Source organism: Coregonus clupeaformis, chromosome 13, assembly GCF_020615455.1.
Source record: "Coregonus clupeaformis isolate EN_2021a chromosome 13, ASM2061545v1, whole genome shotgun sequence".
NCBI lineage: Eukaryota > Metazoa > Chordata > Actinopteri > Salmoniformes > Salmonidae > Coregonus > Coregonus clupeaformis.
Window position 1 is genome coordinate 28,109,803 of NC_059204.1, and position 114,088 is coordinate 28,223,890.

General features: G+C 43.8%; 3 protein-coding genes, 1 long non-coding RNA gene and 1 pseudogene across 4 annotated transcripts; all 5 read right to left on the bottom strand.

Annotated features, from left to right (window-relative positions):
* Window positions 1-2,588: 2,588 nt before the first annotated feature.
* Window positions 2,589-5,104, bottom strand: LOC121580163. Its single transcript, XR_006002989.1, has 3 exons — window positions 4,731-5,104; window positions 4,349-4,554; window positions 2,589-3,662 (listed from the first exon to the last, which is right to left on the bottom strand). It is a non-coding gene; the product is annotated as an uncharacterized LOC121580163 (long non-coding RNA).
* A 29,214-nt stretch (window positions 5,105-34,318) lies between these two features.
* LOC121579203 (NEDD4 family-interacting protein 1-like) lies at window positions 34,319-55,773 on the bottom strand. The gene is made up of 7 exons (XM_041893583.2): window positions 55,583-55,773; window positions 48,807-48,885; window positions 48,383-48,513; window positions 47,386-47,473; window positions 46,085-46,209; window positions 44,388-44,454; window positions 34,319-34,849 (listed from the first exon to the last, which is right to left on the bottom strand). The coding sequence occupies exons 1-7, from the start codon at window positions 55,610-55,612 to the stop codon at window positions 34,746-34,748; spliced, it is 624 nt and encodes a 207-aa protein (XP_041749517.1). The 5' UTR covers window positions 55,613-55,773; the 3' UTR covers window positions 34,319-34,745.
* A 4,257-nt stretch (window positions 55,774-60,030) lies between these two features.
* LOC121580093 lies at window positions 60,031-71,421 on the bottom strand (annotated as a pseudogene).
* A 10,135-nt stretch (window positions 71,422-81,556) lies between these two features.
* On the bottom strand, window positions 81,557-88,546 carry LOC121579204 (E3 ubiquitin-protein ligase RNF14-like). Its single transcript, XM_041893585.2, has 8 exons — window positions 88,278-88,546; window positions 86,002-86,160; window positions 85,756-85,886; window positions 85,138-85,662; window positions 84,812-85,040; window positions 84,483-84,655; window positions 82,379-82,509; window positions 81,557-82,194 (listed from the first exon to the last, which is right to left on the bottom strand). The coding sequence occupies exons 2-8, from the start codon at window positions 86,150-86,152 to the stop codon at window positions 82,134-82,136; spliced, it is 1,401 nt and encodes a 466-aa protein (XP_041749519.1). The 5' UTR covers window positions 86,153-86,160; window positions 88,278-88,546; the 3' UTR covers window positions 81,557-82,133.
* A 1,214-nt stretch (window positions 88,547-89,760) lies between these two features.
* LOC121579205 (heat shock 70 kDa protein 4) lies at window positions 89,761-102,139 on the bottom strand. The gene is made up of 19 exons (XM_041893586.1): window positions 101,809-102,139; window positions 96,688-96,745; window positions 96,454-96,594; window positions 96,238-96,360; window positions 95,954-96,053; window positions 95,740-95,873; window positions 95,411-95,655; window positions 95,148-95,224; window positions 94,866-95,017; window positions 94,518-94,624; window positions 94,277-94,410; window positions 93,950-94,131; window positions 93,034-93,147; window positions 92,763-92,909; window positions 92,237-92,362; window positions 91,971-92,078; window positions 91,767-91,886; window positions 91,474-91,635; window positions 89,761-90,698 (listed from the first exon to the last, which is right to left on the bottom strand). The coding sequence occupies exons 1-19, from the start codon at window positions 101,913-101,915 to the stop codon at window positions 90,489-90,491; spliced, it is 2,547 nt and encodes an 848-aa protein (XP_041749520.1). The 5' UTR covers window positions 101,916-102,139; the 3' UTR covers window positions 89,761-90,488.
* Between the last annotated feature and the right edge of the window lie 11,949 nt (window positions 102,140-114,088).

Consider the following 114,088-nt stretch of genomic DNA (forward strand, 5'->3'; position numbering starts at 1 on the left):
ACCCTGGCCTAGCCCCTTACTCTCAAACCACTAACCCCTAAGCTTCCAACATGACCTGACTTGTGTGTGTTACACATGGTGTTACATGAGGAGTTGAAGGTGGAGCATTCCTCATACCTGCGGCAGCACCCGGATCTCCGCGCCATGATGGCTGACATCTTGCAGTTCCTGTTACTACCAAAACCGAGTGACGTCTTCACGTACGCCCGCGAGGGCTTCTTCACTTTCCGCCGACCCCCAGGGGGGCACCTTAAACACCTCTTCACCTTGAGGACACACACTGTGGCTGTGTCTCAATAGTCTAGTAGCTTCATCTCACAGGCACTTTAGTTAGCAATACTATTCTGGTTAGCAGCTGACACTAGTATGTACAGTGGGCCTCGAGATCTAGAATGTTGATCAAATATGAATGCTTTTATGGATGTTTTGTTTTTTATTTTGAGATACTCTTTTTAGTGTTTGTTTGCATGAGTTCTATGGAAACAAATTCAAATCAACTCTGTTGCTATGGCAATCACAAGAGTTACAGTTATGTCAGTTGGTGTGAATGAAAAACATTTATTATTTTATGTATTTTATGTCTCCCATGTTTAATATTTGTTATTCACTTTATCTTCTAGTGATAAAAGTATGAAAAATGTACGCACTCACTAACTGTGTAAGTCGCTCTGGATAAGAGCATCTGCTAAATAACTAAAATGTAAATGTAAAATGTAATTCCAGTAACTGCTACTTTGCTTTGGGTCTGATGTGATCAACCCATATATTTGTAAGAATAAAATTATAAATGAAATGATGCTAATGCTCGTCTGACTCAACAAGTAAAGCTATTGTTTGTATAACTTTGCTGCCCGGATATCCTAGGAATGTGACAGCCTTTGAGTAACACAATTATGTGTGTATTAATAACCCAGACCATCGTGCAAGGCAGACTGAGACAGCATTGACTTTCCTAGCCCTTGATCATGACTCTCAGTTCCATTACATTACACCTAAGAATAATTGAACGAAGGTGTCTTCTGTACGGGGGAGTTTTGTCAAGAGCCCCTACGCTCGGTCTGAACATTAACACAAAACAGCCAAATACTCCATCTAAATGTGAATCGATTCTGAATTGCGATTCGGTTCTAGAAGCATAAGGAGCTTATCTTTCATATCATTGGGAAAAAAAATCTAAACACAAAACATTAAATTGATATGCACCTTTATAGGGTTAGGGTCCCCACACGGCCGTATCTCCACATTACAGCGCGTTTTTAACGGAACACAGACTGCAGATGGAGGGACCACCTATGCTAATTAGCTATCTAGCGTGCTCCGAACACCTGTGTGTAACGGAAAAAGGCAGCCAGAAACATGCCGTCACTGAAATGTTTGCAACTATTTTGATGTGATATGAAAGTAAAGGGCTTTATGTTTCTAGAACCGTATTGTAATTGAGAATCGATTCACGTTTAAATGGAGTATTTGGCTGTTTTGGCTGCTTGAGCCAGTCTACCTCTGTAAATAACATAAGGTTATTGGACCTTAAGGAGAAATGGTAACATTAGGCTCCTTGAGAGTACATCTTGGGCTAAGACTTTCCATACCAAACTGTCTCGACTTCTCTTACCCCCCCATATAAAATATCAGAAAGACAAAATCGTGTTTGAGAGCTTTTATTGGAAGGTAGAGGAAACATCTCAAACCATTTGAGTGCAAATGAAAAGCAACATTTCATACATGTAGATGTATCTACTGATGCACTGGCAGTTCAGTGCCCTTAAGAGGCGGGGTCAACTCAGTTAGTGAGGACAGATCAGGATGGTGAATACCAGATACAGCATCATTACACTCTTGCACTGTTCATTTTCTACATGCTTCTACATGTTTCAATGTAAGGGAAAGTATTATGACCTAAAAACAAACCCACTGGGAAGGGGACCCGAGTCAGAACCTACTGTAGCCTATACCAAAGTCTGATGAACAGTTGATTTGGTGTGATCAGTCTTCAACAACAACAAATTTAGCAAAATCAAAACCACCTACAGTACAGGACTACAGTAAAGGACTACAGTACAGGACTTAAGTACACCTGATGTTACCAAGCTATGGCTGCGTCAAGTCGTCATTGTTGTAATTGCGTTGTGTTATAAGTCATGAATAACTACTTGCATACACAAAATGTTCTTCATATTTCCAGTGGTTGTGTCAGGGTTGTGTGGTGGTGCATCATGCCTGCAGATTTCCCCTCCCCCACTAATCAAGATTCACAACCCTGCTCTAACTCGTGCTGGAATGCACGTCCCCGCTCCTGCATGTGCTGGGCTCAGGGGGACTCAGGGGGGCACAGGGGGGCTCAGGGGGACTCAGGGGGGCACAGGGGGGCTCAGGGGGACTCAGGGGGGCACAGAGGGGCTCAGGGGGTCTCAGGGGGGGCACAGAGGGGCTCAGGGGGGCACAGGGGGGCTCAGGGGGACACAGGGGGACGGGGACTCAGGGGGGCACAGAGGGGCTCAGGGGGGCACAGGGGGGCTCAGGGGGACACAGGGGGGCTCAGGGGGACACAGGGGGGCACAGGGGGACTCAGGGGGGCACAGGGGGACTCAGGGGGGCACAGGGGGGCACAGGGGCCAGTCCATTGTTGTGATTGGCTATTACAACCCTTATGTTTGCGTGTCTTGAAACAAATGCACTGTGGAGCTGTCTGTTTAGCTAGCTAGCCGGCTAAGCAGTAGGCACCGAACAACTTGGGAAACCCAGCACCTTCATAACCAAATGAATTGGGATATAAATTCAAATAGCTATACTATACCTTGAGTTGAGTGGAATCTACTTGCTAAAGTTAGCTACTGTAGCTATTTACTTGTTAGACAGCAACGTTCATCTGTAAAATGAAAAGCAGACTGTCAGCTCTAACAAACACCATAAAACAAGTCCACTAATTGCAGGTAGGATCCAATATTTAGGGTATTAAACCCAAGGACACACACACACATGGGGATTTTGAATGATATGAAGACAAAGGGGAGAACCTGCTACCTGCTACAGTTCATCCAGTCCCTAATAATAGAATGTAAACTGACATAAAGCTGATAAACCAGCTAAACTCAGGTTAACATGTCATAATCAGCTGTATTAGCCAAATACATTAGCATGTACAGGAATTTGACTCTGAAATGGTGCTGCCACAATAAACTGAATATACAGACAAAACATATAGACGCAGAATTTCCACATACAGTATGTACACTATGAACACTGTAAGACACTATAAATTATGCATGGAAGAGATGTGCAGAGAGTTCAAAAAGAGTAATGTGCAGTTCTGGGTTGATAGTGCAGGGTGCATAGTCTGTGGATAAATAGTGCAGTGCAAAGTCCATGGATGAGAGGATCATCATGGACCAGGTGGCCGGTTGGTGAGGGCCACGGCGCGGGGGAAGAAACTGTTCAGGTGGCGTGAGGTTTTGGTCGTGATTGACCTGAACCATTTGCCAAAGGGGAGTCTGTGGAAGAAGGGGTGGAAGGGGTCGGCGAGGATCTTTCCTACACGCTTCCTTGCCCTGGAGTCGTGCAGGACCTGGATGGAGGGCAAGTGGCAGCCAATGACCCTCTCAGCAGACCGGACAATCCGTTGCAGTGATGGAGGTGAGGATGGACTCGATGATGGTCGTTTAGAACTGAATCAGTACACACAGCATTAAAAAGGAGGACTGAGGACAAAACAACACCATGCATTCACCAAACATTGCACTGAGGAAAACAAAATTTGATTTATAGTAATTGTCGGATTGGGAACTACCATTGTCTATCAATTACAGAATCCCAAATTATTTCAATTTGACATTGGAAGTTTTATTGAATACAGTCAGTAATACAGGAGTCAAATCGCATAGGAAGTCTCATCAGATCAGTTGTTATCAGCAAGCTAGAGCCATCTGTGGAAAGAGCCCAAGTAGAACAAAGATATGTGCAAACAGATAATAAATGTATCATTCAACATCAGCTTCCACCTAAAACAATGACATAAGCTCTGTCCCAATTAATCTCTGCTCAACTCACTTCCTCTACTCGCATCTTTCTCAAAAACCCATTGGAGGAGGTCTGAGGCAAGGAACCTTAGGTAGTCTCCTTCAATGGTGTTTTAGAAGGAGGAGCGATGGTCTGTCCTATCACCCATAGCTCTGTCTATTCATTTGAGAGTGGTTACATTTCTCCAGCCCCATCCCTCAGCTTTTTACTGAAACAGGCATGGGGATGATGCTTTGCTATTGTTTCAACTGCTGATTGCCTCTTTAAGAAACACATAAATGACAATACAAAGTATGTTTAAGCATACATGACTGTTGGGAGTGCGGTGCCATACCTTCAGCTCCCAGGTGCAGCAGAGCTGACACACTAAAGATGAAGTTGCATCAGATGTCTTGACCACCTTCTGGCTGTTCTCCAGACAGCGGTAGCGCTGGAAGGTGTCCCGGGCACTGTTTGTGGCCACGTCACCTCCCTCAGAACCAGTGAAGATCTCTAGGTTCTCACAGTGAGGTATCAGCATAATCTATAGAGAGGGCAGACCTATACAAGAGATGGAATTAGATTTAGTATGGAGTCGAAGTCCCAACTTAAAATCCTTGTACAATCCATAGACATTGGTAAAAAGGTAAGCAAAAGTAGGCCACTGGAGTTTAAGGAAGGTGGAGCAATATATATGTGCAGAGTTGTGTAAGGCATAAGATGAGTTGGTGACTCACTGGTCCAAACTTGGCGTCCTCTGCCTCATTGGTGCAGTGGTCCAGGGCGATGAAGTAGAAGCCTGACTCCACCTGATCAAACCTGTTCTCTCTACACACACTGACCTGTCTCCGGTCAGGAAATGTCACAGACAAAGTTCAATTAAAGTTTAAATGTTTTAACATCTTAATGTTGCATTCAAGGTAACAGTCCATTTTATGACTGCTGTGGCTGTATCAAAAGAGGCAACTATGGATAATGATTTAGCCAAATAAGTGATAAAACACGATGTGGGACTGAGCCCAGCTGAGAAGAACAGTGCAGATGCAAAGTTTGGTAACAAATAACGGCACAAACCATAATTATTTTACCAAACTTTGCATCTGAACAGTTTTTCAAGTAAATGTGTTTTTGTAAAATGTTCTGTAAAATGGTTCAAAGTAGTCCTTGTGCATAGAGTTGTACGGTTGGTTTAACTTTGCAATCATTGGTTTTTGTTTGACATACATTTTAAAGTGACAAATCTTAGTTTCAGCATCACTCTGTTACCGTGGAATTGCCTTGTACCAATCCATGCCAGTCAGCATAGCTCAGTATTGAACAGCCTGCTGTCATTTCATGCCCAACCCACCTCGTGGAGAGCTATCCGCCTATAGGTTTTCACTTCATCCCTTACCTACACTAGTCATATTGTTTAGTATTATAAACTAGGTGGTTCAAGATCTGAATGCTGATTGGCTGACAGCCATGGTATACAGTGGGGGAAAAAAGTATTTAGTCAGCCACCAATTGTGCAAGTTCTCCCAATAATTCACCTAATGATATTTTGAAGGAAGAAACAAAGTATTTTAAGCATATGTTTTCTTTTCAGTCGCCTCCATCTCCTCTAACTGAAGCTAATTGTAGAGATTTTTTTCCTATTGATAATGTCAAATTAACAGCCACACAGAAAGACTCATGTGAAGGTGAAATTACAGAGGAGGAACTTCTGGATGCAATTAAAGACTTTAAGTCCGGGAAAACTCCAGGGTTGGATGGCATACCAATCGAGGTATACCAAACCTTTTTGATATACTAAGAGGACCGTTATTAGCATGTTTTAACCACTCCTATGTAAATGGTAGATTATCTGACACTCAAGAAGAAGGTCTGATCTCATTATTACTGAAACAGGATACAAGTGGAAAATATAAAGATCCAGTCCATTTACAAAATTGGAGGCCCCTTACACTTCAGTGTTGTGATGCAAAAATCCTAGCAAAATGTATAGCGCATAGAATTAAAAAGGTATTGTCGGATATTATTCATTCTAATCAGACAGGTTTTTTACATGGAAGATACATTGGAGATAATATAAGGCAAGTATTGGAAACAATAGAACACTATGGAAAATATGGGAAACCAGGCCTGCTATTCATAGCAGACTTCGAAAAGGCATTTGATAAAGTTCGACTGGAATTTATATATAAATGCCTGGAGCATTTCAATTTTGGAGAATCTCTTATAAAATGGGTCAAAATCATGTATAGTAACCCTAGGTGTAAAATAGTAAATAATGGCTATTTCTCAGAAAGTTTCAAACTGTCAAGAGGAGTGAAACAAGGTTGTCCACTATCGGCATATCTATTTATTGTGGCCATCGAGATGTTAGCTATTAAAATCAGATCCAATAATAATATCAGAGGATTAGAAATACAGGGCTTAAAAACAAAGGTGTCATTGTACGCAGATGATTCATGTTTTCTTTTAGATCCACAACTAGAATCCCTCCACAGCCTCATAGAGGATCTAGATACATTTTCTAACCTCTCTGGATTAAAACCAAATTATGACAAATGTACTATATTACGTATTGGATCACTAAAAAATACAATTTTTACATTATCATGTAGTTTACCAATAAAATGGTCTGATGGTGATGTGGATATACTCGGAATACATATCCCAAAGGAAATAAATGATCTCACTTCAATAAATTTTAATAGAAAGTTAGCAAAAATAGATAAGATCTTACTACCATGGAAAGGAAAATACCTGTCAATTTGTGGAAAAATCACCCTGATTAACTCTTTAGTATTATCCCAGTTTACCTATTTGCTTATGGTCTTGCCTACGCCTAGCAAACAGTTTTTTAAATTATATGAGAAAAAAATATTCAATTTTATTTGGACGGCAAGCCAGACAAAATTAAAAGAGCATATTTATATAATGAATATGAATTCGGAGGACAGAAATTATTAAATATTAAAGCATTAGACCTATCACTAAAATCTTCAGTCATCCAAAAGTTATACTTAAATCCGAACTGGTTCTCAAGCAAATTAGTAAGATTGTCTCACCCACTGTTCAAGAAAGGCCTTTTTCCCTTTATTCAGATTACAACCTCTCACTTTCAGTTATTTGAAAAGGAAATAATCTCCCAAATGTCACTATTTCTAAAACAAGCCATAGAAAGTTGGTTGCAATTTCAATTTAATCCTCCAGAAACGACAGAACAAATAATGCAACAAATATTGTGGTTAAATTCAAATATACTAATTGACAAAAAACCTTTATTTTTTGACAGAATGTTTAAAAAAGGTATAATCTTCCGTAAATGATATCATCGGTAGGACTGGTGGAGTTATGTCGCACATGCAGCTAACAAAAACATATGGAAATGTCTGCTCTACCCAAAATTACAACCAAATAATTGCAGCCTTACCGCAAAAGTGGAAGAGGAAAGTTGAAGGGGGGAGAAAGTAAGGAACTTGTCTGTCGGCCTTGCATTAAAGAACATAATTGGTTAAGGAAAACTGTGATAAATAAAAAAGTATATCAGTTTCACTTAAGGACCAAAGGATTGACAGCAGTCCCATATAGATTGCAAAATAGTTGGGAAGAGATCTTTGACGTGCCGATCCCATGGCATAGTGTTTATGAACTGACACGCAAAACGACACCGGATTCAAAAATTTGAATCTTTCAATTTAAATTATTATATAAAATTCTTGCTACCAATAGAATGTTATTTATATGGGGGATACAATCTTCCCAGCTCTGCAGATTTTGCTGTGAAGAGATAGAATCATTAGATCATTTGTTTTGGTTCTGTCCATTTGTAGCTTGTTTTTGGACACAGGTCCAGGAATGGCTAAAGGATTGCAATATTTACCTGGAACTAACCTTGCAGATAGCATTACTGGGTGATCTGAAAAGTCATAGTCAATCAATCAATAATATAATAATACTTTTAGCAAAAATGTTTATTTTTAATTCACAATCTGTAGAAGCAATGAGAATAGAAAGGTTCAGAACTTTTGTAAAACATCACAGTATGGTTGAAATATATATGGCAAATAGAAATCCTATATGGATGGTGTTAAGAGATAGATGGGAGGTATTGAATAGAGTTGAAGGATGGGACTAATAACAAATAACAACAAATAATAACAAAGATAGCTAATAATGTAAGCATACTGTGTCCATAATAAGTATATAGGTTGTATGTTGGGAGCTTTTGGGAAAGAGCACAGTTAGAAAGATATGGCATTTAGAAGCAAACCGGATGGACATCATGAAAATGATCGGAGAGGTTAAGAGTAGAAGAAGTTCAGGAGCAAAAAATAAATAAATATATATATATATATATATATATATAGATATAGATATAGAATTATTGTAAAATTAACTCTGTCCATAAGGTGTAGATAGTAAGTATAGACCGGAAGTAGAGGCCTGGGCGTTGTTGTTCACTAATTTACTCCAAGTAGGGAAAGGATGGTGGGGTTGAAAAGTAATAAAGGGGAATATATATATAAAAAATAAAAAAAACATGGGGGATTGGAAGTGATGCAGACAATTACATTGATAGAAGATACAATCTATCTGCAATATTAAGCTGATCCATCCCCCAGAAAAAAAAAAAAAAAAAAAGTTCTCCCACTTAAAAAGATGAGAGAGGCCTGTAATTTTCATCATAGGTACACGTCAACTATGACAGACAAAATGAGAAAAAAATGCCAGAAAATCACATTGTAGGATTTATAATGAATTTATTTGCAAATTATGGTGGAAAATAAGTATTTGGTCAATAACAAAAGTTTCTCAATACTTTGTTATATACCCTTTGTTGGCAATGACACAGGTCAAACGTTTTCTGTAAGTCTTCACAAGGTTTTCACACACTGTTGCTGGTATTTTGGCCCATTCCTCCATGCAGATCTCCTCTAGAGCAGTGATGTTTTGGGGCTGTCACTGGGCAACACAGACTTTCAACTCCCTCCAAAGATTTTCTATGGGGTTGAGATCTGGAGACTGACTAGGCCACTCCAGGACCTTGAAATGCTTCTTACGAAGCCACTCCTTCGTTGCCCGGGCGGTGTGTTTGGGATCATTGTCATGCTGAAAGACCCAGCCACGTTTCATCTTCAATGCCCTTGCTGATGGAAGGAGGTTTTCACTCAAAATCTCACGATACATGGCCCCATTCATTCTTTCCTTTACACAGATCAGTCATCCTGGTCCCTTTGCAGAAAAACTGCCCCAAAGCATGATGTTTCCACCCCCATGCTTCACAGTAGGTATGGTGTTCTTTGGATGCAACTCAGCATTCTTTGTCCTCCAAACACGACGAGTTGAGTTTACCAAAAAGTTCTATTTTGGTTTCATCTGACCATATGACATTCTCTGGCACTGCAGGATTTGAGTCCCTGGCGGCGTAGTGTGTTACTGATGGTAGGCTTTGTTACTTTGGTCCCAGCTCTCTGCAGGTCATTCACTAGGTCCCCCCGTGTGGTTCTGGGATTTTTGCTCACCGTTCTTGTGATCATTTTGACCCCACGGGGTGAGATCTTGCGTGGAGCCCCAGATCGAGGGAGATTATCAGTGGTCTTGTATGTCTTCCATTTCCTAATAATTGCTCCCACAGTTGATTTCTTCAAACAAAGCTGCTTACCTATTGCAGATTCAGTCTTCCCAGCCTGGTGCAGGTCTACAATTTTGTTTCTGGTGTCCTTTGACGGCTCTTTGGTCTTGGCCATAGTGGAGTTTGGAGTGTGACTGTTTGAGGTTGTGGACAGGTGTCTTTTATACTGATAACAAGTTCAAACAGGTGCCATTAATACTGGTAACGAGTGGAGGACAGAGGAGCCTCTTAAAGAAGATGTTACAGGTCTGTGAGAGCCAGAAATCTTGCTTGTTTGTAGGTGACCAAATACTTATTTTCCACCATAATTTGCAAATAAATTCATAAAAAATCCTACAATGTGATTTTCTGGAAAAAATAATCTCAATTTGTCTGTCATAGTTGACGTGTACCTATGATGAAAATTACAGGCCTCTCTCATCTTTTTAAGTGGGAGAACTTGCACAATTGGTGGCTGACTAAATACTTTTTTTCCCCACTGTATCAGACTGTATACCATGGGAATGACAAAACATTTATTTTTAATGCTCTAATTACGTTGGTAACCAGTTTATAATAGTAATAAGGCACCTCTGGGGTTTGTGGTGTATGGCCAATATACCACTGCTAAGGGCGTGGCGCCTAAGAACAGCCCTTAACAGTGGTATATTGGCCATATACGACACCCCCTCAAGCCTTATTGCTTAAATGACTATCACATACATTCAGTATAGAACCATCTTCCTAACCAGTAATAGACAGCAGCTGGTCATCATCCTCTCTACGTGAAAAATGTCCTATGCACAATGCCTTCATACAGCATCAAAGAAATTACAGGAACTCTCAGTACCACTAATGATTAAGTTACGGGAGTGATTGGTGGATGTCATGGTTACCTGCAGGAAGTCCCCAGAGTGCTGTGCACAGAGGAGAGCCAAGGTAACCTACATGGAACAGAATGGACTCCTGTATCTCCTGTCTCTGTCAGCTGAGCAGAGAACAACTGCACCACCACATATTAGTGACAGTGGACCTGCGTAGAAAGAGGGATGGTGAGAGATAAATAGTTTGAGGTCATTCTCATTTATTGTAACTGCACAAAAACTGACAGAGTAAAATTGATCAAATCTGTATTTCAATCAGACTGTATCTCAAAGTATGCAGTTAGCGCTTTAGCTACAGTATTGGCTATTTATTTGGCTCGGTGTCGGGCCTCTCTTGGCTCCCCTTCCTCAATCACAGCCCTCATCCCCAGTGAGGGTATTCCTTGTCTGTTCTCACCCTGCCTCTCCCCACTCTTCTAACACCTAGTCATACTGGTCTTCCAAGTCCTTCTCCTCTACTAAACCCCTCCTAGACTTAGCTACAATGCTCTTAGTTAAACCAGAGACGGTATAGAAAACAAAATCACATTTGGTTAAACCACAGGGTCAAACGTTAGCTAGCTAGTTAGCTAACGTTAGCTTCCTAGCTTGCTGGCGTTAACCTAGCTTGCCTCATCAATATAATGCTTTAATAACAAGACTAAATAACTACCTACTTCAACTTCAATATTGAGATCATAGTTGATTAGCTAGCTAGTTGGTTGGTTAGCTTCTCTACTGAAAAACTATCCAACTTGCCTCTTCATTGTCAGCCATCATTCGCCTTTCAATATCCTGTTTCATCTTGTGGTAAAATGTCCTATTAGAGAGCAGTCAAGCAGTGATTGGTCCAAAAACCTGACCAATTGCGTTTGTGGACTGCTACAGGCTCTGTTATAAAACGATAGTAAGGCCTGCATCTGTTTGCATTTATTTCATTGGATAATTATATGGCAAGGTGAACTAATGTATCTCTTTAATATACTATAATGATGCCTAATGCCCAAAAAAACTATTTCATTTTATTCTCAATTAACACAAGTGCTTTTAATGTTGTTTTTCTATTGTTATTGACCCTGAGAGGAATAACCTATTTCTTTCCTTTGGTTTAAAAAAAAAAAAAAAACAAGAGGTAGGCCTATCACGCTGGCCAGGACAAATTACAGTACATGACCAAAAGTACAATATCAATGTATACTTTAGAAGTGTCTCATCTACTGTATCTCAGAAGGCAGAACCAGCCCTAGACAGGACTCCTCAATAATAATCACTATATTTACTTAATGAACACAAATTATACTAGTTGACTGCACACAGCATGGACACATAGCACTGACACTCACTCCGAAGTGGTTGGGAATGTGTATGAGAGCTGAACACGCAGCGACCCAGGCCCCTCTACTGTTGGAGATTACACATACTGACAAAAATAAATAAAACTAAGACATTTACAAAAAAATAAGTGTCTCATTTTGTCCTACTTGGGCAATATATATTGGACTTTTTAATCCCAGCCCCAGTCCCCGCAGGAGGCCTTTTGCCTTTTGGTAGGCCATCATTGTAAATAAGAATTTGTTCTTAACTGACTTACCTAGTTAAATAAAGGTTAAATAAAAATAACAAAAAATTACCAATGGAATCATACTGTAAGTCGTATTATTATAAAAAATGTGTATTTTTTTTCATAACGCACCTTACTTAAAATAGGAAAAATTTGGTTGATTAAAGCGCATTTAAGTCCGGCCAAGACACATACGTATATATATATATATATATATATATATATATATATTTTTTTTTTTTTTTTTTTTTTTGCATAGAGACATAGTCACTGACCAATAATCCTCTCCCTTGTAACTATTCCCCAGGTCATTGCTGTAAATGAGAATGTGTTCTCAGTCAACTTACAGTACCTGGTAAAATAAGGGTAAAATAATTAAATCAAAAGGGAATGGCCGCTACAGAGGCACCAATAAGGTCGCTCTCTCACCTTCCTAGAATAATTACGGCCCATAGCCCATTGTCTTTCACGTTTAAGCTCAAACCTATGTCAATAACAAAGACATGGTGATTCAACACAATGTTACTTGGCGATAAGGAGTTTACCTCATATCTCAACACACAGATAGACATGTTTTGGGAAATAAATGTAGATGGTGAAGTATGCCCAACTGTTGTCTGTGAAGCCCTTAAAGCATATGAGATATTGTATTTTACTCTTCACATAAGAAAAAGAAGACCTATAAAGAATTAGAAATACTAGAAAAGAAAATACACGACTTAGAAAAAAAACACAGTTTAGATATAAATATTTACACCCTTCAACAATTCAAAGCTCGAATATAACACAATAAACACCCGATCTGCAGAGATTTCTGCCATGAAATCCAAGCAATATTATGTTGAGCAAGGTGAAAGTGCAGGGAAAATGCTTGCTTGGAAAATGAAGAAAGAGGAACGTACCATTCATAGCAGTCAAACCCCAGATGGTAGCATAACAATGGATCGTTCTGAAATTAACTCAGTCTTTGTCACGTCTACTCCTGCTCCTCCCCTTCGGCGTGCGATGTCGCCGGAATAATAACCACCGGTCCTGGGATTCATCATTACGCACACCTGGCATCCATAATGACGCGCACCTGCAGTTCATTATGATTCACACCTGGACTCCATTACCTTCCTCATTACCTCCCCTTTATATGTCCCTCCCTTACGTTTAGTCCTCAGTTGGTATTGTTCCTGTGTTTATGCTATATCGCCACTGTTACGCTGTCTCGTTTGTTGTTTTATTAAACGTTTCACCTGCACCTGCTTCTCGACTCACAGCGTCATTGTTACAGTCTTTATAAAAGCATTACATCACAAACTGTATCAATCTGAAAACAAAAGTTCAAAGAAGGATATAGACCATTTCCTTAAGGCCATTTTACCAATTATAATTGAACCAGAGAAAAATATTACCCCAGGTGAACTGTTGGAGCCCATCAATAATCTACAAAATGGAAAATCTCCTGGTAATGATGGATTCCCAGTGGAATTTTACAGACACTTTCGTCCAAAAAGCCTATGTTACTTATGCTCACAGCAGCGCTAGAGAAAAATGTACTTCCCCAGTCACTATGTTTGGCTACAATCAACCTACCTAAAAAGAAAGATACGGATCCATTGTCATGCGGATCCTAACGCCCAGTATCACTTTGAATGTTGATTACAAAATCATTGCTAAGGTATTGGCTTTTCGCATAGAAACAGTAATACCAAAGTTCATTCACTCAGATCAAACAGGGTTTATACGGAACAGGATGTCTTCAGACAATCTCCGCCGTATTTTCAATATAATTCATCATACCAAGAACTTGAACGCTCCAAATGTGGCAGTATCAATAGATGCTGAAAAGGCTTTCGATAGGGTGGAATGGGCATATTTGGTGGCTGTCTTAAAACAGTTTGGATTTCGTCCTGGATTTGTTCCTGGATTGTGCTATTGTACAAATCCCCCAAAGCATCTATATGAAACAAATGGACAGATCTCAGAATAATTTAAGTTATCAAGAGGGACAAGACAGGGATGCCCTTTGTCTAGTTATTTATTTTCATTAGCCACAGAACCCCTAGCATCAATAATTAGAACTCTTGGCTCAATCCAGGGCATAGAGATTGGTGGAGATCAACAGGTGATATCATTGTATGCAGTTTACATTTTACTTCATTTATCTGAACCATTTATTTTACTACTGTTGGACACATGGTGCTGTATCAGTATTCAAAGTGAATTGGGAGAAAACGTAAAGAATGCTGATTTCTAATTATGACTTTTCAAGCTTAGAAAGTATATTTAAGTGGAAATGGACAAAGACCATAAAGTCAAACAAAAACCAGACTTATTTTGACAGAATTGAGAAACCCTATGTGGACCAGGCATGTTATTGTTCAGGCATGTTATTGTATGTGTTGTATAATGGTTGTTTTTCAGTTGTATTGTTTCTGTTTGTGAATGGCAATTTATTTTGGATAGATCTTTCACTTTAGGCCTCCCGAGTGGCGCAGCGTTCTAAGGCACTGCATCGCAGTGCTTGAGGAGTCACTACAGATCCGGGTTCGATCCCAGGCTGTGTCACTACCGACCGGGAGTCCCATAGGGCGGTGCACAATTGGCCCAGCGTCGTCCGGGTTAGTGGAGGGTTTGGCTGGGGGGGCTTTACTTGTCTCATCACGCTCTAGTGACTCCTTGTGGCGGGCCGGGTGCCTGCTGGCTGACTTCAGTCATCAGTTGGACAGTGTTTCCTCTGACACATTGTGACCCGCCAAACTGCGCTTCTTAACACCCGCCCGCTTAACCCGGAAGCCAGCCGCACTGGCGGGCGGGTGTTAAGAAGCGCAGTTTGGCGGGTCACATTTCGGAGGATGCATGATTCGACCTTCGCCTCTCCCGAGCCCGTTGGGGAGTTGCAGTGATGAGACAAGATTGTAATTGGATACCATGAAATTGGGGAGAAAAGGGGGTAAAAAAAATATAAATACAAATAACAATAATACAAATGTTTCACTTTTATATTTTGTTCAATAAAATAAAAATTAAAAAACAAGAAGAAAGAAATGGGGTCTGTTTGAATAGATTAAAATGAACAGCTTTGTATGAGTTAAAAAACATGTCACGCTAGCTCCATCCTGGTAGCGCAGTGGACTAATTCCATGGATAGAGAACAGAAGATCATAGATTCGAAACTTACACAATAAAAAAGAAATGTGTTTGCATGATTAATGCCTAAGTAGATTAATTTCCATCTGTCCTATCTGTGCTTTGAGGTCAAAACAGTTAACTCAAACTAAGCTAGAAGTGTTATTAAAAGGCTTATAGAAACATGTTTAATAACCTATCATTTCCATTTTCAGAACGATAATAAAATCTCCCATGAACACTTTCAGGGAACCATAGCAAAATGTTCTCAGAACCTCCCTGCAACCTAAAAATGTACGTTCCCAGAACAGGCTACATTTTTACTTCCATTCTCAGAACATTTGAAAAACGTTCCGTTTTACCGGTCAGGCAACTTATGTCTTCATTCCCAGAATCATTGGGAAACCAAAAACGTAGGTTCCCACAATGTCCAAGGAACCAAATGTGCTAGCTGGGTTAGCGCTTTATGGATAATACTTCCTTCACAATAGCTAATTCCCAAATGTATTGGCGCTGGAAAAGGGGTGGCTGATTCCAGGAGCTGAGCAGCCGCTAAGCCTGCCCTCTACGCCTCACTGTCCCATTTATCAGACTGGAGCACAGTGAGGAACTGTAAAAAGCAACATGACCCCTGACCTCTCAGAGAGAGAGATGGAGGGAGGGAGAAAGAGATATGGAGAGAACGAGAGGGAGAGAGAGAAAAAGGAGTGAATAGAGAGAAAAGGTGTGAGAGAAAAGAGGCAGAGAGAGGGGGGAGAGAGGTAGCGAGAGAGAGAGAGAGAGAGAGAGAGAGAGAGAGAGAGAGGGGCAGGAAGAGAGAGAAGGGTAGAGAGAAAAAATTAACACAAGGAAATAATTAACCTAATCCAAGACCAGGCCGTGTATTTTATGGTCGCCCAACAAAGTCAGCAGGATGTCTGACTCTGGAGGGGGCATGTAACATACATACATTATTTATTTATTTATTCCTTTAATTACTTACTTTTCATGTTTCAATACTTTGTTTTTGAAATGGGGATAAAATCATTGATTCATATGTAATTCTAGGGAGTAAATCAAGGGAGTGGGTTTTCATGGATTTTTGAACCACCATTAAAAATATATATATATATTATTATGATTTTTATGAAGCAAACATTGGTGTTTGATGTGGCTTTTCTGCATGTGGTTGATATTTTGGCTTTTGCCATTGCTGTAATGAGTATGTTGTGCTTGTGGCCCACTTATGTACAGGGAGAATAGCTAAGGCAAAGCTGAGGGTTGTGAAAGTGACTTTGCAGTTTGCTGCAATGAATAGAAAGATCTGAACTGCAACACTATCAATTAAATGAAGTTATTCAAGAGTTACTGCACAGACATTGAGGATAGTACTGGGAAGGGGATGCCTGGGGGTTCTGGGAATGCCTGGCTGTACACATCAGAGATGTACAGTTCATCTTGGATAGCTAGTAATGACAGTGCAGGGCAACTTGAATGCCTGGCTGTACACATCAGAGATGTACAGTTAATCTTGGATAGCTAGTAATGACAGTGCAGGGCAACTTGAAGACATAAACGTTGTGAACACATGCAGAAATTAGGTTTACATCCATGGAGACCACATCACCCCAGGGTGATTCACCCAAATTCAGCTCCTTCCTCCAGCAGAGTAGCGGCAGTCCCTTTGGTTTTACAGCTTCATAATCTGCATCCACCCATCTGTCCTATAGGCTTCCAGAGCCACCCACCCATCTGTCCTAGAGGCTTCCAGAGCCACCCACCCATCTGTCCTAGAGGCTTCCAGAGCCACCCATCTGTCCTAGAGGCTTCCAGAGCCACCCACCCATCTGTCCTAGAGGCTTCCAGAGCCACCCCTCTGTCCTAGAGGCTTCCAGAGCCACCCACCCATCTGTCCTAGAGGCTTCTAGAGCCACCCACCCCTCTGTCCTAGAGGCTTCCAGAGCCACCCACCCATCTGTCCTAGAGGCTTCCAGAGCCACCCACCTATCTGTCCTAGAGGCTTCCAGAGCCACCCACCACTCTGTCCTATAGGCTTCCAGGGCCATCTACCCATCTGGAGGAGGAGGAGGAGGAAGGAGGAGGAGGAAGGAGGGAGCATTGTCCTGGAGGAGGAGGAGGAGGAGGAGGAGGAGGAAGGAGGGAGCATTGTCCTGGGGGAGGAGAAGGGGGTGCACTGTCCTGGAGGAGGAGGGGGAGGAGGATGAGGAGGAGGAGGAGGAGGAAGGAGGGAGCATTGTCCTGGAGGAGGGGGGAGGAGGAGGCACTGTCCTGGAGGAGGAGGAGGAGGTGGAGGAGGAGGAGGAAGGAGGGAGCACTGTCCTGGAGGAGGAGGAGGAGGAGGCGGAGGAGGGAACACTGTCCTGGAGGAGGAGAAGGAGGAGGAGGAGGGAGCACTGTCCTGGAGGAGGAGAAAGAGGAGGAGGAGGGAGCAATGTCCTGGAGGAGGAGGAGGAGGAGGAGGAAGCACTGTCCTGGAGGAGGAGGAGGAGGAGGAGGAGGAGGAAGCACTGTCCTGGAGGAGGAGGGCTTGGCAGTGGCCGGGAGCAGCGAGACACCAGGGAGGGAACACTGTCCTGGAGGAGCTGGCGAGGTGGATGACGAGTCTAAGAAGCTTGTTTTTTAATCAGCGGTATGGCCGGGGAGGGAGAATTCCTCAGTGACATGTTGTATCATATCCTAAGTGCAACATCCTCTCTGCAGGATAAATAAAAGGGCCGCCTGTGATCAGGGGGAGATATATGATCCCCTCTCTTGGCTGAAGTGAGCCTCTGGTGACGTGTGTCGGCTCCCAGCAAGATTTGCTCGCCTCGTGGAGAAGGGCAGATAAATTCCCTGTTTGTTTTGTTTAACGTGACAGCAGGAAGGAGAGCAGATTAACAAGCACCGAGCCCTAGGCACCCAGGCACATGTTGATTGCGCAACCAGGCAACTACTCTGACACACACATGCATGTACAGTACACAAACACACACACACACTTCTACACCTATTAATTTCACATCCGTATCAACATAACAAGGAAACCTTCCAATCACCCACACCAGCACACACATTCATTAGTCTCAAGCATGTCGCTGGTTTACCCTAGCAAAGCTGTTATAATAGCTATAGCTACATTGTAGAAAAACATGAATACAAACAGACATATAATGTTAAGCTCGGGGAGACAGTTGCAGTCAGAAGACAACATCTCCATCTATGATCATAGGGGTGACTAAGTGGAGTCAGACTCAGAACTGGAATGAGAGGGCTGCAGGGCTGCAGGGTACAGGGCTGCAGGGTACAGGGTACAGGGCTGCAGGGTACAGGGTACAGGGCTACAGGGTACAGGGTACAGGGCTGCAGGGTACAGGGTACAGGGCTACAGGGTACAGGGCTACAGGGTACAGGGCTACAGGGTACAGGGTACAGGGCTACAGGGTACAGGGCTGCAGGGTACAGGGTACAGGGCTACAGGGTACAGGGCTGCAGGGCTGCAGCGTACAGGGCTACAGGGTACAGGGCTGCAGGGTACAGGGTACAGGGCTACAGGGTACAGGGCTGCAGGGTACAGGGTACAGGGCTACAGGGTACAGGGCTACAGGGTACAGGGCTACAGGGTACAGGGTACAGGGCTACAGGGTACAGGGCTGCAGGGCTGCAGCGTACAGGGCTGCAGGGCTGCAGGGCTGCATGGTACAGGGCTGCAGGGTACAGGGCTGCAGGGTACAGGGTACAGGGCTACAGGGTACAGGGCTGCAGGGTACAGGGTACAGGGCTACAGGGTACAGGGCTGCAGGGTACAGGGTACAGGGCTACAGGGTACAGGGTACAGGGCTGCAGGGTACAGGGTACAGGGCTGCAGGGCTGCAGCGTACAGGGCTGCAGGGCTGCATGGTACAGGGCTGCAGGGTACAGGGCTGCAGGGTACAGGGTACAGGGCTACAGGGTACAGGGCTGCAGGGTACAGGGCTGCAGGGTACAGGGTACAGGGCTACAGGGTACAGGGCTGCAGGGTACAGGGTACAGGGCTACAGGGTACAGGGCTGCAGGGTACAGCCACAATCTTAACATCTTCTCCAGGTGGAGCGTCTACTATTATATTAGGCTGCTCCTGTGCTGAAATATCCTCCCTGTGATTTACTGACCCACAGGCCCCATGTGGAGCTGTGCTGGAGCTTGGGAGGCGGATAGGTGGAGAGAGCGGGAGAGAGAGAGAGAGAGAGAGAGAGAGAGAGAGAGAGAGAGAGAGGTGGAGAGAGAGGGGGGTGGAGAGAGAGCGAGAGGGGTGTAGAGAGAAGGGCCCTTACTTATAGTACTATGAGCTGAGCATTCACATAATATTACACACGCCTATGGTGATTCTGCCCTGATCTATCATGCATCTTATTTTGCAAGAGTCTTCGCAAGAGAGTACAGTTAGAAAATTCCATGAAAATGTCAAGTACATATCATCCAGTAAAGCACATCACTTCAGTTCTGACTACTGGGTTTGTCAGTTACTCATACTTCATCCTTTTACCGTGTTTTGGGTGTAGACAAATACCTTTGATGCAATACAACACCACCAGTCATATGTAGTATAGGGACAGTTTACAGTGTAACCTGGGTTTTGTCATGTTGATTGGAGAGCACATACACGGTATAGGGAGGTTGAGGGCTTGTGCATGGTTATGATGACCAGCCAAGCAGAAAGGACCCCCCACCTTATCCATTAACACGCTGTGACCTTTCACCTCTGACCCCTGACCTGCCAGAATGGATTTCTAATGGAGGCCAGACGCTAACGCCAAGTGGGAAGGAGGGGTGAGGGGCGCTTGGCTCGACTCGACTTAGCGAGAAAGAGAGAAATACTCAGAAAAGGAAGTTTACAGCCGACTTCAGAGTGCTGCAGGAATATGGCTATTTATAAAGCTAGCGATCCCTTGCTGAAATTAATAAATACACACAATTGAAGGCATCCTGTTATTTTGCGGTGAGGACTGAGGAAGTTATTTTGTGGTACACTGATAATTTTGGTTAGAACACCAGGCTATAAATACTGTCAGCGCTGCATTCCCGCCCCCTCACTCCAAATGAAAAACTGGTGTAGGAGAAGAAGTGGGTTGTAAAAAATAAAACGTTTACAACTGTAAACTCCTTCAATTTTCAATCTTGTGAGATTCACTGTCACAACTTTGCTCTGTAAGACCTCACCTTGGCATTGAGAACAATTGTGATTCAGGCCTGTCAGGAAAATATTTCTAGGGCATGTTAATATTCCAGATGCTTTTGCATATAAACAATCGTGAATCGCTCAGCGGATTTCTTTTGGGGAGGCAGTGCAGTGTGGTGATACAGCGATGTCTATCACACCAGCAGCATATCTCCAGCCTGTCACCAGATCCCTGTGGTTGGTCGGTCAGCCAGACTCTCTCTGTTTGTTCAGTCTAGTCCCTGGTGGATGGGTTTTTATGTAGAGCACTGGTTCTTAATGCCCCAGTCTAACAGAGGGTCCATTCCTCCCTCCTCCCCAGCAGCACTTAGCCAGTTAGCCTCCCCACTGGCAGTCTGTCTCTAGTCTACTGACTGTGGGACCCATACACACTCCCAGAATTCACAGGCTCCAGGAGTAAACTTAGGGTAGCATGCCCCACTGAAAGCACTGAGCCCAAGGGAGAGGAGAGGAGAGGAGAGGAGAGGAGAAATGAGCTCTGACCATGGTTTGGAAATGTTAACGACAACATGTGTAATGACTAGGCTATTGGGCTAGGAGTCTTTCCCTATAACTAGGAACCCAGAGTTGTTCCTGGTCAGGTCACACATGGTCAGGAAAAAACTCCTGGCCCTCCAATGACAGCCCAGGATTCCATCCCGGATACGAGTCTCAGGTCATCTAAGGTTGTAGAAAAAGCCAGACCTTCAGATTTAGTATTTCCCTATGCACCCCTAGTTTGTCCCTTTAGTTAGAATGTCCGACAGCTCATCATTCAATCACCCCTAACTTTCTATCCAATCAGAGACATTCTATTTAGCCTGGTCGTTTAAAGTCCCGCCTCCAGCCTGTGAGTTTCGGTGAAGACAGAGAACAGACAGTTCGTGATTATCCACAGAAGTAATAGGAAGACTAGTTGCAGCATGTTTGACTGTATTTGTGAGTGCATCTAAAAGTAAGTAAGAATATGTCATGTTTATCATAGTGTATGTATGCTGCCAGGGGAATAAAGTAATCCGGTTTATTATCAAGTTATAATTTGTAATTGCTTATGCATTGTCATTGCTAGCAACTACGTTAGCTAATTAGTCAGGCGAACTATTTTCTATGCGTCATGCACACGCATAGAACTGCGTTGCAGTTATGTTCATGCTTGAGATATAAGAGTTAGGTCCCTTTATTATCGTGGTCATTCAATGCAGAGTTTGTTTACATTGTACAGCCTGCTGGTAACTGCAGCAGCTTATTAGAGATAGCAGGTTTAAGTTATGTTAGTGAGCGCTCTCGCTCCGTCCCACCATTTTCATGGTCAGTTATCGCCCCTTCCAGTTGTCACGTGTCCTTGTCCTTTATAGTTGACCATCTATGTTAGCATACTAGATCTGTGCTGTGTAGTGGTGTATAGACGGCAGCTGTATTCTATGTTAGCATATTAGATCTGTACTGTGTAGCGGTGTATAGACTGCAGCTGTATTCTATGTTAGCATATTAGATCTGTACTGTGTAGCGGTGTATAGACTGCAGCTGTATTCTATGTTAGCATACTAGATCTGTGCTGTGTAGCGGTGTATAGACTGCAGCTGTATTCTATGTTAGCATACTAGATCTGTGACCAGGAGACCCATGAGGCGGTGCACAATTGGCTCAGCGTCGTCCGGGTTAGGAGAGGGTTTGGCCGGCCGGGATTTCCTTGTCCCATCGTGCTCTAGTGACTCCTTGTGGCGGGCCAGGCACCTGCAAGCTGACTTCAGTCGTCAGTTGGACGGTGTTCCTCCGACACATTGGTGTGGCTGGCTTCCGGGTTAAGCAAGCAGTGTGTCAAGAAGCAGTGCGGCTTGGCCGGGTCGTGTTTCAGAGGACGCATGGCTCTTGACCTTCGCCTCTTCCAAGTCCGTAGGGGAGTTGCAGCGATGAGACAACACTGTAAATACCAATTGAATATCACGAAATTGGAAAGAAAAAGAAGAGTACCAGTGTGTGGTTCATGGTGGTGAGGTGACAAGCCAATTAAGAGGCATCCATACTGCTCTAGCCGGCAGCCTTATAGTGATTCAATATCCAATCCAACAACCTAGCTTAGCTATCAGAACACAGGTGTAACCCTGCCCTATGTTACAAAGGTCATTATCATTAACATACATTACACTGTTGAGCTCCCTCTAATGAACCCATCTCTCCTACAGTCCCATTAAAGCTTGATTTTCCACTGCACCATCATTTGCCATGGTGAGGCAGACAGACTTGAACATTAGCACCCTTTCCCATCTCTCCCGTCCCCGTCCTTGCCCCCGGCGGCCTAGCTGCTGTGACCCCGGCCTGTTGCCATGGGATATGAGCTGGAGCCAGACAGGCTTGTTTATGGCCTCTGAGCGGCAGGAAGTGCCGTGAGGGATTCCTGTTGGACCTGTCTCGTAGTTCATTTTACTGCCACTTTTTTATTTACTTGTCATTCAGAGGAAAACAAGCAAGGGTTGAGCTTGTTACCGTCCTCAACCCCCCTCCTCCCTTTTAACCCCCCTCCTCTTCCCTCCCTCCCGCCATCCTCTGTGGAGGATGATAGTTTAAAAGCGGGTCAGGTCAATCAGCGGGGCTTGTCCTGGGAGTTATCCCCGGGCATCGGAGCTCTCTGTTTATTCCTCTCATATGTTTAATTCATTGGAGGACATCTTGATTAGCCAAGGGGTCTGTTTTTCATTCAAGATTTAAGATGGGATAGAGAACAGGCTAACCGCAGAAATCATGTTGTATACACTTCTGTAATGTCTGTTAAGGCCCGGAAGTAAAGCCTGACTGATCAAAGTTACATTAAGCTATTGACTAAAGGTTGAATTAGAGCTCACATCTACTTAGTTTGAAGCTGCTGTAAGACCAAGAGTAATTGAAATCAATAACACAGTGTCTTACTTTATTTCTGCTCAGAATACAGATGTTGATTTGGACATGAAAAGTACTGTTTGTGTTTTTGCCCTGTGAAGGACACACGTGTGTAGGACGTAAGCGATTCGGTCCAAGAGGCTTTGCAGAGAACATATCTCCAGTGTTCACGTGGCGTCCGGTGCTATCCCAGGGTGCACCACTCTAGGGCAATGTTTATGTGACCGGGCCGCACTCATGTGACAGATAAAGACTGGTAGAGTAAACAGGACTGGCGATACTGTGCTGATAGTGTGTTCCCATGCTTCCGCTACCTTCTATTTACCATCTGATGAAGTGGCCAATAAGCCATGCCGAGCTGTGCGGGGGCTGCGTGTGTGCTCGTGTGCACGTGTGTGTGCATGCCTTTATGTGTGTTTACGTGTGTTTGTATGTCTTTGTATGTGTGTCTGTGCGGGGCCCTGTATTTGTGTGCAGTGTTGTGCACAGTGGCCTATTGGAGCAGAAAGCCTGCTGCAGCTGGTTCCCATTTCCACCTGGAGTGCAAATATTGTCCGATGGAAATCAAAGTTAGGGCCAGGGTCAGGCGGTGGTGCTGGTTAGGCTTCTCCTCTCCTTTTCTCAGGTTGAACACGTGGCAGGGAGACAGTCGTGGATCCCCGTCCCACAAGGTAATCAACAGCTATTCTTATGTACAAAGAAAATAGCAATTAGCATCCCAGAGTTGAACTGTGGGCAAATATCCGGTAGCACCTCCGTCCTCCACCCACACATGCTTTAATAATCACCTAAGAGCTGCTGCTTCCGAGGCACGTGGAGGGCAGAAGACAAACACTAGTCCCAAACATCAAACTTATTAAAGGCTAATGTTACCTCATCCACAGTGTCCCTGGCTTTGGGCTTGGAGAGGTCTTGACTTGTATGACGCTTGAGGGATCTGAACATAGATAATTCCAGTCTACTCATACTTCAGATTTCGGATGTCTTTCTCATTAACCCCATTGGCTACAGCAACATTAATGGAGACTGACCTGCATCCAAAATGGCCCCCCATTCCCTATATAGTGCACTACTTTTGACCAAGGCCCATAGGAAAAGTAGTGGACTATATAGAAAATAGGGTGCCATTTGGGATGCACACTGATAGGAAGAGGACTTCCACCACGATCCCAGCAGCCAGCGTCTCCATCATCGCAGCACTCTGTGTCGCCACATTCCATCCCCAGGCACCGGTGAATGAAGAGCCATGGCGTGAAGGAGGAGGGCTACCAGACAAAAGCTCTCACGCTCCACTACCAGGGACACCCTGTCATGCTCTTGACCAAAGAACCATTGTGTTCTATCGGACCATGGGAATAAAGTCAATGTGCATAGGGACTTCTATGGGGGTTGTGATAAGCAGAGAACACGTCATCTACTTGTTTTTGTCAGTTCTGCAGCAGGAATATTGAATAATAGACTGTAGAATTACACATTATAAAAGCTCTATTCAAACAGACAGACAGTCCGACAGACTACTAGTAGATGGAAGTGTAAAGCCTCAGTGGGAAAAGAGAAATTCCTCATGTTGTGAGAGAACTATGGGAGGCCTATCCATGGCCGTGGTTGGCTGAGGCCGGCTATGTATGAGCATGCAGGCAGGGAGGGAGGGAGGCAGGGAGGGAGGCAGGGAGGGAGGCAGGGAGGCAGGGAGGGAGGGAGGCAGGGAGGGAGGCAGGGAGGCAGGGAGGGAGGGAGGCAGGGAGGGAGGCAGGGAGGCCCTGAGGCCCTTACCATGGCAGCAGCAGCACACAGTGGGGAAAAGTCACGGATCAGTGTAGGAAATTGGGAATGTGAGGCATGCCAGATTAGAGGAAATCTGTTCCCCTGTAGATGAACACAGTCCCCTTCCCTGGGAAAACAACAAGCCCCCCTGCTCCAGGGGAAAGGCTCTCTCCGGCCCCAGGAGGCAGCAGAGACTGAGGCCACTTTAGTAGTGAGTGGGGTCATTACCAACACTCAACTACAGGCAAGTACAAGGAGAATAACAGAAAAAGTATCAATATACTTTAGGCTACATACAGTATCTTGTTTGAAAGTTAAGTGTTAAAAGTTTGTTAATAAAAAATTACAATACTTTAGTTTATGCATCTCCATTGAACACAGCACTGCTTACAGTCCTCCGAAGCTAAAGCTGCTGATAACAACAACACAGGTTATAGAGAGACAGACACACTGTGGCTGGAGTAGGGTTGGTGCGTGGGGTTTAAATACCTTGTTCTGTCCTGTCCAAAAAGGAGAGAGAAAACAAGACAGACAAAAGTCTGCCCAACCCAGCCTCCTGCCACATTCCCGGCAAGGACAGAGCCAGCGAAAGGACTATTATTTAGGCAGCCCGGGTGGCTCAGCAGAGCCTCTTAAACCCATTACCAGTGAGAGAGCCAGCACGCTTGATTTGAGCGTTTCAAAGCAGGAAGTAGTTAGCCACCACCGTTCACATTTAGGAGGAAGTGGGGAGGTAGGAGGGGATGTGGGGGGAGGGGCAGGGGGGCGGACACAAACGGATTAAAAACAAGCATTAACCTCACTGGCAAGCTCCCACACCTGCCTCACCTCAGAGGTAGTGGGCGGGCGGTTTGGGTTTGGGCAGATTTCCTAAGGCTTACGGAATGGGAGGAATCCCTTCTCTGAATGTGTGAGCGAGGGAGCAGAGACAAACTTAAATCGGAAGAGAGGACGAGATCAATTCTGCAGGGAACTTGGTGGTATTATCCATCCAATGCTCACAGAAGGGTAATTTCCTCGAATGGTCTGATCATATGATAAACAATAAGAAATATAACTGATAATCTTCATCTTCACCATCCTCTTCTTCACTATAGTCAAAGAGCAGGACACAGGCTTCCCGGTTTATTTACACACACACACACACACACACACACACACACTCCCAAACTTGTAATCAAGAAATATGGTATTGGTTACTATCCACAGCCATAAGCCCATAACACTGATGGGTCATTCATGAAATGTGGGAGGTGAGGAACCCTGGGATATCAGTATTACCATGGATGCAGAGCCTCCTGATTTCTTAACAAGGATTTCCACTGCCTATACATTTAGAAAGTAAAAAAATACACAGCCTCTCTCTGTGTAGCATATATTAATGCCTTTCGCTAAAACTAAACGCACAGCTAAATAAAAACACCACCATTCTACAGGCCTAGGAAGGCAGCAGGAACATGTGAAAACAGTGTCTGTGTATTTAATAATGCTCTCTTTTGTCCATGTTTTCTCAGTCATCTGGGCTAACTTAAGACCATTAAAAGCCACTCAAAGACTCCAGTTTAACCACTTAAGATTAGGACCCCTCCCATTTCCCATCTTTATCCCCCACATCAAAGAGCAGAACAAGACAGTCGGCACGCCACCTCATAACCGTCCATGCAAGAGGGGATCCGCAAAATCGCCCTCTTTTCAAGTGAGGTCACTGCCAATTAGGGCTCAGCCCTGGGCCTCAATACACACCCTCAACCCAGGAGGGTCTCAGCAATAAAGAGGATCCACAGCCCAAATTCTCTCACTGACAAACCTCTCTGCTCTCTCTATACACACCCAGCCTGCATGGAGTGGACCTCCAGCCTCCCCCACAGGTTCTCCCTTTGTCCCTTCACTACACACCGGCACGCTCAGCTCCAGCTCAACCTCAGCCCTCGCACCCCGGGTTCCCCTACCCGGCCTCCAGCACCTGTGCCCCTCTGCAGGGGGAGTTCTGGAGAGGAACCCCTTCAGGCACCTCACAGATGGTTCCAAAATTACACCTTCATTACCCTTCCTGGCCCTCCATCTCACCCTCCTCCTCCGGCCAGCACTTCCTCTCAACGACGCAACACTTCACAATGACTGGTTGTTACTACAACACCTCAGCTGCTGACAGCTTACTGGGAGCACAGAGCAGGCCGTGGAGAACAGGCTCCCGTCCACCACACCACCTCTCTCCCTGCACCAAGCACAACATGTGGCGACTGGCATCTGTCAATCACATCCTTCTATAGGCTCACTAGAATTCTATTTCCTTGGGTTTGTTTACTCAGGCCTCTTTAGTGGAGATATCAAGAGGACACAACCCTCCTGAGCATGATGTCATGGGACTGGAATGTGAGTACAGAGAACTAAAACAACCCCTATGGCTTTTCAATGTGTCCCACTGTAAATGTTGATCTGAGGCCGTTGGAAGAATACCCGCGGAGCCTTAATTGATAATGACCATTAATTAACCGCTCGTTACGGAGTCTGTGTCTCATTTTCCAACCTTTTAAATGGGCCAAAGTGAAATCACGGGCCCAGCACACTCATTAGTTCTGATAGGAAGGCAGAAAATAGATGCACCTAACATGCATGAGCAAGTGCCATTTCCCCTGAGTGTCCAGGAGTTTATCCCATAAATGTAAAAATGGATGTAGCTATGTCCCCCTTTCCCCAAACTGTCCCCTCCCCTCTGCATGCCGTGGGGGAGCTGGCTGCCTGGACTGCCTGCCTTGGCTACATACAGGATACAGTCTACATACAGGATGCAGTCTACATACAGGATGCAGTCTACATAGAGGATGCAGTCTACATACAGGATGCAGTCTACATACAGGATGCAGTCTACATACAGGATGCAGTCTACATACAGGATGCAGTCTACATACAGGATGCAGTCTACATAGAGGATGCAGTCTACATATAGGATACAGTCTACATACAGGATGCAGTCTACATACAGGATGCAGTCTACATATAGGACGCAGTCTACATATAGGACGCAGTCTACATACAGGACGCAGTCTACATACAGGACGCAGTTTACATATAGGACGCAGTCTACATACAGGACGCAGTCTACATACAGGACGCAGTCTACATACAGGATGCAGTCTACATACAGGATGCAGTCTACATACAGGATACAGTCTACATACAGGATACAGTCTACATACAGGATACAGTCTACATACAGGATGCAGTCTACATACAGGATGCAGTCTACATACAGGATACAGTCTACATACAGGATACAGTCTACATACAGGATGCAGTCTACATACAGGATACAGTCTACATACAGGATACAGTCTACATACAGGATGCAGTCTACATACAGGATGCAGTCTACATACAGGATGCAGTCTACATACAGGATGCAGTCTACATATAGGATACAGTCTACATACAGGATGCATTCTACATACAGGATACAGTCTACATACAGGATGCAGTCTACATATAGGACGCAGTCTACATATAGGATGCAGTCTACATATAGGACGCAGTCTACATACAGGATGCAGTCTACATACAGGATGCAGTCTACATATAGGATACAGTCTACATACAGGATACAGTCTATATACAGGATGCAGTCTACATACAGGATACAGTCTACATACAGGATACAGTCTACATAGAGGAGGCAGGCAGCCTGTAGGGAGGCAGTAGGGAGGGAGGCAGTAGGGAGGGAGGCAGTAGGGAGGAGGCAGTAGGGAGGGAGGCAGTAGGGAAGGAGGCAGTAGGGAGAGAGGCAGTAGGGAAGGAGGCAGTAGGGAGAGAGGCAGTAGGGAAGGAGGCAGTAGGGAAGGAGGCAGTAGGGAGGGAGGCAGTAGGGAGGGAGGCAGTAGGGTGGGAGGCAGTAGGGGAGGAGGCAGGTAGGCATGCAAGAAGTAGGTAGGCAGTAGGGTGGGAGGCAGTAGGGAGGGAGGCAGTAGGGTCGGGAGGCAGTAGGGCAGGAGGCAGTAGGGAAGGAGGCAGTAGGGAAGGAGGCAGTAGGGAGGGAGGCAGTAGGGAAGGAGGCAGTAGGGTGGGAGGCAGTAGGAAAGGAGGCAGTAGGGAGGGAGGCAGTAGGGAAGGAGGGCAGTAGGGAGGGAGGCAGTAGGGAAGGAGGCAGGTAGGCAGGCAACAAGTAGGCAGGCAGGCAGGCAGTGGGGAAGGACTGACAGATGACTGACCACTTCTGCAGTGGGATGACAAAGGGATGACAGTGGGAGAGGATGGATGAGTCATAGCCAGGGCTATCTTATGGAGCGCTTATATACTCGTGTTGCTGTACAGTGTACAAGTAAAGAGGTGTCACGCACATCCTGTTGTATCCAAATATAACATTGGCTATCAGTGTTAGCATCTATGAAATCATCCTGAAGTCATTACATTGTGGTTGCTGTATTCTATGGGCAGACCAAACTCCAGCTGAGCATGCTCTTAAGACACTCCCACCTACGAGCTCTATGTCCACCCCGCCTCCCCTCACACACTCACATACACTCTCTTCCCCAGCCTCCTCCATATCTCTCTTTAACTCTTCTCTTCTTCCTCCAGCTCTCTATGGAACAGCATCCAAATCCATTCGGTTAGATCATCGCGAGGCTATAAGCTATGCAGGCAGCTAATTATAGGCCAGGCTTTGGAGCGGAGGGCCAGATGTGACAGCATGCAGCGTTAGTGTGCGTGTGTGTTTGGCTTCCAGCAGGAGATTGAATCCTAGCCCCTCCCACTGAGCAATGCAGTACTGACTCATACACGATCAAGGCAGAGACGGCCAGGGTCTGCTGACTGACAATGAGCACATGCGAATACAGTCCTCTATTAGCATCACACACACGCACAGGTGTGCGAACATGCATGCATGCGTGCACGCACGCACGCACGCACACACGCACACACAGTCTACAGAGCACAGCTGGTTATCCAGGGATTCATTAACATAAGTTTATCCGCAATTCATTGATGAAAATGCTACATGCTAAACTAGAGTTATGAATGAACATTATGCCCATTCTAGAATTCTAGACTCTTTACCTTGACCCATTTCCTTTCAGTCAATGTCGCACATGCATGCAGGTTGCACCAGTACTTGACAGAAGACAATTACAGATATTCACATACATGATACAAGATGGCAAATATCCACAGGCATTTCAGTATGAATGAATAAAGGACAACACTCATTCACAAATACTGTACACATAGAAACAGCCTACGTAGGTGGCAATGGATGAGATCAGCATACAACTCATTTCAGAGCTATTCAGCCCAGCTGCTTTGGGAGCTCTAGCTTGCCTTCTTTTTTATTTGTGAATGTGTGACACTGCTGCTTGGCTCCGTGTGTCTCCCTCATTCCCCTCCTCTTCGCCTCCACCCAGTGAAAGGAGAGAGGTCCATTCATGCGTTCAGTCAGCTGGGAGAGAGAGAGGAAACGGGGGAGGGCTGTGACGAATACACACACATATTTTTACTATATATATATATATTTACATATATATATATATATATATATATATATATATATATATTTTGTACCAGTCAAAGGTTTGGACACACCTACTCATTCAAGGGTTTTTCTTTATTTTTACTATTTTCTACATTCTAGAATAATAGTGAAGTCATCAAAATGACTATTATTATGAAATAACACATATGGAATCATGTAGTAACCAAAAAAGTGTTAAACAAATCAAAATATATTTTATATCTGAGATTCTTCAAATAGCCACCCTTTGCCTTGATGACAGCTTTGCACACTCTTGGCATTCTCTCCCCAAGCGAGGGAAGCAGAGGGGGAGAGCGAGGGCTAGGAGAAAAGAGCAGACCCCCTCCCCCTCCCTGCTCCTCTGGTATGAGTCAGACAGGCCAGTTCCCTTGATGCACTGCAGAAGCATAGTGTGACGTGACGTCATCCCCCGTCCCCCGTCTCTGCCCGGTGCGTAGAAATATCAGAGGACTGAACCAGCTCTCTGTCTCACACACACACCAACACCACAGAGCAAATGTCATTCACAAACACACCATCGTCCTCACCAGTGAAACAACCAATGAGATGCGGAAGACAAGGGATGCGACACTCCAAAGAACTTCATTCATGAGCAACATTTAGATGTTTCCTGCCAGGTTTAGCACAGAGACAAAAAGGCATGATTCCCCATAACAATGTAAGCCTGTTTTGAAGTGATGCCTGGGGTAGGCGAGGCTGCCTGCCTGGCTGGGAATCAGGAGGAGTGAGTCAGAGTGGTGATGATGAGGAGCAGGTGAGGATGAAGATGAAAGCGAGGCTGAGGGGGGTAGAGCGGCTCTGGGCTGGACTACCTGCTGTCTTTCCCCCGTGGCAACGGCAGCTCGACGATGAGTCACCACTGCTCATCCGTAACCCCAGTGACCAGCCCTCCCTCCCTCCTCCCACCAGCCAGTGCTAGATAGCATCCTCTCCTCTCCTCCCACTGTCAGGCTGACCTTATCAGTAGTCAGCCCCCTTCACAGCCCCTTCCTCCCATCTCTCTCACACACATACACACACACACACAGCACAGTACCCATATGAAAGAAGAGAGGGAATGGGAGATGGGGAGGGCCAGGATGACTCACATGTCAGTGGTGACAGGCGACACCCGTTCCTCCACACAAACCTGCTTGCTACACCCCTTCCCCTGAACTCTGTTTATTTTTTACAACGTGGTGATTTGACTGCCTGCAATTTACAAGAGGCTGATGTGGGTTGTTACCAATAGCAAGTACTAAGTGCTTCCCCAAGGAAGTCACACAGGACAGGGGAATGAGTTGATGGCCACTTAGCACCTGGGAGCCAGTACACATGGGCCATAACACAGAAGCAGGAAGAGGTTAACCCGGCTCATTTCCATCAAATCTAAATTAATGTCCCTCGATACACTATATATACAAAAGTATGTGGACACACCTTCAAATTAGTGGATTTGGCTATTTCAGGCACACCCGTTGCTGACAGGTGTATAAAATCGAGCACACAGCTATTCAATCTCCATCAACAAACATTGGCAGTAGAATGGCCTTACTGAAGACCTCAGTGACCTTCAACGTGGCACCGTCATAGTATGGCACCTTTCCAACAAGTCAGTTCGTCAAATTTCAGCCCTTCTAGAGCTGCCCCGGTCATCTGAAAGTGCTGTTATTGTGAAGTGGAAAAGTCTAGGAGCAACAACGGCTCAGCTGCGAAGTGGTAGGCCACACAAGCTCACAGAACGGGACCGGCAAGTGCTGAAGCGCGTAGCGTGTAAACATCTTCTGTCCTCGGTTGCAACACTCACTCCAAAGTTCCAAACTGCCTCTGGAAGCAACGTCAGCACAAGAACTGTATGGGTGAAATGGGTTTCCATGGCCGAGCAGTGGCACACAAGCCTAAGATCACCATGCGCAATGGCAAGCGTCGGCTGGAGTTGTGTAAAGCCGCCATTGGAAACGCATTCTATGGAGTGATGAATCACTCTTCACCATCTGGCAGTCCAACGTACGAATCTGGGTTTGGCGGATGCCAGGAGAACGCTACCTGCCCCAATGCATAGTGCCAACTGTAAAGTTTGGTGGAGGAGGAATAATGGTCTGGGGCTGTTTTTCATGGTTTGGGATAGGCCCCTTAGTTCCAGTGAAGGGAAATCTTAACGCTACAGCATACAATGACATTCTATACGATTCTGTGCTTCCAACTTTGTGGCAACAGTTTGGGTTCCTGTTTTATCATGTCAATGCCCCCGTGTACAAAGCGAGGTCCATACAGAAATGGTTTGACGAGATCGGTGTGGAAGAACTTGACTGGCCTGCACAGTGCCCTGACCTCAACCCCATCGAACACCTTTGAGATGAATTGGAAAGCTGAGTGCAAATCAGGCCTAATCGCCCAACGTCAGTGCCCGACCTCACTAATGCGCTTGTGGCTGAATGGATGTTCCAACATCTAGTGGAAAGCCTTCCCAGAAGAGTGGAGGCTGTTATAGCAGCAAAGGGGAGACCAACTCCATATTAATGCCCATGATTTTGGAATGAGATGTTCGACGAGCAGGTGTCCACATACTTTTGGTCATGTAGTGTACGTTGAGAACAGCAATCGGATAGTCTGGGTACTAGTCAGTTAGGATATCATTCCACTCCTTGCCATGCTAAACATATATCTATCTTCGGCATATGACACGAAGTACAAGGAGTGGAATATTAGCTAAATAGACTGTTTGTTACCCAGGCTAGGTATAGGATAGAAGTTGACAGAAGACAAGTAACAAGGAAGCTCCACCCCCTCACCTCTGGCTACTTTATCGCCGACTTGATGCTTTGGGGTGTAGACGATGTTACCCCAAAATGCAGAAGAGAAGATATCAATGAAAGCATTCTTATTCAGAGTGACTTACAGCCAGTGCATTCAACTATGGTAGGTAAAACCACATATCAGTCATAAAATGTTCCTCAATGAAACTACATTGTCAACATATTTTGACAAAGTGATTTATTTATCACTGAAATATAGAAAACACAAATGCTCTGAAAAGTGTACATGCAGGCTCACATTATTTAAAGAGTGGGATTTCAGAGGGAATTCAATTTGGTGATGCATTATTTCAGTCCCTCAAATGTTTATAAATAACAGTGTTGAACAAATTGTAGATGTGTACAACAGTTCAGCCATGGTAGGTTAGCTGTTCTCAAAGATTAGCTAATGCAATCTTCAGACTTAAGCAATTTAGGTAAACATTGCAACATCGGGGAGATGTACATAATGTTTTTGGGTGAAAGCTCTTTCATTCTATGACCAAATTAAGAAATCAGGGCATAAACACATCAGGTTTTCCTTCCCACTGTCTTTATAGATGTGAGAGTGAAACGCCAGTTAACTCAAATCGATCATCCGATTCATTAAGGAACCATCCAGCACCTATATCTTCTGGTGTATTACACCAGATTCACTGACTAACCCCAAACATGGAGACGTGTACTCTACTACCCTAACGTCCATCTCAACCTCCCTCCCTCCCTCCCTCTTACACGCAGTGACAGTTACAAGGGTTGTGTACAAAAACCTGTGCCAACCAAAACCGTCAATGCAAATAGTTAAGGATTAATGAGTGTAAAATATGACTGGTACATAAATCTGAACAGTTTAACCAATTGTAGGTGTTGTCATGCAGGCCTCCCTTGAAAAAGAGACCTTAGTCTCAAAGGGCCTCCTAAATAAAAGGTTAAATCAATTGCCTGAGACACTCCTTAAAAACTGACAAACCCTAGCAACAAGGTTTCAATGCCTACCTCGATCACTGTATTGACTAGGATTTCCAGAGTGAAAATGACACTTGAACACAAACTCATTCAGTTCTCCACATGTAAGGTAACATCTTAAGACAGACTTTAATTTCATTATCATATACATCGAGGAAAAAAAGCACTTCGTTCGATAAATTTGACTCAAAGGGTCAGCATACAGCTGAGCAGTCACCATATGAAACACATTGAAAGAGGACAGACAAAGACAAAGACTGCCCCCTATTGGCTAAAAGGGGCACAGCACATACCATTGCTATAAACAGATAATAATAATAATATGTAAGGCATTATTTATACATCACAGACTTGATTGCAAATAGCACTTGACATAAACCACTAATGATTGAATAGTTACAGAATTGTCAGCATCCACCAGTTTACATCAAGAGACAGAGTATCGTCCGATTCAACTGCAGCAAAACAATTCTCAGCCTCCCGTGATGGAGTTTAGAAGCCAGAGCAAACTTCTCTATAGAGGTCGGCTTTCCACTTTTAGTAAATGAAAAGGACTCTGGTTCGCGGGAGAGTAGAAAATGAGTCAGCCATTTTGCGTATCTTGACGTAGTTGATGAATCCTCTGAGGAAGAGCAGGAATCCTGGAGGACAGAGAATACAGCAGGATATAGCGGGAGTTCTTTTTCTACAATGTTTTTGGGGGCAGCAACTCCCAAATCCCAAAATTAAACAAGACATTCTTGGTAGTGTGAGTGTTAACTCTCTTCTATAAAAGGGTCATAGTAATACTGGCTTCATGCACACTGTCCATTCTATAGATACTACAGTTGAATGGCGGGAACCCGGGTACCGGGATTTAAACGCCCAAAACTATTCCCTTTTCCCGGGATAAATAACTGTGAGAAAGCGGTAAATTATAATAAATTAGTTATATGAACAGCATGGTGTGAATTGGATCTGTTAAATTATATGCAATGTCTAAAATCGGTCTTCTCTACAGCCTCTGCATGATGAATCAACGCTCAGGGTGGGGACAGACAGCACAACTCTGATTGGAGCACAGTTCACAATGCATGTAGACCTACGTATCATCTCATCATGGTAACTGTTTTTCTTGTGACAGGTAGGCCTGCAGTCGTGGTCAAAAGTTTTGAGAATGACAAGTATTGGTCTTCACAAAGTTCGCTGCTTCAGTGTTATGAGATATTTTTGTCAGATGTTACTATGGTATACTGAAGAATAATTACAAGCATTCCATAAGTGTCAAAGGCTTTTATTGACAATTACATTTAGTTTATGCAAAGAGTCAATATTTGCAGTGTTGACCCTTCTTTTTCAAGACCTCTGCAATCCACCCTGGCATGCTGTCAATTAACTTCTGGGCCACATCCTGACTGATGGCAGCCCATTCTTGCATAATCAATGCTTGGAGTTTGTCAGAATTTGTGGGGTTTTGTGTTTGTCCACCCGCCTCTTGAGGATCGACCACAAGTTCTCAATGGGATTAAGGTCTGGGGAGTTTCCTGGCCATGGACCCAAAATGTCGATGTTTTGTTCCCCGAGCAACTTAGTTATCACTTTTGCCTTATGGCAAGGTGCTCCATCATGCTGGAAAAGGCATTGTTCGTCACCAAACTGTTCATGGAGAGTTTGGAGAAGTTGCTCTCGGAGGATGCGTTGGTACCATTCTTTATTCATGGCTGTGTTCTTAGGCAAAATTGTGAGTGAGCCCACTCCCTTGGCTGAGAAGCAACCCCACACATGAATGGTCTCAGGATGCTTTACTGTTGGCATGACACAGGACTGATGGTAGCGCTCACCTTGTCTTCTCCGGACAAGCTTTTTTCCGGATGCCCCAAACAATCGGAATGGGGATTCATCAGAGAAAATGACTTTCAGCAGTCCAATCCCTGTACCTTTTGCAGAATATCAGTCTGTCCCTGATGTTTTTCCTGGAGAGAAGTGGCTTCCTCGCTGCCCTTCTTGACACCAGGCCATCCTCTAAAAGTCTTTGCCTCACTGTGCGTGCAGATGCACTCACACCTGCCAGCTGCCATTCCTGAGCAAGCTCTGCACTGGTGGTGCCCCAATCCCGCAGCTGAATCAACTTTAGGAGACAGTCTTGGCACTTGCTGGACTTTCTTGGGCGCCCTGAAGCCTTCTTCACAACAATTGAACCTCTCTCCTTGAAGTTCTTGATGATCCGATAAATGGTTGATTTAGGTACAATCTTACTAGCAGCAATATCCTTGCCTGTGAAGCCCTTTTTGTGCAAAGCAATGATGACGGCACGTGTTTCCTTGAAGGTAACCATGGTTAACAGAGGAAGAACAATGATTTCAAGCACCACCCTCCTTTTAAAGCTTCCAGTCTGTTATTCTAACTCAATCAGCATGACAGAGTGATCTCCAGCCTTGTCCTCGTCAACACTCTCACCTGTGTTAACGAGAGAATCACTGACATTATGGCAGCTGGTCCTTTTGTAGCAGGGCTGAAATGCAGTGGAAATGTTTTTTGGGGATTAAGTTCATTTTCATGGCAAAGAGGGACTTTGCAATTAATTCCAATTCATCTGATCACTCTTCATGACATTCTGGAGTATATGCAAATTGCCATCATCAAAACTGAGGCAGCAGACTTTGTGAAAATTAGTATTTGTGTCATTCTCAAAACTTTTGACATTTGCTGCAGCATAGCCTATAATATAAATACAGAATACGCGTCTAATTTACCCATCTCCATCTGGCTTTCGGGGTCACCTTTTTTAAATTGTAAAGATTTGTTTTATTTTTTATTGCAGCTGCAGAGTTTTAAAAACAGCCTGTCACTCGAATATCGTTGCTTTAAAAATCAGTGCATGCGAGAGCATTCTCGCAGTCTCTCTCTCCATCAATTCCAATCAAATTGCATCCAAAATAGATAATCATGTTTTATATTGATATATCTATATGTCCTAGCCTACCTCTTTCAGGTAATAAATGCAATACAGTATTAGCCTTATATTTAGCTAATTAATGATTGGTTATGCATAATAAGCTTCTAACTTATAGCCTCTGTCTCTTGTGCAATACGCAAGCACCTGTGCGCCACTGGCCTCTCCTTAAAAAACACTCCTTAGCTCTTGGAGCCCCATGCAGGAAAAGCTAGACTAGAATAGCTTGCTGGACATTATTATGTTAGCATTTATTATACCAATACACTATTCGAAGATCTTGTTTGTTGAATGTTAAAAACAGCAGCCAATAGAACTCACGGGTAGTTTGAAAGAAGAGCGAACGCGCGATGGCGGTAGGCTATAGCAGTTATTTATTCAGACCCACAACTATTAAATTATCTTCGCCAAGAGAAGTGAAAGCCTTCTGTATCTAATTCTAGTCCTATAATATTCAAGGATGTCAGAATGAATAAGATAAGGACAACAAAACGTATTTCATTTAACTGTTGAAAGCGAGAAAAGAATGAAGCAACAATAGAGAGCGAGAGCCTACTAGGCTAATAACATTAGGAGAGATATATACACAGCCAGCATATGTGAGAACTCCTTCAAGACTGTTGGAAAAGCATTCCAGGTGAAGCTGGTTGAGAGAATGCCAAGAGTGTGCAAAGCTGTCAACAAGGCAAAGGGTGGCTATTTAAAGAATCTGAAATATAAACACTTGTTTGGTTACATGATTCCATGTGTTATTTCAAAGTTTTGATGTCTTCACTATTATTCTACAATGTAGAAAATAGTAAAACTAAAGAAAAACCCTGGAAAGAATAGGTGTCCAAACTTTTGACTGGTACTGTACGTATTGGATAACGGCACAATCATTTGGGCTTGGCCTCATTAAAATGTATTTAATGTATGGCTCATCAGGCTCAGGTATCATCAGGCTTGAATTTTAGATCAAAGCTCTGATCAAATCCAGGGACAGACCTATTTATATGATTTATAATGCTTTTGAATGACACTTTCAGTTTTAGCAGGCAATACCGGGTTAGACAGGAGAAAGGGGATTTGTTCTCGGGATGGAACACCCTAATAGATACTTCTCTGTATTTATTTAAATAAAAATGGGACCAATGTGTGACAGGATCTAAATGGTTTGAAACAAATAAAATGGATTTTCATGCAGTTCCACGTGCACTTAGAGGAATAAAGTGAATATATGCAAATTGGCCCATAACTCCACCTATACAACATAGCCCTAGGACTATACGTCCTTTAAGAAGGGTTCTTACAGACATTGGCAAGTCAAATTCAAGGACTTTCAGGGACTTTTTCAAGCACTTAATTGTAATTTTCAAGGACCTCAATGTTACACAATTGTACATATAGGGCCTGATAAAGAGGTATGTGTGGACACATAATAAAGCCACTAATAGCCGTAGCATTAATCTCACCATTTGAATCTCACCATGGCGGTTTTTATAATGAGAGAGTGACCAAAAAAACATGTTCCTTCCGTCTTTCTTAATGGAAGGATTTGTATGGAAAGCCAAAGTTGAAGCCAACAGATGTTGTCGTCCTCATAATAACCGCACGTGGTTTTACCGCAACAGAGTAGCGCAACACCCTTCAATTAAAGCAGCGGGGGGGGGGAATACAAAAATGGCCAAATCTCTCACAAAAACGGATCAAAAATAAAATCACAAGTATGAGGGACAAGGAGAACTTATAAATTGGCTACAATAATTATAATATATTTTTAAGCACCAAATTGAGGAAACGTCTGATTTTCAAGGTAGGCTTATTACAGTACTTGCATTTCTGAGCTCCAAATTCAAGTAGGCTACTTCAAGACATTATATCCAGAATAATTAATAGGAATAGCGTTGGGTGTTGTGTAACAGTCTATCCTACACAATCGTGCACAGTAGACTCAGTGTCCAAGCTGAGGCACAAAAACATTAACTCATTACCGTGATGCTTTCTCTGTTAAATGAAGACCCTGCTGTAAATCAAGCAGACAATAGATGATCAACTTCAATTTGCTAGGGATATTAGATCCAACGTGGATCCAGGCACAACCGTCTTCACCCGCATAACGAATGAGACACCAAAATATTCTGGACATTCCTCACAAACACCTTTTTTCCAGCACTTGGGCTGTTGTTGCATTGCATGGCTTTCACAACAGCTGTTGGTCACTTCACTGTCATTCATTCATGGTCCTCTGTAGCTCAACTGGTAGAGCACGGCGCTTGTAACGCCAAGGTAGTGGGTTCGATCCCCGGGACCACCCATACACAAAAATGTATGCACGCATGACTGTAAGTCGCTTTGGATAAAAGCGTCTGCTAAATGGCATATTATTATTATATTATTCGGAAAATTCCTTCCTGGATCACCGCGTAACTAAATCAGCTGGACACCAAATGTGCATCCAACAAGGATTATGCATAATTGTTAAAGAACCACGTTAATGATAGTATCGATTTAGGATTTAAGTATCAAAGTAAAGGTGACTTTCAGTTAGAAGCATTTGATTTAGCAATGCATACATTATGTGTGCCCATGAAAACTGTTTTCACCCCGTAACATAAGGAGACACTAAATATTATGTAGTTACACAGCATTTCTGAGATCTCTATACAAAAAAACTGTACGATAGCTAGATCCAGGATTCTTACAGGGTTCAAGTGAAATGTCTAATTTAACTGATTAATGCTTAATATATGATATACAGTGCATTCGGAAAATATTCAGACCCCTTGACTTTTTCCACATTTTGTTGCGTTACAGCCTTATTCTAAAATTAATTAAATAGTTTTTTTCCACCCGTCAGCAATCTACACACAATACTCCATAATGCAAAAACAGGTTTTTTAAAAATGTTTGCTACAAAAAATAAAGAAAACTGAAATATCACATTTATTTAAGTATTCAGACCCTTTACTCAGTACCTCTGTTGAAGCACCTTTGGCAGTGATTACAGCCTCGAGCCTTCTTGGGTATGACGCTACAAGCTTGGCACACCTGTATTTGGGGAGTTTCTCCCATTCTTCTCTGCAGATCCTGTCAAGCGCTGTCAGATTGGATGGGGAGCGTCGCTGTACAGCTATTTTCAGGTCTCTCCAGAGATGTTTGATCGGGTTCAAGTCCAGGGTCTGGCTGGGCCACTCAAGGACATTCAGAGACCTGTCCCGAAGCCACTCCTGCGTGGTCTTGGCTGTGTGCTTAGGGTCATTGTCCTGTTGGAAGGTGAACCTTTGCCCCAGTCTGAGGTCCTGAGCGCTCTCGAGCTGGTTTTCATCAAGGATTTGCTCCGTTCATCTTTCCCTCGATCCTGACTAGTCTCCCAGTCCCTGCCGCTGAAAAACATCCCCACAGCATGATGCTGCCACTCCCATGCTTCACCGTAGGGATGGTGCCAGGTTTCCTCCAGACGTGACGCTTGGCATTCAGGCTAAAGAGTTCAATCTTGGTTTCATCAGAACAGAGAATCTTGTTTCTCATGGTCTGAGAGTCCTTTAGGTGCCTTTTGGCAAACTCCAAGCGGGCTGTCATGTGCCTTTTACTGAGGAGTGGCTTCCGTCTGGCCACTCTACCATAAATGCCTGATTGGTGGAGTGCTGCAGAGATGGTTGTCCTTCTGGAAGGTTCTGCCATCTCTACAGAGAAACTCTGGAGATCTGTCAGAGTGGCCATCGGGTTCTTGGTCATCTCCCTGACCAAGGCCCTTCTCCCCCGATTGCTCAGTTTGTCCGGGTGGCCAGCTCTAGGAAGAGTCTTGGTGGTTAAAAACTTCTTCCATTTAAGAATGATGGAGGCCACTGTGTTCTTATGGACCTTCAATGCTGCAGAAATGTTTTAGTACCCTTCCCCAGATCTGTGCCGCGACACAATCCGGTCTCGGAGCTCTACAGACAATTCCTTCGACCTCATGGCTTGGTTTTTGCTCTGACATGCACTGCCAACTGTGGGACCTTATATAGACAGTTGAGTGCCTTTCCAAATCATGTCCAATCAATTGAATGTACCACAGCTGGACTCCAATCAAGTTGTAGAAACATTTAAAGGATGATCAATGGAAACAGGATGCACCTGAGCTCAATTTCGATTCTCATAGCAAAGGGTCTGAACACTTAAATAATAAGGTATTGACACAAGACTTCCAGACGAGCTAAACCACGTCTATGCTCGCTTCGAGGCAAGCAACACTGAAGCATGCATGAGAGGACCAGCTGTTCCGGATGAATATGTGATCACGCTCTCCGTAGCCGATGTGATTAAGACTTTTAAGCAGGTCAACATTCACAAGGCCGCAGGGCCAGACGGATTACCAGGACGTGTACTCCGAGCATGTGCTTCACTGACATTTTCAACATGTCCCTGACTGAGTCTGTAATACCAACATGTTTCAAGCAGACCACCATAGTCCCCGTGCCCAAGGACACTAAGATAACCTGCCTAAATGACTACCGACCTGTAGCACTGACGTCTGTAGCCATGAAGTGCTTTGAAAGGCTGGTCATGGCTCACATCAACACCATTATCCCAGAAACCCTAGACCCACTCCAATTTGCATACCGCCCCAACAGATCCACAGATGATGCAATCTCTATTGCACTCCACACTGCCCTTTCCCACCTGGACAAGAGGAACACCTACGTGAGAATGCTATTCATTGACTACAGCTCAGCATTCAACACCATAGTGCCCTCAAAGCTCATCACTAAGCTAAGGATCCTGGGACTAAACACCTCCCTCTGCAACTGGATCCTGGACTTCCTGACGGGCCGCCCCCAGGTGGTAAGGGTAGGTAACAACACATCTGCCACACTGATCCTCAACACGGGGGCCCCTCAGGGGTGTGTGCTCCGTCCCCTCCTGTACTCTCTGTTCACCCATGACTGCATGGCCAGGCACGACTCCAACACCATCATTAAGTTTGCCGACGAAACAACAGTGGTAGGCCTGATTACCGACAAGGATGAGACAGCCTATAGGGAGGTGGTCAGAGACCTGGCCGTGTGGTGCCAGGATAACAACCTCTCCCTCAACGTGACCAAGACAAAGGAGATTATTGTGGACTACAGGAGAAAAAAAAAAGAGGACTGAGCACGCCCCCATTCTCAACGACGGGGCTGTAGTGGAACAGGTTGAGAGCTTCAAGTTCCTTGGTGTCCACATCACCAACAAACTATCATGGTCCAAACACACCAAGACAGTCATGAAGAGGGCACGACAAAGCCTATTCCCCCTCAGGAGACTGAAAAGATTTGGCATGGGTCCTCAGACCCTCAAAAAATTCTACAGCTGCACCATCGAGAGCATCCTGACTGGTTGCTTCACCGCCTGGTATGGCAACTGCTTGGCCTCCGACCGCAAGGCACTACAGAGGGTAGTGCGTACATCACTGGGGCCAAGCTTCCTGCCATCCAGGACCTCTATACCAGGTGGTGTCAGAGGAAGGCCCTCAAAACTGTCAAAGACTCCAGCCACCCTAGTCATAGACTGTTCTCTCTGCTACCGCACGGCAAGCGGTACCGGAGTGCCAAGTCTAGGTCCAAAAGACTTCTCAACATCTTCAACCCCTAAGCCATAAGACTCCTGAACAGCTAATCATGGCTACCCGGACTATTTGCACTGCAATATTACGCTGCTGCTACTGTTAATTATTTATGCATTGTCACTTTAACTCTACCCACATGTACATATTACTTCAACTACCTCAACTAGCCGGTGCCCCCGCACATTGACTCTGCACTGTATATACAGTGGGGGAAAAAAGTATTTAGTCAGCCACCAATTGTGCAAGTTCTCCCACTTAAAAAGATGAGAGAGGCCTGTAATTTTCATCATAGGTACACGTCAACTATGACAGACAAAATGAGAAAAAATATCCAGAAAATCACATTGTAGGATGTTTAATGAATTTATTTGCAAATTATGGTGGAAAATGAGTATTTGGTCACCTACAAACAAGCAAGATTTCTGGCTCTCACAGACCTGTAACAACTTCTTTAAGAGGCTCCTCTGTCCTCCACTCGTTACCTGTATTAATGGCACCTGTTTGAACTTGTTATCAGTATAAAAAGACACCTGTCACAACCTCAAACAGTCACACTCCAAACTCCACTATGGCCAAGACCAAAGAGCTGTCAAAGGACACCAGAAACAAAATTGTAGACCTGCACCAGGCTGGGAAGACTGAATCTCCAATAGGTAAGCAGCTTGGTTTGAAGAAATCAACTGTAGGGAGCAATTATTAGAAAATGGAAGACATACAAGACCACTGATAATCTCCCTCGATCTGGGCCTCCACGCAAGATCTCACCCCGTGGGGTCAAAATGATCACAAGAACGGTATTGAGAAACTTTTGTTATTGACCAAACACTTATTTTCTACCATAATTTGCAAATAAATGTGATTTTCTGGATTTTTTTTCTCATTTTGTCTGTCATAGTTGCCGTGTCCCTATGATGAAAATTACAGGCCTCTCTCATCTTTTTAAGTGGGAGAACTTGCACAATTGGTGGCTGACTAAATACTATTTTTCCCCACTGTATAGCCTCCCTACTGTTATTTTATTTTACTTCTGCTCTTTTTTTCTCAACACTTTTTTGTTGTTGTTTTATTTTACTTTTTTATTAAAAATAAATGCACTGTTGTTTAAGGGCTGTTAGTAAGCATTTCACTGTAATGTCTGCACCTGTTGTGTTCAGCGCATGTGGCCAATAACATTTGATTTGATCCGTTTTCCATTTTTAATACTTTTGGAAAAATTTATAAAAACCTGTTTTCGCTTTGTCATTATGGGGTATTGTGTGTAGATTGATGATAATTTTTTTTTTTAATTCATCCATTTTAGAATAAGGCTGTAATGTACCAAAATGAGGTCTGAATATGTAACTTACACTGCCATAAATGCATGGACAGAAAAGTTAATGTTTTATGTCACACAATTTGACAAATCCGTCATCATAGGTTTGAAATCAACTCGTGAATTTTTATTGAATATAGCTATGATCCCCCTTTATATATTAAATATGTATATGTAATTTTAAAAAATGTGGCAGATTATTATCAATGACTTATCAACAGCTGTAACACGTTGTCCAGTGTAGGAAATCCTCACTGGTACCCTCATTTATAAAAACACCCCTCTGCACCAATGCTACAATGTTTCTTCATTTACCTGTCTAGTACTACTAATGAGAAATACTAACAGAAAACTGGTTGTACCTACCCATTACCAGGAACACCCACCACAGCCAGTACTGCCCATCAAAGTACCCGGGGAAGTAGCTGGAGAACTGGGAAAATCACAGAAACATTAACAGATAAGTGGACCAGTCAGAGTAAAGCATGAACGTGATCTTGGGCTCTGGGAGAGGGAAACATCAGATCACTGCTCCAAGATGCCCGCTGTACTGTATGATTGCAGTTTGCGAGCTCCGACCCAACTTTGATTGTTGGGAAAGAGCTCGCAAGTTAAGCATTTCACTGTACTGTTTTACACCTGCTGTGTCCTGTGCATATGACAATAAAACCTGAAACTAAAGCTCAGAGGGCTTTAGTAGTGATATCTTGTGTAAAAATAAATAAATAGTCACACACACTAAATATTGCCAGGCCACGCCCACAGACGTTAGTTTCTTCTCCCCAATGAGTCTGGATCTGAGTACCTCCCTGACCCTTCACCAAATGCCAACACATTCAGGGCCATCTGATTAGTCCAGAAACCGATGGGTTGGGCCATAGCCACGTGGGTAAAGCGGCAGTTTGAAAACTTGTCATTGGCTTTGATACTCAATGGTTAGAGATGATCCAATCGTGCACCTCGTCACCACAAACAACTTCAATGATGGCAGTCTCAGACTAAAGTATGTAGCGAACAACAGCACAGCTGAAGAATTTAGTATGAGTCGTCAGGCTACTGTAAATATGCTCCCAATAATTGAATGGGTAAACGGAAGTGTTCTGTCATAAGATCCCTGCCACTAGACGCCTCTTAGTGTTATATTAGTGCAAAGAACCTTGGCGTGACCCTGGACAACACCCTGTCGTTCTCCGCTAACATCAAAGCGGTGACCCGATCCGGCAGGTTCATGCTCTACAACATTTGCAGTGTACGACCCTACCTTACACAGAAAGTGGCACAGGTCCTAATCCAGGCACTTGTCATCTCCGGTCTGGATTACTGCAACTCGCCGTTGGCTGGGCTCCCTGCCTGTGCCATTAAACCCCTACAACTTATCCAGAACGCTGCAGCCCGTCTGGTGTTCAACCTTCCCAAGTTCTCTCATGTCACCCCGCTCCTCCGTACACTCCACTTGCTTCCAGTTGAAGCTTGCATCAACTACAAAACCATGGTGTTTGCCTACGGAGCTGTGAGGGGAACGGCACCTCCTTACCTTCAGGCTCTGATCAGACCCTACACCCAAACAAGGGCACTACGTTCATGCACCTCTGGCCTGCTAGCCCCCCTACCTCTACGGAATAACAGTTCTTGCTCAGCCCAGTCAAAGCTATTTGCTGCTCTGGAACCCCAATGGTGGAACAAGCTCCCCCACGACGCCAGGACAGCGGAGTCACTGACATCCTTCCGGAGACACTTGAAACCCTACCCCTTTAAGGAATACCTGGAATAGTATAAAGTAATCCTTCTATCCCCCCCACACATATAAAATAAAAATGGGAGTGGTTGTCCCACTGGCTATCATAAGTTGAATGTACCAATTTGTAAGTCCCTCTGGATAAGAGCGTCTGCTAAATGACTTAAAAGTAAATGAAACAAAAACTTCTCTGACCTAAATATCACTACATATAATTTTAATAAAGTATTTAATGTATCTGTTGTATAAAACAAAGGTTTTTAAAAAATCTGGGAAATGTTTTCCTACCACCTTCACAACATAGAGAGGGTTGGTAGGGATATGTTACCCGGACGATGAGGATCCACTTGATGAGTGACAGGCCGAAGCCAGATATGGCCCCGTAGCGGCCTGCTGCTGAGGTGGTCAGACAGAAGGACAGGAAGAAACCAATCCAGTTGAAGAGGAATGCCACTGAAGTGGAGGGAGAGAGAGAGAGAGGTGAAGAGAGAGAGAGAGGTGAAGAGAGAGAGAGAGAGGTAGAGAGATGTGGAGAGAGAGAGAGGTAGAGAGAGAGAGAGAGAGAGGTAGTGGTAGAGAGAGGTGGCGAGAGAGAGAGGTGGAGAGAGAGAGAGAGGTAGAGAGAGAGGTAGAGAGAGAGAGAGAGAGAGATAGAGGTAGAGTGAGAGAGGTAGAGAGAGGTAGAGAGAGGTGGCGAGAGAGAGAGGTGCAGAGAGAGAGAGAGAGGTGCAGGTAGAGAGAGAGAAGGGGTGGAGAGAGAGACAGAGAGAGAGAGGTGGAGAGAGAGAGACAGAGAGAGAGAGGTGGAGAGAGAGAGACAGAGAGAGAGAGGTGGAGAGAGAGAGAGACAGAGAGAGAGAGGTGGAGAGAGAGAGAGACAGAGAGAGAGGTGGAGAGAGAGAGAGACGAGAGAGAGAGGTAGAGAGAGAGAGAGAGAGAGAGAGAGGTAGAGAGAGAGAGGTAGAGAGAGAGAGAGAGAGAGAGAGAGAGAGAGAGAGAGAGAGAGGTGAGGTAGAGAGAGAGAGGGTAGAGAGAGAGAGAGAGAGAGAGAGGTGGAGAGAGGTGACAGAGAGAGAGAGGTGGAGAGAGAGAGACAGAGAGAGAGAGGTGGAGAGAGAGAGAGAGAGAGGTGGAGAGAGAGAGACAGAGAGAGAGAGGTGGAGAGAGAGAGGACAGAGAGAGAGAGGTGAGAGAGAGAGAGACAGAGAGAGAGAGGTGGAGAGAGAGAGAGAGAGAGAGAGAGGAGAGGGAGAGAGAGAGAGGTAGAGAGAGAGAGGTAGAGAGAGAGAGAGAGAGAGAGAGAGAGAGAGAGAGAGAGAGAGAGAGAGAGAGAGAGAGAGAGAGAGAGAGAGAGAGAGAGAGAGAGAGAGAGAGAGAGAGAGAGAGAGAGAGAGAGAGAGAGAGACGTGTAGGTAGAGAGAGAAGTGCAGGTGGAGAGAGAGAGAGGTGGAGAGAGAAGGGGCTTTAAAACAGACCTGTGCATAAGGTCTACTAAGATGGGCCGTTTCTCAACACAATTACCATTCTAAGATCACATCATAAAATAAATACATTACATGCCTCTTCTTCATTATACTAACCCCAGTCTCCACCAAGGAGGAGAAGATTCAACTTCAAGATGCAACTTACTAAAAAAGGTCAACATGAAAATCCCATCGTTCCCTATCTGTAGCTGGTCTGCATCCTCAAAGTCTTCCCTGGCTGCAAAGTCGTCATCCTGCAGAGATAAAGAAATGGTGTAGATTATTATCAAGTAATTTGATGATGGAAACCCCATTGCAGGCTATATCAACCAAGACCGCAAACATTCATGCTACAAACAAAGGATGTCCTTCTCTTCCTTGACATGTCCCTAATGTAGTGGATGTTCTAGTTATTCAGCTGGAGATGTTTAAATTTAGTTGAAAAATAACATTTGATGTGCTATCAGGAAATACAGCACTAATGTACAAACCCTCTACAGGCCGACACAGGTCTCTGCAAACGGTTGCCACATCTTTGCCTAACGGTACTATTCTATTTCACCCCGTTACTGTCCAGTTGGTACATCATCAAACGTTTCCAGCCGTTCCCCGTGCTGAACACAAGGCTGGCAATGTGTGACAAAGAAACAGACCAGTCATGGGAGGACACGTATGGTGGTAAGGCAAAACATTTCCCACTAGAGGGCATAGATGAGCCGTCGCCCTCTCTTAAGGCGTCTGTCTGCCAGTGATGATTAGCGCGGGTCCGCCCACAATGTGTGACTCACTGTCAATACAGACTCAACCTATACTAAGTACAGTATATACCTACACACACACACCCATGGTTAAACAGGCGTACTTTGATATTATATGCAATTAGATGCAATGCGGTTCATGGTGTCATTTTCAGAAACTAGCCTGCCTCCAGCTCAATGTAAATAGTACACAAAACTGAGGCGAGGTTGGTTACTTGGGAGATCAGCCACACCTTCAAAAAAATAACTAAACAAATGGACTTAGGAGGTATTCTGACCGTCAATACACACAGGGACTGAATTCCTTTCTGCCACACCCACAACACAGAACCTGGATGAACACAAAATAGTCCGGCAAAACCACAAGGGAGGGTTATGTGGAGTTTGTAGCAGTGGAAGACTCACCCTTCCAGCCACCAAGGGAACATGGGCTTCAGCCTTGGTTCTCTCTGCCTCGTCATAAGAAGGGAGCGTTGTGGCCACGTTGTATGATGGTGGCTTGGGGAACCCCCCATCCTCTTTGTAGTCAAAATAAGCTAAGGGAGGTAAATAAGTGAAATAAGCTGCTGTGTTACATTTGAGTGCCATATATCCCCTTATGGTAGGCTAATTGCTGTAACACCATAAGTAAACCTAACGCTAGGCTAGTAGGGAAATCTCCTCTGTCATAAATTATTTTTTTATTATTATAAAAAAATATACTTGACTTGTTCTAGTTTAGTTCTGGACTGTGTAATGTCCAATGTCTCTCGGAGCAACGGTAAAGACATTGACCCCCAGGCCAAACCATACCACTCCACTGTGATGTGTGTGTGCATTGAACTCTTACCTGCATTATCTGCTGCAATGCTGCTGTAAGGGGGTGGGGCTTCAGCTGCCACCTGGAGAGCCTCCTCTTCATTGGGCAGCTGCATAAGGGAAGAGTCAATACACTGGTTATGCCTAGCTGACAGAGAACATCAACATGACGTAGCGAAGAAATCAGTTCAAGCCCTCGATAGCGGTCTTGTTTTATTTAGGCTCTAAGCTAAAGGGTCAGTCAAGTCCATATTATAGCAGATTTATGGACAGAACACACCATAACGAACGCCGGCCGTTCTCAGTAGATCACCTGCTGGTTGACGAACTGTGGCGATTCAGCATGTAGAATCATCAGGAAATTATCCGAAAATGAAGGCCGATGTTCTGTAATCAGAGGAGACGAGGCTGTGCACTGTCAACGTTTGCTGTTTCGTTCCCTCTCTTAGGATCAAGAGAAGAAGTGGTCATGCTAGGTTTCAGCATCACGCTTTGACAGGACCTCACATGACCACCTACTCATGTGACAAAATAGCAAGCAGACAGCAGTTCTCCATTTTGGTTGTAAGTTATTTCGTTTTCTAACAGGTCGCCGAACAACCTATGGGAACTCCTTCCCCTTCACGTGATGTGATTGGAATGCATAATATCAAAGATGTTTACAGTCACGCCACACCCTTAATGTACCCACGTGACCAGTCACTATAAAAGGCGGTGTGGCGTGACTCTGCCTTTTCTTCCCTCTCACATTTATGTGTTTTACATTACGAGATCCCCTTCAGATGACTTTTTTACAGAATGATGATTCTTCAACAACGAGGAGGAGCCATGAGCAGGGCTTTTTTCCTCACCGTCCCGAAGTGCAATTTCAACTGTCCCAAACAGAACTTGAACAGTCCCAAAATTAAAACATTTGCAGTGTTTGTAAAGTAATTGGTGGATTTCTGGAGGCAGATATTAAGTTAATGTAATATAGACTTTGTTAAGAAAAATTTTTTTTGCATCTTTAATGAAAACAGACAAACATCCATTACACAAGCATTTCGCTACACCGGCAATAACATCTGCTAAACAGGTGTAAGTGACAAATAACATTTGATTTATTATAAATAATTACAATGTATTAATTGATCATGCTAACCACATGTATACAATGTATCTAAGAGAGAACAATGTTATTGTGAACTGGTTACTGAATAAACTTAAGTTAGATACATTACATTCCACCACCAGCTGCCCCATTCAACAACGTAACACAACAAAGAACGTGTGTTCCCCCGCCTTCACTTTCTCTGCTTCATCCTCCCTCTTCAGTCACTGAAGAATGGTCGCCTTCCCCATCTTGAGCGCCACCACTTGCTAACGGCCAGGGCTAAAATGTACATTTTAGTACACCAGCAACTGTGGCAGGTAGATTTTTAAAAAATCTACCCAGCCACTCAGATTTTCTCAAATTTTAGTCATTTAGTAGACGCTCTTACAGAGCGATTTACAGTAGTGAGTGCATACATTTTCATTCATACTGGTCCCCCGTGGGAATCGAACCCACAACCCTGGCGTTGTGAGCGCCATGCTCTACCAACTGATCTACACAGGGCTATAACTTCCGTTTTGAACTGTCCCAGACATTTTTTTGTCATCCTCTGGACGACGGGATGCCCTTAATTTCGAGCCCTGGCCATGAGTAGTTGATTATATACACTGCTCCAAAAAATAAAGGGAACACTAAAATAACACATCCTAGATCTAAAATGAATGAAATAAATCTTATTAAATACTTTTTTTTCTTTACATAGTTGAATGTGCTGACAACAAAATCACATGGATTTCATATCAACCCATGGAGGTCTGGATTTGGAGTCACCCTCCAAGTTAAAGTGGAAAACCACACTACAGGCTGATCCAACTTTGATGTAATGTCCTTAAACCTACCTATGTCCCAACTACCTCATCCCCATATTGTTATTTATTTTGCTCATTTGCACCCCAGTATCTCTATTTGCACATCAATCATTCCAGTGTTAATACTAAATTGTAAATATTTTGCACTATAGCCTATTTATTGCATACCTCCATAACTTGCTACATTTGCACACACTGTATATATATGTATTTCTGTTGTATTTTTGACTTTGTTTTGTTTTACCCCATATGTAACTCTGTGTTGTTGTTTTTAATCGCACTGCTTTGCTTTATCTTGGCCAGGTCGCAGTTGTAAATGAGAACTTGTTCTCAACTGGTTTACCTGGTTAAATAAAGGTGAAATAAAAAAAATAAAAAAAATAAAAAAAGTCAAAATGAGGCTCAGTAGTGTGTGTGGCCTCCACGTGCCTGTATGACCTCCCTACAACGCCTGGGCATTCTCCTGATGAGGTGGCGGATGGTCTCCTGAGGGATCTCCTCCCAGACCTGGACTAAAGCATCCGCCAACTCCTGGACAGTTTGTGGTGCAACGTGGCGTTGGTGGATGGAGCGAGACATGATGTCCCAGATGTGCTCAATTGGATTCAGGTCTGGGGAACGGGCGGTCCATAGCATCAATGCCTTCCTCGTGCAGGAACTGCTGACACACTCCAGCCACATGAGGTCTAGCATTGTCTTGCATAAGGAGGAACCCAGGGCCAACCGCACCAGCATATGGTCTCACAAGGGGTCTGAGGATCTCATCTCGGTACCTAATGGCAGTCAGGCTACCTCTGGCGAGCACATGGAGGGCTGTGCGGCCCCCCAAAGAAATGCCACCCCACACCATGACTGACCCACCGCCAAACCGGTCATGCTGGAGGATGTTGCAGGCAGCAGAACGTTCTCCACGGCGTCTCCAGACTCTGTCACGTCTGTCACGTGCTCAGTGTGAACCTGCTTTCATCTGTGAAGAGCACAGGGCGCCAGTGGCGAATTTGCCAATCTTGGTGTTCTCTGGCAAATGCCAAACGTCCTGCACGGTGTTGGGCTGTAAGCACAACCCCCACCTGTGGACGTCGGGCCCTCATACCACCCTCATGGAGTCTGTTTCTGACCGTTTGAGCAGACACATGCACATTTGTGGCCTGCTGGAGGTCATTTTGCAGGGCTCTGGCAGTGGTCCTCCTGCTCCTCCTTGCACAAAGGCGGAGGTAGCAGTCCTGCTGCTGGGTTGTTGCCCTCCTACGGCCTCCTCCACGTCTCCTGATGTACTGGCCTGTCTCCTGGTAGCGCCTCCATGCTCTGGACACTACGCTGACAGACACAGCAAACCTTCTTGCCACAGCTCGCATTGATGTGCCATCCTGGATGAGCTGCACTACCTGAGCCACTTGTGTGGGTTGTAGACTCCGTCTCATGCTACCACTAGAGTGAAAGCACCGCCAGCATTCAAAAGTGACCAAAACATCAGCCAGGAAGCATAGGAACTGAGAAGTGGTCTGTGGTCACCACCTGCAAAACCAGTCCTTTATTGGAGGTGTCTTGCTAATTGCCTATAATTTCCACCTGTTGTCTATTCCATTTGCACAACAGCATGTGAAATGTATTGTCAATCAGTGTTGCTTCCTAAGTGGACAGTTTGATTTCACAGAAGTGTGATTGACTTGGAGTTACATTGTGTTGTTTAAGTGTTCCCTTTATTTTTTTTGAGCAGTGTATATTTTTTTTGTTTGTTTTGTTATTGAAGTTGTATTTATTTTTTCGGCAAACAAATGAACAAAAAAATAAATTATAATAAAACATTGTACAGCATAAAAACATGTAGCATGACATCCAGACATATCCTCCAACATAGCACACATACACAGTCAAATAGTATCTCACAAGCTACAATACAGAACTAAATGGGTTCACAAACATAAGTCATCACCTCACAGTCTCAGGAGTAGTTGATGTTTATCTACTCCCCCTCTCTGTCATTATTGTGCTGGCCCATACTAGCTAACTTGTATTGCTTTGTGTCAGGCATTTCCATCCTTGTGTGTTCGCTAGCTAGCTAGTTAACGGGATAGACCCGAAGCTACCTCAGACGTTAGCTCGTAGCTAGCTAGCTAAGTTAGCCACACATAGCTACCGTAGCTAGTTGGCTTGTTGTACCATTTGTTGGAGCTTGTTGACCCGTGTTACCCTTTTCTTGGAACACACGGAGTCAGTGCTGTAGACAGGATGTCATTCCACCCATGTCAACAGTGTGAAAAACAACTCCCAGCCTCAGTTACAGACCTGCTCATCCAATGCCTTCAGGGCAATGCTCAGACGGTTGGGAAATCTTTGCCAACATGATGTGTGTTACACGGCACCACCTATGGTTAGTGTAGTCCAATCTCCCTGACAAAGAGAAGGTTCCACTCCTAGGTGTACCCATATCACCGGGCCAGACATTTGGCTGAGCAGCGGCCAAAGAAGCACAGATGGAGCTTCATTCCAAAGCCTAGAATGCATCAGCCAGCAAACCATTACTCCCGTCCCAGGGCCCCAACTGGGATGCCAAGAAACCAGACTCAGAAACACTCAGCCCTACCGAAATGGTGGAGCACAACATCGCCCAAGAGGCAGAAGCGCACCATATGCAGGCCCCTCTGCACCACAGCACGCAGAGCCTCGGTCCTGATGGGACAGACTAGCGCAACACTGTTTCCTCGAGCACCACCTTTCCAACTGGAAAAGGTCAACGGCCTACAAGTGAGTGTAACGCACTCTACAAAAGGCTACGCACTACAAAAATGTTTTGCTGACCCCCACGCTTCAGGGGTGTCTTGAAAACAACAGCTCGCAACCCTGCTCAAAAGCAAACACTCTGCTCTGAAATCTCCTTGCTCCATGTAATTGAAGAGGTAGAACCAGCACAACAAAACTGTGGGTTCTACTCAATATATTTTTTGGTGCCAAAAAAGGGCGGCGGCCTCCGTCCGTCCTGGACCTAAGGTGCCTTAATCCTCATCTTTCAGCACTTCCATTCAAAATGCTGACAATCAAAACCATCCTTCAGTCAGTAGGACCAGGCGATTGGTTCGCCACAGTGGACCTGAAAGACTTTCATATCCCCATTCAACCAGCACACAGAAAATCTGAGATTTGCCTTCGAAAAACATGTTTTTCAGGTTTCCGTTCTACCCTTCGGCCTTTCACCAAGTGCATAAGCACAGAGCTAGCCCCCCATTGCCAAGCAGAAGTCAGGGTTCTGAACTACTTAGACAATTGGCTAATATGTGCAGGGTCACAAAGCCTTGGCACACACATCCATGGTCCCACATCACCTCTCGGAGTTGGGACTAACAATGAACTTGGAAAATAGTTATCTGGTCCCCACTCAGTGTGCGCACTTCCTGGGCTTGACATCAGACACTCAAATCATGCGAGCAACACTCTCTCCAGAAAGAGTGGCATCTTTGACAAATTGTCTTTCAACATTCAAACTGAGAAAACAGGTGACAGCGCCAAAGAGAGTGAGAGAGGCTCCTAGGCCTCCTAGCTGCTATAATCCATGTTGTACCATTAGGCTTGCTCTACAACAGACACAATCTGGTACAACATACACAATATACGTCCCAGAAGGGACAAACACAAAAAGCGGACAATTTCAATGAGTTGCTGGAGAATAGCAATACAATGGTGGCGCCTAGCACTTCAATCTCCCAGTGGAGTTCTCCTTGGCTCACATCAATGTGCTGGAGCGCAAGTCGGTTCACCCTTGCACTTCCTCCCAGTACTAAGAGGACAACATGTACTGATACGGGACAGACAACACAACCGGTGGTTGCACACATCAACTGCACCAGGTAACTACTACTTTGGGCAAACAGACAACTCACATCCCTTGTGGAGAATTAGGCAGCAGGCCCTCTTCTACAGAGGATGCACTCTTCCTTCTGACTGGAGGATACATCCCACAGTAGTGGAGGTGATCTGGGCACAATTCAGAAGAGCCGTCGCCGATCAGTTCACGTCGCAAGAGTCAACCGATTGTCCTATGTGGTTCTCCATAAAAGGGCCCAGCAGGAGTGTTCTCTTGAGTGATGAATCACGCTTCACAATCTGGCAGTCAGACGGACTAATCTGGGTTTGGCGTATGCCAGGAGAACGCTACCTCCCCCAATGCATAGTGCCAAATGTAAAGTTCGGTGGAGGAGGAATAATAGTCTGGGGCTGTTTTACATGGTTCGGTGTAGGCCCCTTCGTTCCAGTGAAGGGCTATCTTAACGCTACAGCATACAATGACATTCTAGACGATTCTGTGTTTCCAAGTTTGTGGCAACAGTTTTGGGAAGGCCCTTTCCTGTTTCAGCATGACAATGCCCCCGTGCACAAAACGAGGTCCTTACAGAAATGGTTTGTCGAGATCAGTGTGGAAGAACTTGACTGGCCTGCACAGAGCCCTGACCTCAACCCCATCGAACACCTTTGAGATGAATTGGAACTGCGACTGCGAGCCAGGCCTAATCGCCCAACATCAAGTCCTCACTAACTGTAAGTCGCTCTGGATAAGAGCGTCTGCTAAATGACTAAAATGTAAAATGTAATGTAGTTTAGCTTGTTTGCTAGCATAATTAGCTAACGTTAGCTACACTATCGAAACATTACCATTACGAAAGTTGACCAAGTTAGCTAAAATGCATTGCTAAACAACAAAACAATGACTAACATTTTAATTTAGCTATAAAAGCATCATGACATGTGTTGATATTAATTTGTAAACTGACTTTTCAATCATAGTGCCATTCAAAACAATGAGGCCTAGTTAGAGCCAACCCATCACCAGTGTTTCTTTCAAACCACTAGCTAGTTGCTGTTAGCTAATACTTGCCAACGTTAACTCAAAGACACGACAAACGTTTTACTCACCTGCTGGTATCTAGCGCTTGGCTCAGCCATCCTGATATTAACAGAGGCAAATCCTTGTATTTAAACAATAAAGCAATTAGATTGTCATCAATGCAACGTTATTTAATACAGAAATTATAGCTATAACCGTAACGTTAACTCTATCCACGGGACGCTGTCTCTGCTCAGGTCCCTCCCCTCGCTTCTTCTTCTTCTTTGGGATTGGGTTGGCTGATCGCAGCCAACTTTGAAGGTGCATACACCGCCACCTACTGTACTGGAGTGTGAGGTCAATCACAGCCTACCTACATTACATTATCTTCATTAATCCTGTTCCTCCAAGAAAGTGAAAGAGCCCTAGACACCCCTTTCCTCCCCCCACTACACCACCCAAACTCCAACCCTGTCCAGCCTCTGTAACCCTTTCACATGATCTCTCCCCATCTACGTCATACAGTTCACAAAATATCAACACATGCTCCACCGTTTCCTCCACTAAACACTCATCACACATACCTGTTTCATGTATCCTTATCATCCACAAGGTCGCATTCAAACCTGTGTGCCCAAACTGTAGTCTACTCCACACAACTTCCTCTCTCCTACATCCCATACTCCCCACCTCTTCCTTTACTGACCGGTGCACGCGATAAAATTGCCTCCCCTTACTACTAGCATCCCATTCCCTTTGCCAAAGATTGAGTCCTTTTGCCCAGATCAAGGACTTGACTTCCCTGCGGCCCAGCGGGACCTGAATATCTACTCCCTCTCTCCTCACAGCACACTTATGACACATATCTTTATAACTAAACCAAGATAGACCACAGCCTGTCATTTTAAATGGGAACAAATTAGCCATAGTGGGCAGAACAAGTAATGAGGTAGGCAGAGCCAAGCAGGAGCTAGCGAGATCCTATTGGCACGTTCTAGCATTAATTTGCATATTTCCGTTGGGGAACGCCTACTCTGCGAAGTGCGCGTGTGCAACAACTCAATTCGCATTTGAACGCCTTATAAACAAAGCATTTTTTTTTTACTTTGGCAAAGGGTAAAGTCTACAAAACTCTGTTTGTAACATATTGTAGTTTTGGGAACAGACAATTGTATTGAGATGAAATGTTTAATCGATGAGTAAATTAGCAGAATGTCAGCCAAAATCCATCTCGTTCCATCTTCTCCCACTGCAGTGTATGCGGCCGAGTTGATGCCATGATTATAGGTTTGAGATGGGTGGAGGAGGTGAAACCACTCAGAGCGGTGATCTGCTCTGATTCGGCTGCAGTGTTGAGTAGTGTGAAGACGGGCAGGTCGGATAGGGGAGACTTGTTTATGGAGATGATGGTGCTGTTAATGGGATTGGAGAGGATGGGAGTGATGGTAAACTTTTGCTGGGTTCCTGTCCATGTGGGTGTGGAGGGTAATGAGAAGACCGATTTGGTGACTAATGCTGTGCTTAGACGAGGGATGCAAAAACCGTCATACCTGTCGGCATAGCGGGACAAGAAAGCAAGAAAGAGGGTGACGGCAAAAGCAAGCCAGCACGACGGTATGCGTTGCTATGGTGATTTCAGTAAACAATCAGTGCACATCAAGATCGGAAAGAAAACAACGCCACGGCAGACGGCAAAAGTTGAAATATTTGAACTTCGGTGGCAAGTCCCATCTACCATGGCGGCTGATGGCATTCACCACCAGCCTCAACGGCATTTACCGTCATGCTCTCATTGAAAACAATGACATCCGGTTTGCCGGCTACCGTCTACCTCGTACCATGTAAACGCGGCATAAGCACAGATAGAACAATGAGACAAGATATTTCACCGGATGAATAAATTTCAAGCATCCGGTTGGCGTTTCCACTCACTACCAAATATCGTAGTGAGAGGAAGCCCAGTGGCCGGCAGTAGCTGGCCGGCAGTGGTTGAGGCTGGCGGTGAATGCCGTCAGCCACCATGTTAGATGGGACTTGCCACCGAAGTTCAAATATTTCAACTTTTGCCGTCTGCCGTGGCGTTGTTTTCTTTCCGATCTTGATGTGCACTGATTGTTTACTGAAATCACCATAGCAACGCATACCGTCGTGCTGGCTTGCTTTTGCCGTCACCCTCTTTCTTGCTTTCTTGTCCCGCTATGCCGACAGGTATGACGGTTTTTGCGGCCCTCGTCTAAGCGCAGCATTAGTCACCAAATCGGTCTTCTCATTACCCTCCACACCCACATGGACAGGAACCCAGCAAAAGTTTACCACCACTCCCATCCTCTCCAATCCCATTAACAGCACCATCATCTCCACAAACAAGTCTCCCCTATCCGACCTGCCCGTCTTCACACTACTCAACACTGCAGCCGAATCAGAGCAGATCACCGCTCTGAGTGGTTTCACCTCCTCCACCCATCTCAAACCTATAATCATGGTCATCAACTCTGCCGCTTACACTGACACATAATCAGTTAACCCGCTTACATACTCTAACATTGAAATCGGGGATATACAACCTTGCCCCCAGCCTACCACTTACTGTAGCCTTTGAACCATCTGTATACAGCCTTAAAAACAAATAAAACCGATTATCTATATATCTTTCCACACACCGTCTCACGTCCTCACCCCATTCTCTCCTGCATCAATCATGTCCACATCTACACATGGTTTCGGAAACAACCACGGAGGAACGTTCCCCAATGCAATTGCCGGCCCTATCTCTCTCTCTCCCCAGTCCATATTCTACCACCTTCTGGCCAATTGTCCACCAGTACGCCCTCTGCTTACCCACTCCTCGCTCTCAGTATTCCCCAGTTGCCGTGACCGCAGGATGTCCTTCTGAACTCCCTTTCAACCTCGCCCAGTGCTCTAATGCAAGTATGTCCCACCTTATCCTCAGTGGCAGTTACTCACTATCCACCTGCAATGCCTCAACAGGTGTCATTCTGAAGGATCCCACACACAATCTCAGGGCCCTTGACTGTATCCTGTCCAGGTGCTGTAGTACCGTTTTGGCTGCTGATCCATACACAAAGCACCCATAACGCAAAGATGACCTGATCAATGCCTGGTACATATACAACAGTGTTTGTCTATACGACCCCCAATCATATCCTGCCACTGCCCTCATGAAGTTCAGAACCTTCATGCACTTAATTTAAATATGCTCAACATGTCTCTTCCACCTAAGCCTCTCATCAAACCACATACCTAAATACTTAAACTCAGACACCCTACCTATATCCTGACCATATATTTACAGCCTAACATCTTTAACCATTCTCCTAGAATACACCATAAAGCGGGACTTGGCCACAGACATGCTAAACCCCCATGTTAAAGACCAATCGTCCACAACTCCCACAGCTTCTTGTATCTTCCTCATCACATATTTCACATTCCCACCTCTCTTCCATACAGCCCCATCATCAGCATACAAGGCCACACCCACTCACTGTCCCTCCCCTCTCTTGCCAGCTTGTGACGTCAATACTCCAAAACATGGTAGCATTTGCTCTTTTAGCAGCCTGGTCACGCTCTTTACTCTCCTGCCCCAACAGAACACACTGGCAAAGATATTTGTACAGCGGAGGCTCCTCAGAGGAGGAAGGGGAGGACCATCCTCAGTGAATTTCATAAAAAAATTAAAATAGTAAAACATTAAAAAAGTTATCAATTTTAGATAAAACTATACAAAATGTATTCACGTGTCACCAAATAATTGATTAAAACACATTGTTTTTGCAGTAAAGGTCTACAGTAGCCTCAGCAGCACTCTGTAGGGTAGCACCATGGTGTAGCTTCTATCCTCCTCTGGGTACATTGACTTCAATACAAAACCCAGGAGGCTCATGGTTCTCACTGTATGTGTCACTGTCTGTCACCTCAAATCTTTCTCTCGACCTGTGTGCACCTACATTGTAAACTTTCATTCATAGGCTAGGTTGTAGCAACCTAATGGTGGGTATAGGGAACATTTTAGTATCATCGATGTTACATTGAACTGGGTGAATGGAATATGAATGACATTCATCCAGTATGCTGTAATAGAAATAAGGCCATGCTCATAAAAAAATGTATCGGCCTCCCGCATCTTAAACGGCACCAACCGCCACTGTATTTGTAACTAACACTTCCGTCTGTGACACTGGCATATACCACTGACAGTTAAAGAATAGCCATCCATATTCCAGTTATTGTACATTTTGGCTTAGAATTATTAGTGTGGCCTACTCACTGTATTTCACTATTCAGAAACTTGAATGGTGAAATGATACAGAGGTTTCCTCTGAAGACTGCATGCTGTGCTGCCAGTTCTTCTTGATATTGTGTCTTTCACATTCAATATCTAGCTTTTGTGTGATAGTGCAGCATTCATGAATAAAGCAACATAACACTTTTACAGATGTATTGTATCTTTATTTAAATTAAAAAGACAAAATCAACACCTGGGACACTTGGATGAGAGTGTATTTGATAAGTTTGATTAGTGTTCTTCTTCGTTTTGGTACTTCACAAGAACAGGGTAGGTTGTGCCGATACGCTTCTGGTTATAGTGGTGACAGACGATGTTTACCTCATAGATACTGAAGAACACTTTGACACGCTCATTGGGTGAGACCAGGACACTTAGGGCATAAAGGGCAAACTCAAATTCAGGACTGACGCCAACAAAGATGCTGCCTTTGGGTTATATTCCATTCTTCCAACTGAACTGTAGCGCCAGGATGTGCTTGTTCTCATCAGACTGGTTTTCACATAAAAGGGAGAAGAGAGAGACAACAATGAAGACACACATCCACGAGACAGAGTCATTCAGTATGTTTGACATATACACTGAGTATACAAACCATTAAGAGCACCTGCTCTTTCCATGACAGAATGACCAGGTGAAAGCCATGATCCCTTATTGATGTCACTTGTTAAATCCCCTTCAATCAGCGTAGATGAAGGGAAGGAGACAGGTTAAAGAAGGATTTTTAGGCCTTGAGACAATTGAGACATGGGTTGTGTATGTGTGCCATTCAGAGGGTGAATGGGCAAGACAAATTATTTAAATGCATTTGAATGGGGTATGGTAGTAGGTGCCAGGCGCACCGGTTTGTGTCAAGAACTGCAACGCTCAACATGTGTTCCTAATGTTTGGTATACTCGGTGTATATCTCACGTCATTTCTAAAGAATGCTCTGGAATTGTCAACTGTCAACTCATCAAAGTCACACATCTGATTCAACATGATAATCAAAACATACATTCATCTTGTCAGTATTTTAATCTAACCTGGGGAGAATTTGCATTCACACTGTAGCCTTTGTAATCAATGTTTCCCAGCTTCTCTTGCAAATACAACTGGATCCAGTTGTGAAAGCCGATGACTGTGCGGCCCCCTCTGGCCTCTCCGACAAAGACATGCTCAAACCCTGAGGAGTCTGGCCTGGAGGAACATGGGAGAACATTATGAGGCTGGAACATAGAACATAGAACACCACTGGTTTTACACCCTCTTCCTGAAGGGATGATATTGAAGGGTAATAGAAGCGCATCCACCACTTAGATTCGCTGTCACCATTGGCATCAGCTAATGGAGATCCTGATAAAATAAAATAAAAACTTGCTTGGTGATGCACACGATGACATTACAGCACAATCTGCGGCTTAACATACAGCATAAGTGAAAATAATACTGAAAATGATAGACTACTCTCCTCCTAGGAATACACAAAAGCTAAGGGCAAGTCAAGTCATGGTCGTGCATTGTAATCTCAAGTCATGTGGAGTCGCAAGTTTTTTTTTTCAAGTCTCAAGCTCGAGTCATTGGTCATATTTTCCCTAGATGTAATGATGACTATAGAAGTATATTTTGTCTAGTCATTGAAACAGCAGCCGGCCATTTTCATTGTGTCATATAGTAAGACAAGCTATCAAATTCGGACAAAGCGGTACAGAAACAGTCCAGAACAAGCACTTCGAGACATCAATCTCAAGACGAGTCCCGAGTCTCGACGCTCAAGGCTCCAGGTCAAGTCTCAAGTTATTTTCTTTCCTGCCAAGTCAAGTTTCAATTAATCAGATATGTGTCTTAAGTCAGCCTTGAGTCAGTCCAAGTCTCGAGATGTAAGTCCAAACTGTATGCCATTTGAAAAGACTGGCATCAAGACAAAATAAATGAGAGACTGAGGTGACAATACAGCCTTCTTTAATTGTGAATGGATTTCACATTGAACAAACATAACCCTAACCAGGGAAGATAAAACATTTAGCAGCCTAATTAAGAACTATTTTGACCTCTGAAAAGTAACAGTTACATAAGAGGATAGTTTTACCCACTTACTAGCTTCTCGTCTGGCATACAGCTCAAACCAGATACGGTAGAGCTGCTCCTTGAATTCCGGTAATACCTCTGGGGAGAGCTGTTTCTCTACTAGGTACTTATGTGCAATCTAAAAATGATAGAAACATATGGAGACAATTTCAATCATGGGGTGTTGATTGACACCCTTTAGCTTGTGCGGTTCCAACTTGGCCATGGTTCTCCCTGTGAATTGATGTGACATTAAAATGGTTTTAACTTTATCTGCATGTATCTGTGATTTGACTTATGTTCCTACTAACCAGAGTAAATAAATATACAGTATTCTTGTTACCAACCTATTCACCATATGTTTTAACTGATACCTTCATGGTGGGCATTCGAAGCATGCAGTCCAGAAACTTGTGGTTTCCTGCTTCCTCCTCTGGGGTTACAGTCTCAGGTTCACTGGTTTCACTTTCATAGTAATCCAGTAGAGAGATAAAGGCTGGAAGAGGACATGCAGTTCCGTTTCGAGGGTAGCATGTGTTCTGATCTAACAAAGGGAATATTTTGTTTTGTCTATCCACTCCTACTGATGTCAGTACACATCGTGTTTGTATCATGTTCAATTATCCTTGAACTCCTGCTACTCTCTGCGTATGTAATACATTGCAGATATGATAGGATTTCCAAAGGAAAATAATGGTAACACACAGGAAACGGTTGAAGGTAAAAGTTCGTAAAAATGGAAGCTCTAACGCTCACACCTCAAGCCTTTACCTAAGAAATATTTTTATTTTTTTAATGCTTTCATCGACAAACGAGAATAGAGGATATCCGGCTCCATCATTGTCATCATTCATGTCAGCATTCACAGTTCTGGCTTTCCCCTGCACAAAGCACAGCAGAGGAGGAAGAGCAAATCAGTTACATATTCCAAATGTGTAAGCATTCCCACCAATGATCTAGTGATAAAGCTGTCCACTTTTCTTTAGAAACATTGTATCCTCTTGATAGAAATGAAACATGACCCAGTGCCCTTTGAAGGTGCAACTCCACATTTGTTTATGAGTCAGGAGATTCCAACAACAACATGTTTTCACTGGACTTACACTCTTTGTCTGTCTGTGGCACAGTGTCTAACATGCTATTGTGTCCTTTAAAACAGCGATCATCAACTAGATTCAGTCACGGGACATTTATTTTCTGGAGCGGATGGTCAGGGGGCCGGAATATAACTACAAATAATTTGTAGACAAAAACTGTACCACAAGAAGCACAAACAGATAAATTTGACTAAAACATAATCATTTCAAACCTTGCTTACATTTGTTTACATTCACATACAGTATATCTCGCTATTATGCGTGGGAATACTTTGGAACAGATTTCCTAAATTAAAATCACTTGGAGCTGATTTGCTGATGTTTTTACAGTCTTCTATGTCCAACAATTTTTTTCTTGCTCAGAGAACTTGGAGGGCCAAATCAAATCAAATTCGGGCCAAATTCATCCCGTCAAAAAATATGTCATCCACATACCGTATTCCCGTTTGGATAGTTTTGCTACCTGCAGAGAGATCCGGTAGTCTGTCCCTGCTTTTAGTGTGTTGATATCTTCATCCCATACAGTGGGGGAAAAAGTATTTAGTCAGCCACCAATTGTGCAAGTTCTCCCACTTAAAAAGATGAGAGAGGCCTGTAATTTTCATCATAGGTACACGTCAACTATGTGTCACGGTTTCGGCCGAGGCAGCTCCTCCTCCTTGTTCGGGCAGGTTTCGCCGGTCGTCGTCTCCGGAGTACTAGCTGCCACCGCTCTATGTTTTCTGTTTGATTAGTTTTGTCTGTTAGCCACACCTGTCTTGTGTTATGTCTAATTAAGCACCCTATTTAGTTTCCTTGTTGTTAGTGTAGTGTTGTGTGTAATTGTTTCGTGTTAGGTGTCGTTTCGTACCTGTGTTTGGTACGCCACTACTATATTGTTTACTTCTCGGTTGAGAAGAGTTTTTGCGCGCCTGTTTATGCGCGCTTGTATTTTACGCTTGTGTGCGTTTTGCCTCTGGCTGGTTTTGGATTATTGCCTCGCATTTTCCAGTAAAGATTATTGGACTATCTATCTGCTTCTGCACTTGATTCCACACCACACCATTTCTACACGGCCCTGACAGAATTACACACCACTTCGATGGAATCAGCAGGAGCACAAGTCGACAGCGTGGAGGAGCGTCTCCAGGGACAGGAACATCGCATCAATCGGATCGGGCACGCGTTGGAGGGCGTCATGGACACTCTTCGGCGCTGGGAGATCAGCGGTGTCCCCACAGCCCCACCGGTCGCTCCATCACCACCAGAGAACCTGCCAGCTCATCTACCGGAACCCAGTGGGATTCGGCTCTCGCTCCCGAGGGCGTACAGCGGCTCCGCTGCCTGGTGTCAGGGTTTCCTTTTGCAAGTGGAGCTCTACCTGGCCACCATACACCCGGCGCCCTCGGGATACGAGAGCGTTTCCGCCCTCATCTCCTGTCTCACCGGCAAGGCGTTGGAGTGGGCCAACGCCGAATGGAGGGGAATAGACTCCGCCACAGTCACCTATGCGGAGTTTTCCCGCCGCTTTCGTGCGGTCTTTGACCATCCACCAGAAGGAAGAGCGGCGGGGGAACGTCTATTCCACCTCCGACAGGGGATGAGGAGCGCTCAAGAATTCGCACTGGAGTTCCGGACTCTAGCGGCTGACGCGGGGTGGAATGAGAGGGCCCTCATAGACCATTTTAGGTGTAGCCTTAGGGAGGACGTCCGCAGGGAGTTAGCGTGTAGGGACGCTACTTTAACTTTTGACCAGCTTGTGGACATGGCTATTCGTCTGGACAACCTACTCACGACCCGCGGGCGTCCCAGATGGGGGCCTCCCATTCCACCCTCCAGCACCTCCGAGCCGAGTCCGATGGAGCTCGGAGGGGCTGGCGCTAGAACGAAAAGAGGAAGGAACCCGAGGGGAGCAGTCTCCTGTACCAGGTGTGGCCGCGGAGGGCACACCGCGGCTAGGTGCTGGGGAGGGTTCCCTGAGGAGGGAGATGGCAGGCCATACAGTGGAGAGTCCACCCAGGTGAGTAGGCGCCCTACTTACCCAGAGCTTTCTGTCGTCCACTTTACATTGCCTGTTTGTTTTCCACAGGTTGCACCTCGTTCCCAGCATAAGGCGCTAGTCGATTCAGGCGCAGCTGGGAATTTTATAGATCGCAAATTTTGTGTTAAGTTAGGGATTCCCCTCCTTCCAGTCGATAAGCCTTTCCCCGTACATGCTTTAGATCACATATGTCAGAGTCAAGGCCCGCGGGCCACATCCGGCCCGCGAGAAGGTTTTTTACGGCCCCTGGGATGATCTTGATTTATTATTAGAACGGCCCGAGACCGCAGCAAGCCGGCAGCCCGCAGATCTTTACACGCACCAATACTACATTTCCCACAATGCAACGGTGACGCACTTTCGAGCAGTAGGCTGCTTATTTCAATATTTATTGGCACAGCAGTCGTCAGCATCACAGTAAAATTAACTTTCAGATACCCATCAAAAAATGGCAAAACGGAAGGTGGACACTGAGAACCGGGGTTTCAAACAAGGTGGGAGTCGGAGTATATGTTCACGGAGGTAGCTGGAAAACCTGTGTGTCTTCTGTGTGGAGAAAGTGTGGCGGTACTGAAAGAGTATAATCTGAGACGACATTATGAAACGAAACACGCGGACAAAAACAAGAATATGGACATGGAACAAAGGCTACAAAAGGCAGAGGAATTAAAAACGAGGCCTCAAATCTCGACAGGCTCTGTTCAAAAGCCAAATCACAAGGCCAGGCTGCTGTCAAGGCCAGTTTTATTTTGGCAGAAGAGATCGCTAAATCAGCCCGGCCATTTACTGAGTAGGTAGTGCTGAACACCTCCACTCAATTCTGAGGATTTCCTCAGCTCAGAGCCTTACTCCCGAACATTGATGAACTTGTGGAAAAGATGGGACACCACCAAGTATCACCCTCAACCTCAAACAAGTGAACATTACTGTGCAATCACATATTTAGAGTTTTTTACTCAGTTCAAGTTTAAAAGTTAAAGTTTAATATTTGTTTTCACTGCATGTTACTTCTCCTTAAACAAAGTGTTGTTTTTGATTAATAGATTTTTGCACTTTATTTTATTGTATTTCAATCCAATTATATTTTAAAAATATTTCAGTTGAGTGGATGATAGAAAAATTGCTATTATTGTTTTTTTCTTTGAAGTAAATTTAGCCCACTTTTTGCTAAAATAGAAAATATAGGCTACTGATGGTGCCTTGAATACCGGTTTCTTTCATTTAATGTTCATGTTATGGGGATTTTTATATAAAGGAAATTTGTCTTTTTGTGTCTGTTGAAAATTAAAGATTACTGACAGAGCCATAAGAAAATATTGCTTTATTTATCTGATCATATTGGAATATATTTGTTAGGTTTTCAGTAGGTTCAATTAGGTTCACTAGACTATATGCGTCATTTAAAAAAATTTCAATGAACATTCGAACAGTCCGGCCCTCGGCTTGTAGCTAAATTTTTTATTTGGCCCTCCGTCCATTTGACTTTGACACCCCTGCTTTAGATAGTCGTCCGTTAGGATCTGGGTGGATTGGGGAGCTCACAGCGCCACTTAGGATGATGACGCAGGGGGGTCATGAGGAGACGATTCAACTCTATCTGATTGACTCTCCTGCGTATCCGGTGGTACTGGGGCTTCCCTGGTTGACCACCCATGATCCTACTATTTCGTGGCGAGAGAAGGCTCTTCAAGGGTGGTCTGCCTAGTGTGAGGGGTTTTGTCTGGGTGTTTCCGTAGGGGCGACCTCGGTGGAGAGTCCGAACCAGATGCCAGCACTGCACATTCCTCCTGAGTATGAGGATTTGGCACTCGTGTTTAGTAAGACCCGAGCGGCAAGGTTGCCACCTCATAGACAGGGGGATTGTGCGATAGACCTCCAGACAGGAGCAGCGCTCCCGCGAGCCATGTGTATCCTTTGTCACAGGAGGAGAAAAAAGCAATGGAGACGTACATTGCCGAGTCTCTGAGACAGGGATACATACGGACCTCTACTTCTCCCGCGTCCTCGAGCTTCTTTTTTGTGAAGAAGAAGGATGGAGGTCTGCGTCCGTGTATTGACTACCGCGGTCTCAATCAGGTGACTGTTAAATATAGTTATCCACTCCCGCTGATTGGGACTATGACGGAGTCATTGCACGGGGCACGGTTCTTCACAAAATTGGACCTCAGGAGCGCATATAATTTGGTGCGCATTAGGGAGGGCGATGAGTGGAAGACAGCATTTAGTACTACTTCCGGCCATTACGAGTATCTGGTCATGCCATATGGGTTAATGAATGCTCCATCAGTCTTCCAATCATTTGTAGATGAAATTTTCCGGGACATGCAGGCGCAGGGAGTGGTGGTGTACATTGATGATATTCTTGTGTACAGCCCTACTCGGGCCGAGCATGTAGCCCTGGTGCGCAGGGTATTGAGGAGACTGTTGGAGCATGACCTATATGTCAAGGCTGAGAAATGTCTGTTCTTTCAGGAGTCAGTTTCCTTTTTGGGTTACCAGTTGTCTGCGTCAGGGGTGAGAATGGAGGTGGACCGAGTGTCCGCGTGCGTAATTGGCAAACCCCAACGACAGTTAAAGAGGTGAAGCGGTTTTTGGGGTTGCGAATTACTACCGGAGGTTTATCCGGGGTTTTGGTCAGGTGGCAGCTCCCATCACGTCTCTCCTGAAGGGGGGTCCGTGCGCTTGCAGTGGTCGGCTGAGGCGGACAGGGCTTTTGGGAGACTGAAGGACCTGTTTACCTCGGCTCCGGTGTTGGCGCACCCGGATCCCACTTTACCGTTTCGGGTTGAGGTAGACGCGTCCGAGGCCGGTATTGGGGCCGTTCTATCTCAACGCTCGGGTACACCACCTAAGCTCCGCCCCTGTGCTTTTTATTCTAAGAAGCTCAGTCCGGCGGAGCGGAATTATGACGTAGGGGACAGGGAGCTGTTAGCCGTAGTCCAGGCCCTAAAGGTGTGGAGGCATTGGCTTGAGGGGGCTCAGCACCCTTTCCTTATTCTGACCGATCACCGTAACCTGGAATATATTCGGGCAGCTAGGAGACTAAATCCTCGCCAGGCTCGATGGACTATGTTTCTCGCCCGGTTTGTGTTTAAGATCACTTACATCCCTGGGTCCCAGAACGGGAGGGCAGATGCTCTGTCCCGCCGGTACGACGCGGAGGAGAGGTGCGTGGAGTCCATTCCCATACTACCGGAGTCGTGTCTGGTGGCACCGGTGGTGTGGGAGGTCGATGCGGAGATCGAGCGGGCGTTACGTACCGACCCTAGTCCTCCACAGTGTCCGGTGGGTCGGACGTACGTCCCGCTCGAGGTCCGGGATCGGTTGATTTATTGGGCTCACACGTCTCCCTCCTCTGGACATCCGGGTATTGGCCGGACGGTGCACTGCCTTAGTATGAAGTACTGGTGGCCAACATTAGCCAGGGATGTGAGGGTTTATGTCTCCTCCTGCTCAATATGTGCCCAGTGTAAGGCACCCAGACATTTGCCCAGGGGTAAATTACAGCCCCTGCCCGTTCCACAGCGACCCTGGTCTCATCTATCGGTGGATTTTGTTACGATCTTCCCTCCTCTCAGGGGAATACCACCATCCTGGTCGTTGTGGATCGGTTCTCTAAGGCCTGTCGTCTCCTTCCCATGCCGGGTCTTCCTACTGCCCTACAGACCGCTGAGGCTCTATTTACTCACGTCTTCCGGCATTACGGGGTACCCGAGGATATAGTGTCTGATCGAGGCCCCCCAGTTTACCTCCAGAGTCTGGAGAGCATTTATGGAACGTTTGGGGGTCTCGGTGAGCCTTACCTCGGGGTACCACCCGAGAGCAATGGGCAGGTAGAAAGAGTCCAACCAGGATGTGGGTAGGTTTCTGAGGTCATATTGTCAGGACCGGCCGGAGGAGTGGGCGAGATATGTGCCCTGGGCCGAGATGGCACAGAACTCTCTCCGCCACTCCTCCACTAGACTAACCCCTTTTCAGTGTGTCTTAGGGTATCAGCCAGTTCTGGCACCGTGGCATGAGAGCCAGATCGAGGCCCCCGCTGTGGATGAGTGGGTTAGGCGCTCGGAGGAGACGTGGAACGCTGCTCACGTCCATCTGCAGCGTGCCATACGTCGACAAAAGACGAGCGCCGACCTACGCCGCAGCGAGGGGCCAGTGTACGCACCTGGAGATCGAGTCTGGCTCTCAACCAGAAACCTACCCCTCCGCCTGCCCTGCCGGAAGCTGGGTCGGCGGTTTGTGGGGCCTTTTAAAGTCCTGAGGAGATTGAATGAGGTGTGTTACAGGTTAGAACTACCTATTGATTACAATAATATTAACCCCTCATTCCATGTGTCTCTCCTCAGGCCGGTGGTAGCTGGTCCACTCCAGGACTTCGAGATTGAGGAGACTCCTCCGCCCCCGTTGGAGATCGAGGGGGCTCCGGCGTACACGGTTCGGACCATCCTGGATTCCAGACGCCGGATGGGGGGTCTCCAATATCTCGTGGAGTGGGAGGGGTACGGTCCGGAGGAGCGGTGCTGGGTGCCGAGGAGGGATATTCTGGATCCGTCCCTGATGACCGAGTTCCATCGTGGTCATCCTACGCGCCCGGCGCCACGCCCTCCTGGGCGTCCCCGAGGCCGGAGTCGGCGCACGGCTGGGGCCGCGCGTCAAGGGGGGGGTACTGTCACGGTTTCGGCCGAGGCAGCTCCTCCTCCTTGTTCGGGCAGGTTTCGCCGGTCGTCGTCTCCGGAGTACTAGCTGCCACCGCTCTATGTTTTCTGTTTGATTAGTTTTGTCTGTTAGCCACACCTGTCTTGTGTTATGTCTAATTAAGCACCCTATTTAGTTTCCTTGTTGTTAGTGTAGTGTTGTGTGTAATTGTTTCGTGTTAGGTGTCGTTTCGAACCTGTGTTTGGTACGCCACTACTATATTGTTTACTTCTCGGTTGAGAAGAGTTTTTGCGCGCCTGTTTATGCGCGCTTGTATTTTACGCTTGTGTGCGTTTTGCCTCTGGCTGGTTTTGGATTATTGCCTCGCATTTTCCAGTAAAGATTATTGGACTATCTATCTGCTTCTGCACTTGATTCCACACCACACCATTTCTACACGGCCCTGACACTATGACAGACAAAATGAGAGAGAAAAAATCCAGAAAATCACATTGTAGGATTTTTTATGAATTTATTTGCAAATTATGTTGGAAAATAAGTATTTGGTCAATAACAAAAGTTTCTCAATACTTTGTTATATACCCTTTGTTGGCAATGATACAGGTCAAATGTTTTCTGTAAGTCTTCACAAGGTTTTCACACACTGTTGCTGGTATTTTGGCCCATTCCTCCATGCAGATCTCCTCTAGAGCAGTGATGTTTTGGGGCTGTCGCTGGGCAACACAGACTTTCAACTCCCTCCAAAGATTTTCTATGGGGTTGAGATCTGGAGACTGGCTAGGCCACTCCAGGACCTTGAAATGCTTTTTACGAAGCCACTCCTTCGTTGCCCGGGCGGTGTGTTTGGGATCATTGTCATGCTGAAAGACCCAGCCACGTTTCATCTTCAATGCCCTTGCTGATGGAAGGAGGTTTTCACTCAAAATCTCACAATACATGGCCCCATTCATTCTTTCCTTTACATGGATCAGTCGTCCTGGTCCCTTTGCAGAAAAACAGCCCCAAAGCATGATGTTTCCACCCCCATGCTTCACAGTAGGTATGGTGTTCTTTGGATGCAACTCAGCATTCTTTGTCCTCCAAACACGACGAGTTGAGTTTTTACCAAAAAGTTATATTTTGGTTTCATCTGACCATATGACATTCTCCCAATCCTCTTCTGGATCATCCAAATGCACTCTAGCAAACTTCAGACGGGCCTGGACATGTACTGGCTTAAGCAGGGGGACACGTCTGGCACTGCAGGATTTGAGTCCCTGGCGGCGTAGTGTGTTACTGATGGTAGGCTTTGTTACTTTGGTCCCAGCTCTCTGCAGGTCATTCACTAGGTCCCCCCGTGTGGTTCTGGTATTTTTGCTCACCGTTCTTGTGATCATTTTGACCCCACAGGGTGAGATCTTGCGTGGAGCCCCAGATCGAGGGAGATTATCAGTGGTCTTGTATGTCTTCCATTTCCTAATAATTGCTTCCACAGTTGATTTCTTCAAACCAAGCTGCTTACCTATTGCAGATTCAGTCTTCCCAGCCTGGTGCAGGTCTACAATTTTGTTTCTGGTGTCCTTTGACAGCTCTTTGGTCTTGGCCATAGTGGAGTTTGGAGTGTGACTGTTTGAGGTTGTGGACAGGTGTCTTTTTTTTTCTCAATTTGTCTGTCATAGTTGACGTGTACCTATGATGAAAATTACAGGCCTCTCTCATCTTTTTAAGTGGGAGAACTTGCACAATTGGTGGCTAACTAAATACTTTTTTTCCCCACTGTATTTCCTGCACCATGACCGATAGCTCTCGGTCAGCTTCAATCATGATGTGACTGGTTGGTCCCTCTGTACTCTGCGGGCTACAGTTGGTCAGGTTCCTCTGGTGTGAAGATGTGATGTACAGTGGATCCTATGCTTAATTGCGATACATCAACTCTAAACGGTCTTGTCATTCCTGTATTCTAACAACTGTAAATTATTAATCTTCTCAATGTCTAAATTGCACATATTTAGAAAATGTCATACCCTCCATTTTATTTTTTTATTTTTATTTTACCTTTATTTAACTAGGCAAGTCAGTTAAGAACAAATTCTTATTTACAATGACGGCCTACACCGGCCAAACCCGGACGACGCTGGGCCAATTGTGCGCCGCCCCATGGGACTCCCAATCACGGCCGGTTGTGATACAGCCTGGAATCGAACCAGGGGGTCTGTAGTGACACCTCAAGCACTGAAATGCAGTGCCTTAGACCGCTGCGCCACATAAAATGTATATAACACATATTCATTGGTCAATCAAGTTATCACAGAGAAACATTCTTCTGTGTTCATCAAGGTAAACACAAAGTTTAAGTGTACAACAATTAACTATATAATACAATTTACACACATGATATCACTGAATCATTCAGTGAACTGATCATCACCACCTCTCACACCATAAAAAAAAGCAAATTTCTAGCTAAAATCATTACGTTTAACAGTTTGAGTTCATTAACATTCAGGTTTTGATTGACCCTACCATCCATCCAGTATCTTACCATCGATGCAAGCTACTCATTAGTTATCCTGTCTCTGTGTCCTGTCTCTCCAACACCCTATCCCCTTCCCAAGTGGGAACACACGGCAATTGTGTGTATAAATAAGGTCATTGCGTATAATAAATAGGGCCGTATGAAAGGCAGGGAGACCAGTCAAGATGTGTTTATGATGAAGCACAGATTATAGGGGCCAGTTGAATCAAAGACAACAGTTGCATTGTACTGTCTGTGTCTGTTGCATCATGACACCATGACACAGTAAAAACAATGTTCTCAATTCTCTAACATTTTGTAAATGAGTGGCATAAATCCTGATCTACTAAATTGTTATACATAACATGTATCATTCATGACAGGAAACGAAATAAGTGTATTTACAATCTAAAATGGAAGGTTCAGACTTGAACATCGATTAAGGCAGACCCCTGCACCTCTCTGATTCAGAGGGGTTGTGTTAAATGCGGAAGACATATTTCGGTTGAATGCATTCAGTTGTGCAACTGACTAGGTATCCCCTTTCACTTCCTTCCCAATAAAAGCCTGACCTTAAAGAGCCATTCCGCCACTTTTCAATCTCATATTCATTATCTCCAGCATCATAGCAGTGTCTACATACACTACATGGCCTGCTCGTCAAACACCTCATTCCAAAATCATGGCCATTAATATGGAGTTGGTCCCCCCTTTGCTGCTATAACAGCCTCCACTGTTCTTGGAAGGATTTCCACTAGATGTTGGAACATTGCTGCGGGGACTTGCTTCCATTCAGCCACAAGAGCATTAGTGAGGTCGGACACTGATGTTGGGCGATTAGGCCTGGCTCGCAGTCGGCATTCCAATTCATCCCAAAGGTGTTTGATGGGGTTAAGGTTAGGGCTCTGAGCAGGCCAGTCAAGTCCTTCCACACTGATCTCGACAAACCATTTCTGTATGGACCTCGCTTTGTACACGGTGCATTGTCATGTTGAAACAGGAAAGGGCCTTCCCCAAACTGTTGCCACAAAGTTGGAAGCACAGAATCGTCTAGAATGTCATTGTATGCTGTAGCGTTAAGATTTCCCTTCACTGGAACTAAGGGGCCTAGCCCGAACCATGAAAAACAGCCCCAGACCATTATTCCTCCTCCACCAAACTTTACAGTTGGTACTATGCATTGGGGCAGGTAGCGTTCTCCTGGCATCCGCCAAACCCAGATTCGTCCGTCGGACTGCCAGATAGTGAAGCGTGATTCATCATTCCAGAGAACGCGTGGCATTGCGCATGGTGATCTTAGACTTCTGTGCGGCTGCTCGGCCATGGAAACCCATTTCATGACGCTCCCGACAAACAGTTATTGTGCTGACGTTGCTTCCAAAGGCAGTTTGGAACTCTGTAGTGAGTGTTGCAACCGAGGACAGAAATTTTTTACGCGCTACATGCTTCAGCACCCAGCGGTCCTGTTCTGTGAGCTTGTGTGGCCTACCACTTCGCAGCTGAGCCGTTGTAGCTTCTAGAGGTTTCCACTTCACAATAACAGCACTTACAGTTGACAGGGGCAGCTCTAGCAGGGCAGAAATTTGACGAACTGACTTGTTGGAAAGGCGGCATCCTATGACGGTGCCACGTTGAAAGTCACTGAGCTCTTCAGTACGGGCCATTCTACTGCCAATGTTTGTCTATGGAGATTGCCTGGCTGTGTGGTCGATTTTATACACCTGTCAGCAAGGGGTGTTGCTGAAATAGCCGAATCCACTAATTTGAAGGGGTGTCCAATACTTCTGGCCTTGTAGTGTATGTGAAAACGGCGTGTTTCTATGATCTGTGATAAGAAATAAGGTCCTACAAAATGCTTCTCTGTGTCATCACAGGGTATGATTAAAAGTAAGAAAAACAGTGATTTTAAAAACCTGCAACAACTTTCTAACCAGAGGGGAGGTATTTTCTTACTCCCCAGGTCACCGGGAATCTCAGTGTTTGAAAATCGCTGTTTTTAAAATGTTTTAACTTTTGATGTCCCGTGTAGCTCAGTTGGTAGAGCATGGCGCTTGCAACGCCAGGGTTGTGGGAACTTTTTAACTATTTTTTTTCTCCACAAAACGTATAAATGCGCCATTTTTACATATGTAGACACTGGTATTGTGATGGAGACCGAGGTGGGACCAAGTCACTATTATTCAAGTCCCAAGCAAGTCTCAAGTCACAAGGTCCAAGTCTCAAGTCGAGTCCCAAATAGAACTGGTCGAGTCTTGAGGTAAATCCAAGTCTTGCATTCTAAGAGCAAGTCAAGTAAAAAATATCTATACAATATCTATACAGGCAATGACTTTACAAATCTTTGCCTATTTACTGAGGCTAACAGACAGCCCTTTTCATTATTTTGTCTACATAACATTTTGATGATGTAATACTTAATTTCAACAACAAATTCCAAATGTTAGCTTCATAAGTAAATGATCAATTTCAAGCAATTTTGACATACCAAAAGACCAGTAGGCATATGCTAGTAATTGTTGGTTGATGCCCCATTGCTGGTGAGCTTGCAAAGTAAACGGTTCATATTATCTTGATCACCAAACCATTTTTGGAACTGCATATTCATTTATGGTAATCCTCTCTCCCTACAATGTGAGGTTTGCACCATATCCTATAGCTGTACAACAAATCAGCAATCTGTTCGCTAGCTCAATGGTTTTCTAAACGTTTTGACCCGCGACCCCCAAAAAGCAGTGGTTTGCGCACAGGGCGAACACGCGCGCACAATCGCTGCGCAAATGTAGCCTGTCATTACAGCCATAAACGGTGATGTATTTTCAGAACGCAAGATCCCGAAATAAACTACGTTTTACACCTGCATTTTGGGCTGAAGGTCATTCATGTTAGCAGTCAATATCAACTAGCGATATCATGTCACACTGTCACTTCTCTGGAGTCCAGAGCAAGCAGGATCATATGCAGGATCGGATGGAGAGCATGATCTGTCAGTAGCCTTTTTCTTCCTCACAAATATCGTAATTAATACGCCAGAATATGTTACATCTTCATCCCATAAGCATTGAAGGTAGTGAGAATCGATGTTACAGCTATTACTGTCATATAGCCAGTAACCACTTTGGTATATAATTATAACCCACCCAAACTAGGCCTATCTGAAATATGAAAATGATCAATGAAAACACCAGGTAGCCTATTGTCGTGGCAAAAATGCGTCCCTAGCAGATTGCTAAACGGTACTTTATATGGCTAATATTAATGTAGGGACGCTACTCTGTTTTTGTGTTTTTGCTTGGCGAAACCAGAGAAAATTAAACAAGCGCTTTCTGGTCACTTATCTGAATATGTGCGCAGGCTTGCTTTGCGCGCCAATGCTGAGGCTATATGTAGCCTATTAAAATATGTATGAAAAACATATTTTTCCCATTCAATTTTAGCCTTGCAACCCCCCAAAACGTTCTCACTGCGCAAACTCATCTGACCTGTGTTGATTGACAGTTTGCTGGTAAAATCAGAGGGCCGAGTGTGCGTTTCACTAGCCAATCTGTTGTTTTGCAAGTGTGATACTGTCTCTAGTTGCATGGAAAGTAATCCAAGGAGAAGACCGTGCCACAAAATGAGTGACAAAACGTAGCAAAACCTGGCCAGATAATTTCAAGACATCAGTCTCAAGTCAAACTCGAGTCCAGAGTCTTGATGCTCCAAGTGAAGTCTTAAATTATCAAGCTCTGGATGGAGATATTGAAAATGAGGTTGAAAAGTGGTGGAATTTGTTGGGTTCTATTTTTCTCATAATTGGATCTGTATGTGATGAATAGCTTGGAAGGAATGCATTAATGAACTGTACTGATATAAATTGTTTCACATAACAGGCTGTTATTCATGTAAGGAACGTTAGGGGCTAGGATGAGATAAGACTTGTATTTCTCACAGATACGAACACTCTCTCTTTGTTGTCTGTGAAACTGTCCTTGAACATGGGTACATGGAGTACAGTGGAATGGTGTCTTTTGGGTGCTGACTCCACAGGTTATAATGATAGCAACTTATGCCTGGCAACAAATGGAATGCCGAGGAGTTGGGACCAACCCCTGCGCCAACGGATTGGCTGAACCACACTCAGTCCTTTGCTCTGGTTGGCCAACAGAAGAAGTGGAGGCTTTCTGTCAGAGTATTTGAAGAAGAACTTAGAACAATGGATCAGTTCTCTGTCTGCCCTGCGTGGTTTTTCAGTGAGCCCGTATACGAACCTTCATACTTATCATACATACATTTTGCATATAATAAATTAAGCTTGGATTGAAGATCTCTTGATTCTTATTCCAATACCAGATTTGAATTACGCAATTTCTAACAATTGGTGACCCCGACGTGATCTGGTAGCGGAACTTCACTTCGCTGGAATTCATCCAGCCTATTGGACAATCGCTGTCTTCGAACTGTGTGTTTCACAAATTGCCCAGGCTTCTATAAAGGTAAGCAAAACATCTATTGTAATATAACTAAAGTTTTGCACATTGGCTTTATCCAAATTAATTTTGTGAAGCACCTGTTTGATGTAAGTGAACCCTATTCTACTATAAATAACAATTACAGTATACTACTTCGGTTTCATAATGTACTATGCAAATGTTTGATAATTGTGATGGTTAAACCCATGGGAGTGCGACGCTATGACTGAGGCTCATAGGAGGCACTTTAAAGTAGATTAGACAGTGCAACGCTATGACTAAGGCTCATAGGAGGTACTTTAAAATAGATTAGATAGTGCGACGCTATGACTGAAGGCTCATAGGAGGTACTTTAAAATAGTTTAGACAGTGCGAGCTATGACTGAGGCTCATAGGAGGTACTTTAAAATAGTTTAGACAGTGCGAGCTATGACTGAGAGACTCATAGGAGGTACTTTAAAAGTTAGACAGTGCGAGTGTTGTCATATGTATGAGAGTGTGAATGACAAACCTGTATACCTTGATAGAAAACTAATTGGGAATTAAAACGTCTGTGGCTGTCCAAACTGTATAATTTGGGGATAACTGTTGGGTTTGTGGTTGCTTAAACCATATAACCCGTTAAAACAATTGGGAACATAAAGCTAAAGTGATGAATTGTGTGACTGAACTGAAACGGTTGAGCTGATATGTTTGAACTGTGCCGTTTGGTGTTAGACATAGCATAATTCTGGTTATAGGTGCTTGGGTTGAGGCTTTTTGGTTTATTATTTGATTTAACGTTTGATGTTTGACCCTGCAAAATACTGGTTAAACAATTAGACTGAAATAATTTGGTTTATCGTTTCAATATAAACATGCACCAACTTTAACTAATTAGGTGGGAATGATTTGATTTAAATAAATAGATTAAAATACTTTAAATAACCACAGAATATTTGGAACACTAAAACGAAAAACAGCTCTTCAAAAGAGCCTGCTCCCACCGAAAGCTGAAGAGAGAGTTGCGAGGGGAGGGGCTGGAGAGAGCGAAAGTGTGGCTTTTGGAGCCAGGGAGTTGGCTGGGAACACCACGGGGTGATTATTTGAGAGGTGCCTGGGGGTTTCTGACGTTGGATATTCTGAACTTGCTCATCCGAGCGTAGACGTGTGTCATGGGTGAGAAAGTGGAGAATATTTACATTTGCATTTTTGGTGATTTGGCAGACGCTCTTGTCCAGAGCGACTTGCAGGAGCGATTGGGGTTGAGTGCCTTGCTCGAGGGCACATCGGCAGATTTTTCGCCTGGTCGGCTCGGGGATTGGAACCGGCGACCTCTCGGTTGTTGGCGCGGCGCTATTGATCACTAAGCTGCCTGCCGCCCCATATGAGTTTAAGGTTGTGGCGTTGTTTGATCATGTGATAAGGTTTAATTTGTAATCGGACCATAACTAATGTGGTTATGGAAGTAATGTATAGGTAGGGGAGAGCCAATAGGGGGCTCCATTGAACTATTATGGTTTATTTGTGTCAGTGTAGCTGTAGGTGGGTGTGGTGGTGGAATCAGGCGCAGGACGCACAAAGTAAGTCCAAAAGACTTTAGTTGTTTGGCAACAAAACACAGCACGAAAACAAATGCCCTGAGGCGAGAAACTCCGCACGCAGGCGAAATAAAGCGGGCGCACAAAATACGTGTGACAAAATACTCCAAAACACAGAATGGAGAGCAGCTCAACCGAGCAAACTGTACATACAATAGCTAAGCGCACGACAGTGAAAACAATCACACACAACACTAGACAAACACAACGAGAACTTATAGGACACTAATACACTAAACGATAACAGGTGTAACAACAATCAGACAAAAGCAAACGAACATAGAAACATGCAACGGTGGCAGCTAGTATTCCGGAGACGACGAACGCCGAAGCCTGCCCGAGCAAGGAAGAGAGGCAGCCTCGGCCGAAACCGTGACAGTACCCCCCCCTTGACGCGCGGCTCCAGACGTGCGCCGACTCCGGCCTCGGGGACGACCAGGAGGACGCGGAGCAGGGTGCGTCGGGTGCCCACGATGGAATTCCGTCAGGAGAGACGGGTCCAAAATGTTCAAAAATTATCAATGGAAATCAAATTTATCAACCCATGGAGGTCTGGATTTGGAGTCACCCTCAAAATTAAAGTGGAAAACCACACTACAGGCTGATCCAACTTTGATGTAATGTCCTTAAAACAAGTCAAAATGAGGCTCAGTAGTGTGTGTGGCCTCCACGTGCCTGTATGACCTCCCTACAAGGCCTGGGCATGCTCCTGATAAGGTGGCGGATGGTCTCCTGAGAGATCTCCTCCCAGACCTGGACTAAAGCATCCGCCAACTCCTGGACAGTCTGTGGTGCAACGTGGCGTTGGTGGATGGAGCGAGACATGATGTCCCAGATGTGCTCAATTGAATTCAGGTCTGGGGAACGGGCGGGCCAGTCCATAGCATCAATGCCTTCCTCTTGCAGGAACTGCTGACACACTCCAGCCACATGAGGTCTAGCATTGTCTTGCATTAGGAGGAACCCAGGGCCAACCGCACCAGCATATGGTCTCACAAGGGGTCTGAGGATCTCATCTCGGTACCTAATGGCAGTCAGGCTACCTCTGGTGAGCACATGGAGGGCTGTGCGGCCCCCCAAAGAAATGCCACCCCACACCATGACTGACCCACCGCCAAACCGGTCATGCTGGAGGATGTTGCAGGAAGCAGAACGTTCTCCACGGCGTCTCCAGACTGTCACATCTGTCACATGTGCTCAGTGTGAACCTGCTTTCATCTGTGAAGAGCACAGGGTGCCAGTGGCGAATTTGCCAATCTTGGTGTTCTCTGGCAAATGCCAAACGACCTGCACAGTGTTGGGCTGTAAGCACAACCCCCACCTGTGGACGTCGGGCCCTCATACCACCCTCATGGAGTCTGTTTCTGACGGTTTGAGCAGACACATGCACATTTGTGGCCTGCTGGAGGTCATTTTGCAGGGCTCTGGCGGTGCTCCTCCTGCTCCTCCTTGCACAAAGGCAGAGGTAGCGGTCCTGCTGCTGGGTTGTTGCCCTCCTACGGCCTCCTCCACGTCTCCTGATGTACTGGCCTGTCTCCTGGTAGCGCCTCCATGCTCTGGACACTACGCTGACAGACACAGCAAACCTTCTTGCCACAGCTCGCATTTATGTGCCATCCTGGATGAGCTGCACTACCTGAGCCACTTGTGTGGGTTGTAGACTCCGTCTCATGCTACCACTAGAGTGAAAGCACCGCCAGCATTCAAAAGTGACCAAAACATCAGCCAGGAAGCATAGGAACTAAGAAGTGGTCTGTGGTCACCACCTGCATAACCATTCCTTTATTGGGGGTGTCTTGCTAATTGCCTATAATATCCACCTGTTGTCTATTCCATTTGCACAACAGCATGTGAAATTTATTGTCAATCAGTGTTGCTTCGTAAGTGGACAGTTTGATTTCACAGAAGTGTGACTGACTTGGAGTTACATTGTGTTGTTTAAGTGTTCCCTTTATTTTTTTGAGCAGTATATTTTGTATTTCAGATTCTTCAAATAGCCACCCTTTGCCTTGATGACAGCTTTGCACACTCTTGGCATTCTCTCAACCAGCTTCATGAGGTGTGGGTGAACGGATGTGTATTTCCCACCGTAAATCATGGAGGGGGTGGTGTTATGGTGTGGGGGTGCTTTGCTGGTGACACTGTCTGTGATTTATTTAGAATTCAAGGCTCACTTAACCAGCATGGCTACCACAGCATTCTGCAGCGATACACCGTCCCATCTGGTTTGGGCTTAGTGGGACTATCATTTGTTTTTCAACAGGACAATGACCCAACACACCTCCAGGCTGTGTAAGGGCTATTTTACCAAGAAGAAGAGTGATGGAGTGCTGCATCAGATGAACTGGACTCCACAATCATCCGACCTCAACCAAATTGAGATGGTTTGGGATGAGTCGGACCGCAGACGGAAGGAAAAGCAGCCAACAAGACTGTTGGCTGCTTTTCCTTCAGGACTGTTGGAAAAGCATTCCAGGTGAAGCTGGTTGAGAGAATGCCAAGAGTGTGCAAAGCTGTCAACAAGGCAAAGGGTGGCTATTTGAATAATCTCAAATATAAAATATATTTTGATTTGTTTAACACTTTTTTGGTTACTACATTATTCCATGTGTTATTTCATAGTTTCGATGTCTTCACTATTATTCTACAATGTAGAAAATAGTAAAAATAAAGAAAAACCATTGAATGAGGAGGTGTGTCCAAACTTTTGACCAGTAGTGTATATAGTGTATAAAGTGACACGGGAGGGCAAAAAAGCATCTAAAGATGCACTTAGTTGTTCTACGAGTGGTCTGGCAGGCGTTAGATTACATGCGTTTTCAAGTGCAACGTTAATAACGATGGTTTTGTGGAACAGCTCTCAGATATAACGATGCTCCTATGAAAGTTCTAACGGTTCATTTAGCCTTAAAACGCTTTTGGGAAACCGGGCCCTGGACAGGAAGTTGATTTGCTGTAATCACACGTTCACTCTTAATACAGTGTGACAAGACAAACAAGGAGTCCATTGCTGAGTACCTTCATAAAACATGTATTGATAGAATGAACATAGGAAGAATATCCTATAACCCCTAACATAAAATCAAAGGGTTGTGTTTGTATATGGTTATTAAAACACGACAACCATTTTTAAAATTCAGGACTACTGCAAATATCAATGACAGACTTCCCCCCCTCAATCAGCCTTACTAGCTAAACAGTTAGGATGAAAATGATAATGTGAGGTAGTAACTAGGAAATGTGGTTAAGGACTGATCTTTTTGTACTGAAACAATGCCATATCAGTGTGTGTCTCATTCAAACGAATCATGTTACATGATAAATAAAGTGTACCTTTTGGTGAAAAGACAACAGAGTGTCTAAAAATCCTATTCCAGCAACATAACATTAAATAATATGCCTTGATGGCCATTGGCTGAATGTCACATTTGGCAACTCTTTATTTAACCTTTCAACATCAAGTTGTTAGCTCATGGTTTGGATGGCATCCAGATGTACAGACATTCTTCCACATAGTTTTTAACTCACGATTAAAGTTGTTCTAAAGGACACAAAATAAATAGTAAAACATCTGAAGATGTTGTTCTCTGTTCTTCATTGTAAGATTTCACCCCCAGATCCCAGAATGTTCTTTTTAAATTGAGATTGATAAAACATGCCAACATTATCAGTTCAAATCATCTAAACATACGAACTCATCATTAGAACTGTAACCCATCCGTTTTTGGTATGCTCTCTTCACAAGCATTCTTTCAGAAAAATACTGGCCCTGAGTATTTTACTTCTGTATGGAGTAAGGTAATGTACCTATATCAACTTGGAATCGCTCTCTGCTAGCCAGTCAACCATTAGAAATGACTGATATGTTTTGGCATAGTAAATGCCTGATCAATGATGGTGAGAAATGATATTGGCTAAATCCATGTGTAGTTTGTATAGTGAGGGTGACATAAATTGCATACAAATGAAGCACACATGGAGGCATTGCACATATCAGTCCTCTTCATCACTCAAGAAGGCATCATCTTCATCAATATCCACACCCTGGAACAGCCTAGAAAACACCAAAGAAACACATAAGAAAAATGTCATTTTTTCTCATTATGAAGTCAATAAAAGTTTAGACAAACATTCTATGAGCATAATCCTGATTTATCGTACACCTAAATGGACACACAGAGCCAATCGTCAATGACACCTTCCAAAAAAGGAAGGAGGACAATAACAAAGCTACTCACTGGTTGTAGCAAGGCGAGGAGGGGTTGTTGAAGTGGCTGTAGGGATTGACATGTGTGAGCTGGCCCAGACACAGCCAGCAGAAGTACTGCTTACACGAGGTGCAGGTCATCTTGTTGCAGCCATCTACCTTCTACACAGAGAAAACAGAGAAGATGATCAAACAAATGATCCTATAGATAGAGATCATAGGGGTTAAAACAACCAATAAATCCCATGACTGAAACTTAAGTCGATCTCAGATTGATTGTCTGGGGCCAAGTTAACCTCACCTTTCATGTTAGAAAGTCATGACCATCATAGTTTTAGGGAAAGAGGATCATTTTGTATGTGTATTAAACTGTGAGTTTGACCAATTCGATTCCCCTTGCTTAAGGGGTCCGTGGTCCTCCTCGAGATCATGTTTATGTAGAAGGACTGAGAAGCTCAGTTCTGGTGACTTTTTAAAAAGGTCATTCTACTCCAAAATGTATTCAAATAAAATTATGCTGATACCATCTAAAACATAATTTCCACATCCAGAAATTAGCCCAATAACAATGTAAAAAGTATTTTAACATATTGAACCATGCATATAGCTTATGCATGTTCTATATGATCAGATGCGCTATTAGCAATAAGAAGGAATACCTGTGGCCCAAATGATGAAGCATAGTGGCTATAAAATCTACTAGTGATGGCCCCCGGTTATTTCCGCGGGGCAGACAGGTTTAGGGCCATGAAATATTGTGTGGATGAAGGGCGGGTGGGTGGCAAGCGAGTTGAATATAGAGAAAACAATACCTTTAAAAAATCTATTTGTGTATAATTCTTGTTAAATTGATATCTGTTGCTACATTGAGGTTTTTCTTTCAGTATTTTAGGCCGTCTGGCTTTAGGGCCTGACTGTACGGACAACAAATAGCCTACACGCCAATCGCTTTTGGGAATGGGCAGAAAAAGTTAATGTCGATCCACAGAGGCAAAAAGGAAAATGTCTGAGCTGGTAGAGCACGGCGCTTGTAACGCCAAGGTAGTGGGTTCGATCCCCGGGACCACCCATACACAAAAATGTATGCACGCATGACTGTAAGTCGCTTTGGATAAAAGCGTCTGCTAAATGGCATATTATTATTATTATTATTATTATTAATAAAAGGACAATGTCAGAGTTTCAAATAAAGAGGAGGGCCAGAAAAGTCATGTTTGGGAAGATTTGGTGAAGTGGTAAAAGAGGATGACAGCAGTGCTGGTGATGTTACAGTACGTGTGATGATTGTGAGGCGCTATACAAAAAAATCGACATTCACAAGATGGGGCTTCAAACAGGCCTATGGCACGTCAAGGGAACTGTAGCCTACTACTGTTCAGATGGGTTAAATGGAAACTGAAATCTGGACACTGACTGTAGGCTATAGGTCTATAACCTCTCACATAGCCTTAATATTAACTCCTGCAGAATTAAGTATTTATTGCAGTAAAATGATACACCAAATGTAGGCTACATTTTGACTTGGGAACAGGAGTGGAGAAATATGATTTACTGTATTTCGTAGAACAGACATGCTTCTGTCTCTATTAGGCTCTACCACCTCCACGATCTCAGAGATTTTTTATTGCGGATCTACACTGATCAGTATGAAAAAATGTATGCACTCACTAACTGTAAGTCACTCTGGATAAGAGCGTCTGCTAAATGGCTAAAATTTAAAATCTCAAAAATGACCTCTCCAGAATCGATATGACGGAAATCTGTCACAATGACAGAGAACTTTAACCCCTGGGATCAGGTCAAAAAGGGGGTGTTTGTATTTGTCCTGTTTCACACATGTACAAGTGTGTAACCTGTACAGTGTGGTGTGAAATGGACACTCCCCTGGAGATCCTCAGAGAGTGGGGTCATGGCATGGGATCAGCCATTATTGACGGCAACCCGGGAGAAATTAGGTTTAAGTGACTTGCTCAAAGGCAAATCAACATTTGTTTTTTTTACCGGGGATTCAAACTAGCAACATTTCGGTTACTGGCCGAACGCTCTAACCGCTAGGCTAACTGCAACCTCATGTAGGAGCAGCAAAACACATCCAAACTAAAGAATACAGGCTTGTTGTGCAGAGAGCAACATACCTGTATGTTAGTGCCACAGCGCGGGCAGCCTTTACAGTTCTCATTGAGCCAGTCCCTGCTGAAGGACTCCTCCACAGCACGCTGGATAACCCGCTTTCCAAAACGCTGCTCCATGAACTTCTTCCCCTCGGCGCTGGCAGAGATATATTCATCCCTTAGGCCTCGCAGCTCATCTACATGGCAGAAGAGAGGCCCCTCTTAATACCAAAACCATTATTCTAACCTCCATTTAGATTGATCATCTTTAGTGCATAGACTGTGCACAGCATATAACTCATTAATTGTCAGGTAATATAATATAGACTACGTAATACAATTATTTCCTTTACCTGCTGTGACTTTGCAGTGCGACAGGCCGTGGTATCCCCGTTTGCAGAGGGTGCAGAAGGCGTACTGACAGGCAGGGCAGATGCCCATGGTGGTGTCTGGCTCCACCATCACAGCCTGACAGCATGACTGGCGAGGGCAGTACACCACGTCAGCCATCAGGTCCAGGCTGGACTGAAGCAGGAGGCGGTCATAACGAGTAAACAACTCCTCCCCGACAAGGAGCTTGACCTGTACAAGGGGCAGTGTATTAGTCAGTGCTCATAAGAGTGCCATAAGAGCAAATTATTCTCATAAGAGCTAATTTAAGAGTTGAGTCAAAAGTTACCTGTGAGGGCGTAGCCAAGGAGGTGCACTTGGGCTCGGGGCAGTTAAGGCACTGAACATTGCCGTCGCGGATCTGAATCCCGAAGTACTCTGTCATGCAGGCCTTGCAGTACACGTGCTGGCATTCCTTGAAGCACAGGCAGCTCGAGCCCAGCTTCTCCATGAAGCAGATGCTACAGCAGAACGCCTTGGCGTCAAACACCTTCTGCCTCTGAGCTTCGTCAAAGTCCAGGAGCTGAGGTAGGATATCAGTACGGGGGTCCACCACCAGCACAGCACGGGGGTCCAGCTCCAGCAGAGGCTCCAGTTTGCCTTTCTCCCCGGTTATACTCCCCGCCCGCTTCACGCCAGCCTCGTTTCTCTTCCGCTCCACCGGAGCCTTGCCCGCTTTAACAACCTCTAGTGGAGACTTGACATCCAGGAAGGCAAACGCCTCCTCCTTGAGGAACTGGATCCATTTGTAGAGGACAACGCAGCCCTGGTTCTCCCCCCACAGCTCATCCAGACGCTTGCAGAGAGAAGTCATCTGAGGGGGTAGAAAGAAGGGTTGGTCAGGAAGACAAGGGGAATGTTGTTGAAAGATGTTATTTTATTTCTTATGTTGATGCGTCTGCCTCACCTGGTCCCTTGACAGCCATTTGGAACTTAGTGTATAGACCGGAGATGAGGAAGAAGGGTAGTCGGCAGGAAGTTCGAAGTTAAGCACCAGAGGAGGTAGGAAAGATACGTCATATTCTGTCTGCTTGTCTCCTGACAGAAACAAACACATTCAATTTTTCAGGTTTTAATGTTGATTAACAGTTATTTTATATAAAAAAAAGGGACAATGTAGGATTAATGCAGAGGAAAGGAAACACAGCCTTACCTTTGACTATCAACTTGAAACTAGGAGGAAGTTCAAGGCATAGTTGTATTTCTCCGCCTTGTGCCGATTCAGCTCTGTGAAACTCCTCTTCGTCGTAAATACTTGCTAGAACAAGCAGCTCATCCTTCTGCGCTGCCTGGTCCTCAGACATTTACATTCCTGTGAGGCAACAACAACAGTAAGACTAAACCCATAACAGCGGCCATACTCTGGACCTGATTATTATCAAGGGGCTTTCTATTGACATATCCTCTATTGTAGATGTTTCTTTATCTGATCACCACTGTGTCTTTTGTACTACCTTGTTGGGTCATTGTCCTGTTGAAAAACAAATGATAGTCCCACTAAGCCCAAACCAGATGGGATGGCGTATCGCTGCAGAATGCTGTGGTAGCCATGCTGGTTAAGTGTGCCTTGAATTCTAAATAAATCACAGTGCCACTAGCAAAGCACCCCCACACCATAACACCTCCTCCTCCATGCTTCATGGTGGGAAATACACATGGGGAGATCATCCGTTCACCCACACTGCATCTCACAAAGACAAGGCGGTTGGAACCCAAAATCTCCAATTTGGACTCCAGACCAAAGGACAAATTTCCACCGGTCTAATGTCCATTGCTCGTGTTTCTTGGCACAAGCAAGTCTCTTCTTCTTATTGGTGTCCTTTAGTAGTGGTTTCTTTGCAGCAATTCGACCATGAAGGCCTGATTCACACAGTCCCCTCTGAACAGTTGATGTTGAGATGTGTCTGTTACTTGAACTCTGTGAAGCATTCATTTGGGCTGCAATTTCTGAGGTGCAGTTAACAGTTAACTCTAATGAACTCTAATGAACGTATCCTCTGCAGCAGAGGTATCTATGGGTCTTCCATTCCTGTGGTGGTCCTCATGAGAGCCATTTTCATTATAGCGCTTGATGGGTTTTGCGACTGCACTTGAAGAAACTTTCAACGTTCTTGAAATGTTCCGTATTGACTGACCTTCATGTCTTAATGTAATGATGGACTGTCATTTCTCTTTGCTTATTTGAGCTGTTCTTAACATAATATGGACTTGGTCTTTTACCAAATAGGGCTATCTTCTGTATATCCCCCTACCTTGTCACAACACACCTGACTGACTCAAACGCATTAAGAACGAAATAAAAACCACAAATTAACTGTTAATTGAAATGCATTCCAGGTGACTACCTCATGAAGCTGGTTGAGAGAATGCCAATAGTGTGCAATGCTGTCATCAAGGCAAAGGGTGGCTATTTGAAGAATCTCAAATATATTTTGAGTTGTTTAACACTTTTTTGGTTACTACATCATTCCATATGTGTTATTTCATAGTTTTGATGTCTTCACTATTATTCTACAATGTAAAAAATTGTAAAAAATAAAGAAACACCCTTGAATGAGTAAGTGTGTCCAAACTTTTGACTGGTAGAGTATATAGATATATTTTACAAACAAACCATGTATTTGATACCATTCCATTGATTCCACTCCTGCCATTACCCTGAGCCTGTCCTCCACAATTAAGGTGCCACCAACCTCCTGTGGATGACTGGGACATCAGGCTGCAGCCACATATTAATTTAACTTTTTATGAAACTGGTTGTCAGGCACAGAGGCTGCGTTTAGACAGGCAGCCCAATTCTGATATTTTTTTAATGAATTGGTCTTTTGACAAATCAGATCTGAAAAATATCTGATGTGATTTGTCAAAAGACCAATTAGTGGAAAAAATATCAGAATTGGGCTGCCTGTCTAAACCTGACTATCACAGCCAGTGTAACGTTATAGAAAACAAAAACCAGCAGACATGGCCCTCCATGGATTGAGTTAGACAACCCCTGTTATTTGTTTATTTGAATCAGCTGTGTAGTGTTAGGGCAAAAACCAAACCGTGCACCCCTTGGGGTCCCCAGGACCGAGTTTGGCTAACAGAAACGTTACCTGACTAACTAGTATGGAAGCTAGCAAGCTACACGATTTCAACTACAACTATGCTCGAAAGTGGCTATGTAACAACCCTAGGCCACAACACGATCTCAAGGGCTAACTTTAGCTGGCTAAGTGCCTTGACAGCCTTATTGATAGTAAGTTAGCTAACTACAATAACGTTAACATACTAGGTAGCTACCGTTAGCTAGCTAGTTGGGCTAGAAACGTTGGCCTACACACCTTCAATTGTTAGCTCGCTATCATGAGTAATCAGTCACCTGATGTAGATTACAAGCATTTTCTTAGATCATGGTAATGTATAATGTAGCTATGTGTTATTTACCTTATATTCCAGCCCCACTAATGACGACTTTTGGATAATGACAGACTTCTGTCGCTTTCCAGACAACGCGCAAACTCCGGACTGGAAACTCGTAGGAAGATGATGCCGCGTTCACGACAACTCGGAAATTTCCGACCTGGAAACAAACTCGTTGGTATGCGTATTGGAGCATCCTTGGATCTGGCAGATAATGGCTGGAATGGTGGAGTGAATGAGATCAAACACACGGACACCATGCATGTGTTTGATACCATTCCATTTATGCCATTACTGTGAGCCCATCCTCCCCAATTTGGGTGCCACCAGCTGTCTGATTCTCAGGATGGCAGTGCAGAGTGACCATGTTGTGGAGTGCAGCCAAAACCCTAGGGTCAATTTTGACCCCAAGCAGTCAAACATGTCATAATTTCGACCTTTGTCAAGCAACTACTTACTGACAAAAATTTGGCAGAGGTAGATGTACTGTATGTACCCTGAAAAAAGAGATGGAGCCCCCCCCCACCAGATTTGGCCACTGGGGGGCGTCGTAGCCACTATAACTCAAAGATGTAAATACATATTTAGCTCCCAGTCAATGTCTCTATACTGAGTCGAGTCTAATCTTTCAGATGCAATTGGAACCGAGTTGATAGCCCATATCTTTCCGAAGTTAGAGCTAAAAGTATTTCACCGGCACCCATATCGGTGGCCATTTTAGGTCGTACTGCTATATCAGATTAGCTCAATCGCCAATTTCTCAGCCTCTGAGTATCACACAAACAACACTTTGAATGAATAACAGACCAATGTTCATAAGTGGCCAGGATGAAATTGATCAAAACATCTGTTCAAAACATAAACAATATACAAAAACGTCTATTTACATCAAATTTCACTATAAATGTGAACATTAAAAAAATATGCTCATTTTGGGGATTTTAAACCAATTAATTGTTACAAAAGGTTAATAAAATAGTGTTACTGCTTGAAAGAGAGTCTCTTTGCAATCAGCAAAAAAATATGTTGGCGCTTTAAGGGTTAACCAGAATAGCACTGAGGTGTTGCTGTAGGTCATGGTGGTTGGAACAGAGAAAAAAAGAAACCCAGCTAGTGGGGATGATGGCTCACTTTCTCTGCACACACCTGTGGGTTTTATGTACTAAGCTGAGGGGGTGATCCAAAAATAATGCCTATTAAGTGGCCTATTTGTTCCTCAAAACCACCACTGGCCATAGAAGTGATTTGTCCATTTGAGATTTAAAGCAGTAGAACATCTAAACATTTCATTTTGTGTTTATACCACCTTTGTGAATTTGACAGCATTAAATAGTTTTTCTTCCAAATCATGGTAATTCAAGTGTGACAAAACATGCAATGTATGATCCTTTTCTTTTTGCTGAATTCAAGGTGTTCCACTCCAGGTCCCTTAGAGGAGTATTCTCTCATCCGAATCAACATGCATTTTCAAATAACCTTTCAATAACTCTTTCACATAATTCTCATAGACACCTAAATGTATTTATTTTGCTTTTGGTGAGTGGTAACAGCACCAAATTGGTACTCACCATTCATTCGCACGGTTGTACAGAGTAGAAAAACAAAACTATACCAGAGAACAACCCACAGACCATTGCTTTTAAATGAGACAGCCTTACATTGAAATACTGCATGACAGTAACTCAAATCTAATTAAACATATAGTAGACAGATAATTGGTGCCTCTATCACATCTCTGAATACACTAACCTTTATTCCATCAAATTTCTCTCTCTCTGTCCTCTCCATTTATCCAACAGTTGCATTTATCCAATTCAGAATAACCATACATTTCAAGCTTGAACCCCTTCCCCATTCAAACATAAGTTAACATTTTCCCCTAAACTTCTGTACTCATTTTTTCACTGCTTACCACCACCACTTTAATATTTCAATCTCAGCGGAAATAGGCTAAAGAGATGCTGAGAACATTCCTTACTAAATGGCCATTGAAGCGATAAACAGAAAGCACGTTTCTATCCTGCGGCTCTCACAATATTTTATGTCAAAACAGCTTGATCAATATGCATTCATTGTATTCAACAGCAAAAAATAGTGGAACATGCCAAGAAGGCTGATTGACAGTATTTATAGGAATAGTTTGACTGTGTCATCAAAAGAGAGGCTATCATCAGTAAGATCTCAAGAGAGGCGAGAGGCGGGCGGGGAGAGAAGGATTGGGGGCAGCTATAGCAGTTAGTCAATGTCCATCTCAGGCAGCTTGTTGCCCTCTGCAGATTCAGGAGCCGCCGTGCTCCCTGCTGCACCCTTCTCTGGGCAGCTTGGCTGGGCATCGGAGCCCTCCTGTCCATTTACAGGTCCATTCTGTTCTTCCTTCTCATCATTGGGGATCTCCACTTTGGGCTTGGGTTTTGAGACGATAGGGTTGCAAGCTGAGTAAAGCTCCTACACAGAGGGAAAGAGGATGTTAAAAGTAACTAACCAGTGTTTCCAGATTTCGATTAAATATGCCCTATAATGAATTACAATACGAGTTAAATCGTTTTCCTTCCAAAACATGGTAATGAAAGTTTGTGACAAAACATGCAGTGTAGCGAATCATTGTACCATCTAAACCGCTGTGAATTTTTTTTTTCAATAACCCCAAATATTGTATTTTCAGCTGGTGTACAAAACCGAAAGAAGCAAACACGAAAATTAAGAACGAGAAGCATAGAAATAGGACACAGACAGATCTACCACTTCTTAGACTTGCTTTCAATGAGAATGACAAAGCTATAACTAAAGTTAGATATTGCAGCTTTAAGTATGTTAAAAAGCAGCTTTGTGTTGGAATGGTGTGGGGGCCTACCCCAACAACAGAATGATGTGGGCGTATACCGATCATTGAAAATATTCACGTGAGTAGACTGCTGATTGGCCAGCTCATCTTCCTCAGGAGGATGACATCATCCTCTGAGGAAATAGTACGCCTTTTTGAAACTGTCTGTTTGAGATACAAGTTTGAGGTGGGGTTTTTGAAGGGTTTTTTTCTCAAATTTTTTAATACGAGTATAGGATTAGTCCACAACATTATTTGGGTACGAGTTAACAGAATATTAACTTTAAAAAGTGGGATTTGGGACATTCTGACCTTTGGATGACCATATGCCATATTAGGACCTGGACCAGGCAAAACTGAGTCCTTGACAGACTATACAAACCTATTGTCAGCACTAACCTTTGTTTTTGCCTGAATCTCCTGGACTTTGATGGCAGGCTCCTGGGTAAAATTCTGTTTGCTCTGCGCATTCATTTTGCTGTTCATCCAAATCATGGCGTCGTTCACCTGCTTATCCACCTTCAACATCTCCGACTCGTCCAAATGCTCATACTGCTCCTCCTGGGTGTCAAGACAGACATAAGGAACGTTTCAATGCTGGGAGACATTGAGATATCATTACATGTCCAGTGACTCAATGTTGATAAAACTATATGTGCACAACTATGCAATAACAATATCTTAGAAGTTACCTTTGTTTTGTAAGCTTCTACAATCTTCATGTACTGTTGGATATGCTTTCCGAGTTCATCGAATGCTTTTGGTCTCTCCTCAGCCTCGATGTATCTTTCCTGGATGGGCTGCCCAAGTTTCTGTAGAAGGGACATTTAGTTCAGTCACCTAACAAAATCCATCCTAGGCTAGAATCAGAGACAGGAATTGACTGGCAATGTTACCTTTAATTCAGCCAGTTTGTCGATGTACACTTGTTTCTGTTGGTCCTCGCCGTCATCATACAACCAGTTCTCTGTGTCCTCAAGTCTTAACGAAAAGGTGTCTCGGTCCTGCATTTAGTAAAAACAAACTTGTAGTAACTCCACATCATTTGTTTTTAATACATGTAACGTTATATAATACACTGAGAATAATACAAATAAATGTGACCTAGCCTTGCTGTTAGCTAGTGCTTTTCTACTCTGCCAGCTTGAGGGAATATACTCACAGATTCACTGACGAACTTCTCCAACACTCCATGCAGTTTGTCCCTCATCTCATAGACGTACTCCTCCACATTGTTCTTGGCATCGTTTCGCTCCTTCTCCAGCTTGTCCTGCATAATCATCTTACCCTGAGGTGGAAACATCAAATATAAAATGTGTGTACTCACTACTGTAAGTCGCTCTGGATAAGAGTGTCTGCTAAATGACTATAATTTATACATTTAAATAAAAACAATTTGTTACTTTCCTTCCCACCACAGCTCTCAGTAGACACAGATCAACATGCTCAAGCAACCCATTAAATTCTTTATACTGTACAATAGTGGTATGAGATACAGGGTTACGTGTTAAGATTATGCTTGTAAAACAATGACAATTATACACAGTTTATATCAATACAGGACAGGTTTTCAGCTAATGAGAACAAGAGTCAGAAGAATATCCAGTCTCAGTGATGCTAAGCCAATCAGATCATACTTGGAAAAAGTAATTAATGTTGATACTAGTTATGGTGTCCTACAACATTACCTCATTCTCCATGAACAGATTGACCAGGTCATTGGTTAGTTGCCAGTGCAAGCTGTTTTCGATTGGGAGTTCGACAGTCTTCGTTTTCACTTTGGGTTTCTTTGCCGATGGAGCGTGATTCTTCTCCTGTTTTCCATCCTCCGATGTCTGAGATTTAAAAAATAAAAAATACAAAAGGTTTTAGGTAAATGTGCACTGGTCCCATACCTAGATCATGAACACATACAAAAAACATCCCCTCAGAATGATCAATATGTAGTCAGTCAGTCACCTCCATTTCCTCAGACTCTGACTTCTTGTCAGCATTGTCTTTCTGCCCATCACCTTGGGCTTTCTGCCCATCACCTTGGGCTTTCTGGTCATCTTGTTCAGTCTGCATCTTACTCTGATGAGACAAGAAACATTTTGTTAGCGCTCCATTCATGTGGAGTTAACACCAAACGTTAGCTTGATGTCACAATGCACAGATGGTCAGATAACACATTGGAGAAAGTCACCATTGTGAAAGAAAATAAAAACAAGCAGGCAAAGGAAAATACAATAATCTCTTTCCTGAAGCAGGTTTAACTTGTTGAGACATGACAGCTGAATTAATTGCCCTTTTACTGAATATGTCTGGGTTGATTCATTGTCCAATAAACTGGGTGTGGGTAGAGTATAGGCATTATAGCCCATGTAGCCTTGGCTTCCAGGCCTCCCTCACGTTGTTCTCCAGAGCTTGGGCAAGTTCATATTGGAAAAGTGGGTATGAGTGGAGCGCTGATTGCCAGCGGCTGCTGACTGATTGGCTGTGAGTAGATGTTGATTACTCAAAAACAACCACCCCTTCCATCCCTCTTCAGAAGTGCTAATTATCCAGAGTAAGCTAATTTATGGTGCTAGCATACTACATTTAAAAAAAATTGATATTTTGTATAAAAAAAAAGTATTACATTTTTTATATAATTTGGTTGAAATGACACTACCCCACATGGACAACAGAAAATTATTGGCTTTTGGTTTCGAAATTGATGCCTGTTTGAAAGTGCCTATTCCAATTGTTGGGAGGGGCAAACATCTTCGATACCCTCCACCTTCTTTTGGCCTCTTTCTGACAGGAACTTCCACAGGCTTTCATACCGGTGAGGTGAAAGCCTGGTAGAGGCTATAGCCTATGTAAGCGCTGTACGAAAACAGTGCACACAAACCTCCTCTTCCTTCCCGGCTGGGTCTGTCTCCATGGGCTCCTCTCCCTCATTAGGTTTCAGGAGCTCCACTAGAGAGGCACTGGACACGCTGAAGACCCCGTGGACATTCACCCTGACCTTCACCTTGACCTTTGAACTCTCACCATTTGCCTGGGGAACCACTTTCTGGACCATGAACTGACCTGACGAGTTCACAAGTGGAGTATTAGAAGACACTCAGTGACCTGGCCTCAGAGACAACCATTAAAAGTACAAAATTAACTGAATAGGTACAAGCCTATAGCTTATTAGAGGCATTTAGAGTTTCTGGGCTGTTTGTTCTGGTACCTATTGTGGGGTCCGGGTACGGCAGCTCTTTGGGGTTGCTGTAGTATGCCTCCAAGGAGAAGGGCTCTCTCCGGTAGAATGTCAACACTTTGGAGAAGGGTGCTGCATGGTTCCTTGGGAATACCTCGCAATCACTGACGGAGGAGAGTAGACCAGAAGATGACGTGAGTCACTGCCAATCAGAGTTCAGCGCAATCAGTGTTAAATAAGCCCATGTCAAATGTGAAGAAGAGATCATTACCTTAACCCCTCCTCTGCAGCAGAGTTCCACTTCAAGGAGATGGGATAGTGGACGACATCCGTGATGGAAAACTCTCTGACTTTGAAGGCAGGGGACAGGATTGCACACTAAGGAGATAAACCACCTGCATTATAACATGTTCGCTAAGTGTTTAACAACTGTATACAGTACTTGATGGTATGTCAACAGTCAAAGTTATTTACTGCAAATAGTTTGTGCTATGCCAGTAAACATCAGGTCGACAACTACTGCAATATCGACAAGTTCCATGAGTGCGAGACATGGCTAAAAAACGGCAAGCCCATTTGCTGAAGAGGTCATTGGGGACAGTGAGTCATGACACGATACCTGCAGTGCACATCCTCTTGCGACAGCCTCGTCTGCGTTTAAAGTCGTGCTCAGCTCTTTTCCAAAGAATTTGCTGACTCTTTCTTTGACGGCAGGGATCCTGGAGGCACCGCCCACGATTTCCACTGCGTAGATGTCTTCCTTCTTCAGCTCTGGACAATGCATGAAGCACATTGGTAGTCAGATTTAACAGCCAATCTAGGTCTTAGCAAGAACATGAACAGGCTGTGCATGCACACGTGGCTCAGGGATACTCCAGCTACTATTACGACAGCTACTCACTGGCTTGTTCCATGACGCTGTGCAGGGGAGCCTCCACTTTGGCCAGAAGCCCTGCACACATCTCCTCAAAGTGGCCTCTGGATCAACAGTGGTCATGGGATATTAATAGATACCGTACACACATCCAGCTGCTTGCATCATGATGATACACATGCACCGAATGAAAACACTTCCTGACACATGGCTTTTCCACTGCGGATGGCCAAATCTGTAATACAGAGGTACTGAGATGAATGAGAGCACTTGTTTTACGCTCCACTAACCTGTTGAGTTTCCCAGTCACGTCGATGTCATTCATGAAGCACTCGATGTTGAGTGGCAGATCAGAGGAGTTGGCGCTCATCAGCTTCTTGAGCTTCTCACACTCCTGGTAGAGACGAACCAGGGCTCTGGGCTTGGTCTTCACATCCAGCTTGTACTTCTTGCCAAACTCCTCACAGAAATGGTTCACCAACACCTCGTCAAAGTCTTTGCCACCCAATTCTGCGTCAAACGCAGAAGCTAGCATCTGAAAGGGAAATAACAAACATTAACTTTAAAAAATAAAAAATAAAATAATGTAAAGTCGTCTTCGAACATATCAAAAACTTACCTTGAGCTTTCCTTTGTTGAATGCACAGACAGAGACCTGATAACCAGAGTGGCCCAAATCTACAAACACCACATTTCTTGGCTTTTCCTCAGGGGCAGGGAGATCCTGTTTATAAATCCCATATGCCAGTGTAACTGGAATAGACAGAGAAATGGGTTCAGACCAAGATTACATGGGATAACATTGTTCAGTGTTGGCATGGTAATGGCATTACCTGCAGTGGTTTCATTCATGAGTCGTAGGCAATTGAGCCCTGCAATCTGAGCTGCATCTATGACAGACCTCCTCTCTGCGTCAGTGTAGAAGCTGGGGACCTGGAGGACATTAGGAGAAATTATGACCGTTGACAAAAACACCATCCTTGACTGCTTATATTGTATGTGTGTGTGTCTGCATCTTTTCTATAGGGCCTAGGCATTGCTGTAGGCATGAGAGTTTGTTAACCAAAAAATCCTACTCTATCTTCACATCTGTCTAAGTAGATGTAAAACTGCTTACAGAGATGACACAGTCAGCCACAGGTTTCTTCATTGCTGTCTCAGCAGTCTCCTTCAGTTTGGTCAGCAGCATGGCAGTGACTTGTTCAATGCTGAAGACTTTCTCCTCCTCCATGTACATCACCTAGTAACAAGTAGAGTAATTAAAAATGTATTTTAAGATTGAATATCTCAACCAGCTCCCCGTTCAGCCTCATCTTCACTTCTGATCATTTACCTTGATGCCGGTCATCCCAGAAGGCATCTGGGCCAGGTCGTAAACCAGGCTAGATTTTGCGGACTGGATGTAGGGGTCTACGAATGTCCTGCCATGGAATCGCTTGAACCCTTGAACAGTGTTCTTACAATTTGTTACAACCTTTCAAAAAGAAAAAATGCCGTGGTCAAATAACATGCTACTTTATTTTCACTAATGACTTGTATTAGCTATACGTCTTAAAGAAAGGCTTACCTGGCCTTTGGCTGCCGCTCCTATTGAACGATTCCGTGGTCCAAAGGACACACATGCTCTGAAAAAGGTGAACAAGATATGATTGGTTACAGATCCTTCCCTGTGTGCATGGTGCTTTAGATTCTATGGTATTTCATATCTTAGTGTGAATTAGCCTATGTAAAATTCAGAGACTGAGATTAGATAAGTAAAGTAATCTATAACTTTGCAAGTCATCACATGAAATTGTTTAGCCTACATTAGGCTTGGGCGGTTTACCGTATATCGGGGTATTTAGAAATACAAACAGTATTATTTTCAATACCTTCAACAACAAAATAATGTGTGTGCTACGCCACTGCTTATAACTATAAGTTATGACAAGATTACTATCTAATATGTGCCAAATAGATTATCTTCAGCTCAAGGCTCCAACTATGCATTTGGTTTTCTAGCATGCTAGCTAAGTGGCTAGCTTGCAAGCTCAACCTTCTTGGTTACAGCAGAGACAATCAATCCCCTCCTGGATCAAGATCCCTGCTGCTTAAATTAGTTTTGCACGTACAAAACAATAAGCCTCAAGTCTTCTTGGGTATGACGCTACAAGCTTGGCACACCTGTATTTGGGGAGTTTCTCCCATTCTTCTCTGCAGATCCTCTCAAGCTCTGACAGGTTGGATGGGGAGCGTCGCTGCACAGCTATTTTCAGGCCTCTCCAGAGATGTTCGATCGGCTTCAAGTCCGGGCTCTGGCTGGGCCACTCAAGGACATTCAGAGACTTGTCCCGAAGCCACTCCTGCGTTGTCTTGGCTGTGTGCTTAGGTTTGTTGTCCTGTTGGAAGGTGAACCGTCGCCCCAGTCTGAGGTCCTGAGCACTCTGGAGCAGGTTTTCATCAAGGATCTCTCTGTACGTTGCTCCGTTCATCTTTCCCTCGATCCTGACTAGTCTCCCAGTCCCTGCCGTTGAAAAACATCCCCACAGCATGATGCTGCCACCACCATGCTTCACCAAATACAGGTGCGCCAAGCTTGTAGCGTCATACCCAAGAAGACTCGAGGCTGTATTCGCTTCCAAAGATGCTTCAACAAAGTACTGTGTAAAGGGTCTGAATACTTATGTAAATGTGATATTTCCGTTTTAAACCTGTTTTTGCTTTGTCATTATGGGGTATTGTGTGTAGATTGATGAGGGAAAACAACGATTTAATCAATTTTAGAATAAGGCTGCTACGTTTTTTTTTAAATGTCAAGGGGTCTGAATACAGTGACTTGCGAAAGTATTCACCCCCCTTGGCATTTTTCCTATTTTGTTGTCTTACAACCTGGATTTTAAATGGATTTTTGGAGGGTTTGCACTTTGAAGATGCAAAATAGTTATTGTGAAACAAACAAGAAATAAGACAAAAAAAACAGAAAACTTGTCAATACTTTGTAGAGACACCTTTTGCAGCAATTACAGCTGCAAGTCTCTTGGGGTATGTCTCTATAAGCTTGGCACATCTAGCCACTGGGATTTTTGCCCATTCTTCAAGGCAAAACTGCTCCAGCTCCTTCAAGTTGGATGGGTTCCGCTGGTGTACAGCAATATTTAAGTCATACCACAGATTCTCAATTGGATTGAGGTCTGGCCTTTGACTAGGCCATTCCAAGACATTTAAATGTTTCCCCTTAAACCACTCGAGTGTTGCTTTAGCAATATGCTTAGGGTCATTGTCCTGCTGGAATGTGAACCTCCGTCCCAGTCTCCCATCAAGAATCTCCCTGTATTTAGCACCATCCATCATTCCTTCAATTCTGACCAGTTTCCCAGTCCCTGCCGATGAAAAACATCCCCACAGCATGATGCTGCCACCACCATGCTTCACTGTGGGGATGGTGTTCTCGGGGTGATGAGAGGTGTTGGGTTTGCGCCAGACATAGCGTTTTCCTTGATGGCCAAAAAGCGCAGAGTACCTTCTTCCATAAGTTTGGGGAGTCTCCCACATGCCTTCAGGCGAACACCAAACGTGTTTGCTTATTTTTTTCTTTAAGCAATGGCTTTTTTCTGCCCACTCTTCTGTAAAGCCCAGCTCTGTGGAGTGTACGGCTTAAAAGTAGTCCTATGGACAGATACTCCAATCTCCGCTGTGGAGCTTTGCAGCTCCTTCAGGGTTATCTTTGTTGCCTCTGATTAATGCCCTCCTTGCCTGGTCTGTGAGCAGGTTTGTTGTGACCATATTCTTTCAAAAAAAATTTAAAAAATCATTTCACTTCACCAATTTGGACTATTTTGTGTATGTCCATTACATTAATCCAAATAAAAATCTATTTAAATTACAGGTTGTAATGCAACAAAATAGGAAAAACGCCAAGGGGGATGAATACTTTTGCAAGGCACTGTACTTTCCGAATGCACTGTATGTGCTCACAAACAAAGTGAGGGAAACACTCTTTAAAATAACTCATATTACCCGTCCAACAAAAGTATTTGTAAATATATTAGAAATGTTGATGAGAAATGTAAATGTCAATCTGGGACAGAATCACGTGAGCATTTGTTTTTCCAATGTGTGTATGTGACTATGTTCTGTGTTGATCTTTGGGTAGGGACATCCATCTGCAAGCTTGTGATGTTCTTTTTGTTTTTGATAGTCCAAGATTCTCCACTAACAAAAACTATGTGATCAATTCATTTATAATTCTTGCAAAATATTACATCCATAAAATGAATTTAAAGAAAAAACATCCTATTAAATATTTTTTAAGGTAGATTTTTATAATTACTTTGCCATATTGAATACTATGCTCTGTAAGAATAAGGTAACTAAATCAATTGATACTCTTAAGCTTTTCAAATGTCTTTGAATGTAAAAACCCTGTATGTGTTTCTGTTTTAATCTGTTTGTGATGTTTTGTTACAAAAATCTATACATCCTTTTTGAAAATTGTAAGACATTTAAATTTGTACAATTTAAAAAATATATATATGTATATACATTCATCCATACACACATCTAAATGCCTACTGCTTGCGCACTCTTTTTCCAACTATAAAAAATTAGGTAATTCACTGGACAAGGATTCTCCTGACTTTCAAGAATGCCTGAATTGCGTCGACTTGTTTTTCTGGTTGGCTGGATGCAAGTTCCACCATCCAATTATTTCATATCTACAGGAATGCAAGTTTCACCGTTGTTATGTTGCCACATTATAATTAATTATTTCATTCTATCCATGCTGCCTGAGGAAGACTCTAGAAGTCGACAAGGTGCGACGCCATTACGTTCGGCTGTTTTTATCGACACAAGACAGTTCAACGGAAACGTACCTTACCCCTGCTTTTATGTAGCGTTCACGAGCTAGTCGGAGCTAGGAAACTCAGAAATGTCCGATTCCCTAACTGATAGAAAGCGGCACGTGCATAACTACAAGCAGTTAGCGAGTCAAACATTTCAGAGTTTCCTAATTCCAATTGACGACAGACTTTCATGCGAATATTCTAAAATCCGCATAACAACTATATGCGCATGTTCCCACCAGAGATGCGTTTCATTCAAATTGACTTGTTGAAGATAAAGGCTGTGCGTGATGACGTGATGCACATACAAATACCTTTTGCGGTTAAATTCCCATGTACCAAATAAAAAAAGACATGTTACATTTTCAACTCTACTGATGGTTTTCTCACAAAAAATGTTGTATTATATAGCCAGTGTGCCCACTCTGGTATTGGCACCTGCACTCTAGCTACCAACGCTATCTGCGCGCTGTTGGCTAGAGCGCATGTATAGCCTACATTATGAGATTATTATTATGGACAAAAGAGCGAGATTATTTTTATTTGTCAAACAGCTGCCAAGCATCGATTATCATGTCACCAGAATAAGACCCTCGATATTTATTGGAAAGGCGCATTAAGACGTTTACATTTTAGTCATTTAACAGACACTCTTATCCAGAGCGACTTACAGTAGTGAGTGCATACGTTTTCATACTTTTTTTCTGTACTGGTCCCCCGTGGGAATCGAACCTTGCACTGTCACCACCCTGTGAAATTCATCATAACTTGTTTTATCTGTAGCCTAATAAACTGCATGGTTTCCCCGAGTCGTAGTGGTAGGACCACACATTTCATCGCGTGACTCCAAGTGTACTTCGATATGATGGCTATATCAATAATTGCGCATAAAAGCGTTTCCACCGACATTTATCGCATGATTAATTTTATCGACACAAAAAGATCCCACCTTGTCTAGTGTATTTTGTTTTGTCGACATTTATACGTTTTCCGAAAATTGTTCCGTTTCAATCAGGCCGGTCATTAGGAATATGTTTTATCAAACATGTACTTTACTTGAGTAGGAAGGTTTGATGGAAACCTAGTTTATGACCGTACCAGGCAGTTGTAGCATCTATTTTCTGTCAACTTAATTAAACTTCGAGAAAAAAAAAGAGAAATAAAAAAAATCACTGGACAAATTAATGGAAGTATTGACTTAAATCTGACAGTAGCTGTAATTTAAGTGGCCAGTGGTGCCATAAACTAATAATATGGAAAGGATACGGTATGAAAATGTATGCACTCACTAACTGTAAGTAGCTCTGGATAAGAGCGTCTGCTAAATGACTAAAATGTAAAATGAATATATTTTTTATTACATTTTAGATCATAGCATCTCATTGGGATGGTGTACTTTACGACCGTTTTTACGCACTGCAAAATTGCTAGAATATTCCTACCGGCGATTGACGGATGTCGTCATAGCAAGTAAACCAGTACAGTAAACGGTGAGCTAGCTAACTGGCTAACTATGATAGCAGGCGAACTCCGTATTATAAGTAACTGCTAGTTTAATAGCAACCATTAGCTAGTTCAATACACATGTGAAATAAGTCCATCTGATAATAACGATCATTATAATTGGCGACAAAGCGGGATGGAAAAATTAGATGGACTGTACGTTAGTGAGCTAGCTAACGTTATGCAGCTGAATTCACGTGCAGTACCCTGTACACACAACTGTTAACTAACTAGCTAGCTACTAGCTAATTGTCCAGGCCGCAAAAACAGAAACTGGCCACTCTCACAAAACAAATGTATTTGTCTCAAGTGTATGGCTAGTCTAGACTAGACAAACGAGAGTTTAAAAATATTTTACTTACGGTGTACATCGGTCGCTATATTCGTTAGCCACGGTCTCAATTCCTCCGGCTCGAGCTACAGCAACATAGCAGCTTTGAAAGCCCACATCAATTCCCACCACTGACATCTTCCACGCTAACGTTACCTTGCCTGTATTCTACTACTGTATGAAATGTTGACGTAGATAACTCCTTTAAAGAACAGAAACGTGTTTGAATTATTTTGAAAGACGTATAAAAGTCAGCGGATAATGTTAAATCAGAAGTGTACTTCAATTCACAATCCGCGGCACTGTACAGAATACTCTGATAGAAGTGCACACCGGGTAGTAGATGGCTAGATCTGCTACAAGTACAAGGTGGTTTTGCAAGTTCACGTGGAATCTCTATGCAATATCGCGATAATTGAATAGTTCTAGATGTCTCTACAACTTTCTAGCAGAAAGAGTTCATTCTAAACCATGTCGAAAATGGCTTTTTTTTTTCCTTTTTTTTTCTCCAACTAACAATATGCACTACTCACATATGGCAGTATCTCAACTGCTGCTAACTCAAAGTTGGCATGTAAAAGGCATATATATATATATATATATATATATAATATGCCATTTAGCAGACGCTTTTATCCAAAGCGATTTACAGTCATGTGTGCATCCATTTTTACGTATGGGAGGTCCCGGAGATCGAACCCACTACCCTGGCGTTACAAGCGCCATGCTCTACCAATTGAACTACAGAGGACCATATATATATATATATAAAATATATACTGTGTGGAAAAAAAGTATTTAGTCAGCCACCAATTGTGCAAGTTCTCCCACTTAAAAAGATGAGAGAGGCCTGTAATTTTCATCATAGGTACACGTCAACTATGACAGACAAAATGAGAAAAGAAAATCCAGAAAATCACATTGTAGGATTTTTAATGAATTTATTTGCAAATTATGGTGGAAAATAAGTATTTGGTCAATAACAAAAGTTTCTCAATACTTTGTTATATACCCTTTGTTGGCAATGACACAGGTCAAACGTTTTCTGTAAGTCTTCACAAGGTTTTCACACACTGTTGCTGGTATTTTGGCCCATTCCTCCATGCAGATCTCCTCTAGAGCAGTGATGTTTTGGGGCTGTCGCTGGGCAACACAGACTTTCAACTCCCTCCAAAGATTTTCTATGGGGTTGAGATCTGGAGACTGGCTAGGCCACTCCAGGACCTTGAAATGCTTCTTATGAAGCCACTCCTTCGTTGCCCGGGCGGTGTGTTTGGGATCATTGTCATGCTGAAAGACCCAGCCACGTTTCATCTTCAATGCCCTTGCTGATGGAAGGAGGTTTTCACTCAAAATCTCACGATACATGGCCCCATTCATTCTTTCCTTTACACAGATCAGTCGTCCTGGTCCCTTTGCAGAAAAACAGCCCCAAAGCATGATGTTTCCACCCCCATGCTTCACGGTGTTCTTTGGATGTTCTCTGGATGCACTCTAGCAAACTTCAGACGGGCCTGGACATGTACTGGCTTAAGCAGGGGGACACGTCTCGCACTGCAGGATTTGAGTCCCTGGCAGCGTAGTGTGTTACTGATGGTAGGCTTTGTTACTTTGGTCCCAGCTCTCTACAGGTCATTCACTAGGTCCCCCCGTGTGGTTCTGGGATTTTTGCTCACCGTTCTTGTGATCATTTTGACCCCACGGGTGAGATCTTGCGTGGAGCCCCAGATCAAGGGAGATTATCAGTGGTCTTGTATGTCTTCCATTTCCTAATAATTGCTCCCACAGTTGATTTCTTCAAACCAAGCTGCTTACCTATTGCAGATTCAGTCTTCCCAGCCTGGTGCAGGTCTACAATTTTGTTTCTGGTGTTCTTTGACAGCTCTTTGGTCTTGGCCATAGTGGAGTTTGGAGTGTGACTGTTTGAGGTTGTGGACAGGTGTCTTTTATACTGATAACAAGTTCAAACAGGTGCCATTAATACAGGTAACGAGTAGAGGACAGAGGAGCCTCTTAAAGAAGAAGTTACAGGTCTGTGAGAGCCAGAAATCTTGCTCGTTTGTAGGTGACCAAATACTTATTTTCCACCATAATTTGCAAAGAAATTCATAAAAAATCCTACAATGTGATTTTCTGGAGAAAGAAATTCTCAATCTGTCTGTCATAGTTGACGTGTACCTATGATGAAAATTACAGGCCTCTCTCATCTTTTTAAGTGGGAGAACTTGCACAATTGGTGGCTGACTAAATACTTTTTTCCCCCACTGTATATATAATCTTACCTAGTGCGATATGTAACTTTTTGGGTGACCCTGACAAATTCACATAGAAATGTGAGTTATAGATATGCCATTCTCATTGAAAGCAAGTCTAAGAAGCGGTAGATATGTTCTATGTGTGTTATTTCCATGCTTCCCGTGCTTAAATTTAGTTTTTGCATCTTTTACTTTCAGTTTGGTACACCAGCTTCAAACAGCTGAGAATACAATATTTTTGGTTATTGAAAATATATTTTACAGCTGTTTAAATGGTACAATGATTCTCTACATTGCTTGCTTAGTCACATAAACTGAAATTAGGCGAACTATTAGAATTTTAGCAACCAGGGAATGGCGGAGCGATTTCGGCAAATTGCACCTGAGATGACTGAGAGGAATGAGAGAGCAATGATTGCCAAGCACAGCACAGGAGAGTATAATGCTGATACCTTGAACAGTTAAAGTAACTGTCCAGTGTTTCCAGATTTCTATGAAATATGACTTATAAAGTGCCTTGCAAAAGTATTCACCCCCCTTCGCGTTTTTCCTATTTTGTTGCATTACAACCTGTAATTTAAATGGATTTTTATTTGGATTTCATGTAATGGACATACACAAAATAGTCCAAATAAAAACATTATAAAAATAACTTGTTAAAAAAAATTATAAAAAATAAATAACGGAAAAGTGTTGCGTGCATATGTATTCACACACTTTGCTACGAAGCCCCTAAATAAGATCTGGTGCAAACAATTACCTTCAGACATCACATAATTAGTTAAATAAAGTCCACCTGTGTGCAATCTAAGTGTCACATGATCTGTCACATGATCTCAGTATATATACACCTGTTCTGAAAGGCCCCAGAGTCTGCAACACCACTAAGCAAGGGGCACCACCAAGCAAGCGGCACCATGAAGACCAAGGAGCTCTCCAAACAGGTCAGGGACAAAGTTGTGGAGAATACAGATACAGAAAAAATATCCGAAACTTTGAACATCCCACAGAGCACCATTAAATCCATTATTAAAGAATTCAAAGAATATGGCACCCCAACAAACCTGCCAAGAGAGGGCCGCCCACCAAAACTCACGGACCAGGCAAGGAGGGCATTAATCAGAGAGGCAACAAAGAGACCAAAGATAACCCTGAAGGAGTTGCAAAGCTCCACAGCGAAGATTGGAGTATCTGTCTATAGGACCACTTTAAGCCGTACACTCCACAGAGCTGGGCTTTACGGAAGAGTGGCCAGAAAAAAGCCAGTGCTTATAGAAAAAAATAAGCAAACACGTTTGGTGTTCGCTGAAAGGCATGTGGGAGACTCCCCAAACATATGGAAGAAGGTACTCTGGTCAGATAAGACTAAAATTGAGCTTTTTGGCCATCAAGGAAAATGTCTGGCACAAACCCAACACCTCTCATCACCCCGAGAACACCATCCCCACAGTGAAGCATGGTGGTGGCAGCATCATGCTGTGGGGATGTTTTTCATCAGCAGGGACTGGGAAACTGGTCAGAATTAAAGGAATGATGGATGGCGCTAAATACAGGGAAATTCTTGAGGGAAACCTGTTTCAGTTTTCCAGAGATTTGAGACTTGGACAGAGGTTCACCTTCCAGCAGGACAATGACCCTAAGCATACTGCTAAAGCAACACTCGAGTGGTTTAAGGGGAAACATGTAATTATTTTGGAATGGCCTAGTCAAAGGCCAGACCTCAATCCAATTGAGAATCTGTGGTATGACTTAAAGAGCTGAAGGAGCTGGAGCAGTTTTGCCTTGAAGAATGGGTAAAAATCACAGTGGCTAGATGTGCCAAGCTTATAGAGACATACCCCAAGAGACTTGCAGCTGTAATTGCTGCAAAAGGTGTCTCTACAAAGTATTGACTTTGGGGGGGGGGGGTGAATAGTTATGCACGCTCAAGTTTTCTGTTGTTTTGTCTAATTTCTTTTTGTTTCACAATAAAAACTATTTTGCATCTTCAAAGTGGTAGGCATGTTGTGTGAATCAAATGATACAAACCCCCCAAAATTCCATTTTAATTCCAGGTTGTAAGGCAACAAAATAGGAAAAATGCCAAGAGGGGTGAAGCCACTGTAATTACTCACAATATAAGTTAAATTGTTTTCCTTCCAAAAAATGATAATTAAAGGACAACTCCGCCACTTTTAACATTAGGGTTGTTATTATGAAGTATTTAGTGATGTCCTAGACAGTTTTAGTGTAATTTTATGATTTCATGTTTATTGACTGTTTAGTAATGAGCAAAACCGGAAATTGCTTCTCTGTGACGTTTTCAAGTAGAATCCTTGAGATGACTAATACAAGAAGAAAAAAAGAAAGAAAAAAAACTATTCCAAGAAATTATGGACTGTTAGTGCTATCCGGGATCCTTGGGATGTCCCTACCCTAAACCCTAACCCCCCACACAAGGCTGCTGAGGGGAGGGCGGCTCATAATAATAGCCAGGAACAGAGTGAATGGAATGGCATTTGATACCATTCCAGCCTTTACCACAAGTCTCTTACCCCTTACTTACCATAACCCTAACCATAACCCTAACCTTAACCCTTACCTTAAACATTTTAAATGTCAACTTCAATGGGGTAACGTCAGAGTTTGGACATCCCAAGGATTCCCGATAGCAAGGATAAATTATGGACAGGCATTTTCAGCTATCTACAGTATATAACCTGTCTTTAGTTTTCTGCTCATATTGGAATTCCCTGCTATATGTTGCTCTGGTTGTCTGCGTCTAATAACATCTGTAAATATTTTAAATAGACGCTCAAAACCTACAGCATGATATTTATAGTCAGTTTACTCCAATCTTTTTCTGTTGTTGAAGGCTCAAACTCCCATGATTCTATTCGGCAAAACCACTCCCACCATCCCAACTGAAATTGCATTCAGGTTTGCTCTTTCCAAATAGCCTATGGGCTTATTCAACATTGCAGGTGACTGAGAACCTTGCATCATAAACAACTACTAATTATTATTTGTAGATCAGTCAGCCATTCACAATTTGCCCATGATACATTACGGTTTTGATCCCATCGAACACTGTAAACGTTTTATTAGTTCCAATAGGCCTCCAGTGTTGTTGGATGGTTGCTCGTACAGTCGCTGAGGCTGTGTTTGCCTGTTATCGTTGAAAACACTTAATTTCAGATGCAGCAGGTTTAGCTACTTAGCTAGCTAGCATTGCTAATGTTAGCAGCAAAGATACAGGCTAAGAGACTAGGATTTCGTAATGATTTGCCTGTACATTTCATAATAAATGTTGTGTTCTAACAGGCCTACATGTTGTTTGGACTGTTGTTTAAGACAATATGTTATTGTTCCCAGGGACATGTCCCCCCCACATTCTGAAATTGCATTTTTGTCCCCCCCAGTTTTAGCATTGGAATGTGATACAAAACGCTGCAACAGTGTGCTTTAGGACGCTTCCGAGCGGTCGGGTAGACTGTTTGGGGTGTTTATCCGACTGGATTTAGGACCGCGCAGACACCACAGAGCGGACTGACAGCCTGTGTGAAGGCAAAGCTTCAGGAAGGCTGGATGGACCAGCACGGGAGAGTTGAGCATGGTTCAGTGTGTACGTGTTACGCTCTTTCACCAAGTTATAAAAGGTAGCAGAACAGAAACTGGCTACTCTTTAGTTGACTGATGTAGATGGCAAGGTAACTGCTGTTTAACTTAACAGAAAAAAAACTAAACTAGTGTTTATTCGCAGCGCTGAGCTAGTATTGTAACTGACATGTAACGTTAGCTAATGTTTCATCCCCTCTCGACTGAGGTGAATGAATAAGCTACGCTAGTGAGTAGCTACCACAGCCAGGTCAGCTCTAGCCTCTAGTTATTTGTCAGATAGTAATAATAGCCACCTAATATCGCTATCTAACAGCAGTTGCTTGTATGGACATTTTTTGTAGCCTTTGTTTTGTCCCGTTTCAGAAGTAAATGAACTTGGCAAGCTTTCGCCAGTTGATGTACCGTTAGAGAGAGAGCTGGCCAAAAGTTGGCTTACATTAGCTATTATTTTTGCCTCAATCAAACTAGACCTGAAACATTACATGCTTCACTGTCATGGTGCACATCCCGCTCCCGCAGCTCACTTGCCAGCCATGATCCCAGCAATTTTGCTCCCTATAGGCAATATCAAATGCGCAAAACTTAAGAAATAGGTTAAATTACCAGAGATTCTCACATGGCCCTTACATTGTATTACTGGGCTATATCAGCCAATATGCTAGATGTAGTTTGAAGAGAGCAGAGTTGGAGAGACTTGCACTTTCTCCTGAGCTATTTTTATAGCCTACCTTTTAGGAGTGGGAAGATTTCCAGCAGGGCCAGACAGTCAGGGAAAACCAGTGTACGGAGCTCAGGTGAATTTTGCAGTATATTCCGAGAATGATACAAAGTTCCCTCTTGAATTGATGGGTAGACATACAGTAGATACCTGACAGCAGCTTAAGCTTAGAGCTACAGTCTGGGATCTGGGAATAATGGTCATTTCAATTATTGAACTATTTATTATATTATTGGATGATATAATGTATAAATGTACACCAAGGTCATTCTTTGCCATGCCTCATTTTAGGAGGATCAGAGCAGGGTCAGGCAGCCAGGGAGGACCAGTCTGTGACAGAGGTGAGGTTAATTTTCGCAGATACAACACTTTATTCTCTCTGTCCAGCAAACAATGGACAAGCCAGATGCTATTTTAAGGCAGTCTGACAAACCTCCAAAGTTTACTTCCAAACTGTATCAAGGGTTGATAGAGGCTTTTCCCAATGACACAAAACATGTAAAATAAAAATGTGAGGAAGACCTGGGAGATGCTATTGATGATGATGAATGGATACAGATATGTTAGAATGCCCAGTCATGTTCATATAATCTCAGACATAAATGACTGCAGTTTAAGACCATCCATGGAATGTACTATATGCCAGTGAAACTGAATATCATGCACTCAGAAACTGTATTATTCTGCTGGAGGTGTAAAGCACAAATGGGGACATATTTGCACATGTTGTGGTCTTGTGAAGGCTGGCTGAATACTGACAAAGAGTATGTTCTTTTATCTCAGCATGTCTACAGATTCTTCCTGTTTTTGTTTGCTTGGAAATGTTGATACTGGAGACTGTTATCAGAAGAAACTGTGTAACCTAGCATTTATAGTGGCTAATAAATGCGTTGCCATTAATTGGAATGATGGTTATCCTCCCACAATGTATGGAAGAAATGTCAAGTTATGTACGGTATCACTAGATTTGTTTTAAGATTAAGGGTATATTTTTGAGTATGACACAAGTATTGGTCTTCACAAAGTTTGCTGCTTCAGTGTTTTTAGATATTTTTGTTAGATGTTACTATGGTATACTGAAGTATAATTACAAGCATTCCATAAGTGTCAAAGGCTTTTATTGACAATTACATTACGTTTATGCAAAGAGTCGATATTTGCAGTGTTGACCCTTCTTTTTCAAGACCTCTACAATCTGCCCTGGCATGCTGTCAATTAACTTCTGGGCCACATCCTGACTGATGGCAGCCCATTCTTGCATAATCAATGCTTGGAGTTTGTCAGAATTTGTGGGGTTTTGTTTGTCCACCCGCCTCTTGAGGATCGACCACAAGTTCTCAATGGATTCAGTTCTGAGGAGTTTCCTGGCCATGGACCCAACATTTCAATGTTTTGTTCCCCGAGCCACTTAGTTATCACTTTTGCCTTATGGCAAGGTGCTCCATCATGCTGGAAAAGGCATTGTTCGTCACCAAACTGTTCTTGGATGGTTGGGAGAAGTTGCTCTCGGAGGATGTGTTGGTACCATTCTTTATTCATGGCTGTGTTTTTCTGCAAAATTGTGAGTGAGCCCACTCCCTTGGCTGAGAAGCAACCCCACACATGAATGGTCTCAGGATGCTTTACTGTTGGCATGACACAGGACTGATGGTAGCGCTCACCTTGTCTTCTCCGGACAAGCTTTTTTCCGGATGCCCCAAACAATCGGAAAGGGGATTCATCAGAGAAAATGACTTTACCCCAGTCCTCAGCAGTCCAATCCATGTACCTTTTGCAGAATATCAGTCTGTCCCTGATGTTTTTCCTGGAGAGAAGTGGCTTCCTCGCTGCCCTTCTTGACACCAGGCCATCCTCCAAAAGTCTTCGCCTCACTGTGCGTGCAGATGCACTCACACCTGCCTGCTGCTATTCCTGAGCAAGCTCTGCACTGGTGGTGCCCCGATACCGCAGCTGAATCAACTTTAGGAGACGGTCCTGGCACTTGCTGGACTTTCTTGGGCGCCCTGAAGCCTTCTTCACAACAATTGAACATCTCTCCTTGAAGTTCTTGATGATCCAATAAATGGTTGATTTAGGTGCAATCTTACTAGCAGCAATATCCTTGCCTGTGAAGCCCTTTTTGTGCAAAGCAATGATGACGGCACGCGTTTCCTTGCAGGTAACCATGGTTAACAGAGGAAGAACAATGATTTCAAGCACCACCCTCCTTTTAAAGCTTCCAGTCTGTTATTCTAACTCAATCAGCATGACAGAGTGATCTCCAGCCTGGTCCTCGTCAACACTCTCACCTGTGTTAACGAGAGAATCACTGACATGATGTCAGCTGGTCCTTTTGTGGCAGGGCTGAAATGCAGTGGAAATGTTTTTTTGGGAAGTTAAGTTCATTTTCATGGCAAAGAGGGACTTTGCAATTAATTGCAATTCATCTGATCACTCTTCATAACATTCTGGAGTATATACAAATTGCCATCATAAAAACAGGCAGCAGACTTTGTGAAAATTAATATTTGTGTCATTCTCAAAGCTTTTGGCCACGACTGTACTGTGCAACTTTCATAAAGTCTGGATGCCTTATATGGAATACTGTACGACAAAATGAGTCTGTATTGAAAACATGCCCACATCAGGGGAGATACCTATTTAGGCAATCCCTAGCTGCTGGGCTGCTCAGTCCTGGCCCTGGGGGTCTGCTGTACTCTTGTCACTCTGGCCTTGGCCTAACACACCTGAAACCAATAATGAATGTTTCACTAAGATCCTAAAGCTGAGTGGGGTGTGTTGGGTTGGGGCGCTACAGGGCCGTGGACCCCTAGGGGCAGGACGGGGTGACCCAGCTATATTGTGTGCAAGTAAAAAGAGCTCTACAGTACTGTTAGGCCTATGATATGAATTATATGGAGGGTGTACTGTTTCTGTGTGTTAATGTGTAGGTGCGTGTGTTTTCATTAAACTTTTGTTTTCCAAACTTTTCCCTTGAGACATAAAAAAAAGATGGGAAGCAAGTTGTGTTGAGGAGAGAGTTTAGTTATTGACTAGACTGGTGGGGGTCGGGGAGAGAGTTGAGTTATTGACTAGACTGGTGGGGGTCAGGCGTGTAGGCGGCTCGGGTTGGCTGGGCGGTCTGGCTGAAATTTGAGATAGAGGATGTCTTAAAGACAATCAAAAGTTAAGTCTTTGTACTTTATTTGTAAGAGTTGTTCATTTGTTAGGCTATTGGTTAAAGGTGCAACACAATATTGATTATTTAATTATCATGGCTCTAGTTCAGTCTTATCAATCACTTAAACATATTTAATAATCTCTTACCTAGCTTGATGACTGGGGGCATTTTTGCTTATTTTTTGTTGTTCTAAATAGAGATGGATAGAAGGGCCATGGGTCATATGCAGGAAATGTGCTTTAGATGCCCCCAAAAATGAAAGGACCCCCAGACCCCCTGCCAAGTTATGTCCCCCTCTGCAAAGTCATAGTCTATCGATCAATAATATAATAAAACTCTTAGCAACAAACAAACAAAATGACATGTACAATATGTAGAATCTATGAGAATAGAAAGGTTCAGAACTTTTGTGAAACATCACAGCACAGTTGAAAAAGATATGGCAAATAGAAATCAAAACTGGATGGTGTTCAGAGATAGGTGGGAGGGGTTGAGTGGAGCTGAAGGATGGGACTAAAACCAAGCAAAAGATAACTATTGTAAAATATACTGTGTCCGTAAAATGTATTTGGTATGTATAAGCTGGAAGTAGAAGCCCAAGTGTTGTTGTCAATTAGTTTACCTCAGTTAGGGGAGGGATGGTAGGGTTAGGGGAAAATAATAAAGGAAAATATATTTGTAAAATATATATATATATTTACAAAAACATATATGGGGGATTGGAAATGATGCAGACAATTACATTGATGGAAGCCACAATCTATCTACAATATTAAAGCTGATCTCCCCCCTAAAATAATAATAATAATATTATGTCCCCCCCCCCACTTCGAAAACCAAAGTTGCGCCCCTGTTGTTGCCAACACTATTATTTCGGATGTAGCAGTCGGGCAAGCTAGCATGCTAACTAGATACAGTAACTCTGGCCGTGTTCGAGAGCATCAAAACGACTGTAGGTGACTGCCAATTGACTGATCTACAAATCACTTTGCATCATAAATAACTACTCATTATTATTTGTAGATCAGTCAGTCCAAATTTACCCATGATACATTGCGGTTTTATCCTCTTGAAAGCTGTCATCAAGGCAAAAGGGTGGCTATTTGAAGAATCTCAAATATAAACTATATTTTGATTTGTTTAACATTTTACAATGTAAAAAATAGTAAAAAATAAAGACAAACCCATGAATGAGTAGGTATGTCCAAACTTTTGACTGGTAGTGTATATACGTGTAATATTGGGATGCAAACTCAAAATTGAATACATTTCAACTCTATCTGGCATGGTACAGGTGTCTTCTTTTTTTAAGCGCATAATCATGTGTGTGAGGTGTATACTTTTGTTTCATAGAACATTCCTTTAAGACTACCAAGAAACACTCTGTGTGACCCTGATTTAGCCCACTGCAGTAAAAGGTTATTAAGTAGTTGAACATGTTATTACTCCAACCTCGTGGAAGTGACGTGTTTCTACGCATGAGCTTAGTTAGCCATGACATCACCTACAGGTGTGATCGGGACTTTCTATTGGAGAAGCAGTTTTAGCCTATTTTCATTCTGTACTGTCTTTGAACATGGCCTCTATGTTATGGTTAGCATAGCTAGTTAAGATAGCTTGCATCTGAGCTCCTAGAGTGTGCATCTAGTTAGCATCTAATTATTTTTTAGTGTATTGCAGTTGATTGGTGACAATGACATGAACATATATTCAGCATGACATTCATGCAAGCATTATAATATATTTACAACCCAGAAGTAATGTGAAATGCACTCATAACCTATGATATAAGCAATGTATTTAGAGTAAGCTTCATCTGGGTTTGATAGCATCTAGATAGCCAGCTAGCTAAGCTAACTGCAGGCTAACTAGGCGGTGGGAAGTTAAATGTGGGAAGTTAAATGTACCCTGTGAATCGTAGTTTGCTGTAGACGAGGGAAATACCGAAGCTTCAAAATGACAAAAACGAGGAATCGTGCAGTATGACTAACAAAAACAATAAAATATCAAAATGTGTATCAAATCTTACAGTAGTGCATATATACTAACAGCATAATAACTGGTTATAAAGTGGCAGAATTGACGAGATTGCTAGATGTTGGTGGTTTAACGTCAATACTTTCAATTCAATACACGTTTTTATCCCTGCGAGAAATTATTCTTAGGCAGCATAAAAAGGTGACAGGCAGGCACCAGGATCGATTATCACAATATAACATACACATCAAGAAGAAGACAGGACTCACACACAACAACTTGGTAGAGGCCGTAAAATAAACGATATACACTATATAACCTATACTGGGTTGTAACCTATAACAGCCTCAATTAATAAGAGGTCTCTGGACCTTTTTGACACAAGTGGCAATCACCTTGTGGAGCCGATGAGCAAAGGCGCATCGGCCTGATGTGGGCAGTCTACATGGGTCCAATGTTTTAACCCGCATTTTAACCTGCATTGAAAATATGGGCTTATTTCAGGCAAAGTGAGGGCTGCCCACACTGGGCCACACTGAGCCACACTGGGCCAATGCCTTTGGGGCCAATGTGGAGCCGATGAGCAAGGCCGCATCAGCCC

Coding starts and splice junctions, on each gene's coding strand:
- LOC121579205 (XM_041893586.1), bottom strand. CDS start 101,915: ATGTCAGTGGTGGGAATTGATGTGGGCTTTCAAAGCTGCTATGTTGCT. Junction 95,874..95,953: donor CATGAATGAAACCACTGCAG/GTAATGCCATTA, acceptor TGTCTATTCCAG/TTACACTGGCATATGGGATT. Junction 92,079..92,236: donor AGAAGTTCGTCAGTGAATCT/GTGAGTATATTC, acceptor TACTAAATGCAG/GACCGAGACACCTTTTCGTT.
- LOC121579203 (XM_041893583.2), bottom strand. CDS start 55,612: ATGGCTGAGCCAAGCGCTAGATACCAGCAG. Junction 47,474..48,382: donor TTCCCTTGGTGGCTGGAAGG/GTGAGTCTTCCA, acceptor TTATCTCTGCAG/GATGACGACTTTGCAGCCAG. Junction 46,210..47,385: donor TTTCATGTTGACCTTTTTTA/GTAAGTTGCATC, acceptor CCTCCACTTCAG/TGGCATTCCTCTTCAACTGG.
- LOC121579204 (XM_041893585.2), bottom strand. CDS start 86,152: ATGTCTGAGGACCAGGCAGCGCAGAAGGATGAGCTGCTTGTTCTAGCA. Junction 85,663..85,755: donor AATGGCTGTCAAGGGACCAG/GTGAGGCAGACG, acceptor CTACCCCCTCAG/ATGACTTCTCTCTGCAAGCG. Junction 85,041..85,137: donor CCTTGGCTACGCCCTCACAG/GTAACTTTTGAC, acceptor CCCCTTGTACAG/GTCAAGCTCCTTGTCGGGGA.